General features: G+C 42.3%; 2 protein-coding genes and 2 non-coding genes across 5 annotated transcripts; 3 read left to right on the top strand and 1 right to left on the bottom strand.

The window, feature by feature from the left end:
* Positions 1-45,208: 45,208 nt before the first annotated feature.
* Positions 45,209-60,294, top strand: DKC1 (dyskerin pseudouridine synthase 1). 2 transcript variants are annotated; one of them, XM_020975588.2, is made up of 15 exons: positions 45,209-45,351; positions 46,243-46,310; positions 46,690-46,776; positions 47,563-47,654; positions 49,282-49,466; positions 49,704-49,768; positions 50,851-50,977; positions 51,211-51,341; positions 51,952-52,095; positions 54,311-54,431; positions 55,503-55,621; positions 57,230-57,333; positions 57,837-57,903; positions 58,630-59,019; positions 59,302-60,294. In XM_020975588.2, the coding sequence occupies exons 1-15, from the start codon at positions 45,336-45,338 to the stop codon at positions 59,368-59,370; spliced, it is 1,785 nt and encodes a 594-aa protein (XP_020831247.1). In that variant the 5' UTR covers positions 45,209-45,335; the 3' UTR covers positions 59,371-60,294. The 2 variants fall into 2 exon arrangements, with proteins under 2 accessions (XP_020831247.1, XP_020831248.1); XM_020975589.2 differs by lacking the exons at positions 45,209-45,351; positions 46,243-46,310; positions 46,690-46,776; positions 47,563-47,654 and adding an exon at positions 48,611-48,767 and having other exon boundaries at positions 49,335-49,466.
* LOC144455088 (small nucleolar RNA SNORA36 family) lies at positions 51,456-51,583 on the top strand. The gene has a single exon (XR_013483751.1). It is a non-coding gene; the product is annotated as a small nucleolar RNA SNORA36 family (small nucleolar RNA).
* LOC144455091 (small nucleolar RNA SNORA56) lies at positions 57,614-57,745 on the top strand. Its single transcript, XR_013483754.1, has one exon. It is a non-coding gene; the product is annotated as a small nucleolar RNA SNORA56 (small nucleolar RNA).
* Positions 60,295-63,220: 2,926 nt separating the features above from the next.
* On the bottom strand, positions 63,221-134,978 carry MPP1 (MAGUK p55 scaffold protein 1). Its single transcript, XM_020975590.2, has 12 exons — positions 134,602-134,978; positions 100,065-100,214; positions 99,411-99,489; positions 97,423-97,508; positions 96,945-97,013; positions 89,714-89,910; positions 82,814-82,926; positions 74,243-74,323; positions 73,125-73,205; positions 71,301-71,503; positions 69,048-69,122; positions 63,221-63,967 (listed from the first exon to the last, which is right to left on the bottom strand). Exons 1-12 carry the CDS (start codon positions 134,701-134,703, stop codon positions 63,791-63,793), a joined length of 1,413 nt encoding a protein of 470 aa, XP_020831249.1. The 5' UTR covers positions 134,704-134,978; the 3' UTR covers positions 63,221-63,790.
* Between the last annotated feature and the right edge of the window lie 9,201 nt (positions 134,979-144,179).

The following is a 144,179-nucleotide window of genomic DNA, read 5'->3' as shown; positions in this document are numbered from 1 at the left end:
ACTGGGACAGGGTCAGGCTAAGAGTACCCAGCACCCAGGTAGAGAGAGTCTGTGTACCAGGGCCAAACTCTGGCACCACCAGACCCATACTGGGTCACTGTGAAGTGCACAGGAGTGAAGGGGCAGCTTTGTCACCCACTATACAGTTCACAGGTCCAGGGTGGAATGAGAAAGAGACCTGAGAAGAGGAGTAATATTCTTGGGTAGGGAGGCGCTGGACAGTGTAGGGAGAAAGGAGAATGTTTAGAAGCCAACAGCAACAGCAGTGGTACGGCTCAGACTCCGGGGAAAAAGCAGAGTCTCATTTCTAGCATCTAGCCCTGGACACAGAAATACAAGGCAGGAATCTTAGACCAGAGGGAATTCTGCCACTCTGAACCAATAGAGCTTTCCAGTTGGTTCTTAGGGATGGAGTCCAACAGCATCTATTGTTGCTCAGACCCATACTCAGGTCAGGAACTTGCAGAGCTCAGAGTGCAGGAGCAGTCAGACTTTGCCCTGGATCAGACCACTTTGGCAGCACTGAAAGCTTGCAAGTCCCCAGCCTGTCCCTGAGATCCTGGAATAACACAACATTTAATTCCCCCAAGAAAATAACAACAGCCAGCTCAGACCTTCTCTCCAGAAGTGCCCAGAGTCCAGTCCTGACATCAAGTCCAAAGTCAGGAATTAGGCTGGAAAAATGGACAAACAACAAAAGAGCCCCACCATAATGAGCTATTGTGGTGGTGGGGATGCTTAAGACCCAGACCCAGAAGAGAATGACTCCAAAATATCTTCAAGCAAAGGCTCAGAAAAAACATAGCTTGGGTACAATCTCAGCTAGAATTCCTGGAAGAGATGAAGCAACAGTTTTAAATGTTTCTTTTTTCTTTTATAAATGAAATGAGAGTGAGGGAAAAAATTGGGACACTTTGAAGTTCAAACACAAGAGTAAAGAGAAAAATAAAAGGGTAAGTATGATTAAATAATGATAAAGGACCAAACATAAATTGCTTACATTCAGATATGGAGATATGATCCATGTATTTCCTCCGAAACTACATTTCCCAGAAACTTCTCTCAGCCCAGAAAAATCTTTGTCCCCAAACCTGAGATCTTATGGACTCTCAATTTCTTGAGAATTCTCAAGTTTGGGATGACTCCCAAGGCTAAGTCTACTCTCTGAATCTCTCCTCTCAGTCCACATTCATGTAGGAACTCTCTGTCTACTGCCATATAGTGAGAGTAGAAAGTCTGTCCTCAGGAACTTTAGTATCTTCCCTCTGTTCAGAAAAAGAAACACAAAGACAGAAGATGGCCAGGAAACTGAGGGCCAGGAACCTCAGGCCACCTGGACAAGCACATACCACTTGCTATGTACATTTCCAAAAAGGCATTGTTTTCTTCTTGGGTTAGGAGGAGAAATCCTATCTCTATCCTCATTTGCTACACTCTAGCCTTAAATATGGATCATGGAGGGAGGGGTGATTTTTCCAACAGTTGTCTCTCCCCTGACTCAGTCACCAATTGTCTCAGAGGCAGCCCAAGTTATATTGTCTTCTCAGCAAGGTATCCAGGGTCCTCTTGGTAAGGTACCCTCTCCATATGTTCCCAAAGTGGGTTATACCATCTGCTAGGGGGCACTGGAATGATCCAAGGGGTGGTAGTAACCTCAGGTACAGTTGGTGGGGAGTATTGAATAAAAATAAGGGGACAGTGGAAGTATATGTAAAGAAGAGAAGAACATTTTGAAAAATCATTTGTACATGTTTCATCTATTGTATAACAGAGTTAAAGTCATAGTGATTATATTATTTTCCAAATAAATACACAAAATGCAAGTTATAATAGATCAGTGGTCAAGTTCGCCAACAAGTCTTAACAGGCAAGTGTTGGCAAGCGAGCATGTTGTGTATTGTTGGGAAGTCCAGCATACATCGGCAGGAATATGTGCTTGTAATGACTTGTTTACAATACCATACTATACAGTTACATGACACAATATTGTGTCATCAAAATTTCAGTGCAGGAAAAAACCCCACAGATTTACAATAAATTGTTAAATTTAAGATGTGTCATGTTTTTTAAAAATATATTTTATATTTTTGGAAATAATTCAATTTTTTTTTTAAAAAATTGTTAAAGAGTTAAAGAAAGTAAATTTCCAGGGGGGTGCTGAGTAATTTTTTTTGAAAAGGGGGCAGTAAGCCAAATAAGTTTGGGAGCCTCTGCTCTAGACAAAGGTCTAGGGCAATCAAGTCGATTAGGGGACTTATTGAATTGATCAGGGGCCATGCTGAACTGCCTCTGTCCCGTTACACTTCTATCTTATCCTAACCTCCTGTCCTCCCATTTCTTCCTGTGCTTTACCATGACAAAATCCATTCTCTGTCCAAAATTTCTAGTCACTAACCCTCTGATCTGGTCTCCTTCTCTTCCCTTCATCATCTCAACCCTTCAGTTAACTGATTCACCTTTGCACTGGCCTCCATGCTTATACTGGCCTCTATTCCTGAAGCCCTTGCCCTCTTGTCCCATTGTGGCCCTTCATCTCTTTTTAAACTCCAATCTTGAATTACCAATTTCTGCTCTGGCCCTCTGTTCTCTTTCTGAGATTACCTCCCATTTATATAGTATATAGCTTTTATGTTCATAGTTGTCTGCATATTATCTTTCCCATTAGACTGTGAGCTCCCGGAGGGCAGACATTCCTCTTGCCTTTCTTTGTATCCTCAGGACCTAGCGCATTTCCCACCTGGCTTCTTTCCTTAACCCCACCTTTTAGTTTCTTTTTCCACATTGTCTTCCACCATTAGAATGTAAGCTCTTTAAGGGCAGGAACAGTCTTATGCTTTGCCTTGCATGTCCATCACTTATCCCAGTGCCTCCCAGTAGGTGCTTAATCAGTGCTTGTTGACTGACTCTGACACAATGCTTGACATTTAAGAGACTCTTAATGCTTGTTGACTTTTTTTTTGCCCACCTGTTATCTTGATCACCTAATCCCACAATGTAGCCTTTCTGCAACCTTTGTCACCACTGGTCTTCAGGACTCTACCCTAATGGGGTGTTCTTATGCCCTGTGGGATGCCTTTTTCTCTTGGGCTTTGTCAACTATCCATGACCTTCCTTGGATTTGACTCTCACACCTATTCATCTGATTCCCAAATATACATAGCCAGCCTTCATAGCTCACCTAACATCCAGTCTTATCTATATCTCGAACTGCTGGTTTTACCACTCCTAGATACCTAGATAATCATAACTAGCTAACCTTTCTATAGCCCTTTAAGATTTGGAAAGAGCCTTACAAATATTATCTCATTTTATTCTCACAATAACCTTGGTTGAGGGAGGTAAAGGTGAAAGGAATAAGCATTTGTGTAGCACCTATTATGTGCCAGGGAGTGAACACAACTGCACTGTCTGAAAGGGACACATCCCTCCATTTCATTGCCTCTGTAACCTGCCCCTTCAAGCCTGTAAAAGGGGCCACTTCAGGGTGGAAAGTGTTTTTTACAGCTGTATTTGTGTCTCTATTGCCTGACAAAGTGTCCAGCACAAAATAAAGTCTTCATAAATGCATACTGATTAAATGATCAAACAGAAGAGAGACAAAGTTCAGTGACTTGACAGACAGGTAGTGAGAAACTGAATCAAGATTTGAACTCAGATTTGTTGACTGCAGGCCTTTATGACTGTTAGTGCATCATCTTCAACAGCTGCTGAGGCCTGAAAAATGAATACAGCAGACCTGGAAATGTGCTTCTCTAAACCAAATTTGTCTGGTCTGATCACTTGTAGTCCATTTATTGGCCTATGCTAAACATTTTTCCAACTTGATTGTTGTTCAGTCATATCTGACTCTTCGTGACCCCATTTGAGGTTTCCTTGGCAGAGATACTGGAGTAGTTTGCCATTTCCTCCTCCAGCTCATTTTGCAAATGAGGAAACTGAGATAAACAGGGTTAAGTGACTTGCCCAGGGTCACCCAGCTAATAAGTGTCTGAGGCCAGATTGGAACTCAGGAAGATGAATCTTCCTGACTCCAGACACTGTGCCATGTAGCTGCCCTTCCAACTTGGCAGGACCCAACAGAGGTTACAAGGTACTAGCAGAGCCTTGGGGAACCGAGGAACCCAGACCTCATCTCTACACCATGATGAGACACCAGAGGATAACTAGTGTCTGACCCCTAAGTGGCAGAAATGTCTGCTCTCCTCAAAGCCCTTATATCTCATTCTGACAGTCCAGAGGGGCCCTTATCTTCCCTTGGGAAACCCCATTTCCAAACATCTTCATCAGCTCTGAGCCCTTTGACTTCATTGATTAAGCAGGCTAAGGTAGAGGGGCTTTCTGTTCTTTTCTTAGAGTTCCATTCAATTCAACCTAACAAAGATTTATTACATGCCTACTATGTGCTGGGCACTGTGCTAGATGCTAAGGATATAAGGACAAAGATGAAGCAGTTCCTGACTTTACATAGCTTCCTCTTGGAGGGGCACAGTGAAGTTTGAGAAAAACATGCCCAGCCAACTGGAAGCCAAAGACATGCCCATTAGCTGAAGAGACATTGGTGGTACCTTGGAGAATCAGAACAGCCTTCTTGGGAACTTGAGTCAAGATGATGGCCTCAACAGAGACAGCCAGCCCAGGACCTACATCCTTACTCCAGCAAAACCATAAAGATAGCCCCAGATGAAATAATGGTCAAGAAAAGTGACTGGATTGAGAAATGTTTAACAACTTGCTCTCTTCAAAAGAATGTAGTCATGACATACTTTTCAGTAAATGTGCATTATTAACATTTTCTTCATTACTTTCTTTTTTTTTCCAAGAGGCAATCAAGGTTAAGTGGCTTGCCCAGGGTCACACAGCCAGTAAGTGTCAACTGGCTCAGGCTGGATTTGAACTCAGGTCTTCCTGATTCAGGGGCCAGTGCTATATCCACTGCACCACCTAGTTGCCCCTTCATTATTTTCTTAAGTCAAGGCAATTGACAAAATAATCAATTAAGCCCAAATTTGTAGTCTGATGATTTCTGAAGTATCAATGGTCACACTGAAAATTTTGGCTCCAGCACCTCCTTGACAGAAAGTGACTTCTTCCAACATAGAACTGCACAAAAAGTCAGCTAACCTCCCCTGCCACCACAGCCACAATGCAATAAGGTGGGAGGTCATGTCAACAAAGCCAATGTACTGGGAAGCCCCTGATGTAACAGAGACCTAGAGAAAGATGTAGCCTGTGAGGATCTGTATCCAGAGGCAGTGAGAAAAGCAGGCTTCCCTGAAAGAGCTCCAGGCTGGCCAGAATTCAAGAGCCCTACCTCTGTTGGAAGCAACCAGGAACAGCAGTGACATGTACAATGTGCCCTTATTCTCTCTCTGCAATGCTCTGTCCAACACCAACATAGGACCTTGAGTTCCAATAGCAAGAAATGACTCAAAGAAAAAATGGATTTTCCACAATGTTTAAAGGAATACACAGAAGATATGAATCAAGAGATTAAAAATGAAATAAGTGCTTTGGAAGCATAGTGAGTATGCCACTCCCACAGCAAGGCAGACTACATCTCCCCACATAGGGGAGTAATGGGGTGTAATGATCTTAGTAGCTTTCCCTGACTAAGGAAGCTTCAATCCCTTCAGTAAGATGTAAGGGCTGCACTAATGGTCAAAAGTTTCATTTTTTTCCCGCCTTGGGGAGTTTGAATGTCAAGTAGCCACCAATCCATGGGCATGGCCCTCCTCCCCTGGACCCCAGAATGAGACAGCACCTGTCTAGACACCCAGACCAAGTCTAGGCTCCTCACTCCTCAATCCTACTTGACCCACATAAGAACCCTATAAAAACTCATGGTGCTTTTCTGGTCTGCTGCATCCAATCCCACCAGAGACCCCAACAGTCCAGACCTGACTTTTTCCCATTTTCCCTAACCACCACTTCTTATGGCATGTCCCTCTACTAAGGCTGGCTTGCTCTGCCTTCTCACTGGTGATGCTCCACTTTGTTAAACTGTACCTGGGGATCATGAATGTCACTCAAACTGCATTAAGATATAGGAATTATAGGGGCAGCTAGGTGGTGCAGTGGATAGAGCACCAGCCCTGAAGTCAGGAGGACCTGAGTTCAAATCCGGCCTCAGACCAAACACTTGACAAGTACTAGCTGTGTAACCCTGGGCAAGTCACTTAATCCCAATTGCCTAAAAAAGATATAGGCATTGTATAGAACCTTCAGAGGTTGGGACGTCTCTTCTGGATGCGGTTCAAGCCCCATCCAGGGTATGTTCCTCCCAACTTTCCCAATCCCCCTTAATGCTAGTGCCTTTCCTCTGTTGATAATCTCCAATTTATCCTCTCTATAGCTTGCTTATACACATGGCTGTTTGCATGTTATCTCTCCCATTAACTGTCTTTTGCCTTTTTTTTTTGTATTCTCAGTCTTTAGCACAGTGCCTGGCACACAGTAAGCACTTAATAAATGTTTGTTACCTACCAAGACAAAGTCCTGTATTCACAAGCTGTAGGTTGGCCTTGATGGGGAGGGCCCAAGGCCTCTACCTTTATAACATTATCTCTCTGCTCTTACCAGAATGCTGCAGGCAGAAAAAAGTCAAAACCAGGAGTGGGATGCTATGGTTGAACAGTGACTTTTGAATGCACTCCCAGATCTTTCTGCACAGCCACAGCCAATGAAAGATATGGTCATTGGGACCAGAACCAATTACAGAATAGAGTCTACACATGCCCCAAAGTCACTCCAAGGTACTTCCACTATGCCTCATCATTACTTTTCCAGAAGCAGAGACCCCAGCCGCTTCTGTTTAGGGAATGTTAGCAGCAGCATTTTAAGTTCAGGTTCATAAGGACTGGGCTTAGTGGTCAGTCCTCCAGAATGAAGAAATAATTATAAGAGAAGCAATAGAATAAACAGAGAGGAATAAATCTTACCCAAGTAACAGATTCCCTGGAAACTATAAGAGATCAAACAGAAGCCATCCTGTTTTCCATGAGAAAGCAACTGACCCAGAAAACAGGTCAAGAAGAGATTATTCGAGAAGCATAAGACACCCAGAGAAGTGTGATTTTAAAAAGCAGAACATTGCATTTCAAGAATGAAAATGAATGAAACTAAATGAAAACTGCCCAGATCTATTAGAACCAGAGGGCAAAAGGAGGATAAAAAAATAATCACTGATCACATCATGAAAAATTCCCCCAAAGGAAAAATTCCAGGAATGTCATGGGCAATTCTAGAATTCCCACATGAAAGCAAAAACAGCCCTCCAAGTATCCTGAAACAAGCAGTTACAGTACTGAATAACCACACAGCCTGGAAGCTTCTACTGGAAATGAGGGAAATTTCTCATGGAATAGAGGACTTTCAAGCATTCCTGATGACAAAGACCAGAGTGGAGTCAGAATTCTGAAATGCAAGTACAAGACTCAAGAGAAAAAAACAAAAGGAAATTTCTTTGAGGTTCTGCAGAATACTAACATTCCAATAGGGAGAGAAGAAACAAGTGACCCTTCAGAACTTCAATGTTTTGGGGAGAGGTTTCTGGGAAGATGGCAGAGTAGATCAGAAAACTTTTGGCTCTCCAAATTTCCTCCACAAAAAAAAAAAAAAGACAGAACATCATCACCTCAGAAAGAATTTAGAGCAGCAGAAATAAACAGGAGTCAAGGCAAAACAGTTGTTCTCCTAAGACAACCTGAGAAGCCACTAGGAAAGACTTGACCTCCAGGGGAGAGTGAAGATCAAACACCTCCAGGCCTACTCTGCAGAATCAGCAACAAAATCTGGGGGCAGCTGGGTTGAGAAACAGCCTCAGCCTTAGAAATTTTCAGCTCTTGACAATGTGGGGAGTTGGACCGTTGAGTAAGAGATTGAAGGACCTTCCACTGTTGAGGGATGCCAAGCACAACTGTACTGACCTGATGCAGTCCCAGACTGCAGCTATAGGGGAGAAGGAGCTAGAACACAACTGATGAGTGTGGCAGCAGAGGGGCTGGGACCCTGCTGGCTGTGGGCACTTGCAGGAGAGAAGAGTCCTTGGTTTCAGTTCCAGGGCAAAGTTTGTAGTTTGTTTCCAGCTGTAGTTTGTAGGCACCAGAGGGACCACAAAGAACAAGAGCTTTTGCAGGACAGCATGGCTGGGGGACCTAACAGTGGCCTAGGGGCAGAGAGGAGTGTCCAAGGTGAGGTCCCCAGACAGAACCCAGAAAATAACAGTAAGAAGAACCTGAGGTTTGGGCATTATTTCTCATACCTTGGGACTAGAACTTGATTATATTAGTAGCTGCTAAAAACAAAATAAAACAAAATAAAAATGAGTAAGCAAAGGAGAAAGAATCCAACCATAGACAGCTACTATGGGGATAGAGAATATCTGGGTTCATATTCAGAGGAAGATAGTAGGGGGCAGCTAGGTGGCACAGTGGATAGAGCACCGGCCCTGGATTCAGGAGGACCTGAGTTCAAATCTGGCCTCAGACACATAACACTTACTAGCTGCGTGACCTTGGACAAGTCACTTAACCCCATTGCCTAGCCAAAAAACAAAACAAACAAACAAACAAACACACAGAGGAAGATAGTAAAGCTATGAAAAAACTACTCTTTTTTTCAAAGAGAAACAACAAATGCCCTAAGCCCAAAAAGAGTTTTTGGAAGAACTTTAAAAATCAAAGAGATTGAGGAAAAATTAGAAAAAAAATTAAGAGCAATCCAAGAAAATCAAGAAAATCATGAAAAGAAAGTCAACCAACTGCAAATAGAGAATCAAAAACTCAAGGAAGAAAATAATTCTTTGAAAACTAGAATTGGGCAAGGGGAAGCTAATGATATTATAAGACACCAAGAAATAACACAACAAAATCAAAAGAATGAAAAAATAGAAGAGAATATAAAACATCTCATCAGAAAAACAACTGATCTGGAGAGAACAGATCAAGGAGAGATAATATAAGAATAGTCAGACTACCTGAAATTAAAAAAAAGAATCTTGATACAATATTGCAAGAAATTATCAAAGAAAATTGTCCTGAAATTCTAAAACAAAATGGCAAAGCAGAAATAGAAAAAATCCACCAATCACCACCTGAAAGAGATCCCAGAAGGAAAACCTACAGGAATATCATAGCCAAGTTTCAAAGCTCCCAGGTTAAGGAGAAAATATTGCAAGCAATAAGAAAAAAACACAATTTAAATATCACAAAGCTACAATAAGGATTACACAAGATCTAGCAGCTACTACACTGAAGGACCACAGGTCTTGGAATACTATATTTCATAGAGCAAAAGAGCGGGGGTTACCGCCAATAGTAACTCACCCAGCAAAGTTAAGTATAATACTGAATGGGAAAAAAAATGGATATTTAATGAACTGAAAGACTTTCAGGTATTTGTGACAAAAACAGCAGAATGTAATGGAAAATTCGACATATAAGATCCAGGAAAAATATAAAGTAAACATTAAAGACTAAAAGGGACTCAATAAGGTCAAACTGTTTACTTCTTACATGTGAAAATGTTATCAGTGCTCTTATGATTGTCATCATTATTTGGGTAGTTTGAAAGAAAGGCTTGGGGTGAGCCATGTATGATGAGGTGATTCTAAAAAAAAAGCTGTAGGGAGATATAAAAAGTAATAATTATCTCATACAAATGAGGGATGAAAGGAAGAATTGATACAGAAGTAGCAAGTGGGGAGGGAAAGGGCAGGTAGTGCTGCAACTTCACTCTCATCAGGAATAGGTTACAGAGGGAACAACATATATATCTAGAATGATATAAAAGTCTTCTAAATTCAGAAAGAAATAAGAGGGCAAGGATAGGGGGAGAGGATAAAGTAGGGACTCTTAGAGGGGTGGATAGGTTAAGGAATAGTAGGGCAAAGTGGAGGGTAGAAGTAAATTAGAGGAGTAAGGAGGGATAGGGTAAATAGGGTGAGAAGGATAGTGAGGAAGAATAGGAAGGAGGGAAATACACAAGTAACTATAGCTTAGAGTGTGAATGGGATGAATTTACACATAAAACAGAAATTTGAATTCCACAATATATTGTTTTCAGGAAACACAATAAAAATGAGAAATATACACAAAGACGAAACAAAGGGCTGGAGTAGAATTTATTATGTAAAAGAAAAATTAGGCATAGTAATCATGATCTCAGACAAAGTTAAAGCTAAAACAGATTTAATTAAAAGAGAAAAATAGGTATATAGTTAGGTAATTGGAATAATAGTTATTGTTCATGGGTAAGTAAAGCCAATATAATAAAAAATGACAATTTTACCTAACTAATCTATTTATACAATGCCATCCAAATTAAATTACTTTAAAAAATCATTTTATTGAGTTAGAAAAAAATAATAACAAAGTTATTTGGAAGAACAAAAGGTCAGGAATTTCAAAGAAACTGTATAAGGTGGGATTTCAGCTGGGACTTGAAGGAAGCCATAGAAGCCAGGAGGCAGAGATGAGAAAGGAGAGAATTCCAGCCAGGAGGGACAGCCAGCCAGATAAAAGGCCCAGAGTCAGTAAGAAGGCCAGAGTCACTAGATCACAGTGTACTTGGAAAGGTGGCATAAGGTGTAAGAAAACTAGAAAGGTGTGAAGAGACAAGTTATAAAGGGGTCTGAACACCAAACAAAGCCTTTTGTATTTGATCCTGGAGGCTATAGTGAGCCACTGAAGTTTACAGAGTAGAGGGATGACATAGAGCTACACTTTAGGAAAATCACTTTGGTGACTAAATGGAGGATGGATTGGAGTAGTGAGACACTTGAGGCAGGTAGATTGACCAGCAGGTTATTACAGTAATCCAGGAGTGAGGTGAAAGGCCTGACCCAGTGTCAGAGCAGAGAAAGAAGCATATGCAAGGGAGATTATAAAGGTAAAATCAACAGGCCTTGGTGACAGATTAAATATGGGAGGCGAGAGAAAGTGAAAAGTGAGAGATGATTCCTAGGTTGGGAGCTTGAGGGATTGATAGAGAGGTTGGTGTTGCCCTCAACAATAATAGGGGCAGTAGAAGGGGAGAGGGGTTAGGAGGAAAGAAGCTGAGCACTGTGGATTTATCATGATAGAGCCTGGCTCTGAATGTGAAGGAAGAAAGGATTCTGAGGTACAGATACATGTTCTCCTCTGACATCCTTGGTATTAAACCTGGAATTGAGTAAAGAGTACCAATCAATAAGAATACATATTTTATCCCACAAAAATGTAACCTACCCATCTGAGGTATCAGTCACTATGACTAGATCTTCGTTCATAGCCTTTCTCTGTCTTCATTAGAGTGTGGATTATCACTTCCATAAATTAAATATAAAACTATGGGGTTGCAATCACAATTTTGCCTTACCCCTGCATAAATGTCAGTGCTCAGAGTTGTAAGATCTATGAGTAGGACTGTTTGAAGAATAGCCAAATTGGTAGAGGGTTCAAAATCCCAGGGAAGTAGGTGCCCTTTGTATTTGAAGAACTACTAGCTTCTCCCCACTCCATAGCTCAAAACAATCCTCCTCACTCAAAAGCCACTAGGAAAGAGACTGAGAGATTGTCTGCTCAAACTTTTCATATGCACATTCTATTTTAGCTCGCACTCTTCATGAAACAGGAAAACTGGCCCTTACCTCACAGTGCCAGCCCCTCAATCACTCAAGAACATAAATAGGGCCACTAAGCCCCCACATTGGAACTAAAGAGGGAAAATCTGGGCTCTGCATAACCCCTCATGAAAGGCAAATTTGAGCATGTTCCAAGAACTCATTGGCCCTCATTATATTAGTTACATATTTCTCTTGTAACACTTACCAAAAAAAGAGCTCATTTTAAGCCTCAGGGATAATATAATTGCACCAAAAGTCCATTTGGTTCTTTTCTCTTTGGGTTTAGGAAATTTATATTAGATGAAAAGTTCTTGATGTACTCAAAATCACTCAGCTCCCAGTTAGGGAAATTCCTGACCCCCTAGGCAGAGCTTGGGCTGTCTGCTTAACATTTCATTTATATTTATCTCTAGTTAACTCTTGGCCTCTTCCTGATTGAGGCAAGATTCTGTTTACTGGGAACTGACATCAAACTGTCTGTGGACTGAAAGGCATACAAAGGGAAAATTGGAGCAAGACTTCTGAAATGTCTGTACAGCCACTGAGTCTTCTCAGCATCACCCCTCTCTGCCACAATCTCCCTTTGTTCCTCATAAATGTGCTGCAAATGGCATGACTGCTCCAATCTGAATCCGTATCCTCCAAATCTCTCCTTCTTGGTTCTGAAATTTCTTCCTTTTATACAAATTCTTTTCCCACTTTCTCACTCAATGGATTTGATTAACTTAAGGAGGTACAATAGGCCGTGTTCTGATTGTTTGATTCAATTGAAAAGTATCCTTACCTAACAATCAATGATTACTTTTAAATGGGAGGGGGCTAACCAAAGGAGCCTCTACCTTCTGCTAATAGGGCCAGGAGAGGGTGTGCATGCACACAAGCACACACACACACACACACACAAATACTGCCATGAGGCTTCAGTCCACACAAAATTAGAGGAGAGTTTGAGTGATTGCACAGCAACATTAGGATGAATCAAAATTGTTTATTCTGTATCAATAGGATGTGGGACAAATGGACAGCAACTCAGAGAGCACTGATTCCTGTCTCCTTCACTCATGCTGGCTAGGGGCAGTGGAAAACACTGAGCCTATGTCATCCTGGACTCACAGAGGGTTTTCAGACAAAGGGCTTGCCATGGCAGCTGACACATCTCCAGTGGAGTGACAAGAAGAGACTTTGATGTCTCTGGAGGAGAGACTGAGGCTGATGACTTTGCAAAGCTCTGCCTCGCTTAAAACCAATTCACTCAAAAGTCAAGACATCACCTTCATGATGTCATTAGTCCTCTTCAAGAACTAAGGACAAGAGGTAGAGTCAAGATGGTGGAGTAAAGGCAGGGACTCACATGAGCTCTCTCCCAAACACCTCCAAATACCCTAACCTTCCAAATATCTTTTTAAAATGACTCTAAGAGAGCTAGGTGGTGCAGTGGATAGAGCACTAGCCCTGAAGTCAGGAGGACCTGAGTTTAAATCTGGCCTCAGACCACACACTTGATACTTACTAGCTGTGTGACCCTGGGCAAGTCACTTAACCCCAACTGCCTAAAAAAAAAAAAAGAATTCTAATAGTTTTTTTTAAAATAAATAAAATGACTCTAAACAAATTCTAGAGCAGCAGAACCCACAAAAAGACAGAGTGAAACAAATTTCCAACCCAAGACAACTTGAAAGGTCAGCAGGAAAGGGTGAGAGAGGAGTGCAGTCCAGCAGAGGTGGCACCAGTGCAGACCAGGCCCCAGCAAACCAGGAGCAGGCCTCAAAGTGACTGAATCACTGGCAGCAGTGGTGGTTTCCAGACCTCTCATCCCACAGACACCAAAGACAACTTAGAAGGTCAGTAGAAAAGGTCTGTTGCACTTGGGTGAAAGAGGAGCACAGTCCAGTGCAGGCCAAGCCAGCACATCCCTGGCCACAGCTAACCAGGAGCAGGCATTGGGAGTGACTGAATCAGCAGTGGCAGCAGCTGCTTCTGGAGCTCTCGGCCCACAGACAGTAAGGGAGTTGAACAACTAATTAGAAGGAGATTACAAGGGTCTCTTTGCTAGCACTGAGGCAGGACTCTGTTGCTTTGCCCATACTCCAATCTGGGTGGCAGTCCTGGGTAGCAGTCCCAAGGTTAGGAGGAGCATTAGGATAGCAGAGATTGTGGCAGCAGTGAAGGGAGAATCCTCCTCAAAGTTCCAGGGCAGAATTCCCCAATTGATAAATGGTCAAAGGATATGAACAGAGAGTTCTCAGATGAAGAAATTAAAGCCATCTATAGTCATATGAAAAAATGCTCTAAATCGTTATTGATTAGAGAAATGCAAATCAAAACAACTCTGAGGTACCACATCACACCTATCAGATTGGCCAACATGACAAAACAGGAAAATGATAAATGTTGGAGAGGATGTGGGAAAATTGGAACACTAATACATTGTTGGTGGAGTTGTGAAATGATCCAACCATTTTGGAGAACAATTTGGAACTATGCCCAAAGGGCTACAAAAATGTGCATACCCTTTGATCCAGCAATAGCACTTCTAGGGCTATATCCCAAAGAGATCAAACAAATGGGAAAAGGACCCACATGTACAAAAATATTCATAGCAGCTCTTTTTGTGGTGGCAAAGAATTGGAAATTGAGAGGATGCCCATCAATTGGGGAATGGCTGACAAGTTGTGGTATATGAATGTAATGGAATACTATTGTGCTAGAAGAAATGATGAACAGGCTGACTTCAGAAAAACCTGGAAAGACTTATATGGTCTGATGCTGAGTGAAGTGAGCAGAACCAAGAGGACTTTGTACACAATAGCAGCCACGTTATGCAATGACTAAGAATGACAAACTGAACCCTTCTCAGCATTACAAGGATCTAAGACATCTCCAGAGGCCTCGGGATGGAAAATACTGTCCACATCCAAAGAAAGAACTATGGAAGTCGAATCGCTCTCACTTATTTTTACCTTAAGTTGAATTTTGTTTCATCTTTCTGATGGTTCCTCCTATTGGTTTTAATTTTTACTTACAACTTCACTAACGTGAAAATATGTTTAATGGGTATGTAAATGTAAAGCCTATGTCAGATTGTGCGCCGTCTTGGGGAGGGTTGGGGGGGGAGAAAAAGGGAGAAAAAATTTTCAACTCAAAAGCATATGGAAAAAAAAAATTTTTTTTAAATTAAATTAAAAAAAAAAAGTTCCAGGGCAGAGAAGAGTGCTTGTGGTCACTCACAGACCAGAGCACAGGCCAGGAGAGGAGTAAACACCTCTCCTTAGATCATACCACCTTAGAAGAACTGAAAACTTACAAGTCCCTAGAAGTATCTCTGAAAACAGTTGCACAAAACCCCTGAAGCTTGGGACAGTGCTCCTTCCACCCTGGAAGCAGAGCCTTACTTTAACAAAGAGTTAAAAGTCAAGTAATAGGCTAGGAAAATGAGCAAACAACAGAAAAAAAAAACTTTGACCATAGAAAGTTGCTATGGTGACAAGGAAGACCAAAACACATACTCAAAAGAAGATAACAAAGTCAAAGCTCTTACATCCCAAACCTCCATGAAAAATATGAATTGGTCTCAGGCCATGGAAGAGCTCAAAAAAGATTTTTAAAATCAAGTAAGAGGTCTAGGGACAGGGTGAAAGGAGACAGAATAGAATAAATGGGGGGAGGAGTAGGATGGAGGGAAATACAGTTAGCGATAGTAACTGTGAAATAAAAATTATTTTTAAAACATATAGAGAACTGAGTCAAATTTATAAAAATAAGAGCCATTCACCAATTAATAAAAAATCAAAAGATATGTTCACTTTTCAGATGAAGTAATCAAAGCTATCTATAGCCACATGAAAAAATATTCTAACTCACTATTGATTGGAGAAATGCAAATTAAAACCATTCTGAGGTGCTACCTCCTATCTATTAGATTGGCTAATAGGACAGAAAAGGCAAATGACAAATGTTGGATGAGATGTGGGGAAAATGAGACATCAATGCACCATTGGTGGAGTTGTGAACTGATTCAACCCTTCTGTAGAGCAGTTTGGAACTAAGCCCAAATGGCTAAAAAAACATGCCTATCCTTTGACTAAGCAATACCACTACTAGGTCTGTATACCAAAAGAGATAAAAAGCAAAAAGGAAAAAGACCAATATGTACAAAAATATTTACAGCAGCTCTTCTGGTGACAAAGAATTGGAAATCAAGGGGATGCCCATGGCTGAACAAGTTGTGGTATGTGACTATGATGGAATGCTGTTGTATTATAAGAAATGATGAGCAGGATGCGCTCAGAAAAACCTGAAAAGACTTACATGAGTTGATGTAAAGTGAAATGCACTGTGTACAAAGTAACAGCAACATTGTAAGATGACCAGCTGTGAATGACTTAGTTATTCTCAGCAATACAACGATCCAAGACATCTCTGATGGACTTATGATGAAAAATGTTATCCATCCCCAGAGAAGGAACTGATGGTCTCTGAATGCAGATTAAAGCATACTTTTTTTTAACTTTCTTTATTTTTCTTGAGTTTTTTTTTCTCTATGTTTTCTTTCACAACATGACTGTAATGGATATGTTTTACATGACTACACATGTATAACCTGTATCAAATTGCTTGCCTTCTCAATGAGGAGAGGGTGGGGAGAGAGCAAGGGAGAGAATTTGGAACTCAAAGTTTTAGAAATGAATGTTAAGAATTGTTTTTACATGTAACTGGGGAAAAAAATAAAATACAAAACAAAACAAACAAAAAGAATAAAGTATGAACGACAACAATAACAGTGTCAAGGAATATGAACCTGGAGCAATAAGGGGACTCTTTCCAAAGATTAACCAGAAAAGCCTTCTGGGGATGAGGAAGGTACATCAGCAAACTTGCAGGAGAGTTTCAGAAGCCAATCCTAACTAGAAATGGATGTGGTTTAAACATTAAGCATACCATTGTTGTATAACAGGAGACAGACCTGGGAGAGTAGAGCCATAGACTGCTCTGACTATTCAAGGATACAAATACAATAGATAAAACAATCCTTCCTTGCAAGGACCTTACATTCTAACAGGGAGGACAAGGCAGACATGTGTAAGTGTATAAAGAATAAATATTAAGTGAATAAATAAAAATATATAGAAAAATATTTCAATGGATTATAGCTTAACAGGGAAGGCACTAGCAGTTGAAGAATCAGAAAGGGGTTCAAAAAGAAGGTGGTACTTGAGCTGCATCTTTTAGAGAGGGATTCTAAGAAGTAGAATTGTTGAGGAAGGGCATTCCAGCCAAAAGAAGATATTGTCAATGCAAAGGCAAGAAGAGAAGAGATGATGTGATACATGTGAGTAACTAAAGGAAAGCCAATCTATCTGGATCCAAGAGTGGTAAGAATGGGAGCAATGGACAATAAGGCTGGAAAGATAGGTTGGAACCAGGTTGTAAAGGGCTTTAAGTAAACAGAGGAGTTTCTATTTGATCCTAGAGACAATAGATTTCACTGGAGTTGATTGAGTAGGGAGCAACACGATTAGATCTAGTCTTAAGGACACTTCTTCTCCTTCTTCTTCAAAGAAGACCAATGACGTCATGAGGGCAATGTCTTGATTTGCAAGTGAATTGGATTTAAGTGAGACAGAGCTGTGCTAAGTCATCAGCCTCACTCTCTCCTCCCAAGTCATTGGAGTCCAGTGGCAAGACACAGATCAGGACAACTGGAGATGACCCCAGAAGCAATGGGAGACCTTGACCTCTTTTACGCTAAGGTCATTCCCAGGTCTCAATCTGTCTGAGGCAACACCCATTCAGTACTTAAAGGCTAGGTAAGAACTGAGGCAAAAGATGGCTTAGTTTGCCTTCATAAAAGAATCAATAAGGGAGGGGAAGACCCTCAGAGTTTCTGACCAGAACAGAAACAATTGCTATTTACACTCACTCTGAGCCATCAAAACCAAAGCAATGAGCAAGTGAGGCTCGGGCTGGGACATATTATTGGCCAATCAGTGAAAGCCAGAGAGATTTGAGTTTAAAGGCATAGTCAAGCAGCTCCATTTGAATCACAATAGGCTTTAACAAAGACTTGTTTTTCAAATTACATTTCAAGAAATCATAAATGAAAATTACATGAGACAAAAGAGTTAATTGTCCCAATTAAAAAAAATATAATAAATAAATAGGGAAAAAAAATCTAGCCCCTAAACCCCAAGATACCTTGCAAAGTATAAGCAATCAAAATGTGTGTTCCTTTGGACAGAGCACCCACATGTAAGGATATGACTTCCCACATGGACAGAGAAAGAGGAGAAGAAGGAGGAGGAGGAGGAACAGAAGGAGGAAGAAGAAGAAAAAGAAAATAAGGAGGAGGAGGTAAGGACAATTGAGGAGCAGTTGGGAAGATGGACTGGATTGATGAGATTTGAGGTAGGGAGACCAGTTAGGAGGCCATTGCCATAATCTAGGTCAGGCCTACACAACATGTGGTCTGCCAAAGGATTTCAGGTGACCCTCAAAAAATGTAGAGGCCTCTACATTTTTTGAGGGCCACCTGAAACTCTTTGGTGTGCTGCAAGTGGCCTGAAGGTTGTTCAGGCCTGATGAAAGATGATGAGAGCTTGAGCTAAGGTGATAGCTGTGTGAGTAGAGAGAAGGGAAAACATACAAGAGATATTGTAACAGTAGAAATGGCAAGATTTGGCAACTGATTGGATATGTGAGGTGAGAGAGATCAAGAAATCCAGGATAATACTAAGATTACAAACCTAGTAGACTGGAAGAATGATGGTGCTTTCAATAGAAATAGGGAATTTCAGAGGAGGGGAAGATTTTGGGGGAAAGATAATGTGTTCTGTTTTGGACATGTTAACTTTGAGATATCCCCACAACATCCAGTCTGGCATTCTCGTAAGTAACTGATGATGTGAGACCAAAACTCATGGGAGAGAGTGAGGCTGCATATATAGATTTAGGAGCCATCATCATAAAGATAAAAATTAAAACCACAGAAGCTGATGAGATCCTCAAGAGTGTAGAAGAATATTGGTGTTAAGGCAAAATAGGGGACCTAAGACAGAGCCTTGGGAAGACTCACAGTTAAGATGTGTGATATGGATGATGAAGCATCATAGAAAACTGAAAAGGAGTTAGGTAGGAGAACTAGGAAAGAGTGGTGTAACAGAAGTCCAAAGAAGAGGGAGCATTCAGGAAGAAGGGGTAGTCAGCAATGTCAGATTTAGCAGATAAATTGAGAAGGGTAAAGGCTGAGAAAAAAATCATTAGATTTGGTGATTAAGAGACCATTGGTTACTTTGGGGAAAGAAGCTGATGAAGCTGGAAGCCAAGATTGCAAAGGGTAGAGAAAGGAGTGTAATGAGAGGTATATTCAGAAAGTATAGCTATATCTTTCTGAAAATTTGGCTGAGAAACTGAGAAGATGATAGCCTGAGAGGGTGGTAGGATTTAGGAAGGCTTTTTTTTAATGATAGGGGAGACTTGAGGCTGTTTGAAAGTAGGAGTGAAGAAACCAGTAGATAAGAAGTGACTAAAGATTGAAGAGAGAGGATGATTGAGGATACAATCGGTTGGTGAAGATAGGAGGAGATGAAATAAAGGGCACATGTTAAATGTTGGCGTTGTCTAAGAGAAATGCTAATTCATTGTCAGAGACTGCAGGAAAAGAAGAGAAAGTGGAAGATGACATCAAGGGATTTTGAGATGAAGGAGAACAGGAAAAGCTCATGTTGAATGGCTTCACTTTTCTCAGAAAAGTAGCAGGCAAGATCTTCAACTGAGAAGTGGGGGTGGGGTGACAGGTATGGAAAGAGAAAAGAAGGTCTGGAAAAGCTTTTGTGGGGAATGAGACAGTAAATCACTTAGAGAAGAATAATGCTACAGAGAGGGCCTAAATGAAGTTAGATAACATGGATCTATCTTGTGTTCCAGTGGGGTGCTGGTAGATGTTTAACAATCATTTCTCTGAGGAGAAATGTACTCATGAAACACTTTTTAAAAAAATAACTTGTTATTGATACATTCTATTTCTTACATTACCATAGTATCCCATGAATCCCTCCCTCTACCCTTCCCAGAGAGCCATTCCACATGACAAATAGTCTTTTTTGGAGAGGAAAAAAAAATAAGCACAACTGATCACTACATAGAAAAAGTCTGAAACCGTGTACAGTATATGACACTTGTGGCCCTCTCACCACCATCATGGGGTAGGTTGGGAGTATCTTTTCATATGTCTTCATCTGAGTCATTCTTGATCCTTATAATTTTGTTATATTTGCTTTTGATTTTTTGGTGCGTCATTATTCTTTCCATTGACATTATTGGAGTCATTGTGTAGATTGTTTCCTTGGCTCTGCTGACTTCATTCTACATCAGTTCATGAAGATCTTTCCATGCTTCTCTGGATTCATCACACACATCATTTTTTACAGCACAGGAATATTCTATTACATTCATTACTACATTTTTTAGCTATTCCCCAGTAGATGGGCATCTACTTTGTTTCCAATTCTTAGCTCTCACATAAAGTGTGGCTATAAATATTTTTGAGTATATAGAGTATATGGTCTCCTTGGGGTATATGCTCAGCAATGGAGTCTCTGGTTCGAAAGGTATAAACAATCTATTTGCATAATTCTAAATTGCTTTTGAAAATGATTGCACCATTTCACAACTTGGCCAACAATGTATTAGTGTGCCTATCCTTCCACAACTTCTCCACGTTGGCTAGTACCATTTTTTTTTTATCATTTCCCCCAATTTGCAGAGAGTGAGGTGAAACTTCAGGGTTGCTTTGATTTGCATTTCTCTTCTTATTAGTAATCTGAAGCGTTCTTTCATGAAGTTGTGAATACTTTGCAATTCTCATTTTGAAAAGTTTGCTCATGTTCTTTGACCATTTAACTATTGTAGAATGGTTATTAATCAAATTCAATTTGTTAAATATGTATTAAGTGCCAGGCACTGTGATAAGTACTAGGGATACAAAGAGACAAAAGGCAGTCCCTGCCCTCAAGGAGCTTACAATCTAATAGGGGAGACAACATGTAAACATATATATATATATATATAGTTATAGTTATAGTTATAGTTATAGTTATAGTTATAGTTATAGTTATAGTTATAGTTATGATAAGTGGAAATAATTAACAGAGGGAAAGCACTAGAATTAAGTAGGGTTAGAGAAGGCTTCCTGTAGGAGGTAGGATTTTATTTGGGATTTAAAGAAAGCCAGTGTGGTCAGCAGTCAGAGTGGAGGAGGGAGAATGGATTGGAATGGAGAGAAAATTGAGGCGGGCAGACACAACAGCAACTATTGCAATAGTCCAGGCATGAAGTGATAAGGGCTTGCATTGGGGTAGGGGTAGTGTCAGAGGAGAGAAGGTGGCATATTGGAGAAGTGTTGCAAAGGTGAAATTGACAGGCCTTGGCAGCAGCTTGGATCTGGGATTGAGAGATAATGAGAAATCCAGGATGATCCTTAGGTGGGAGGGTTTGGGGAAAAGATAATGAATTTTGTTTGGGATGTATTGAGTTTAAGATGTCTACTGGACATCCAGTTCAAGATGTCTGAAAGGCAGTTGGAGATGTGAGATTAGAGGTCAGCAGAGAGATTGGGGCAGGATAGCTATATCTGAGACTCATCAGCATAGAGATGGTCATTAAATTCATGGGACTTAATGAGATCTCCAAGTGAAGTAATAAATATGTTTGTATGTGTGATGTTTATATATTTTGGATATCAAAACCTGATCAGAGAAATATAATACAAAAATGTTTTCCCCATTTGACCACTTCTCTTCTTATCCTAGATGCACTAATGTTGCCTGTGCAGAAAATTTTCAGTTTCAAGTTCCCTCTTCTGCTGTAAACACAGTATTATGTACCTTCAGTTACTTTCATATTTTTCTAAAATGGCCTTGTTCCCACTGTCTCTCTTCCTCTCATCTCTGATCATCACTTCTAGTTTGATATTCTTTTTCCTTTAAGGCTTTATTAGTTCCTTTTTCTCTCCTGCTTTTGCCTGGGTATATATTTTTTCCCCATCTTTTTTTCTTCTCAATCATTAGATCTCCCTTCTCCTCCTCTTCAGCAAGTCCTGTTCCTTAGATTTTATATTTCATTTTGTGTGTCCCTTTCCAAAAAAGGATTTGTCTCACTCTCTTCATTATCCATCATCCTCTCTTCCTGTCTCTTCTTGACTCCTATAATCATCTATGTGTTCTCTCTGTCTCTCTCTCTCTCTCTGTCTGTCTTCCTCCCCCCCCTCCGCCTCCCTCCCTCTCTCTTTCTCCTTCCCTGTCTCCCCTACCTCTCTCCCTCCCCCTCTGGTTCTTCATACAATCAAAGATTCCAAGGTATCCATTCTAGGCTGTGCCCTCTAGACACTTCTGCCACTGCCCTATAGAAGCCCTACAAGGATAGCCCCTATGGATTCCCTTTTCCCCTTGTGCCTCACTCTCAGAACAATGCCAATTATTTCAAGTGTCAAAGGATGCTGCACCATGGTAAGGCTCCACATCTACCACATCCCTGATTATCAAGTCATAACTTGTCTTGACTCCTCACTATCTCTCACTCTCTATATCCAAGCTGTTCCCAAGTCCTATTGATTTCACCTTTGCAGCATCTCTTGAATATACCTCCTCTTTTCTGATACTGGCACCACACAGGTACAAGCCTTCTTCACTTCATGCCTGAACTATTGCAAAAAAAAACTTTTAAGCTATCAAAGTTTAATATTGCACTAAATTTTTGGGACATTCTGTTTATCTTTGATATGAGACCTTTATCAGAAAAACTTGTTGCAAATAATGGAAAAAAAACCCTGTTTCCCTTCAAATTTTAACTACATTAAATTTTGTGAGAAAACTTAAATTTTACGTAATCAAAATTGTCCATTTTCTCTTTTATGGTCCTCTCTGTCCCCTTGCTTAGTTATAAACTCTTTCTCTATCCATAGATATAAAAGATGATTTATTCCTTGCCTTTTTATGATGTTGCCTTTCATGTCTGTCTAGTAGTGTTTGTTTGGAGTTTACACTAAGATTGAAGGTATAAGGCATTGGTCTATGTATAATTTCTGTTAAAAGCTTTCCAGTTTTCTCAGGAGTTTTGTCAAATAGTGAGTCCTTTACCCAGTAATTTAGATCTTTTGATTTATAAAACAGTATAGGTACAAAAAAACACTAAAGAAAATAACACCTTAAAAAACAAAATAGGCCACATTGTAAAAAGAGCTACAAAAATCCAGTGAGGAGAAGAATTCCTTGAAAAACAGAATTGGCCAACTGGGAAAAGACGCACAAAAATTCACTAAAGAAAAGAACTCCTTAAGAAGTAGAATTGGCGAAATGGAAAAGGAGATACAAAAGCTCACTGAAGAAAATAATTCCTTAAAAATTAGAATTCAACAAGTGGAAGCTAATGACTTTATGAGACATCAAGAAACAATGAAACAAAACCAAAAGAATGAAAAAAATAGAAGACAATGTGAAATATCTCATTGGAAAAACAACTAACCTGGAAAATAGATCCAGGAGAGAGAATTTTTAAATTATTGGACTACCTAAAAGCCATGATCGAAAAAAGAGCTTAGACAACATATTTCAAGAAATTATCAAGGAAAACTACATATTCTAGAACCAGAGGGTAAAATAGAAATGGAAAGAATCCACCAATCACCTCCTGAAAGAGATCCCAAAATGAAAACTGCCAGGAATATTATAGCCAAATTCCAGAGTTCCTGAGTCAAGGAGAAAATATTGCAGGCAGTCAAAAAGAAACACTTCAAGTATCTTGGAGCCACAGACAGGACAACACAAGATTTAGCATCCTCTACATTAAAGAATCAGAGGGCTAGGAATATGATATTCCAGTGGGCAAAGGAGCTAGGATTACAACCAAGAATCACCTACCCAGCAAAACTGAGTATAATACTTTGGGGGAGGGGAGTTGACATTCAATGAAATAGAGGACTTTCAAGCATTCCTGATGCTTGACCAGAGCTGAATAGAAAATTTGACTTTCAACTATAAGACTCAAGAGAAGCATAAAAAGGTAAACAGGAAAGGGAAATCACAAAGGACTTAATAAGGTTAAACTATTTACCTTCTTACATGGGAAAATAATACTTCTAACTCATAAGAACTTTCTCATTATTAGGGAATTAAAAAGAGTATATACAGACAGAAGGCACAGGTGTGAGTTGAATATGAAAGGATGATATCTAAAAAAATTAAATTAAGGGATGAGAAAGAGGAATGCACTGGGAGAAAGGGAAGGGGAGGGATAGAATGAGTAAATTATCTCACATAAAAGAGGCAAGAAAAACTTTTACAGTGGAGGGGAAGAGGGAGGAGGTGTCAGGGAACACTTGAACCTTACTCTCATCAGAATTGGCTCAAAGAGGGAATAACACACACACACACCCAGATTTCTATATGAAATCTGTCTTATCCTACAGGAAAGTAGGAGGGGAAGGGGATAAAAGGAGTGGGGTAGGGATGATAGAAGGAAGGGCAGACTGGGGGGTGGGGTAATGCAGGGGGCCGAGTCCTTATGGAAAATCTCTAAGTACTTATAGACTTTAGGGGTCAGTAAGTATAGAGGCTTGCCTCAGGATAAATGCTCCCATGACTCTTGCCCTAGCTTCATTTGTTATGGTTTGTTGATTCTAAGTTCTCACTCATGCCCAGCCTTGAGGCCAGGTGACTGACTCAGGTAGACAATACTAAGAACTGGGCAGGGAGACAATAGATATGAATTTTGGCATTAAAACTACTTTCTCATGAGAAAATGAGGATCTTTAGCTGCTTAGATTATTTATGTTATTAATTAGCACTTGTAGATCATTTCTCATGGTACAAAGCTGTTTTCTATAGTATATAATCATGTAACACCTGAAATAAACTAGTCTTATGAGCATTAGTCTCAGACTCGCCTAGCCCAACTTTTCTTTCTCCAGGTCCCCTTCCTCTTTTTCTTTCACCGCTCTGTCTTACACCACGCTGCTGGCTGCTGGCAGAGGTAGTAGTCAGAAGCAAAACATTTTTGAGGAGGAACAGGGTAAAAGAAAAGAGACAATAGAAGAAACAGGGAAAATAGATGGAGGTAAATACAGTTAGCAATCATAACTGTGAAAAAAATTGAAGCGAGTTTCTCTGATAAAGGCCTCACTTCTCAAATATGTAGAGAACTGAGTAAAATTGATAAAAATAAGAGCCATTTTCTAACTGATAAATGGTCAAAAGATATGAACAGTTTTCAGATGAAGTAATCAAAGCTATTTATAGCTATAGGAAAAAAATGCTCTAAATCACTATTGATTGGAGAAATGCAAATTAAAACAAATCTGAGGTACTACCTCACACCTATTAGATTGCTTATAGGACTGAAAAGGAAAATGACAAATGTTAGAGGGGATGTGGGAAAATTGAGACACTAATGCACTATTGGTAGAGTTGTGAACTGATCTAACCATCTCGTAGAGCAATTTGGAACTATGCCCAAGGGCTATATGCCCAAAATGCTATAAAACCATTTGTACCTAGTAATACCACTACTAGGTCTGTACCCAAAAGATATAAAAAACAAAAAGGAAAAAGGATCTATATGTACAAAAATATTTATAGCACCTCTTTTTGGGGTGGCAAAGAATTGGAAATTAAGGGAATGTTCATGGGAATGGCTGAACAAGTTGTGGTATATGATTGTAATGAAATACTATTGCGATATAAGAAATGATGAGCAAAAAAACCTGGAAAGATTTACATGAACTAATGCAAAGTGAAGCCAGCAGAACCAGGAGAATGAGTCAAGAAAATTCCAACGTACCCATGATTAAAAAAAAAAATGCTATCTGCCTCCAGAGAGAGAACTGATGAACTCTGAATGAACTTTTCTACTTTCTTTATTTTTCTTGGTTGTTTCTGTTTGCAACATGGCTTATATGGACATGTTTTGCAGGATTTCACATGTACAATTGTCATAATATTGCTTGCCTTCTCAGTGCATGGAGGAGGGACTTGAGAGAATAAGAGAATTTGGAACTCAAAAAAATTTAAATGAATGTTTAACATGACAAATACGGTAATATGTTTTTGCATGATTGAACATGTATAACCTATATTAAATTGCTTACTGTCTCAGAGAGGGAGGAGGGAAAATGAGGGAGGGAGAGAGAAGATTTGGAACTTAATTTTTTAAAAAATGAAGGTTAAATAGATGTTAAAAATAAATAAATAATAAATCTATTAAAGAGGGTGAAAGAGCTTGTACTGAAACAATGTGACTGAGAATCCAAGACATCTTCCTTAGAGTGTGCCAAAGATGGAATAAATGTTGTACCTATTGTAAAAGAAGAAGAAGAAGAAGAAGAAGATGATGATGATGATGATGATGATGATGATGATGTGATGATGATGAAGAATTCAGATGAACAGCAATGCCTTTCTTTCTTCCTCTCATTCCTCCCATGGGAGATTGAAAAGAATGTTGGGCTTGAGAAAATCAGGGCAGTGGTTGGAGGGCCTCATACCCAGATAGTCATTGGCAGATTGTTAGAAGGAAACTCTAAAATGTTACTGAGTGGCTGCAGTCTAGTAATCCAACATTAAACAAGGAGTTTCAAGGAATTTCTCACCCTAAATCAGAGGCTTCCATTGCCGTTGGGGAGCAGGAAGTGTTTTTTTTCTTTCTAATAGACATAAAGTTTATAGGTACTACTTAGTTAGCTGGTTGTTCTGTGTTCCAGTGAGCTTGGTCTTGAGGCAAGGCATCTCCTTTTGAAGAGGAAATGCCAATTACAGTCAAAGCTATGAGAACTGACGGTTTCTCCTTTTGGGGAAGAAAAGATACTATCGGTTTTCCACTAGTCTGATGACTACATATATATGTCCTGCTTTCCTAAAAGAGCTGTAATTGAAGCTAAAATAGAGATGACAGAGCCCTTTCTTCCTTCCTCTAGGAGAGAATTAGTAGAGAATGGGAAAGGCTTCCACAGAAGGTGCAATTTTAGCTGATACTTGAAGGAAGCCAAAGTAGCAAGCCTAGGTTACTTGTTAGATGGTGGTGTCACTGACAGTAATTAGAAAGTTTAGAAGGGGAGAAGGTTAGGAGGAAAGAATGAGTTCCAATCTAAATTGCCATATAGACAGTAGGAGGGAAAAAGGGAATGAAAAGGGAGGGGAGATAGAAGGGAGGGAAGAAGCAGTAAGGGTAAAGAGGAAGAAAAGGGAAGGGGCTAATAGAAGGGAGGAGGGACTGAGGGAGGTGGTGGTCAAAAGCAAAACACTAGTGAGGAGGGAAAAGGAGATAGGAGAAAGAAAAGCATAAATGGAGGGGGAAAGGATGGAGAGGACAAAGATAGTAATCACAACTGTGAATGTGAATGAGATGAATTCTCCCATAAAAAGAAGCAGATAGCAGAATGGATTAAAAACCATAATCCTACAATATGTTGTTTACAGGAAACACATTTGAAAAAGAGTGACACATACAGGGTAAAGGTAAAAGGCTGGAGCAGAATATATTATGCTTCAGCTGAAGTAAAAAAAAGCAGGGGTAGCAATCCTGATCTCAGACAAAGCAAAAGCAAAAATAGATCTAATCAAAAGAGATAAGGAAGGAAACTACATCCTGCTAAAAGGCACCATAGACAATGAAGTAATATCATTACTAAACATATGCACCAAATGGTATAGCATCCAAATTCTTACAGGAGAAGTTCAGGGAGTTACAGGAAGAAATAGACAGCAAAACTATACTAGTGGGGACCTGAACCTCCCCCTCTCGGCACTAGATAAATCTAACCACAAAATAAACAAGAAAGAAGTTAAGGAGGTGAATAGAACATTAGAAAAGTTAGGTATGATAGACCTCTGGAGAAAACTGAATGGGGATAGAAAGGAATATACTTTTTTCTTGGCAGTACATGGCACATACACAAAAATTGACCATGTACTAGGGCATAAAAACCTCACAATCCAATGCAGAAAGGCAGAAATATTAAATGCATCCTTTTCAGATCATGATGCAATAAAAATTATATGTAATAAAGGGCCATGGAAAGATAGACTAAAAAATAATTGGAAACTAAATAATCTAATCCTAAAAATGATTGGGTCAAACAACAAATCATAGAAACAATCAATAATTTCATTCAAGAGAATGACAATAATGAGACAACATACCAAAACTATGGGATGCAGCAAAAGCAGTTCTTAGGGGAAGTTTTATATCTCTAAATGCTTACATAAATAAAATAGAAAAAGAGGAGATTAATGAATTGGGCATACAACAAAAAAAACTAGAAAAAGAACAAATTAAAAATCCTCAACTAAACACCAAATTAGAAATATTGAAAACCAAAGGAAAAATTAATAAAATTGAAATTAAGAAAACTATTGAACTAATAAATAAAACTAAGAGCTGGTTTTATGAAAAAAACAATAAAATAGACTTTGGTTAATTTAATTTAAAAAAAAGAAAGAAGAAAACCAAATTACTAGTATCAAGAATGAAAAGGGTGAAGCTACCACCAAGGAAGAGGAAATTAAAACAATAATTAGGAATTATTTTGCCCAACTATATGCCAACAAATTTGACAATCTTAGTGAAATGGATACATATTTACAAAAATATAAATTGCCCAGATTAACAAAGAGGAAGTAAAATACTTAAATAACCCCATCTCAGAAAAAGAAATTGAACAAGCCATTGATGAACTCCCTAGGAAAAAATCTCCAGGGCCAGATGGATTTACATGCAAATTCTATCAAACATTTAAAGAACAATTAATTCCAATACTATATAGACTATTTGGGAAAATAGGTGAAGAAGGAGTCTTACCAAATTCTTTTTATGATACAAATATGGTTGATACCTAAACCAGGAAGAGTCAAAATAGAGAAAGAAAATTATAGACCAATTTCTCTAATGAATATAGATGCAAAAATTTTAAAAAAATACTAGCAAATAGATGCAGCAACTTATCACAAGAATAATACACTATGACCAGGTAGGATTTATACCAGGAATGCAGGGTTGGTTCAATATTAGGAAAACTATCAGCATAATTGAGCATATCAACACAAAACCAACAGAAACCACATGATCATCTCAATAGATGCAGAAAAAGCTTTTGAAAATACAACACCCATTCCTATTAAAAACACTAGAAAGCATAGGTATAAATGGAGTCTTCCTTAAAATAATAAATAGCATCTATCTAAAACCTTCAGCAAGCATTATATGTAATGGGGACAAGCTAGCATTTCCAATAAGATGGGGTGAAACAAGGATGTCCATTATCACCACTGTTATTCAATATTGTACTGGAAATTAGCTTTAGCAATAAGAGAAGAAAAAGAAATTGAAGGCATTAGAATAGGCAAAGAAGAAACAAAGCTATCACTCTTTGCAGATGACATGATGATACTTAGAGAATCCTAGAGAATCAAGTAAAAAACTACTTGAAATAATAAACAACTTTAGCAAAGTTGCAGGCTATAAAATAAACCCACATAAATCATCAGCATTTCTATATATTACCAACAAAGCCCAACAGCAAGAGATAGAAAGAGAAATCCATTTAAACTTACTGTAGACATTATAAAATATTTAGGTGTCTACCTCCTGAAACAAACCCAGGAACTCTATGAACACAATTACAAAACACTTTTCACACAAATAAAATCAGATCTAAATAATTGGAAAAACATCAGTTGCTCATGGGTAGGCCAAGCTAATATAATAAAAATGACAATCCTACCTAAGCTAATTTACTTATTCAGTGCCATACCAATCAAACTACCAAAAAATTATTTTATAGAGTTAGAAAAAATAATAACAAGATTCATTTGGAAGAAGAGAAGGTCCAGAATATCAAAGGAACTAATGAAAAGAAATGCAGGGGAAGGTGGCCTAGCAATTCCAGATCTTAAATTGTATTATAAAGCAGCAATCATCAAAACTGCTTGGTACTGGCTAAGAAATAGAGGTGGATCAGTGGAATAGGTTAAATATGCAAGACACAGTAGTCAATGATAGTAATCTATTATTTGATAAACCCAAAGACCCCAGCCTCTGGGATAAGAACCCACTCTTTGAAAAAAACTGCTAGGAAAACTGGAAAAGAATATGGCAGAGAAACTAGGCATAGATCAAAATCATACACCATATACCAAAATAAAGTCAAAATAGGTTCATGATTTAGATATAAAGACTGATACTGTAAGAAACTGGGAGAACAAGGAATAGTTTACCTATCAGATCTATGGAGAACAGAAGAATTCATGACCAAACAGGAGATAGAGAACATTAAAAAACAAAATGGATAATTTTGATTACATTAAATTGAAAAGTTTTGCACAAACAAAGCCAATGCAACTAAGATTAGAAGGAAGGTAGAAAATTGGGAAAGAATTTTTACAACCAGTCTCTCTGATAAGGGCCAAAAATATATAGAGAATTTAGTCAAATTTATAAGAATACAAGTCATTCCCCAATTGATAAATGGTCAAAGGATATGAACAGGCAGTTCTCAGACGAAGAAATTAAAGCCATCTATAGTCATATGAAAAAATGCTCTAAATCATTATTGATTAGAGAAACGCAAATCAAAACAACTCTGAGGTACCACATCACACCTATCAGATTGGCCAACATGACAAAACAGGAAAATGAATAAATGTTGGAGAAGATGTGGGAAAATTGGAACACTAATGCATTGTTGTTGGAGTTGTGAAATGATTTTGGAGAGCGATTTGGAACTATGCCAAAAGGACTATCAGAATGTGCATACCCTTTGACCCAGCAATAGCACTTTGGGATATAGTCCCAAAGAGATCATACAAATGGGAAAAGGACCCACACATACAAAAATATTTATAGCAGCTCTTTTTGGTGGCAAGAAAGAATTGGAAATTGAGAGGATGCCCATCAATTAGGGAATGGCTGAACAAGTGGTGGTATATGAATATAATGGAATACTACTGTGCTATAAGAAATGATGAACAGGCTGACTTCAGAAAAACCTGGAAAGACTTGTATGGTCTGATGCTGAGTGAAGTGAGCAGAACCAGGAGAACATTGTAACATTGTAACAGCCATGTTGTGCGATGACTAATATTGATAAACTTAACCCTTCCCTTCAATACAAGGATTTAAGACATCTCCAAAGGCCTCATGATGGAAAATGCTATCCACATCCAAAGAAAGAACTATAGAGTTTGAATGCAGATCGAAACATACTATTTGCTGTTTTTTATTTCTGCTGTTGAGTTTTGTTTCCTGTTTCTGGTGGTTCCTCCTATTGGTTCTAATTCTTACAACATCACTAACGTGAAAATATGATTAATAGTAATGTAAATGTATATCCCATATCAGATTGTGTGCCATCTTGGGGAGGGTGGTGGGGAGGGAGGTGGAGAAAAATTTTAAACTCAAAAGCATATGGAAGTGATTGTTGAAAATCAAGATTAATTAATTAAAAAGAAAAAAAAGAAGAAAATTTTTTTTAAAAAAGAAAGAGTGAGTTCCATTTTGGACAAGTTGAGTTTAAGATGTCTACTGAACATCCAGTCCAAGATGCATGAAAAACAGTTAGGGATGTGAGATTGGAAGTCAGCAGAGAGGTTGGAGCAGGAAAGATCTGAGAATCACCAGCATAGAGATGGTAATTGAATCCATGAGAAATGATGAGATCACCAAGTGAAATAATATAGAGGGAGAGGAAAAGAGGGCTGAGGACAGAGCCCTGGGGACATTCTCAGTTGGCAGGTACAATCTGGAGCCTCTTCCAGCAAAGGAGACAGAGAAAGAGTGGTCAGATAAGTAGGAGAAAATCCAGGAGAGAAGGTGGTATCCCAAAAAACCTAGGGAGAAGAGAGTGTGGAGAAGACACCAGGTAGAGAATATACATGCCCCACACCCCTATGGGCCAATCCACCCCTGCTGTATACATTGAATGCCTTCTTGATTTCCTCTTCTGGGGAGATGCATAAGCCAAAACCAATCATCATTTGAGGGAGTTAATGAGCAAAGAAGAGTAGGAGGAAAAGGGATCCTAACCTCTTTCATTAGTGGCCAGGTTCCCCCAGAATTTAAGTCCATATAGACAGGCTGCATGTGTGTTGATCCAGATCAGAGGGGTCATTTAGTGGAAAAGGGAGTTGGTACATATAGCCCAACCCCTCTGGCCAAGCAATGCTTGTTAAATTTAGAACACTGATCCATAACAAAGTACCTAGAACCACACTGAGGACTACTAGCTAAAGGAGTGGCCCCAACCTGAGAGATAAGTATAGTAAGTTTGCACTTTGAGATGCTGGAGACACTGGGGGAGACATGATATATTCACTAAGTGATAGGAAGAAACATCACTCTGTGATCCGGGGTCACTGGCTTCCTTGCTGCCCCATGAACAAGGCACTGTCTCCTCTCTCCAGGGATTTTCACTGGCTATGGGACATGACTGGAACTCTCTCTGTCCTCATCTCTGTCTCCTGGCTTTCTTGGCTTCCTTCAAGTCTCAGCTAAAATTTCACCTTCTGCTGGAAGCCTTTTCTGACACACCCTCCCCCCCCCTTAATTTGAGCGCCTTCCCTCCTTTGGTGATCTCCAATTTATGTTGTATACATCTTGTTCATACATAGTAATTTGCATGTTGTGAACTCCTTAAGAGCAAGGACTGGTTTTTGCTTCTCTTTGTATCCTTAGCACTTGGCCTTTGGCCTAATAGATTAGCTTTAATAAATGGTAACTAACTGACTAACTTATGAGAAGTCAGAACATACTCAGTTAAGGAAGGAGCTTCACAATAAAGTATCCATAACCTGCTAAGTGGAAACCAGTTGGATTGTAGAAAGGACAAGATATATACCATGTAACCAAGCAAAGTCTAGAATAGAAGCAAAGATGTAAAAAGTTATGTTGTTGGAGGCAGTTCCTGATAAGGACTCTCTGACCTGATGCAGATTGACACCTGCTTTATAATGTTGAGTTGTCTGAGACGTCAGGTATGTGACTTGCCCACAATCACAGAACCAGTAGGTATCAGGTGAAGATCTTGAACTCAGATCTTACTCCCTCAGAGGCCAGCTCTCTGTACACAATCTCCATTGCTGCCTCAGCCAATAAGGTTAGTTTATGATTATACAAATTATACATTATACAACACTGGGACAGAGAATCATTACTCAATAAAAATATTTGTTAAAACTGTATAGCAGCATGATTAAAAAAAAGAAGAGGTGGGGAGAGATTGCATTCCCTTCCCTGCTCTGGTCTTCCAGCTCTGTGATGCAACTGTCCCCTGGGCTAACCAGATTCACCTCGGCAGCAGAGAAGAGTCAAATTCTTTGTAGAACAAACGGAAGCAATGACTGGGACCAAATGGTTGGTCCTGATTGCCGCCGCACCCCTCCCCCACCACCTTGAAAAAGTATCTTGTCAAAGTGGTGAAATGGTCAAGCCCTTCCGGAAGGAGGAAGCACGCATTGTCCAAGAGAGCCTGCTTCAGAGAAATGCCACAGAAAAGCCGGGCCCACAGACTAGCGCGCGGGAGGCGGAGGCTAGGAGGCGGCTGCAACTGGGTGGTGGCGGATGGGAGGCGGCGACTGAGGGGCTGTGGCGGCGGCCAGCGCGCTGCTTGGAGAGCCTGCATCGCTCAAAGCAGCCGAGAGCCGGGCTGAGGCAGCAGCAGGCCTGCGCCAAAGGGGCCTCTCTCCTGGCCTCCCGCCTGTGTGCGTCTCGGGCAGTATGAGTGTAAAGCCCAGTGGGCCAGGGCCAGGACCAGGACCAGGACCAGGGCCAGGGCCAGGGCCAGGGCCAGGGCCAAGGCCAAGGCCAGGACCAAGGCCAGGGCCAGGACCAGGGCCAGGGATAGGGCTACGACCAGGACCATGACCAGAGCCTGGACCAGGTCCCGGAGTAAGGCCCAGTCGCCCCTACCGGCTGCAGCAGGCCAGCAGGCTACAAAGGTACTCAGCCCCCAGGCTGAGCGCTCCAGGCCAGGAAGAAGCTGCGCATTGCCGCATGAACTCGTCCCAGGCCCGGTCCTAGGCTTGGCATGGGACCAGCTTTGAAAGAAGCTGACGCTTGGTGGACATCCTACGCTGGGGAATGGGAGCCCCACAGACTGGCTCTTCCTCCAACCTCTGGCTGGTAAAGGACATCCTCCCCACCCCCTATGTGAGAATTTTGTCCTGAGGGGTCCAAAGTTCTCTTTCCCATCTCTTCCTCCCTACCCCCACCCCTTTCCTCCTATCCTGGACTTCTCCTGTTCATCCAGCTCAGCCTTACTCCTTTTCTCTGTATGCTTTCTCTGCATTATAGCCAAATTATTATTTGCTCTCCTATTCTACTGGCCCTCCGGAAACCCAATCTAGCCTTAAATTCTGGAACATCTCTCTCTCATTCATTTCCTCCTCTTACTCACAAAGCCATCACCCTAGTTCAGGACCTCATCACCTCTTACCTGGACTATACAGCAAGAACCTCCCAATTGGTCTCTATGCCCCCCAAGTCTCTCTTCTCTCTAATCCATCCTCCTACTAAATTAATATTCCTGAGTCCCTCCCTTGAGCAAACAATCTTTACTGTCTCTGTACTGTTCTTGGAATCTTAGGGCACTTCCCGTGTTTTAAGCTTTAGTCACAGTAGTATTTCCTATTATACATACCAGACAGATTGGACTTACTTATCCCTGAACTCAGCATTCCATCTCCATCACTCTTGCTTGGAATGTATTCCTTCCTTATCCTCACCTCCCAGAATCCTTAGTTTCCTTCAAAGCTCAGCTCAGGGTTCTTCTCTTCCATGAAAGCTTCCCAACCCCCCAGGTTTTCATGTTTTTCCTTCTTCAAATGTCCACCAACTGGACACACTGCATCCTTCAAGGAGGATGTAATCTTGAGAGCAAGAACTATTTGGGTTTTTAATCTTTGTAAGCTCAGTGTGCCTGGCACAGGGCCTGGCTTTTTTTAGGCTCTTGAGAGATATTTGTTGGAATGAAAGTGGGCAGCAGTGGGCAAGATAAAGTGAGGGAGCTCCCATGCAGTTCTGATGGAGTTCAGAGTGTGTGAGAAATCATGAAATACACTGGCAGGCATGTGGGGTGGGGCTTGATTGTTGTGGAAACTAGAGAACAACACTAGCTCCTATTTATTCAGAACTTTTCTTAGACTAAACTGAAGGTAGGTGAGATGTTATTATCTCCATATTATGAATGGGAAGAAAGAAAAGCATAACAATTCAGTGATGCAAGTGTATTTCAGCAAATTCCATGTTGTTATCAAGCACTTGGAGGAAGACATTGATGACTCACTCTCAAAACTTGTAGATTCAATTCAAATTCAGTTTAATTTGTTAAGTTTTTGTGGTGGACAAAATTGATTATATTTTGACACACTTCAGTTGCAGATGTAGGATTAATTTCCAAATTGTTTGTGTACAATTAGACTATTGCATCTGGAGTAGTGTGCAGAAAGGAGTAAAGAAAAAAAAATTTTATAAATAAATGAAATTTAAAAAAAAAGAAAGGAGTAAAGAAAATGTTTGGCTTTAAATGCTAAACAGCTTGTATTTGTTCCTACAAGTAATAGGGATCCACTGGAGTTTAGAAGGATGTCATGGTCAGCTTTAGGAAAATCTATTTGACAGCTGAATGGATTGGAATGGGGATAGATTTGGGGTAAGGAGACCAATTAGAAGCTCACTGCAATAGTCTAGGGAAGAAGTGATGAGGGCCTGTACTAGGATGGTGGCTGTTTGGGTGAAGGAGATGTGTGTGTGTATGTGTGGGTATGTGTATGGGTGTGTGTGTACATATATAAGATATCATGAAAGTAAGGAACAACAAGATTTGTCAATATATAGGATATGTGGGATGAGTATGAGTGAGGAATTAAGGATGACAGTAGGATTGTGAGCCTGGATGACTAGGAGGATGGTGGTACCCTTAACAGTAATAGGAAGTTGGGAAAACGGAAGAGTTTGTTGTTGAATTGTTTTGGACATGGTGAGTTTGAGATGTCTATGGGATATCCAGTTAAGAGATATCCAAGAAGCATTTGGTGATGTAAGACTAGAGCTTAGAGAGAGGTTAGAGAGGGCTCTATGGATCTAGGAATCATCTGCATAGAGATGATAATTGAATCCATGGAAGCGTATGAGATCATCAAGCAAAACAGTATAGAAAAAGAAGAGAACACTCAGGAAAGAGCCCTGCAGGATACCTACATTAGTGAGTGTGACTTGGATAGAGATCCAGACTGAAGAGTGGTCAGGCAGGTAGGAGGAAAACTAGGAGAAAGCATGGAAACTTAGAGGTGAAAGTTCTTTCCAAACAGAGAGATACGACAATAACTAGCATTTATATAGCATCTACTATGTGTCAGACACTGATCCTTCCAACAACCTTTTGAGGTAGGTAATTTTTTTACCTTTGTTTTACAACTGAGAAACCTAGAGACAAAATTGAGATGAAGTGACTTGCCTAGGATCACACAGCTAGTAAGTGTCTGAGGCCAGATTTGAAGCCAGTTCTTCCTGACCCCAGGTCTAACACGCTCCAGGTCCAGTACTCTGCCTACTGTGCCACCAGCTGCCTCTATGATGGCAATAATAACATGGACTTAGAACATAATGCATTTGTAGAAAAAAACCTTGTTTTTAATTGGGTCTCCCTATCTCACCCAGACCAGAAGTATAGTCCACTTACAGGCTCGATCTCAATACCAATTGGCCTGGATGTTTGAACCTGCTCTGTTTTGCTGATCTGAATTACTTCAGTCTTCCAAATCCAGGGGCTCCCCAAATTTTTGCCAGACTTAGTGTGACCCCCTGATCTGCTTTAGTGTTATAGCATGGCTGCCACAACAATCTATTGAACTCAAGCGCCCCACCAACCTCAGCCTTGCCCCAGTATTAAGCATTACAAGCATTGACACCATGCCTGGATTACTTGTCACATCTTACAGAAGAAGATAGAGGAAGATCATGAGCAATATTGTGTCATAAAACTTTGAGATGTAGCAGAGAGAAAAACAAATGTATAAGAAGTTTGGCAAGAGACCCAGCTAAGCTAGACCATCCTGAGGGCATTTAATGATCAGGACAGCAAACAGACAATACATAGAAAAGATCTGTAAAGATTTCTATTACTCTTCTTTCCATGAATTCCAGTGGAGCTACCACATTCATACTCTGGCATCATAATCCTCAATGAAGAAATAGAAATGTCACTAAAGAAAACCAAACTAGGAAGAACAACTGGACTAAAGTATACACAAGGCTGTTTCATGTTCCATATTCTAGGCAACAGCAGTTTTGAGGGTGTTGAGGGATCTATTCTCAAATTATCTAAAAGAGGAGAAGATAGTAAATGTTGTAGGGAGGGAGGGGGGGATATGGAACTTGTGATTATTCAGAAGTGATCAAGAAAATAATAACTCCTAACCCATTCACATACTTACTTTCCCATTTATACAAAATCTTCCTGAGAATAATCAACATAGACATTGAAAGCATCCTTGATGAAAGTAGAAGGAAGCAGACTTTGTTAAATGATATAAAGATCAAGGCTTTAGTGGCTGAAAGGTGCTTATTATTTGTTGAATGAATGAAAAAAAAATTTAAGAAGCGATTACCATGTGCAAGGCCCTGCACTAAGCATTGGAGAGGCAAATAGAAGAGTAAGCCAGCCCCTGCTTTCAAATGGGGGAGAAAGGACGCATGGTAGCTTTCAGCTGCAAGTCGTCCAGAAAAGGCCCATGGGCCTTAGGCGACAGTGGCAAAGCATATGGTCATTTCTACAGATAAAATGACATTAGTTTCTGGTGTAGAACCAACCACTTGACATGGCCAAGGACTTTGGTGGTGAGCATTTTCTCTTCTGGGTCTTCAGGAGCTCTGGCTATAGCCCTTGCAGGAGCAGTGGTCAGGCTGCATCTCTCTGGGGATTGCTTCCCAGGAGGATGTTGGGGGTGGGGAAGTAGGGATTGGGGAGGAGGCTGCGCTAGAAGTAGTACCAGTGCTCTGGGGGAATTCAGCCACTCCTGGGCACTTACCTGCCCTTTGGTGGCAGTTGGTCAGCAGTTAGTGTTGCTGCAGGCAAGGAAGGGCCTCTTCTCCACAGTGATTGTTCCCTTCAATGATGTCTCTAGGTCTTAAGCTGGAAGTAGGGCCAGTGGTCTGGAGGGCACTGGTATACTCAAGGTTCTTGGGCTCAAGGTTCTAGTCTGTCTTCATTAATAGTCCAGGTAGTGGTGGGAGTGATTTTACTTGCTGGGCACATGTTACCTTCTGTATCTTCCTCAAGTTACTAGCTAGGTTGGCTTACCTGCCCTTATAAATCAGTACTTAGTGTAAATTTGGAATTTGATTTGATAGAACAAAGTGTTTCCTTAAAGGCTTTCCTCCAATATGTTGTCTACCATAATTATTGAACAATCATATAAGATTCCTTGACATATACAACAAGAGAAGTAACTTTGATAACCTTCTGATTATTATCAAGCAAGGTATAAACTAGGAAAACAACATATGCTCACCATTTCATTCAAAGGAGTTTGTCGCTGTCACAGAGGCTGTCTGGCACAGAGCATCCAGATAGAGAAGGGAACTTCTATAGACAGTGATATCTTCCAGATGTTCCTGTTTATGGATGACATTGGGCCAATTACATCAAAGCCTGAAATATTGCAGTGCCTCCACCAAGAGATTTTAATCCCTCAAGGGTCTTACCATCCACAGAGGGAAAACCTAGTAGATCAAGAATGTCCATTGTCAGATACATAATATTTACTAGCTGTGTGACCTGGGCAAGTCACTTAACTCCATTGCCTACCAAAAAAAAAAAAAGAATGTCCATTGTCTAGACAAAGTTATGTAACTGGATGGACACACCCCTAGATCTTGTGAATCTGTAACCAAGATCTGGTACAGACACTGAGGATGAACAACAAACTGGGGCCATGACTGATTTGGAGAAAGAGAAGAAATTGGATTGCCATTGGAAAATTACACAGTGTTTTTAATGACCCCAAACTTTTCTCAAAAACAAAGGCTCATATTTTTAATATCAATATTATTCTAGTGATGTTACAAGTCATGAAATAGCACAGTCTTTGAAGATTAAATTTGCACATCACCAAAGGCCAACAGGAGAGTATATGGTACACTTGAATATTACCACTAAGTAATTGCTCCTATATCCTCGGGGAACTTGACCCTTCAATCATCCACTCCGTCTCTTTAATCTTCAGTGTCTCTTTATCACCTCCCGCAAACATAGCCAGATCTCCCCTATTCTTTAAAACAAAACAAAACTTTCATTTGATCCTACTGTCCTCTCCAGGAATTCTTATACCTCTTTTCTCTTTCACAGCCAAACTCTTAGAAAAAGTTGTCATCAGTGACTGCCTCCACATCTTACTTTTCTACCTTTTACAATCTGTCTTCTATTCTCACCCCTGCACAGAAGCTGTTCCTTTCACCTTACCAGTAATCTCTTAGTTACCATATCCAAGGTCCTTCTCTATGTCTCATTCTTCTTCCCGTCTATGGAGTATTTCATACTGTTGATAGCCCTCTTCCCCTGAATATTCTCTCTGCCCTGGGCTTTTGTGATACTGACCTCTACTGATTTTCTTTCTCACTGGAATCTGATCTATGTGTAGGTCTCTGTACTGGGCCCCTCTTCTCTTGTATAGTATAGCTATACTCTCAGTGATTTCATCAGCCCCTATGGGTTCAACTATCATCTCTGTAGCTGACTCCCAAATCTACACATTCAGCTCTCATCTGTTTCCCAAGAAATAGGCCCATATTACCAATTGCCTCCTAAATATTATTGGGCCATAAGCATACCAAACATGTCCAAAATAGAACTCATAATTTCTCACCTTAAGCCTACCCTTCCTCCTAACCTCTTTATTTCTCTATTATCCCTCCAGAACCCAGGTTCGTAACCTCAAAGTCATCCTCAACCTTCATCAATCAATTGATCAATCAATAAACATTTATTAAGCTATGTGTGAGGCACTGTGCTAAGCACTTGGTATTTAAAAGGAAGCAGAAAACAGTCTCTGCTCTCAAGGAGCTTACAATCTAATGGGGTGACAACATGCAAACAAATATACACAAAGCAAGCTATATACAGGATAAATAGGAAATAATTAAAGAGGGAAGGCACCAGAATTAAAGAAGGGTTAGGGGTTCCTGTACAAGGTGGGATTTTTAATTGGGATTTAAAGGAAGCCAGTAGGTAGAGTTGAGGAAGGATAGCATTCTAGGCATAGGAAACACAGCCAGAGAAAAATCCCTGTAACTCAGAGATGGAGTGTCTTGTTTATGGAACAGCTAGGAGGCCAGTGTCACTGGGATTGAAGAGTACATGTTGGGGAATAAGGTAGAAAAAGACTGGGAAGGTTAAGAGGGTACTTGTTATGAAAGGGTTTTATATTTGCTTCTGGGGGTGATAGGGAGCCACTGTATTGAGTAAGAAGGGATGACATGATCAGATCTGAGATATGCAGACATGAGGAAAATCACCTCAGTGGCTGAGTGGAAGGAGGATGGAGCAGGAAAAGATGAGGCTATTATAACAGTCCAGGCCAATTCTCATTGCTTTTTTTATTCTTGGTGAGGCAATCGGCATTAAGTGACTTGCCCAGGGTCACAGCTAGTAAGTGTCAAGTGTTTGAGGCCGCATTTGAACTCAGGTCCTCCTGACTCCAAGGCTGGAGCTCTATCCACTATACCACCTAGCTGCCTCCAATTCTCATTGCTTCTGCCTCTACATTTCTCCCATTCTCCTCTCCCTTTTGCACATATCACTTCTTGCCTACACTACCATAGTAGCTGCCTCTGTGGTCTCCCTTGCTCCTCTCTCCAACCTATTCTCTACACAACCACCACCAAGAAGTTTCTCAAGCTCAGATTTCACCATGTGACTCTCCTGTTCCATAAGCTTTGGTGGCTCCATATTGCCTCTAAAATAAAGTACAAGCTGTCTTTCCAGAATACTCACACATTACTCCCTCATATTTGATGTTCTGGCCAAACTTGGCATCTCCTATAATGGAAATCCCCACTCTGTACCTTTGCATAGCCTTTTCAGCTTGGGTGGTATGCACTTCTGGCTTGCCTCCACCTCTGGCTCCTTTTGAGGCTCCCCTTCTTCCTCTATGAGGCCTTTCCTGCTCCTTCTGGGATTAGCACTTGCCCCCACTTCCTGAATCACTTGGTACATGCTTTGTACCATTGTGAGACCCCAGGAGAACGTGAGCTTCTTCAGAGCAGTGACTTGTGGTTTTGCCTTTTCATCTCCAGGGCCTTGCACACTGTATGCAATTAATAAATGCTTATTTAGTTATATTGAACTGATAAGTAGGATCTTGTCACTCCAGTTAGAATTGGAGCTCCTTAAGGATGGGGCTGTCTTACTTTTCTGTGTGTCTCCTTAATGCTTAGCACAGTACTTTGCACATTTAGTTGGTATAGATTTGAGGAAGGAAGCACATGGACAAGATTTCCCCAGGAGACATTATGGATGGGTTGTAATCTGCACCATTGCAGGGCATATCCACATTAGTGATGTCACAGCCAAATCACAGAATTTCAGAGTTTGAAGGGGCCGCATTAATCGTCTAGTCCAACCTGTACCTCCTCCCAAATCCCCACTAGAATATTCACAACAAATAATCATCCAGTCTCTGCTTGAAGCCCTCCAATGAGGGAGCCCCCCACCTCCCAAAGTAGCCCATTCCACTTGGGGCTAATTCTGTTTGTAACAAATTCATTTCTTAAACCTAATGCCTCTTCCTAATATTCAGCCATTGCTTCTGTCCCCAGAAGTATCATACTATTTATGATCAACAGGGAGGGGTTGCTAATATTTTAGGATTATTTTTCTATTTTCTATTGTATCTTAACAGATTAGAACAATGGACTGAATCTAATGATAAAATTTAATGTAAATAAATGCAAAATGCTATCTGTAGGTTACAAAAATCAACAGACTGGAGGAAGCATGTTTCAACACCAGTTAATGTGAAGGCCTGAGAATTTTAGAGCATTGCAAACTAATTGTGATACAATAGTGTATTTAGTGTCATCCAGAAAAAGTCATTTGATCTTAGGCTGCATTAATAGAAGTGTATCTTCAAGGAGAAAGTTGATAAGCCTACTATATTCTGATATTGTCAGATCAATTTACTTAGGAGGAAAAAAATGCTTAGGGGATATGGAGCTGATAGCTAACTTCAAATATTTGAAATGTTGTCCAGTGGAAAAAGGATTAGCTGTGGCCCCAGAGCAATGGGGGGAAGCTGTGGACAGGGTAAATTGAACTAAGGAACAGTTTCCAAACAAAATAAAGTAGGTAGGTAAAATGGGCCATCTTGGTACCAAGTTCCCCCTCACAAGTCTTCAGGTGGAGGCTGTATAGTCACTTGTCAGGGATGTTTTACAGGGATTTCTTTTCATATGTGGCCTGGGCTCACTGTCCTTTAAGGTCTTTTTCAACTCAAGTTTCTATGAACTCATCTGCCAGTTAGGGACTGCTTGTCTACACTACAATCAAAATTCAGAGAAAGAAAAGGCTAGAGCCATGGAAACTGTATTAGTTGGGGAATGGAGGAGGTGATATTTGAAGTGGACTTTGAAGATATCACATATACACACACACACATTCTCTCTCTCTCTCTCTCTCTCTCTCTCTCTCTCTCTCTCTCTCTCTCTCTCTCTCTCTCTCTCTCTCTTCCCCCTCTCTGTGCTGTAGGGTATTTTGTTTGTTTGTTTTTTGGCTAGGCAATGAGGTTAAGTGACTTGCCCAGGGTCACACAGCTAGTAAGTGTTATGTGTCTGAGTTCAGATTTGAACTCAGGTCCTCCTGAATCCAGGGCCAGTGCTCTATCCACTTCACCATCTAGCTGCCCCAAAATTTTAGAGCTGTAGGGTTTTTTTTTAATTCCCCCCTCCTCTCTCTGTCTCTGTGTCTCTGTCACTCTCTCTCTCTCTCTCTCTCTCTCTCTCTCTCTCTCTCTCTCTCTCTCTCTCACACACACACACACACACACACACACACACACACAGACGAAACAGAACAGTTTCCTTGTTGTACTGTGAAAATGTACAGAGTTCAAGCATGGAGAGAGAAAGGCACAGTTTCAGGGATTTAGTTCTAAGAGGAACTAATGATTCCAAGAGGCCACCCTGAAGCCTTAATACCTTAAGGTACAGGGCTTGCTTGAGTTCCTAGCACATACTAGGTGCTTTGTAAATGTTTGCTGAAGTGATTTGGGGGCTTTTCTGGGAAGCTAGACATACTACTATTCTTGTAAACAATCTAGGCAGGAAATGTTACTCTGAAACCAATCCAAATCAGAATAAGCAATATGTTGAATACTGAGTTGCTGTTCTCTGTAGAACTATGAGAGGCAGGCCACGTGGTATGGTGGAAAGCCAGAAGGGCTTGGAATCAGGAAATCTGACACTTTAATTTGTTAGCTTTCTGAATGATATTGTTTCTCTATAAAATAGGGCTACATAGTATTTTGTACCAACTGCTTCACTGTGTTTGTTCTTGGAGTGATAAAGACTTGTGAGTTCTCATTTAACAGAGAGAAGGCTGGGGTTTGAACAGTTAAATCTAGAATTCAGAGGTTTGGAGATAAGAGTATTTTTGCTTCCTTATGTGATATGCTCTGCCAGTTATAAGTCCAAAAACTCCCTGTGCTTCTGAAGAGAGATAGCATGTAAGTACCATGTAACCTGGGACAGTCTCAGAAGTTATTGTTTCTGCTGGAGGATTTATGGGGTTAAAGCTAAGGAGAAATTAAGTAGATTGGTCTTGACCAAAAGTTTCTCTTTTAACCTCAAAAGCACCTCCCCTCACCCAAGACCTCAGCTATATCTTTGTCTTTTTTCTTCTGTACCTTTGACCTTCTTGCCAGTGAATTTCTATACCCCCACCAACCTTTTCTTTACAATGTCTCTTCCTCCTGCCCCTTTCATTTAATTCCCAGCTCTGTGTCATTAATTCCCCAGCCTCACTACCAGGCTCTGTCCTGGGCCTACTTCTCTTTTCTCTCTATACTGTCTTTTGAAGATCTCATCCAATCTTCTGACTTTATCATCTGTACATGGGTGCCTCCCAAATCTATATATCTAGGTCTAATCTCTTCTCTGAATTTAAGTTGCACATCTCCAATTCCCTAACAGATGTTTTCATCTGCTTTCCCCATTTCTGTTCATTGTCTTCCCATTTAACTAGGTTCCAAATTTTGTAGTTATCTTAGATTTTTCCTGATCTCTCATACCCCTTTCCCATCAATTTCTAATCTATGATCAAGTCCTGTCAATTCTAGCTTCCCACCATCTCTTGCATTTGTCTCTTTTGCTTCATTCATATGCCCCAAAACCTAGTCCAGACCCTCACCTCTTCCTTGAACTACATATTTCAGCAGTCTTTTAAGTGGTCTCTTCCTATTCCAATCCACCCTTCTTCATAAAACTCCCTAAATAATCTTCCTAAAGCACAGAATTGGCTATATCACTCATCTTTTCAAAATCCATCAGTGACTTGCCGTTGCCTCTAGAACAAAATTCAAACCCCTTGGCCTGGCTAAGATCCTCCATAATCTGGCTCCAAGCTATCTTTCTAGTCTTGTTTCACATTATTCCCATTCTAGCCCAACTGTACTCTTGGTTGTTTCCTATAAATGATGTGCCACCCCACTGACTTCATTGTTCAGGCCACAGGTTTCACCTCCCCATGTCTGAAGTGTGGGACATCAAGGCACAGTTCAGGTGCCCCCTCCTCTGTGAAGCCCAACCGAAAGTGCTCTCTCCCCCTCCAATTATTTTATATTTAGTCATTTGTTTCTTTTTTGGAATTTGGGAGAATCTAAACTCCTTGAGAATAAGCAAGGTTTCGTTTTTTGCCTTTATATTCCTAGCACAAGCATATAGCAGGAGCCTAAAAAAAAAGGCTAATGGCAACTAAATTGGGGTGAGGAGTGGGTTGGAGCTCTGATTCCATCACTCCCCCCGAGGAAACATCCTCTCCCAGTGTAGATCAGCAGCATCTGTCGGGCCTGCGGGGTCCCTGAGAGTGGCCAGGGAGGGGAGGGGAAAGGCTGTCACACAGGGCTGGACGCCCAGCCTGGAAGTCTGGAGCCAGAGGCTGGCAGGGGACAGGGCCGGATGCCAGGCCTTCCGGATATCGGATCAACTTACTAGGCAAGCTCATAAGAACGAGAGCCAAGCGGTGAGGCCTGTCATTTTATAGCTCAGGAAACTGAGGCACAGAGACGTAAAGTGACTAGGCCAGGGTCACACTGGCCCACCCGGCCGGGCTTGGGGGGGGAGGGGATGGGGCGCTTCAGATCGATGGCTACTGCGTCAGAGCCAGAGCGAGCGCGGCGAGCGCTTAACCGCCCATCGCTCTCCCTGGCGCGCGCCCTGTGCCCGCGAGCCCGCCTCCGCTCTGGTGGCCAATCAGGCGCGCGAGTGCTGCGCCGGGGCACCGCCTTCAGCCTCTGGTCTGCCGGCACGCGCCCTGAAACGTCACGCGTCAGCCTGACGCTAAAGCGGAGTGGGGGACGGGGGGGGGGGCCGCCGGTTGTTGGCCCGCACTGCCTCACGGGACGGCGGCGGGTTGCCTTCAGTCGTTCCCCTCAGCGCCGGGCTAGAGCACGCGGGCTGGAAGCCCCTAGTTGTGGTCACCAACATGGCGGACGGCGACGGTAAGAAAGAGTCCCCGCACCGCTGCGGGGCGGGAGGAGCCGTTGAGGCCTTCCGGACCCGGGCGTCGTTGGCTTCCGTGCGAGAGCGGGTCACATAGGGCCCGGCGCGTATGGGGAGCTCGGGCGGAGTGCCATTGGCCGGGGGCAGGGCCTGAGCTTGGCGCGCGGCCGAGTCCGGCCGGGCCGCGCGCTTGAGGAGGGCCCGGGGCCACCGCCCGGGCACTAGCAGCTCCGACGTGGTTCGGTTCGGCTTGGCCCCCATTTACCTGGAGCCGCTCGCCCGTCCTGGGCCTCACCGACCCTTTACGCTGACGGACGGGCGCCTGAAGCGCCGCGCTTGGCAGCCCGGCTCGGTTCGAGCCACAGGGAGGCGGCAGCGGCTGCCTGGATTACATCTTGTTACTTTGACTGTCATTAATAGAGAGGAGGCGGTGGCTGGCGCATGCGGACCCCGGGGCTGGGGAGGCAGGCCGGCCTGGGCGCCAGAGGGGCAGGCAGTCGACCGCAGGGGTCCAGCGGAGCTGGCCGATCGGGGAGGGGGAGAAGGCCCGGTGGGGCAGGCTGTGGGCTCAGGGGACAGACAGGATGGCCTGAGCGCCCCTGGAAGCTGCCCTCTAGCAGCGGGTCTCCCCGTGGGCCCCAGTGGGACTGCTGGTGGTGCGGCTACAGCCCCTGCTGCTGCTCGGGCTTCCCCTTTAGAGCGCTATGCGACCGGCCCACTGCAGCCACGTGGTGGCCCCGAGGGGAAGGGACCACGTGCGGGCGGGCCAAACCCCAGTGAGTACTTTAGCGGGGTGTCCTTGGGAAGAAGCCCAATCTCTCACTGCATGAGCCTGAGCCCCTTCAGTGCCTCAAATTCACTGTCAATTTTTTTTCCTTTTTCATTTAAAGTTGTCATTGTGTCAAAGAAGCACAAGAAAAAAAAGGAGCGCAAAATATTAGGAGAAGATGATGTAGCTGTAAGTAGAAAATGCTTTTTCCTTGCCAATATCTGTAATTTGCCATTTATTCTTGTTAACTTTAGAACTTTGCCATGTTTAGAATATAAAGAACAGAATGGTGTGCTCCTTGAGCTAGTAGCACCCAGGTTTGGATTCTAGTAAGTAGTCATTCCTCTGGCCCACTCTCAAGACTCCAAGACAGCATTCACAAAATACTGTTTTGCAAACCAAATGGCCTCCCTCAGAGTCACTCTGCAATCCTTTCTCTCTTTTCTCTGGAGTATTGGAACACACCTGGCCAGCACTTCTCATTTTTTTCTTTCTGTTCCTGCTTGGTTCTATGTACCATTTTAAGGTAAAATAGGGGTAATTGTTGGTCTTTTCTATTCCACTTTAGGATCTACAGCATGAAGGGGAATTCTTCATCAAACCTGAATCTAAAGTAATTCAATTGGACACATCTCAGTGGCCCTTACTGCTAAAGGTAAGGAATAGAAATATTATACATCAAATAATTGCCTTGTGATTTTATATTGGTTGTGTTTTAACTTATTAAATCAGTCTTGTGCACATTCTAAACTTCAGTTAATTTTGTAAACTGGGTTCCTTTTCTGTATACCTGTAGATTCTAGTGCAAGACAAATGTGGTTTGTGCATTTTATGAAAAAAGTCCTGTTTAATACTAGATACTTTTTGTATATGTTGCCACTTTTTCATATCTTGTATATGTTCCTTGTACTGATTTGTTCATAAAGTCTGCCCAAAGAGGCTATACCCATATCTGCATTCTCTGTGGAGGGCAGCATAATTTTGACAATGTACAATCACCCTTCCCTTCCTCCCCCCCCCATCAATCAAATAGCACAAGTTGTGTCAGTTATTTAAAGCATTTCATTTAAATTGTCTGGTACATTATTTTTAATTTCAAAATGGTGCCAACTAAGGTTGGAAATCAGTATTATAGGTAAGAATGTTAGAATTTTGAAACCTAAATATCTGATAGATACCACAGTGCACAAGCAGAAATATATAAAGTTCTCAAACCAAATCAAGTCCATTCGAGAGGTCCACAGCAGGATATCTGCAGTGTGATAGCTCAGAAAAATGATTTTGGTTGTCACTTCCTGGTTTAGACTTTGGTGGCTTTGTTTATTCATTGGATTTTCTTGTGTGGAACCAGTTGGTCTTATTTGGTCTAGAAAAGGGTCAATCAAAATTGAGAATTTACTTCTTAATTGAGTTTGATTTGTGTCCTGTCATCGCTTTTTAGAACTTTGATAAACTAAATGTAAGGACAACCCACTATACTCCCCTCCCTTCTGGATCTAACCCTCTCAAGAGAGAAATTACAGACTATATCAGGTAAGCCATTTTGCCAATAGTGACTTTTCATTACCCTTCAGTTCAAACCTTCTGTATACTATCCTTGGTCTTCTATTAAAACCATTAAAATAAGTCACATATTTGAAGCAATATCATCCTTCCTGTTGGGGGGGGTGGGGTGGAGCATGGAGGCGTGACAAGGTTCTGTATAACAGAAGTATGTCCATGCAGACTGCCTGTGGCATGACACCTGAATCAATATGGTGGCAAGGAATTCTGCTTAAACAGCAGGTACGACATTGTTTCTCCAGTCTCTGATTGGGGATCAGTTGCTCAGTAAATGTACCTGTTTATATGCTGTTATTACTTCAGGAAGAGAGGGAGAGAGGGGAGCTGTGTGCAGTGAGCTTCACAACTCTTGTGCTTCCCACTGAGCAGCAATTACCCTGTGGTGATTCTCATCTCTGTGCACCTGAAACATTGCCAAACACACCTGTTCATCCATAGGCAACACCCTGACATAACAAGGCCAGGGAGGGGGAGGGGCAGGGGGAGGATGCACACGCACACTTCTCTGATGTTAGGGTTCATAGCCCTTGGACTCCTGGTAAGAGTTAATCACATAGCACCTAGGAAAGTTCTCTCCAAATGACAAAACAAGTTTCCTTATGAGTAATTTGGTCAAGTGGAGTTTGTTATACTGAGATTTTCCTCGTAGCACCAAAGCAGTGGCAGACAAGCACCCACAGCAAGCCAATCGACAATGTGTGCATTCTGTGCTGGTCATGCACAATGTGTGCATTCTACCAATGCAGAGATTGGTCAGAAACTGATCGGGCGACCGAAAACATAGCTTGTTGCTTGGTCTAGAATCAGTCGTTGAATGCATCCCCTTGATTGTCGTCTGTTCTTGGCACTGTGTGTAAAATAATCTGTCCATCTCTATTCTTTTTTTTTTTATTATAAATACATTTTTTGTACCAACGCCCATTAAGGATAATTGGGTAAAATCGGGAAGTTTGAAGAGACAAGAAAGCAAAAAGTGTTAATAACCGACTGACGATGAAACAAACCTCCACGAACCTAGTCCAAGTACCAAAACAGAAGAAACGAAAATATGACGATAGCTAGTCATCCTGATGTGCTGTTATGGTACCAAATTTTTTTTAAAATAGTTCCATGATTTTTTGGCAAATTACAAAGGCATTTTCAAACAATGCGGCGAATTTAGAAACAAAACTCCAATTTTTTTAAAGCGAAAATGCGATGAACTGAAAGTCCCCCAAATACTGGCTTATGTAAGTAAAGGGGAATTATGAGAATTGATGTGAATCAGCCTACAAGGTGAGCTATCCCATCCATTGTTCCCAGTTATCAAAGAATTATTGATGGCAAATCACTTTCTTGCTAAGTTTTTATTACATTTTAGACCAATTTTATTCTTAGTTTGTATTTATTTTAAAATCAATGTTTTCTTTGGTGCCATTTAATCATAGGCATTTAAAATCATGTAAAGATGTTTTATTTGTGAACTACTGGGGTGGGTAGAATTAAATTTGGTAAGATGACCTTTTGGGTGGTAATCTTGGGGGCTTTGTGCCATACTAGGAAAAGGGGAAAGAAGTGGTATACTAATATCTTAATTATAAAAAAATTTTCATTCTAGGACAGGTTTCATTAACCTTGACAAACCCTCCAATCCCTCTTCCCATGAGGTAGTTGCATGGATCCGGCGAATACTCCGGGTTGAGAAGACGGGCCACAGTGGTACTTTGGATCCGAAGGTGACTGGCTGTTTAATTGTGTGCATAGAACGAGCTACCCGATTGGTCAAATCTCAGCAGAGTGCAGGTATGTCAGTTTGTTTTGAGGCTTTCTAATCAGTGAAATCAAAGGTCAGGGTTGTTCTAACCTTGTAGACTTGGTGCGAGCTCACAGAAGTACCACTTGAGTTGTGTTTCCTTAAAGACCAGGGTCCCTTGCAAAAGTGGGAGAGGTGGTGCTCAGATGTTTCGCACATCAGGCAGGCCCAGCCCAAAGGAGTTATCTACTCCACACCTCCTCACCTCATTGTCCTTCTCTTTTCAGGCAAAGAGTATGTGGGAGTTATCCGACTGCACAATGCTATTGAAAGTGAGGTTCAGCTTTCCAGGGTAAGGTTTCACGGATACTAACTGCTGTCACTGGAAAATATTGGGGGCAAGTCCCTTTTTCTGATCATAAGAATTGGACTGCATTCAGCTCCTCTGAGGTTGTTGGCAGCTCTCCTGAGCTCTGCATTACTTTGTATTCTTTTTCCTTCAGTAAAGTGCAGGTTCCTCAAAGTATCCATTCATTTGGCCCAGTGCCTAATCACTTATTGGTGCTTTACTTCTGCAGTAACATAAATAAAATTTAGGCTTTGTTTCATTTCTCCATCTGTCCACTGTTACTTGGGAGTAATTTGTATGTGCTGCAACTGTATCTCTAAATTTCACCAGACAAGGCAAATGGCTACATTGTCTTTTCTCAGTGCACAGCTTTTCTAATTGGCCTTCCTGGGCCTCCTCGAGCTCTCCTAACAGCTACTGGGGATTGCTTTAAACTGTCTTGGAGATGTAGAGCTAGTAGGGCGCTTCTCAGGACATGGCTGTATTATAGTAGCAAAGATTGAGTATGTCATTAAGAAAAACAATGTTTAAAAAAAAACCTTTAGCATATTTATATGGATAAACATTTGAACTCATACAGCTTTGAATGTGTAGTGTAGGTGAGGTAGAACTCTTTCAAGGGAAAGTATGGTGCTTTTAACTTGCTATGCAAGTGACTTGGTATTTCTTTGCCCCCATACTTCCCCCCACTCCCATCTGTAATAAATGGAAATTATTCCTCTCCCAATGTAATACATGTAGAAAGCTTGTCATTAAACTTCTAGTCTAAAATTGAGTCTTTGAAATGTGCTTAAAGAGCACATCTTGGCTTGAGAAGGGATGGGAAAAAATACTCCAGGTGGGTGATGTTAATAATGGCTATGTGAGATTGTTGATCTCTGTGTGAAGTTTGGTTCTTGTGGGATTGTCTCCAGATATCTCAAAGTTTAGAAAGGAGTTTAACCTTTTTCAAGGATGCTACAAATTATAATCAGCCTTTTGGATGCAGGGATTTAACACTTTTGGGTCCTGCCCCTTAAATATAAAGGAATTTTCTGTATTGTCTTAGTGGTGTGTATTATGCTTAAAATGTGTTTTCTTTTAAGGCATTGGAAACTTTGACAGGCGCTCTATTCCAGCGACCACCTCTTATTGCTGCTGTCAAGCGACAACTCCGAGTCAGAACTATCTATGAGAGCAAGATGTTAGAATATGACCCTGAAAAAAGATTAGGTAAATCAGCTATGACTGTGGTTTTTAAAAAAATTATTAGCAGCATTAGAGGGGCCATATCATTCCTTCGAATCTATTATCTGAAGTTCTCTTGCTTGGTCATTTGCAATTGGAAATAGTAGGAAAGGCACAGGTGTCAGCATATGATGCAAAGATGACTTAAAAAGGGTGAGGAAGCCAAACACATTGGATTATGGACTTTTAAAACTCTGTTTTCCTCATCCATGGATTAGGTATTTTCTGGGTAAGCTGTGAGGCTGGAACATACATTCGAACATTATGTGTCCATGTTGGTTTGTTACTTGGAGTTGGAGGCCAGATGCAAGAGCTTCGCCGGATCCGTTCTGGAGTTATGGGGGAGAAGGTATGATTGAGATGTTCTAGAGAAATCTTATTTCTCCCAGATTTTAGACAGGACTGTTCAATGTGCACTCATCCCCCCCCCCCAAGACACTTAAAACACTCAAAGGTTTTAAATATCCAAAGTGTTGAGTTCAGCACAGGGAAGCTCCCCTGTTCTGTTAATTAACTTTGGAACATTAAGAACGGCCGGGGAAATGAGGATGGAAAAGAACTTCTGTCCATTTTGTCACCCAGCCTACAATCCTCCTGTGCCCTGGCATTCTCCCTGGTGTATGATGCCTGTTAGTCCTATGGTGATAGTCCAGGGGCAGGGTCCAGCTGGGACTTTACCCTAGAATACTTTGCTACTTTGACTGAGGATTTGTGCTGTTTTACAGTGTGTATAGGTAAGTTTTTTAAAGTTCTCAAGAGTGGAAAAAATGTCTTTGAAATAGATATTACTTAAAGAATTTAGTGGGTGTGTGAGATGACAACAGTTGTAATTTGTGAAGGTTTTTTTACATTTGGTGAATGAAATACTTATGGTACAAGTGGGCAAGCTAGAATTTCTGGATTCAGCTCGCCAGGGGGTGAGGCATAGCTCATATTTATCATCACCTTATTCCTTGCAGGACCACATGGTGACCATGCATGATGTGTTAGATGCTCAGTGGCAGTATGACAATTACAAAGATGAGGGTTACCTTCGTCGGGTTATTTATCCTCTGGAGAAGCTGTTGACATCCCACAAACGGCTGGTCATGAAGGACAGTGCGGTATGTTCCACTTCTTCCCCAGCAGGCTGTTTATAAAGTGTTACTTGTCTGTGGTTAGAGCTGCTGGGTACTGGGCCTCTATAGAGGTGTGAGACAAACCACCCACAGCGGAGCAGGGGAAAAACAAAACGAAACAACAACTAGTTAAGGAGAAAGATGTGGAAACTAGTTTAAAAAGAAAAAGGCAGAAAGCTGTTACCCTGACCAAGCCTCTCCAGCTCTCTAACCTTCCTTTAGTGGAAGCTGATTAAGCTTCTGTGCTTGTCAGATCTTTGGGAATGTTCCGTTTTAGAGGTCATCTCGTTATCCAACCCCTAACTGACAAGTGGGTGATCTTATGGTAGCTGAATCTGCCCTTTGAACTGTTGTGGTTCCCCACTCAACCAGAATCTGCTTCAGTTCATATCATAATTGAAGCAGCAGGACCTGGACCTGTGATTTCCCTGGGTGATGAAACTCTTTGCCATCCAGCAGCATGCAACTTTGGTCTGAGAAAGTTGCCTAGAACGCTGAACTTAGTGAGGATCACCTAGCTGAGGTAGGCTTTAAACTCAGGTCTTCTGGAGTTTGAGGCCAGCTTCTCTATCCACTGTACCACACTGCCTCTTGTGGAAAAAACAAGTGTTGATAGCAAAGGAGAATTAAGAAATGAAGCCTAGGACCATTTTTTTAAGGGGGGGAGGGTTGTGTTGAATGCCTTGATCACCTACAATGTTGGAAAACATGATTACTGACCTCCTTCAGACACTTAACTGGTTGTATACTAGACAAAGCACATTACCTCTTAACCTTATTTCCCTCCTCTGTAAAATAGAGCTAATAACACCTACTTCACCAGGTTGTTATGAGAATCAAATTGAGATGTATGTAAAGTGCCTGGTAAACATAAAAAAGGTATATATAAATGCTCCCTGTGATTAATCAAATGTTCTCTTGTGTGGCTGTGTTCTGTTGGAGCTCAGTGACCAGAGAAGCAGGGCCTGTAGTAGTTACTGTGCAGCGCCTTCAGGATGAGTAGAGAGAGGAGAAGACATAGTAACCTCTCTGGGGCTATAAAAGAAGATAGGGAGTATGGCAGAGAAAGGACTGGTTGAATGAGTACTTTGGATGGAGCCTGATGAGTCACATGCCAAGTTGAGAAAGCCTCTGCTAACATTATCTTCTACGACATCACTGCTGAGTGGTCACCCAGTCTCCATTTGGAACCTTCCAATGATGGGGGAGAGGGAAGTGTTGCTGTATACTTTGGGGGCTTATAATTATTCATTTATCCTTATATGATGCCACACTTGACTGCTTCACTTACCCTGGTCACAACTTCTCAATTAGAAGGCCCTGGAAGCAGAGAAGCTTAAAACTTAGGATGATCAAAGTAGATGTGTTAGAAGAGAGCTTGGAAGACGAGTCTGAACTAGAGATTTTATAGTCTCAAGGTCATGTGGCTGCTTTTAAAAGCAAGTCTAGGAGACCAGTTAGAAAGTTGTTGAAGTTATAGAAGCAATGGGGCTACAAGGTAGGTAGAGGGGCTAGAGAGAAATTGCGTGTGTTTTGGGGGGGAGAAAAAAAAAAACAACAGAAAACTGATTCAGACTTTGGAGGAAAGCTGTGTAGGAGGAATTGGGAGTTGGGGTTAGGAAGAAAACCAGGAAAGTCCAGGTCTAAAGATAAATGGCCATTTAGAACCGTAGGGGCTAGGTAAGCTAGACATCTTCAGGCCATAGAGAGTTGGGAGGTATCTGGTCTAACCTGATCTCTGAGGAAGTTACTGCTACCCTTCAACTCCAACCCTAATCCTGACTCCAAAAGGAGGCAGCTGCATGGCACAGTTAAAAGATTGGGTCTTCAGATGGCCAACCCAGGGCTCTTTACATATGACACAACTTGACTGGCTGCATAGATGGAGTTTTAGTGCAAAAGCAAATGATCATAAATTACTATAGATGTTGCATAGTTCTCCAACAGAGAGGGAGATTTTCACTGTCCACTCAAGAAAGAAGGTGAGCTGGCCTTGGAGCCAAGAAAACTTGAATTTGAGTCCATCTTTTGACACATACTGACTGGCTGATAATGCCTTGGGAAACTCCTAAGACTAGAAGTTGCAGAACATTTGTTGATATGCATTGGTATGGAGAGTTGCCTCTAGGAAATCTGATCCAGAAGGGGAAAAAAAAAACTAGTGAAACAGTTAACATTTTATCCTGATTCTTTTCTACAGGTTAATGCCATTTGTTATGGAGCAAAGATCATGCTTCCTGGGGTTCTTCGGTATGAGGATGGCATTGAAGTCAATCAGGAGGTTGTAGTCATCACTACCAAAGGGGAAGCCATTTGTGTGGGTAAGAGATAGAAGAACTTCAGTGGTCCCAAGGAAACTGGGCAAAAGCTAGCTAAAAACCATTTCCAGCTCCTCAACTCAACCAGATTTCAATTACAGTGAACATTCCCTTTATGTTGATGAAGTCTAGTAGAAGGGAAGAAAGGATTGGAAGCTTGTAGCACTTTCAATGAGTTGTTTTTGCCTTCCTTCCTACTTGTTCTTCTGGTGAGGCTCCCTTTACCCACTGAAGAGCAGAGCACCTGGCAACTTCCCCTTTCCAGCTCTTAGCACTGTTTTCAGTAACAGTGATTTGGGGAGAGTTGAAGGATAAGAAATAAATCTTTGTCAGAACAGTAGACCAGTCTCTCCTTTGCTAAGACCAGTGCCAGAAAAAGTATCTGTCCCACATGACAAGTTATTGAGTGGTTAATAGAGTGGTTTTTGTAGAGATTTCTTTGTAGCCAGAAATAGCATTATAAAAATGTATATACCCATTCTCTGAGTGTTATGCTGGCATTCCTATAGCTCATGAGTTCTGTTGTGGTTTCTGTTCTGTGCTGTGTAGCCACCATGCTCCTCTTCATTTTACTATGTTGTACTGTGTATGTGTATGTGGGCGTAGGTTTCAACTACAGATGAAAGATGGAAATCTGATCACATACTACCATCTTCAAGCTAGTTTTCATAGTGAACATCAAATGTAGTGATGGACTTTGGCTTCAGGAAATGCTTTCTGTCAAACCTGTTACAATTTAGGTACTGGTGATGTTGGGCTTACTTGACAGTGTCCACGTTTGTGATCATTTGAATATAAACTGAGTGTCATCAACAGAGGGTTTGCCTCTGAGTGTCCTCTGCAGGGCTCTGTAATGTGTGAACACCTCAGAAATAGGCAAACTGCACATATGGCTTGATTTATCATTTTGATTGTCCAGATCTAAGAAAGTGATGAAGGAAATGGTAAGATAAAAACTGGTTTTTAAGGCCATAAGGGATAGTTTTATTTTCTGTATTGAACTTTGGAGTGAATAGATCTAGTGTGTGTTCCCCTTTCCCCCTCATTCTCTTTATTTGTTTCCACTTTGTGCAGCTATTGCCTTGATGACTACAGCAGTTATTTCTACCTGCGACCATGGTATAGTGGCCAAGATTAAGAGAGTGATCATGGAGAGAGACACATACCCTCGGAAATGGGGTTTGGGCCCAAAGGTGAGTTGAATCTGACAGTGGCTTAAGTGTCATTCTTTTCTGTCTTTCATTATTATGGGAAACTGACAGCTATATTACTCCTTTGATGGCAAGGTTTGAAAAAAAATTATGATTTCTTTAGGAAAGCATTACAGGAATAAGTGCTGACCATTGTAATGAACATGCAGTAGACTCCCTGAAAGCTCTGCTTAATAACCAAGACTTTTGTAGACTTTTTTATCTTGGGCTTCTCTTGGTTCTCTTTTTTTATGGGATCTGTTGCTTTGAGGAGGGTTAGGACTGGATGAAGGATTGGTTGCTGTTTGATACTTGCTGAGCAGATGGAAGGAGCTGTAAGGAACTTGGCTGTGTCCACAGCTGTTCCCTTGTTGAAGGGAAAGAGGCTAACTGACAGTGTTGGCTACATTGGTTACTATGTTGCCAGAATCTGATAGCACAAGGGCAAAAATCCTTTGTTATGTTAGCTTTAGGTATATAAATGCAACACTGTGCCAATTTAACTTTGGCAACCTGTGGTTTTCATTTGTATTTGCTTTGAAGTGCCTCCTTTTTCTTGGCAGTGACTACTTACTAATGGCTCAGAATGAATTTGACATTGGCTTAACGTATTTTCAGATTCTGGTTATGTTTAGCCAGATCTGTTGGCAGTTCTCTAAATACTGGAGAAAAGTTACTGCAGCCATTCGGAGTCACACATCTTCAGTCTCTGCCTGGCTCCTTTCGTGTTGCCTACAAACAGGCTCACATCTTACCACATCCATCTCTACAAAACCTACACTTTCCATCTTGCTAACTGTCGGCGCGTGACTCCTTGAAAAAGGGTGGCCTCCACTTTCTTAACCCTACTATCCAGCTTCCAACTATGTCATCATTCTACCCAAACTGCTTTCCAAAGTTACCAATGATCTCTTAATTGCCAGATTCAATCCATCTTTTCTCAATCCTCATCCTTCTGGACCTGGTGCAGGCCTCATTTCCTCATTCCTGGACTACTGCAATAGCTTGGGGGGGGGGCAGATAATCTGCCTGCCTTAAGTTGCTCCCCACTCCATTCAGTTACTTAAATGATTTTCCTAAAGTGCAGGTCTAATCTTGTCACTCCAGTACTCAAAAAACTCTGATGGCTCCCTTTTGCCGCCAGGATCAAATACAAAAAGCTCCACTTGCCATTCAAAGCCCTTCATAACCTAGCCCCCTCCTACCTTTCCAGTCTTCTTACACCTTGATCCAGTGAGGCAGGCATCCTGACTGTTTCACAAACTAGACCCTCCTCTCTTGACTCTGAGCATTCTCTCTGGCTGTCCCACTTTTCTTTCAAAAGAGACAGGAGGGTATAGTACAAAGTGCTTTGTACCAGGAGGTCTGTCAGTAGCTTTGTAACTGTGGACAGGTTACAGTGTCTCAGCCTATTTTCTAGCTATCCCCTGCCCTGCTTACTGTTGCTCTGAGACTCAAAGGAGATAGCATCTGTTAGATGCTAACAAAAATGTGATTTTTAAAATTCACATAACATTGGCTACCTTTAAGCAGTCCAGAATTGCTTGTGTTAGGCTTGTTTTCTCCTTTAATAAAATAATTGTGAAAATTGACTTTTTGTTTCTTCATGAGGCAAGTCAAAAGAAGATGATGATCAAGCAAGGTCTTCTGGATAAGCACGGAAAGCCCAATGACAGCACGCCTACAGCTTGGAAGGATGACTATGTTGACTATAGGTGATTAGCAGCCTTTGGCTAATGTGGGTGGTAGTATATACCGACTTAGTCTTAGGCATTATATACACTGATTGAGGGAACTTTGGTGACTAGTAGGCTAAATCGTAAATTGGGGGCTGCACATAGAAATGGGCCAATGAAGCAAATGAACTAACTTGGGTAAAGTTTCCCTTGACTCAGCTCAGAGTGACTACTGGGTACTGTGGGTTCTCTTACTTAGCATGTTGATTGAGGGACAGTGTGGGGAAACAGCCATTTAATGTTTGTTGAGTTACCCATAAAGCAGACAGTTATCCCTTTCTAGTCTCCCTCTTGTGACTTTAGAGGGAGTCAGTCTGCAAAATTAAATGGTGAGCTGTTTTTGTCCAGCATCACAGTGTGTTGATGGTGGCTTCAGTCATGCCAAACATCTCTAGGTACTCAAGGACTGCAGGTGCTACTGAAGGGGGGAAGGACAAGTACCAGGGAATTTGGCTTCAAAGACACTGCCTCATTTCTTTCAGTGCATCTGTGAAGAAAGAACCAGTTGCAGTCCCAGTTGAACCCATGAAGACAGTAAAGACAAGGAAGGTGACTGAACTGTTCTTAGCTGTTCATTTAAACCTCCTGTGGGCACACTTGGGAAGCACCAGGCTGTAAGCACTAGCAATGGGGTGGGGCTTATCAGCTTAACAAGAAAGTAGGCTCAAAATACAAAAGAGTTGGATCAGCTGGTAGTGTTAATGTTATGAGGGAGTCATTCACAGAGCAAAAGTCCAGTATTAAAAGGAGCCTAAACAAGAGAGCAGCCAACCTAAGGAAGACATTGCATGTCTAACATATTCAGGAATCTGGTCACGCAGATAACGTCAATATGAGATAGGCAAATGGTTAAACTATTGTTAGGTTGAACAGTATTTTGGACTTGTATGAAAAATAGGAAATCAGGACAGCAGCATTTCAGGAAATGCTCTTGTTACCTGAATGAGGGCTGTCCCTCAAATTGGGAATTGCTGAGGAATGAGAATTTGAAGGATGACTGGTAATGGGGAGGACAGAAGTTAATGATGGGCAGGCAGCATCACCTCTGACGAGGAGCTGAGTCCTTGGTTCTAGCCTTTTAATCACTTCCCTCATAGCTTGATAGGAATATCAAGAAAATGCTGTAGGTATAAAGGACTGTGCAGGTGTTTCCTAACTCCATTTGGTTTTTGTAAAGGAAGATTTCTTTTGGTCCATACGCTTTGATTTGATTGTTCTTCCTAATCCTTGTTATAAGGTTGAGTTTAATTTTAGATTTGTTTGCTTTTAATATAGCGGAAACGAGAAGGGGAGAGTGAAGAGGAAGACGATGATAATGACGCTGAGTACAGCGATTATAGTGATTATGGGGATTACAACGAGGAGAATGGTGAAGAAGATGAAGAAAGCAGTGAGGAGGAAGAAGCCAGTGAAGATGAAGGATCCAGTGAAGAGGATGCAACTGGTGAAATGGAGGAAGAGGAAGAAGAGGAGGAGGAGGTGGTAGGAATAGAAAGTGATAGAGAAGGTGTTGAAGAGGAAGCAGCTGTTGAGGAAGATGATGGTAATGATGAAGAAGGTGAAGCTTCTCAACTGGAAGTCAGCAAAAAAGGGAAGAAAAAGAAAAACAAAAAAGAGAAAAAGGCTAAAGTTGTGGTAGAGAGCACGAGCAAATCAAAGGATTCGGTATGTATTCCAGACAGCGAGGTTTATTTGGTTGTCTTTTTAAAGGGAAACCTCCTGGTTTTTGAAAGGAAATAACGTTGCATTGGGAAGACTCAAATGTGCCTAGCACTTGAGTCCAGCCTGACTGCTGTTGGGAGGCTCTTTGGCTGAGTTATACATTGAAACTGTTGCTAATCATATCAATGCTCAAGAGCACAATGTTCCAGTGAGTGGGCATTGCCTTTGAGAGAGTGGCAGGGTGCTCATTGTGTAACCAGCTAAACTTTCTTGATCTCCCTTTAGGGCACGGAGAGCACCAAGAAGAAGAAGAAAAAGAAGAAAGCCAGACTAATGGCAGAGGATTCTGAGTAGTGAGTGTCCAGCTTGGGGGAGATGATGGAAGCCTTAACCAAGAATACCAACTCTCCACAGCAGATTGGGAAATGACAATGTACCCGAAGGAGGAGTGGGCAGTGGCATGCCATTGACCCTGCTACTGGGAATATACTGCGGGCTTCTGTGGTTTGGGAATAGGGTAATCCCATCTTGTCCTGTTTTAAGGATATTTGCAAGGGCATGGGTGAGAAATATATGCAAAACTGCCCGACAGAGTAGCAGATTCTGTACTATAGCTTACATTTAGAGCAGCAGGTGGCCACATATACTAGTAGCTGTCTGCAGCTGTTCTTTTTAATTTGCTGGTGTTTTATCTATTTTATGTCATGAAATGAGGGTGTTGAAATGGTCTTTTTTCCTTGTTTTCCTTTGTCATAAAACATTGTTAGGTTTTGCACAGGACAGAAGCCTCCATCGCTTAGTGGGGGTTAGCTGTAGTGCGGGTTGTGGTCGTGCAAAAAACTTAAATGTCTAAAGAGGCCCCAAAGCAGCTTCTTCTCCACAGACTTCCTGAGCTAAGTCACTTTTTCCTCTCTCCAAACGCACCTCCTGGCGTGGAATGCGCTTCTTCCCTCAATACAGTATGCTGTGTATTGGTGAGCCTTTGGGGAAAAAGGGTTCTTGGTTTGTTCCTCCTGTTCCAAATCTTCTGAGCCACCTTAGACCCCAGATGCTGGAGATGGGTTGCGATGGAGTTGGAACCATCCTTACCACATATGTATGTGTACACACACACACACACACACACACACACACACACACTGATTCTGCACCCATCTCCCCCCCCCCTCCCCAACTAGTTTGGGGAGAAGGTGGGTGGCTATCTTATGCAGGGGAGGAAAAAAGTTGTAATTTTTATTTACTTATTAAAAATAATAAAACATAAGAATTAGTTTTTAAGGATTCTTGCCTTTTTTTTTTTAATCCAGGCCAAGCATTAGGGAGGAAGCAGGAGGCCTGGCTAAGTTCTGGCTTGACCAGGGACTTTTGAGGAACTAGCTTCTTTGACAAAAGTTTAAGGTGTTATGGGGCCATATATCCCTTAGGAAAGCACAATATCAGTGCTAGATATTGAGGAAGAAAGATGACTTTAAGACGGGCAGGATCTTGCAAAAGTGGCAAAAAGAGGGCAACATAACAGGGAATGTGGGCTTCTTCTTTCCTCCCTTAAAAAGGGGGGAGGAGTGCACGGTGGATTTCTAACTGAAATCCCATGAGCAGAATGAGTTGGACTAGTGAAGTTCAGGGAAGATGTGAGTATGCTGAAGAGAAGCCCCATCTGCTGCAGAGGGATGGGTGTGAATGACACCTGCTCAACTGAAATCTGTGATGTTAAATAGGCAGGAATTAGGTGTTTACTGGGATCCAGTAGGAAATATGGTTTGTAGTCACAATTTCAAACGAGTCAACCTCTGGACTTCAGTTTCTTCAAATGTAAAATGAGAATAAAACTCTGATCTGATGATCAAAGGTCATTACTGGCATAAACTGCCGTGTTGGCATGTATTCTCAATCCTGTGGCACAGGCACACCCTGTGTAGAATAGAAGAGGAAGTGAGTTCTAGAAGTGCAGATGTCAAAGGATCCTTGAGGCTCAAAATAATATATTTTACCAAGCATTAGTAATCAAAATTCAAAGGATGTGGGGTGACATGGAAGCCAAAAGAAAAGTACATAAAGAAGTTACTTGTGTGTAGTTTATATGTATAATATGTTACTGATATTGTATAATTGAACAACAGCAATGTGCACCCCAATGTGAGTGGGAACAATGGCTCAAAGGAGGAGGAGAGACAAGATAGGAAGGGAAAGAGTTAAGAACAAGTAGAAAAGAAATAAGAAACTATTAAAGTGAGGTTTGAAAGGCAATGGCTTACTGAGGATCCTTTTACCAAGACTGGGGGTCTGGAGTAGTTTTACACTGACTCAAATTGAGTGTGGACTGGAGAAGGAAATGACAAACCCCTCCAGTATCTCTGCCAAGAAAACCCCACTGGTGTCTACCAGGTCATAAGAGTCACGTGACAACAACAAAGTTGAGTATGCAGTGTTTGTATTTCTACCACAGCCAAGTGTCTCGTCTTTTTACCAAGTGTAGGTTGGTCTCCCTGAAAGAAGGGACTTGAGGGATGCCTCCACACTCCAAGTTACCAAGGATAGTTTAGTATTCCTAAGGGATATCTGAGATGGAGGGGAAACCTTCCATTGTCCAGAAGTGGAGAGAGTAAGGATAGCTCCAAAATGCTGCCAGGGTGCTCTGAGAGAGGCAACTCTTTGTTCCCTAAGGAATGCTGGGTTAGTCACCTAGAGATGATAAGATTAAAGTCGAGAGGATTCCCAGAATTCCTGGAGGTGTGTATGACACAGAGAGGGGGTGTCCAAAAGTCTTATTGCTTAAGCTTCAATAAGTAAGTGCTACTTACAAAAAGAAAAAAAACTTTGAAAGGTTTACATTTTTAAATTTTACATATTTACAGTTTTAAAATTTTACATCTTTTTAAAGTTTCACATAAACCATCTTGTGCTAACTACTGTAGTCAGTTTTTGAACTTTGTAAAAACTTTCCTCAGCTGCTGCTTGCTACTCACTGACTTGTCCTGGCCTCAAGATAATCCAAAGACAAGGTTTTGATGTGACCCCACAAGAAAAAATGGGGATAAGGTGGCTCAATGAATAGAGTGCTGGGCCTGGAGTCAGGAAGACTTGTGTTGAAATCCAGCCTCTGTTTGCCATAGTTTCTTAATCTGTAAAGTGAACTGGAGAAGGAAATGGAAAACCACTCCAGTATGTTTGCCAAGATCTCAATGGTCCACAGGATCATGAAGTGACTGAGGTAGCCAAGCAAGGGGACCTGGTCTCAGAAAGTAATCTGTCACATAGGCAGATTAAATGATTGCAAAAGAAGTTTTTGCATTTTTTGGTAAGTTTGTAGCATACTTTTAGAATTAAAAAGCTAACTGCACTTAAGATTTTTGGGACAGTGTGATATATCTGTGTGTAGATCTACCTATATGGATCTCACTGGAACAAAGTACATGTCTATGAATAAGGTATAAGAAGACTGGAAAGGTAGGATGGGACCTGCATTTTAGGAAAATCACTTTAGTGGCTCACACTAAAGGAGGATGGACTGGAGTGGGGTAGTGAGGGCCTGTACTAGAGTGGTTGCAGTGTCAGTAAAAATTGTCAGGAGGTGTTTCAAAAGTAAAGTAAGACAGGTGTGTGAACAGCCTGGAAATGCGGGGCAGGGTGAGAGAGGCTGAAGGGAGTTGAGGGGAATGGTTTCTGTTTTGGACATAGAGTTTTGAGGTGTCTGACAGGCAGTTGGAGGTGGGAGTCAGGTAAATGACATCAGCTGAGATTCCATAAGTGAAGTGTAACAATTTTTTTTAAAAAAGGTGTGTGTGGGGGAAGAGAGTGGTTTCTGAAAGCTACAGGCAGGTGGTAAACTTGCAAAACTAGACTTTTTTTTAAAATAAGGTTAGTAGTTTGGACCTTGAATTCAGCGATGAATTTGGCATTGTGGGATGAGATGGCAAAATGTGGCCTGGGTATGAAGTCAAATTTTAGGAACCAATAGTGTGAAGAAAAAGCAATGGTGAATTGGGGTTTGGAGTGTTGGGACATTGGGAAGTCCCAAAAGTCACGTTTAGAACAGAGTTGAGGGGTTGATTGTTGTCTTCCAAATGCCTCAAGGGTTGAGATGTGGAAAAGGGAATGTATGCTCCCAAGTCCCAAGTGGCACAGGACTCGAGCTATGACCTAACTGATGACGGCGAGGAAAAAACATTTTGGAAAGCATCTACTGAGGCCTGGGAGACAAAACTGGCATTTGCACAGCAACATTTTTATTGCTACTTAAGGCTTCCCTGCACATCAGTTTCCTCTCTTTGTTTTTGGCATTTAAAGACATTGCACAAGAATAAACATTTGTATCATTTCTACTAAGACAGACTCCCTTCCCCGAAGCAAACCAGATGAAGCTTGTGCTCCCTGGGGGGAGACAAGACAACAAGAGAGAAGCAGAAAGGGAGCTGAATCAGAGCTGCAGCAGTGGGAGGGAGAGGCTTGTGCGTGCAGGGTCAGGAGAAGGAGCTGGGACTTGTTTTCAGTCTTTTTCTCTACAGCTCCCGGTGATTTTCCAGTTGATTTCTATTCAGTAATTTAGATCCCCACTTCTGGTGATTCCAGAGTGATTCTTGGAGAGGGAGTCTTTCTTGCAGGATGGGTCTGACTGCAACTTTGCCAAGTCCCAAACATTGACCCATCTTTGGTGGGTGGGTAAGTTGAGGAGCAGAAGCAGCAAGCCTGGACTAACTGTGAAGAAGGGAAGACCAACGGAAGCCATGCTGCCGTTGGGTGCTGGGGCAAGATCAGGAAAACCAAGCTAATGTGCTCAGTAAACCCAGGAGACAGGAACCCACTGAGGGGAACTGCACGCCTGCTCAAAGGCCTCTTGCAATATCTTGAGGCTCTCATCAATACCATTATTTACCAGCGTGAGATCAAAATAATGTGCGTATCTGTTGTGGATAGTCTCAGAATCCTTTTGCAGTTGCTGCAAAGCTTCTGACTGCAAAGAGAAAAGGAACAATTAAATGAAATTGTTTTCATAGCCTCTACAAGCTATGAGTCTCTAAGTGCTTCCACCCCCTGCCAGAAACCTTACATCTTTTCTACTTTTGGTGAAACATTGTTCCTAGTTTAGATAACCTCCCCAACTGTCTCTGATGAGTGGCTGGTTGAAAACAAGGCAAAAGGAATCCCAGTTGGGCAGCCATGGGTGGGGGGGAAGAAGGGGGTGGAGAACTTGGTCCTTAAGTGAGGGAGCTTCCACAGAACAGCCTCCCCCCCAATCTTCTCTATCTTACACACCAGAGAGTGGAACGAATCTTTGTAGTCCTCTAACTTATTCTGAATTTTGATTTTGATCATTCTGATTTTGCATCCCATTATGTTAACTTAGGTTGTTTCCAGTGTTTGCAATTACATACTGCTACTCTAAACAGTAAACACATTACATTAATTGATGCTGACAGAACCAGGAGAACATTGTACACAGTAACAGCAACATTGTGCAATGATCAACTTTGTTAGATTTAACTCTTCTCAGCAATACAATGAACTAAAACAATTCCAAACTATGGAGTCTGAAATGCAGATTGAAGCATACTATTTTTTCTTTCTCGTGGTTTTTCCCTTTTGTTCTGATTTCACAACATGACTAATGTGGAAATATGTTTAATATGACTGTACATGCCTGTATCAGATTGCTTGCCATCTTGGGGGGTGGGGGGTGGGAAGAAGGGATAAAAAAAAATTTGGAACTCAAAGTCTTACAAAAGTGAATGTATCTTTACATGTAATTGGGGGGGAAAATACTATTAAGTGGAAAAAATAAACAGTAAACACAGATATTTTGTTGTTATTTTTGACACTTTCAGGTAGTATATACTAGACTTCTCTCCAGAAAAATTTACAAATTTGTACCAGCAAATCAACTGTTTCTCAACCTTACCACCATTGTATTTTGCTGCTTTTGTTTAGGTTTGCGATTTAAAGGGTGTAAATGTCTCAAAGCAGTTTTAACTTTTAACTTATCCCTTTTGAACTAGATTTCTCTGCCATCCCTTGTAACAAGAAACAACCTGTTTCTTTGAAAACCCATTTGTGTTCTTTGATCATTGTAGAGTGAGATGCACCACTCCAACTTTGAGATTTCTTGTCTTTTTTCTTTTTGCTCTGGAGAAGTGGTTTCAAGAATAGATTTCATTCCCTGCTTTCCTCCCCCCTCACACCCACAGGAGAAATAGCCACCTCCCAGCTATGACTTGAGAGGCAGGACTCTTTCCACTCTGAGGTTGGCCTGCTACCTTCTGTTCCTGCTAGAAGGAACAAACATGGGGCTCAATTCCTTTCCCAGTCAATTTTCTAAATAAACAACCCTTTTCCAATTTTTATTAACAAATACTAATCTTTTATATACATTTATATATGTTTGGTTTTATATTTCCTGGTTTCCCTCTTCACTCTTTTTCCATTTAAATTTCATTCTGATTTTGTCCACCTCATATAATAAATGACATAAAAAGAACAATACTACCTCAATTTACTCTTAAAGGTAATAATGAAAAAATGGAAGGAGGGCATGGAGTGGAGTGCCAGATCTCAAAATGCACTCCAAATCTCCAACCACCAGTAGAGAAGCCAACGATCAGAAGTAGTTGACAGACCGAACGATGCCAGTTACTGAGGGAAGGACTCACTATTTGACAGAAACTGCTGGGAAAACTCAACAGACCTTTAACAGACCTCTCACACCAGAGAAGAAAGGAAGAAATTACCTGTCAGGTCGATCAAAAGGGTAAGAGTTCCTGACTAAACACAAACAGAAAGTTGGGGAAATCTATGGCAAGTTTCTCTGACAAGGAATCTCATATGCAAGATTTTACACACACACACACACACACACACACACACTCCAATTGTAATAGATAAAAGAAATAAGCAGTTTTCAGAAGAAATCCAAGGTATCAAACAATCATGAAAAAAATGTTTGAAATCACTAATTTAAAGAAATGCACATTAAAGCAACATAAATGTTCCACCTCACACCCATAAGATTAGCAAAGATGATCAAAGATGAAAATACTGGTGAGGATATGAGAAAATAGGTACACTAATGCACTGTTGGTGGGACTGTGAACTAGTCCAACCATTCTGGAGAACCACATGGGAGGATGCCCAAGAAACTGTGAGTCAGGGATGCTACTACTTTTCCTACAGAGGAAAAGACTTCGGTGTCCAAAAAATTGAACCAGTGTGGAAAAGTGAAATTATGGTATTAGAATGTTGTTCCATAAGAAAAGATGAAATGGAAAGTGCCAGGAGAAGGAAATGGCAAACCACTCCAGTATCTTTTCCAAGAAAACCCCAAATGGGGTCACAGCCTCTTGATGAGGGTGAAAGAAGAGTGCAAAAGCTGGCCTGACGCTTAACATTAAAAAATCAAACAAATAAAAAATTAAGCTTAGCAACTGGTCCCAATCCCTTCCTGGCAAACAGAGGAAGAAGAAATGGAAGCAGTGTCAGATTTTATATTCTTGGGCTCAAAGATCACTGCAGATGGCCACTGCAGCCACAAAATTAAAAAAACTCTTGCTCCTTAAAAGGAAAGCTATGGCAAATCTGAACAATATATGAAAAAGTAGAGACATCACCTTGCTGACAAAAGTCCTCATAGTCAAAGCTATGGTTTTTCCAGTAGCAACGTGTAGCTGTGAGTGTTGGACGATAAGGAAAACTGAGTACTGTAGAATCGCCCCTTTCAAATTGTGGTGCTGGAGAAGACTTTTGAGAGTCCTTTGAATAGCAAGGGGGATCAATTCAATCCATTCATAAATTAATTCTGTTTGCTAGAAGGCCAAATTTAAGCTGAAGCTTAAATACTTTGGCCACATAATGAGAAGGCAGGAATCATTGGAAAGGACCCTGATGTTGGGAAAGATTGAAGGCAAAAGGAGAAGGAGAAAGCAGAGGATGAGGTGGATAAATAGTGTCATGGAAACAACGAACACGAACTTGGACAGATTTCAAGAGGAGTGGAGGACAGAAGGGCCTGGTGTGCTATGGACCACAACTTCCTGACTCCAGGCCCAGTGCCCTGTGGCACCGCCTAGCTCCCTCTGAACCGATGCAGAGCAAAGTGAGCAGAACTAGAATGAATTATGACAACAGCATAGAAAACAACGCCTTTGAAAGACTTCAGAACCCTGAGCAATGCTGAGATAATAACCTTCCTCCTCCTCCTCTGAGGATCTTGTGACTATATTCGACATGGGGCTCTATAAATAATAGGCACTAAATAAATATTTCTTGAATATTCTGAAATATGTCTACCAAGATCTTTGGAATCTTGATTCTGACATCCAACTTTTACTCCCAGCTTGACGTTATTGAAAAAAATCGGGTAATCATTTGCCAAACAGCAGTCTTATCCAAGTGACAAGCCAATCACTGTGCCACCTGAATAGTGTTCCATCCACAAGGACATCAGAAATTTTGTTAAATGCCTTCAGTATTCCCATATAGATCTACCTTGTCTTGGCAAACCCACACTGACAGAGGATGTTTGCAAGTGGGAAAAGAGGAATCTGTACAAATCTTAAACCCAGTTTTAAAAATCTTAACCCTTTTAAATAGCCTGAAACATGTTCCAATTTTTTAAAATAGCATACACATAGAAACTTCAACTCTAAATGCCATGGACACACTTTAATTCTTGTTTTTTGTTTGTTTGTGAAGCAATTGGGGTTAAGTGACTTGCCCAGGGTCACACAGCTAGTGAGTGTTATGTGTCTGAGGCCAGATTTGAACTCAGGTCCTCCTGACTCCAGGGCCGGTGCTCTATGCACTGCACCACCTAGCTGCCCCCACACTTTAATTCTTGATCAACTTCAAGGACTCAAGAGACATTTCTACACAGCTCCTAGGAGACAATCTTGGAAATCTACACAGAGACAATCACATAGGCAAAATCACCACCAAGTCACCATGACTCTGCCATACAAAGGACACAGGAAGGAAGTTGACTCTCTTCCATAGTTTTAAGCAACAATACACTTTTCCCAACTATCTTCGTAAGTACTGTATTCTCCAGAGAATTTTCAAGCAAGCAGTAGATCTGCATATCGGAAGGGCACTTCCCTTTGGCCTGTGCTCTCTGGCCTCCTCTGAGTACTGACCTCAATTCATACTTCTCAGTGTGCATGGATAGGGCAGGGGCCTATTCAGGAATGGTTTTGGTCTTCTTGTCCTTAGTATCAGACATTGCCTAGGGTAGGTGCTTAATGAACACTTTGAATTAAATAGAATTTCCTTAAAGGTGGAATTGCAGGGGAGATGTGAGAGGTGTTTTCCCAAAAGAACCATATCAAATATGGAGTATCTCTCCTTATACTACAATAATGAACTATTCCCTTAACTCTTTTTAGCAGCTACTTCGCAGACAGCTGGACAATAATATCTAGCTCTCACCCCACCTCCATTGTGGTGTGGCCCAGGGGATCCATGCCTTCCTTTCTTCCCTCTCTTGTAACCTCCCCAGACAAGGGCTCAGCCTGTGCAGAATGGTATGGTATAGGGGCAGTTAGTCAAACATACCTTCCAATCATGGGGTGGGGAGCAGGCGGGGAAAAAGGAAGCCATTTAGTCTCACAAGCAGACCTGAGGACCAGACCCCTCAATCTTGGAGCTGATGATTAAGTTTGGGCAAAAAAAGTTCAGAATCCAAGGAACCCAAAAGAACAGTCCTCTTGTTTAAGGAGAGGAGGCTCAGAGAAAGGAAGGCAAGAATGAAGGAAGAAAAGAATAAGAGATAAACATGGAAACAGGCATATAAAGAAAGGGAAAGAGCTAGAAGATTTGGGAGGAGATTAAGAGTCATACCTCGATCACAGCAAGTAGGTTAAAAAGCAGATGACAGTTGGAGGGGGTGAGTTCCCCAGGGTCATCCCTTCTCTTTGCCTCTAGGGGTTTATCAAAGATACCATCGATTTAATAGAGGCAAGGAGCAGTCAGAATGAGTGCTACCTAGATCCCCTCTCCATGTTTAGTCACAGGTCTTCCTCCCCCTTCCCCCAATGCCATCCCACCTGATGGGCCTTGTCTGTCGGAGCAATGAACACGATGAAGGGGGACAGTTCTGCCGTCCGAATAATCTTCAGGGTCTGGGGAGGGAAAGAGGGAAGAAATGAGAGTAAATAAGAATAGTAACTTTAGCCAATATACTCTGCCTCACTTGAGCCTCCTAAGAGCTCTGCCTGGGAGGGAGGTACAATAGACATTGGTATCTTCCTTTGCTGGATGCTGAGAGGTTCCAAATCTGAACCCAAGGCTCTGCTCACGCCAAGTCTTGTGCTCTTAGCACTACCATGCTGCTCCCCATGCAAAAGTGACCCTTAGAAATCAGCACTTTCGGGGCAGCTAAGTGGCACAGTGGATAGAGCACCGGCCCTGGATTCAGGAGGACCTGAGTTCAAATCCGGACTCAGACACATAACACTTACTAGCTGTGTGACCCTGGGCAGGTCACTTAACCCCATTGCCTAACCAAATAATTTTTTTAAAAAATCATCACTTTGCTACATGATGGGGCCCTTGGACATTGGGTTTGACCTCCACCTTCTTCAGATCCATTTGCAGAGATGCTTGCTTGCAGTCTCTTGTGATCCAGGGAAGGTGATCTGTGTGACCTCAACCAAGGCCCTCCCTCTAAAATGAGCATTGGAAAGAAGTGGGCAGGTTGAGCCTGGAGAAGAAGCCTCAGGGGGACCTGTGGGCTAGGAGAGCTGGCCTGAAGAAGAGGGCCTCAAACCAGAGGCAGAGGCAGCCTGAAGGTTGGTGTCTGAGAAAGCTTCCCAATTCTTAGAGCTCCCCCAAGACAATCCTCGGCAGAAAGAAGCAAGATGATAATGTGCATCTGTGTCACATAGAGAAGGCTCTTGTTGCAGCACAGTGGGAACCAGAGATCCATATATTTCAAACTAAAGATCTGGTGATTTCAGACCAAAGAAAGGAGGGTGAGTAAGCAAGGCCAGGGAAACACTCTGATGTTTGCTTTTCTATTATTGGTTTCTCATCCTCCAAAGTCTTAAAGTACTTTTTTTTTCCCCACTAAGCAATGGGGTCTTGCCCAGGGTCATACAGCTAATAAGTGTTATGTGTCTGAGGCTGGATTTGAACTGAGGTCCTCCTGATGCCAGAGCCAGTGTTCTATCCACTGCACCACCTAGCTGCTACCATAAATTACTTCCTTTTTTTTTTTAAGGCAATTGGGGTTAAGTGACTTGCCCACGGTTACACAGCTAGTAAGTGGAAAATGTTTGGTCTGAGGCCGGATTTGAACTCAGGTCTTCCTGACTTCAGGGCCAGTGCTCTGTCCACTGCGCCACCTAGCTGCCCCTCCCACAAATTACTTCTTGAGGGGAAGATTTGCAAACCTGTGTGTGATCTCAAAGAAGAGATATAAGAAGGTGCCTCCCCCTCACACACACTAGATGGTCAGGGTTAGGTTTGAGGGAAACAGAAACATTCCACTCATCTCTTTTAAAAGTAACAGAGGAATGTAGCAATTAAACAAATAATCAAACAAATACTTCCCTCCATGGCACTCTCCACTGGTAAACAAAGTTTCCATAGTGTCTTAGGGAGAGAGAACTCAAAGGTTTCCAGAAACCTTGAACCCATAGACCCTCCCCCCACCTTGCCTGCCCCCCACACTTTTGGCAGACTGAGAGAGCCCATGGGCCTCTTCTCAGAAGAATTTTTTAAAGATGTGAAATAAAATGCATAAGATTACAAAGGAAAGCAATTGTACTGAAAGAGAATTACTAAAAAAATGTTTTTTAAAAAACCCATCATGTTCCCAGCCTTGATCCAAGGCTGAATGTCAAATCCTAAATGTAGCAATAGCCCTTCTTCATGAGGGAAGAAAAAGGGACTGGTAAGAGCTGGCCTGAACTCACACACCAACCCAATCCATTTCAGGGACAGATTCAGCTGACTGGGGCTACACAAATAAATCCATCCATCCATCCATCCATCCATCCTTTCTCCTCCCCCCACTTTCTTGACCAGCACAACACTAAGTCATAGCAGGCCCCAGGATCCAACAAACAACAGGAAGTCTCTTTCTCAAAGGACACCCTTGCCCTTCCCCCCACCAACCTGAAGCCAGATCTTCTTCGTATCATTAAGTATGGCAGCCTCACCATTTCCTACTATCTAGTAATGGCTACCCCATGGGGATGCTTTTCTATTTCAACCAACTGAAGCTAGCAGGCAGCAGAGTGCTTTGGCCCAGCCCCCTGCCCATCCATGAGGCCCAGGACCTCATTCCCATTCACCTGGGGTTCGATGTCCAGGATGGCAACTTTGTCCTGCTGATGGATCTGGTGCAGTGTCTCAAATTTGGTGCCAAACATGTTGCCCTGGTAGCTGCCAAATTCCAAGAACTCATTGGCTGAGATATTCTTGGTCATCTCCTCAGTGGAGATGAAGTGATAATCCTTCCCATTTTCTTCACTCTTCTTTGGAGGTCGGGTGGTATCTGCAGAAAAGAGTCGACAACACTCAAGCTGGACTATCGCCCTTGCCTCCTGACTAGTCTGCCAAACTTATCTTCCCAAAGCAGAGGGCTGCCCAGGTCACGTCCCTGCTCCAAGGCCTTCACTTGTTCCCTACTGCCTAACATACAGACGCCCCTGGCTGGCATTTAAAACCCTTCACAATTGGGATCCAACCTTTTCCCCCACTTATTTCATGTTATTTTCCACCCTCACCACCCCCACGCTCTGTTCCAGTCAAACTGGCCAATTTGTTGTTTCCCATATATACCATTGCATCTTTCATCACCATGCCTTTACAGTGCATTCCCCATGCCTGGTATGCCCTCCCTCCTCACTGCTGCCTTGCCTCCTTTAGAATGCCTTCAAGATTTCTTCCAGATGGCCCAGCAGGAGGCCTTTCCTGGTGTGACCTTCTCTCCCTCCTATAAAAGGACTTTCTGTTTATTTTGCATTTACTTCTGTATACAGTATTGTATCTCTCCCTGACCCCTTTATCTCCACCCAGTAGAATGGGTGATCCTTAAAAACTGGGATTGTTTTGCATTTTGTTTTTGTATACCTTGAGGATTTTGAGGGAGATGGGAGAGGAAAATTTGGAACTGTGATTTCATCAGAGGGGGAACTCCCAGCACAGAAACTCCTCCCACCAATACAGATGGACAATCTGCCTTTAACTTCTAGTCCTAAAAGAAATACCTAGGCAAATGAGAGCTTAAGTGACTTGCCCAGAGTCACATGGGTGGTCTGTGTCAGAGATAGGGCTTGAACCTGGATTTTCCCAATTCCTAGGTTGGCTCATTATCTACCAAGCCAGTCAGTCATCTTGCCCCTTGCCTTGAGCAGAGTAGGTGCTTAACAAATACTTATTGCATAAAGGAATGCCATAGACAGCAAGTTCCTTGAAGAAAGGAAAGGACTGCATTTTATTGACTTTTTCTCACCTCAGTTTCTCTACAGCCTACTTAGAAATGTGTATAGGGGAGGTCCACTTGGCTATGGGAGGTAGGAAGGCCATGGGCCTGCTGGGCTCCTCTGACCCTTTGCTCTCCCTGACTGAGGAAGATGCAGCCACAATCACAAGTAGTAGCCAAGTGACACTGGGAAATTGAGCTGAAGGTATCGCACCCAGCTGCCAGTCACCCTTTATACTGGGGACTTTGGGCAGGAAGCAGACAAAAGTCAATGCCATCCCCACCACTTGGGCAAAGTGGGGCCATTGGCCCAACTCACATCTTGGAAAGCCAGTAAGGTAACCAACCAAGCAGCTGACTGCAGAGGCCAAGGCCAAGGAATTTGTATTCAAAGGTTCTCTCCAAGGACTCAAGCAAATAAGACCAGGGGCAATGCCAATATGTGACTCTTGGCTCAGATCAAAGAGTAAGGACTAAACCAAAGACAATTTAGCTTCTGAGCATGATGAGAAACTGGTCACCAGGGTCACCAGGCACTAGGCAGAGACAAGGCTGCTCTGGCAGTCTATTGCTGCAGGTCTCAAAGAGTTGGCTTAGGCTTTAAATGCAGCCCCGCTACCCTCCCCTCAATTTGCAGATGAATTGACTTCCAGACTAGAGCTTGGCTATGAAGTGCCCAAGGGGCACTCACATGGAGCCGGGTACACAAACTTCTCTGGGTTCTTGTTGACCAGGGCATTCTTGATGTGGCTGCGACCTACTCCATTGGCTCCTGTTTGGGGAGAGAAGAGAAAGCCGGCGGGTGAAATTTAGCAGCAGGGGCTGCCACCACCACTTTGGGAAAGGGGGATAGTTAGGGCAGAGTGGAGCTGTGTCAGCTAGCACAAGGTAGAGCAGATCCCAGTAGCTATTGGCCATTCTGACTAAAGTGTGTGAACTGACAGGGGGAGGGCCAGGGGGCCTAATGCTAGGCAAGCATCCTTCTCTTTCCTCAGGGAAGGGCAGGACAAGGACCTCTTTCCTCAAGCCCTTCTCTCTTTGTCTAGGCCATTTCTACAAAGGTTCAGTTGTCCATATGGTAGATTATCTTTAAACACTCTGGGGAACCTTCAAGAAAGGCATCCAGCTTCATGTTCAATGTTGATTGACCATCCTCTCTCTGTCTTTCTTTTTCCCTCTCCCTCCCTCCTCTGTGTCTATCTCTCACTTTGTCTCTGTCTTTCTCTCATAAGATCAAAGATCCTTCCAGTGCCAACGTACCAGAAGTGGGTGACAGAAGCCTCCGTATTTCTCTCTTGGAGAACTCAAGCTGAAGGCCATAACTTTGGCCCATACAGCCTGTCCCCCATGCCTGATACACTCTCCCTTCCTCATCTCCTTGAACTTTCCTGCTCCTCTTATCTTCCAATCTAGACCTTGTAAATATTTCAGCCTGACACAATAAGTTGACTATAAGTTCCTGGAGGCCAGAGACTGTTTCATTTTGGTCTCTGTAGCCCCAGCACCTAGCCCCATGTCCAATCCCCTAACAGGATTCCCTCCCTTGTGGTTCCTGTGTTGGGTTGCTGCTTCCAGCCATATGCCAGGACAGACACCATGTTTCTGAAATCCAGACAAAGGCTGCTACCTGCCCCCTGCCCCCAATTCCACACACGCCCTTCTAATGGCGCCTCTGCTGCCTTTCACTCCTCTTTCAGGGGATGAATGCCAGTGCAGTGAGCACTTCTCCAATGAGGGTAGCAGCTTTTCTCTGCTGCCAGTGAGGCAGGCCAGGGCTGCTGCCTGAGGAATGCAGGCCTCTTCACATACCTATCAGCACCAGGGTCTTCCTCTTGAATGCAGGGAGCTGTATGACTTCCTCATAGGAAACCACATCCAATTGATCAAAAACTAGAGGCAAAGAAAGAGAAGTCAACAAGAGTCAGCAGCCCAGCAAGTACTGTGGACCTCATCACTCCAAGCCTTGGGGCAGAACTCAACTTCCTTTCCAGTCCCTTTCTTTTACCATCTTCTCGCCTATAGCTGGGAGGGCCCTCAAAGGTCATCTAATCCAACTCTCTCCTTTTACAGAAGAGGAAACTGAGGGGCAGAGATGGGAAGTGACTTGCCCAAGGTCACACAGGGAGTAAGCAATAGAGGCAGGATTTGAACCCGGGCACTCTGTCTCTAGAGTGATGCAGAAACCATTCTGTAGGAAATACTTGAGTGTCCTAAGCATTTTTGAAATCCTGGAGCCCAAGTTCAAGGACACTGATAAGAGGAATAAAGGACCAGAGAAGCTGCCCAGTCCATCTTATGGCCAAGGAAAGTAAGGCCCAGAAAAGAGAAGAAATTTGCCCCAAGGTCAGCCTATATTAATTAATAAGCAGAAGGACACTTACTAATGATAGTGATTAATTAACTAATGATATTAATTAATGATATTATGATATATTATGATGTTATATATTATGATATAATAATGATGTTATGATATATTAATATAAATAATTAATATTAATTAACTAATTAACTGGGAGCTCAGCCCACACCCAGCAAATTGAGAAAGAAAACAAAATACAGAAAGAGGCAATGCTGGAGGGGCTATGGGAAAAGAGGCATAATAATACATCACTGTGACATAGGTGCTAGCTGTGAATTGGTCCAACCCTTCTGGAAAGCAATTTGGAATTATGCAAAGAGACAGAAATGTCCATCACCCTTTGACCCAGAGATCCCACTGCTAGGCACATGCCCCAAGAAGGGCAAAGGGGAAAAAAAGGCCCATCCACACCAAAATATTCATAGCAACACTTTTCGTAGTAGCAAAGTACTGGCAACCAAGTGGGTTCCATCAACTGAGGAAGAGCCAAATTGTGGGACATGAATGTGTTGGAATAACCCTGACCCTAATTTCATTGGAAATGATGCGTATGCAGAATTCAGAAATGCCTGGGAAGACTTGTGTGAATATAGAATGAAATAAGCAAGAGATTTGAAAAAGTTACATACAATGACCACAGCAACATCAATGGAAAGAAAAAAGTGAAATTGAATACTGAGTAATCAATAAGCTTGGTCCTAGAGAACAATTGAGAAAACTTCCTTCCAGGGCCCTTCTTGTAAAAGTGGAGATCTGGGCCCATGGCACATTACAGACACCATCAGACACAGTTCAAGTCAGCTGCTTTTGCTGAAATGGTTTTATTACTCTTTAACTCTCTGTCACAAAGGAAGGCTGGTTGGCTAGGGAAGTTGGCTGGTTGGCTTTGTTTACAGTCTTCTGCCTACCCCCAAAATCTTGCTATGACTGGTTTTGGCGCATAAGGGAATGGTGTCTTTGGGATGTGAGATCTCGTGATCAAAGTAAATGGATACTTTTCTTAGTCACATTTTTTTTTAAAGCCTAATTCCAAATTGCTTTTCAGAAAGGTTGGAACAATTCGCAGATCCACCAATAATGTATTTCCATTTTTGGTTATCTTTAGCATTTTATTTGGTATTAGATGAAACCTCAGATTTGTTTTATTTATATTCTTCACTTGTGTCGTGACTGTTTTAGCTCATTCTTTTATATGGTTAATCATAGTGGACAATTTGTCTTTTGAGAGTTGTATGTTCATTTCCTTTGACCACTTATCCATTAGGCAATAGATCTTGGTCTTACATATTTGTGTTAAATCTCTAGAAATCTTGGATAGCAGGCTTTTATTAAAGAATTCAAAGATGTTTCTTCCAATTACATTTTCCTTATTTTATTTTTGTCATCTTGATTTTGTTCATGCAAAACCTTTCCAATCTTACATAATTCAGATTTGTTGTATAGTGCCTCAGGTACTGTACTGGAGCCAGAAAGATCTAGGTTAAAATTCCACTTTAGCCCCTTAGCAGCTGTGTGACCCTGGGCAAGTCACCTAACCTCTCCTAGCCTCAGTTTCCTGACCTGTAAAATGAGAAGGTTGGAATGAGAAGCCCATAAGGTCCCTTTCAGTTCTAAATCTATGATCCTTTTGTGATCTCCTCTCTTCCTTGTTTAGTTCATTATTCTCCACTTAGGGAGGGAATGTTGGGAAATATACACGTTATAAAAAAAAACAAAAAAAAATTTAAAAAAAATTTTCCTTAGCAAAATTATGAAACATAGTTCCATCTATCTTTCCCCAAAATATTTTCATGATTTAACCACTTATCAGTGGAATAGTTCAGGTACACAAGACACCACAGTCATGATTTAACCATTTATACATAGGTTCCGTATCCAGCCTGGGCCCTCTTCTCTTTGGCCTCTGTCACTTGGGGATCTCATCAGGTCCCATGGATTCAATGACCATCTCTATGCTGATGATTCTAAGGTCTACTTACACAGCTCCAATCTCTCTGCTGATCTCCAACTGCCTTTCAGACATCTCCAAATCGATGGTTCTGTAGACATTTCAAGCTCAAAATACCCAAAACAGAACTCATCACCTTTCTGCCCAAATCTTGCCCTCTTTGGAACATTCCTATTATCATTGAGGGCACCACCATCTTTCCAGTCAACTAGGCTCAAAACCTAGTGTCATCCCTGATGCCTCACCCCACCTATATTTGATCTGTTGCTGAGACCGTCAATTTTATCTTCATAATATCTCTTGAATGATTCTCCTTTCCCTCCTCTGACACTGCCTCTACACTGGTGCATGTCCTCCTCTCCTCATGCCTGGATTATTACATTAGTCTCTCCCCACCCCACCCCATTAGGTCACCTTCCACTCAGCTGTCAAAGTGATTTTCCTAAAGAGCAGGTCTGACCATGTCACCTCCCTACCCATACTCAATAGACCTCAATGGCTCCCTATCAATGCCAAGGTCAAATATAAAGTCTTCTATTCAAGGCCCTTCATAGCTTGCCCCTCCCCCACCTTTCCAATCCTCTTATACCTCTCCCCCTTCCCACATTCTTGATCCACGAACAATACACCCCATTTTCAACTCCAGGCCTTTGCCTTGGCTGTCCCCCATGGCTGGAATGCACTCCCTCCTCCATCCTCACCTCCTGGCTTCCTTCAAGTCCCAGCTAAAATCCCACCTTTTCCAGGAAAAGGCTTTCCTGATCCCCATTAATGTGGAAGTGCCTTCTTTCTTGTTGATCTCCCATTCATCCTGTATTTCACTTGTTGGTACACGGTTACTCTCTCCCATTAGACTGTGAGCTCCTTGAAGGCAGGGACTGTCTTTAGCACTTAGGTGCTTAATCAATATTTGATAGACTGATAGCATCTATCTGAAATGTACTGTGGTATATGACAGAACATGCTAGTCCAAGCCTATTTAGGGCCAAAATACTTCCCAGTTTTCCTAGTAGTTCTTATCAAACAGAGAGTCCTTTCTCCTAAGCAGTGTAAGCCATTTATGTTCTTGCAATTGTGGAAAGAATGCTTGATTATGTTTTTCAGAAAATGAATTATTATTCTGTTTAAATACGACTTTAGGTGCTTAGAGACTGTTTGCTCCCAGAATGTTGCCTGACCTCAATAACTCTCTAGGAATGCTGGAGATAGCTACAAGGAATTTGGGGATCCCTGAGGTCCTGGAAATCCCCAAAGCATTCTTATTTGGGGTCCACCCAAGCTTGTGTCTTGGCTTCCTTTTGAGTTCTTGCCTCATCCAAATTTTATTTCTACATCTACTCATATCTGTCTCAATCCACCTAGCTTTCCAACTGCCCTCTCAGTAAAACTGCTTAACTGAAGCCCATGTGATTCACATGCGACTCGTACAGGATAGCTTTGTCAGATGCTTTATGTGTGTCTCATGCGCAGAAACCTTTGTCAAAGTCCTATATAGGGGGCAGCTAGATGGTGCAGTGGATAGAGCACTGGCTCTGGAGTCAGGAGGACCTGAGTTCAAATCCAGCCTCAGACACATAACACTCACTAGCTGTGTGACTCTGGGCAAGTCACTTAACCCCAAGTGCCTCAGGAAAAAAAAAAAAGTCCTCTATAATGTAAATCTTCCAGAACCTGGGAGAGGGACTCACCTCTTCTTTCTAGCTCTCTTCTCTACCAAAAGACCTCATAAATTTCTTTCTAACACTATTTCCTGTTTTGGGGTTTGTTCTTGTGAACACACTATACCCCCATTTTACAGGCCTAAGAAGGGGAAGATCAGTGACACTGCCCATCATGTTCTGCTCTACCCCTCATCCCTTGTTCTCATATTCTGGGACTTTCATAAACATGTTGACATGTTCTCAAACACACCATTTATCAACCTCCACCCTCCACAGAGATCCCTTTGAACTTACCTTTCCCCATAACGATTCTACCTCCACAATCCTGAGTTCTGATCACAGCTTCCTATCCCCCTTCCATCTCTCCCTCTGTCTCATCTCTTCTAAGCCTGTTCTTTAGACTTACCATGGCCACCAGCCTCTCGCTCCTCCCTGTTTTCTAAGTCCATATAGCCTATTCTAGCCTCCTTTCCCTCCTTTCAGTTTTGATCAATCATACACTGTTTGCTCCCCATGAATCCTGTGATCCCATGTCCTTCTACTGCTCATACCTTGTCAAACTCCAACTCAGGGTGACCCACATCTGCCTTCTTTGCTCCCACTCATAGAGTGATGAACACCAATGGAGGAAGTTCACTAACAATTTATGACCTGACTTCAACTGGGCCCAGACTGCTACATAGAAATTCCTTGCCTTTTATCCTTTGATCCTTATCCCAGTTAACTCTATTATGTTCCTTGCTACAGCTGTTGCACACCTCTTCTCTCCTAAATCCAACCAAATCCTCCCCTCTTCTGGAGAAGGTGAGATTTTGGCATGGAAGCCAGGATGTGAGGATGAGGAAGGAGAGCATTCCAGACACTGGGGATGGTCAGCCAGAGAAAATGCCACCACCTACCCCTTCCTTTGCTGTTCTCTCCCAGCAGAGGACTAGCCTTCTACTTCACTAAGAAAACTCAAGCCTCTCTTGTGAGCTCCCACTCCCCTTCTGCTCCCCAACTCAAAAACTCTTATCCGTTCCTTCACTCACTCCTGTCTGCAATGAAAGGGTAGCCTTTCTTTTTCTAATGCCAGCATCAATCCCTGTGTCCTTGATCCCACTCCACTCCCATTTCATTTCCTTGAGGACCTTGGCCCATCATTCTTTCCCTCTGCCCTGCAATCACTCCCACTGGCTCCATACATATAGTTCTCCCTGATCCTTTAAAAACAAACAAATCAGGGGCAGCTAGGTGGCGCAGTGGATAGAGCACCAGCCCTGAAGTCAGGAGGACCTGAGTTCAAATCCAACCTCAGACCAAACACTTGACACTTATTAGCTGTGTGACCCTGGGCAAGTCACTTAACCCCAATTGCCTAAAAATAAAATAAAAAAATAAAAACAAATAAAAAATTTCATTTGATCTTGCCATCCCCTTCAAGTTATCAAACTAGAGTTTTTCTTCTGTTCACGGCCAAACTCCTAGAAAGACACATCACCATGTACTGTCTCCAGTGGATTACTTCCTGCTCATTTCTCAACTCTTTCCATCTGGCTCCAAAACTGTTCTCTCTATCAGTGACTGATAAAGATCCCCCCCCTCAGAAAAAGGGCAAAACAAACAAACAAACAACAATCTTGGAAAATTTCTCTATCTTACTTGACTTTGGCAATCTCTGACACTGTAAAGTACCTATTTGAAGCACCCTCCCCATCCTCCAAAACTCCCCCTGCTTTCCCCTGGCTCTCCTCCTCCTTCTCTGATTGCTCCTTCTCAGTCTCCCTCACTGTGTCCACTCTTCCTAACCCCCACTGCAAGCATGGATGCTGGCTTCCTAGAACCTTGACTTTGTCCTTCTCTTCTCTCACTATTCTCCCCACAAATGAACTCATCAGTTCCTCTGAGCTCCACTGTCTTGTGCATATGACTCTCAGATTGATATACCCAGATGGAATTTCTCTCCTGAAATCCAGGCCCAGGCCACCTAATGCTTACTGCACATTTCTAACTCAAACTCAATATGCTCAAATCAGAACATATGATCTTCTCTCCCCAACTGCCTCATTTGATTCTTCCCCCTCCCCCGCCCCAGCCATTCAGTTGTCAAATGTCATCAATTCTAGGTCTCCACATCAGTTCCCTTCTCTCTACTCACATGGCCACAACCCTAATTCAGGCTCTCATCAACCCTTGCCCACTTATTATTAGAGCCTACTAATTGGTTGCCCTGCTCCCAGTCTCTGCCCTTACCATTCCATCCAATAACAACAACAATGATAACAATAATAGTAGCTCATATTTATAGAGAGCTTTAAAGTTTGCAAATATGATCTCATTTGATCCTCATGACAACCCTGGGAGGGGTTCAGTTTCTCATTTCTAATACAGGAAAAAGCAACTTTGTACCTTCAGTTAGACATACAGTCAACATTTAGAATATATAGCAATCGAGGCAGCTAGGTGGTACAGTGGATAGAGCACCGGCCCTGAAGTCAAGAGGACCTGAGTTCAAATCCAGCCAATAACCAAACACTTGACACTTACTAGCTGTGTGACCCTGGGCAAGTCACTTAACCTCAATTGCCTAAAAAATAAAAATTAAAATTTAAAAAAAAAAGAATATAGAGCAATCTAATAAATGCAAAAGCAGGTAAGGCACATTTTAGGTCCAGGTAAAGGAGTCCTCTCAGTCACTACAATACTACAGGATGGATTGGCCCCCGTCTCCCTTTTTCAGATGAGGAAAATGAGGCAGAGAGAGCAGGCAGAGAGACTGAGCCAGGGTTAAGCAGCTGGTCAGTAGCAGAAGTAGAATATCAATGGAGGTCTTCCTCATTCACAGACTCAAAGAGTCAGATGACTTTCATGGTTATCTACTCTTACTCACGCCTAAAGGAAACTTCACTCTCATACACAAGTGATTGTCTAACCTCTGCTGGAAGCCCCCATTTTACAGTTGAGCAAACTGACATTTAAGTGACTTGCCCTGGGTCACACAGCTAGGAAGTGTCTGAGGTCATATCTGAATCCAATCAGGTCTCCTTGATTCTCCTTCCAAGCCCAGTGCACTGTGGCGCCCCCTAACAGACCAAGAAATACTCTTAAAACATATTTGACCATGTCATTTCCCTGCTAAAAAGATCTTTGGCGGTTCCCTCTTGCCTCTATGATAAAATACGAAGTCTTTAGCCTGGCGTTTACAGAAGTATACAATCTGCCTAAAACCTGCTTTTTCTAGGCATTTCAAATCACTCCCCAAATGGTCTATTAGTGCAATAAGAGGTGAGAATGATTGTCAAACATCTTTGCCCAGCTTTGTCTCCTCAGCCTGGAATGCTCCTTACCTCTTCAACTCTGCCTCTCTTATGAAGCCTTCCCTGGCTGCTCCCCCTTCATCCAAATGCCTTCAATTTACTCAGATGGCTCTAGGTTGTGGCTTCCAGGAGAAAGGAATCTCCTTGAAGTTGGGACCCTTGTATCCCCATCCCCTAACTCAGCGTGTGGCACCTCATCAGTGTCCAATGACTACTCTGTAAGCCCACTCAAGGTCACATGAGCAGTACCACCTAGTAGGAAATCCACGATTCAGACTTACATTCTCTGACTTCAAATCTTCCCTAGAGCAGAGGCTCTGAACCTAGGCTCCACCAACTTGGGGGTTTGTTTTTAATACTCCAATCACTGAATTTCAATATAATTGGTTTCCTTTGTCAATCTATATGTTTTATTTGATTCTTCTGAGAAGGGGACCCTTCAGCCACCCACTTGCACATTTGCCCAATAGCAGATAGGGTGATGGACTTAAGAACCAGGAAGGCCTGGGTTCCAATTGTGCCTCAGGCACATAACTCTGGACAAGTGATCTTGGTAAGCCACAGTGTCCTAAACCATAAAAACAAAAGGGGCTGCTAAGGGGCCTTACTTACCTCCTGAATCACTGCAGGGTTCCAATGGGGATGACATCAGTCAGCACTTGGCAAACCTTAGAGTGCCAGAGAAATGCGGGCCATTCTCTGAGAATGGTAGACAGAGAGCCTTGTCCCCAAGTGGGAAGGAAAAGGGGTCATAACCAACCTAAGATGTCTCACTTCTGGGAGGTAAGCGCTCTTTTCTTTGGGCCTATGCTTTCCTCAAGGGTAAGGAGGGTTGTCCTCTTACTGCCTCTGCTGCAACTTACCAGCTGAGGGGGTGCTTAAAAGGGTACCTGGGGCACTGAATTGGCAGGGCAGGCAGGAAGTGAGCCTCCAGGCATCTGCCTCCAAGCTCCACTCACTACCCAGCTGGTGGCAGCAGATGATCCAGAGAGAAGCATGGAGTCCCACACAATCCCCATCCCACACTGCCTCCCAAGGAAGACAGAGATTGGCCCTGAGGAGAAGGGCTCCCTGGGGAAGAGTAGAGGAGATGCGGGGGGTCCCCCGGCTTACTTGAGCTGTGTTTCGCCAGGTACTTGTCTTTGTACTTCTTCTTCTTCCCCCCGAAGGGGCTGCAGCTCGGGGACTCGGCCTGAGTGGCTGACTGGGCCACACTCGCCACTCTCCTGGGGGAACCAAGCCCAAAAATACTCAGTGGGGGATGGTGGTGGCTGAGGGTTCAGCCCTCTGCCCACATTCCCCCCTTGCTCAGGCCCTCCAAAGGTGCCAATGACTGCCAGCCACCTTCCTTTTTCATTGCCACCACCTAGGGGTTTTTTTTCCCTCCTTCCCCCTCTCCCCTCTCTGAAGTAAGCACAAGACTGGGGGGTGGGGCTGGGGAGAGGGATAGAGCCTCACAAAGAGAATGGCCCAGGACATGCTACAGCTCTAACTGTTCCAGAGTCACTCAACAGCCTTTTCTCGGCTCTTCTCAGTGTCCCCACAGAATCTTTGGAAGGCCCGAGGTGTTGGCTGTCCCTGCTCCCCCCCATCTCCCCTTCTCTCCTCACTCAGACATTGCCAGGCCTCATGGCAGATGGCTGGGGCGGGGGGGGGGGGCACTCTTTGAAGAAGAAAGACAATCAGTGTTCAGAAGGAGGGCAGGTGGAAGCCCAACCTTAAATCCTGGTTAAGCAAGGCAGGTACTGCTGGGGCACAACCAAGACCATGGGGAGGCTGGATCATTCAATTTCCTTTTTTTTTTCTTTTTGGTGAGGCAAGAGGTTAAGTAACTTACCCAGGGTCACACAGCTAGTAAGTGTCAAGTGTCTGAGACTGGATTTGAACTCAGGTCCTCCTGACTCCAAGGCTGGAGCTCTAACCACTGTGCCACCTAGCTGCCCCTCGAATTCATTTCTTGACACTGAGGGAGTTTGTGCTCTTTTTTCAGAGTGATGGATCTCAAAGTGTCAGTGAACATAATGGCATATTTCTAGAGTTTTGAACTTAAAACCACACAAAGGACAGGAAACAAGCAGCTTTGATGAGGTTGGAAGCAGGAGAGGGGAAGCAGCACAGTGAGATGTACAGTCCTGGAAACCGGCATTGAGCAGTAGAAGGCTTTGAGACAAAAGTAAGCAATTCAGCTGCCAGGGTGAGCTAAGAGCAGCTGTGTGACTGCGTGCAGGGAGAGATAGATGGGGGTAGAGAAAGCCAGCCAGTTAGGCATGTCTGCAAGACAGGGGCCAACCAAGAATGAGACGGAGCCCCAAGGCTTTGAGTATCTGAGAAATCCGCTTTGGCACCTTTGTGAGACTGATCATCACAAGAAGTACCCTTAAGTCTCTCACTTCAGCTCCTCATTTCTAATACAGGAAAAAGCAACTTTGTACCTTCAGTTAGACATACAGTCAACATTTAGAATATATAGCAATCGAGGCAGCTAGGTAGTACAGTGGATAGAGCACCGGCCCTGAAGTCAAGAGGACCTGAGTTCAAATCCAGCCAATAACCAAACACTTGACACTTACTAGCTGTGTGACCCTGGGCAAGTCACTTAACCTCAATTGCCTAAAAAATAAAAATTTAAATTTAAAAAAAAAGAATATAGAGCAATCTAATAAATGCAAAAGCAGGTAAGGTACATTTTAGGTCCAGGTAAAGGAGTCCTCCCAGTCACTACAGTACTACAGGATGGATTGGCCCCCGTCTCCCTTTTTCAGATGAGGAAAATGAGGCAGAGAGAGCAGGCAGAGAGACTGAGCCAGGGCTAAGCAGCTGGTCAGTAGCAGAAGTAGAATATCAATGGAGGTCTTCCTCATTCACAGACTCAAAGAGTCAGATGACTTTCATGGTTATCTACTCTAACTCACGCCTAGAAGGAAACTTCACTCTCATATACAAGTGATTGTCTAACCTCTGCTGGAAGCCCCCAAGGAAGGGTAACTCCTGGTTTCCTGAGGCAGCCCAGGCCATTCTAGGATAGCCTGGCAATTCTGGGACAGCCTAAAGTTTTTCCTGACATCAAAGCCCAAACTTTGAAACTTCTCTTCATTGTTCCTGACTCTGTCTTCTGGGGATGAGCTGAACAGAGACAGTACAACACAATGAAGAGAATATGGGATTTGGCCTCTTGATAGCGGGTAATGAACTAGAGACCCAGAATGAGGCCCATTCTCAGACATGGCCAGTGTCAATGTGTAGGTGGTTCTGGGCTTATTGGTTACAGGAGAAGAGCTTTTTTTTGGGGGGGGGCAGGGAGCAGAGGGTTAATGATAATAAAGCAGAAAAACTAAAATGACAAGATCATCAATGAACAATTACAAAAAGGACACAGAACTGATCAGAAGGAGGCTCAGAGGAAAAACACACACAAATGAAACAGCCTTGGGACTAACTGATCCTATGTATTAGCTACTTTTAAAAAACAGCTCTACATAACAGAGATTTGCAATTTCATGCATAATCTCCTCTCTGTGTAGGGAAATGCTCATGTTGGTGTTTGTAGAGGTTAGAATAACAAAAAAGAAACATCGATTTTGAAAAAGAATGTTGGAGGGGCCGCTATATGCCGCTGCACTGGCCCTGGAGTCAGGTAGACCCGAGTTCAAATTTGACCGCAGATACTTACTAGCTGTGTATGTGTGAGGCTGGGGAAGTCATTTAACTCCGATTGCCTCCCCTCACCCCCCAAAAAAGACTGTTGAATTGTAAGTCAGGGAACCTGGGTTCCAATTCTGACACTGCTGCTTACTCTACTTACTTAAATTATAAGCTCCTTGAAGGCAGGGACTGTCATTTGCCTCTTTTTGTTTCCCCATAGCTTAGCATATCACTCCTGGCACACAATAGACACTTAAATGCTTACTGATTGACTGATTACCTGTGTGACCTTGGGCAGGTTACCACCTCTCTGGGCCTTAGTTTCTTCATCTGTGACATGAGGGGGTTGGAATCAATGACTTGCTGAGGTCTCTTCAAGCTCCAACTCTATGATTCTATACTAAGATAGCCTTAGTTTTTTCCTAGACTGTCAAGTCCAATACTCTCATTTTACAGATGAGGAAACTGAGGCCCAGAGGTTAAGTGACTTTTCCATAGTTACACGTACCATCCTACATCTAGAGCCAAAAAGATCCTCAGAGACTATTGAGTCCAACTCTTTTCATTTTTCAGAAAAGGAAAGTGAGGTCCAGAGCACTTAATAAATGCTTATTGAGAGAATTCTGGGAAGATCAGGTGGAATAGGTCAGATAATTCCAAGCTCTCCAGATTTCTCCCACAAACAACATAAAATAGCACCTCAGGGCGAATATAGAGCAGTAAAAATAAACGAGAGTTGGGCAGAACAGTGATCCTCCTGGGACAATCAAAGAAGAAGAAAAATCCCAGGACTGAGGTTTGGTCCCTGTGAAGAGTAAACACCTCCAGGCTAGTTCTGCTGAAACAAGCAATTGGTGAACCTTGGGGCTAGCTGGGTTGGGAGGTAACCTCAGCCCCAGCCACAGGAACTTATTTTACCTCCTGGACACTGTGGGGAGTTGGGTGTCTGAGACCCAGGAAGATTGAGGGAACCTCTGCTAATAAGGGATGCCAGGCCCATCTGTGCTGCCTAGCTATAGCCCTGAAGAAGAAGGAACCAGCACACTGCCAGTGAGTGCAGAAGCAATGGGGCAGGGACTCCACTGGCTGTGGGCACTTACAGGACAGTGACTTCTTGGTTTTGGTTCCAGGCCAGAGGGGAGAACTGAAGGAGGATCTGAGGCCAGAGGCAGCATCCCCCATAACCCAGGTCTAGAGGTGATTACAAAAAATAAGCTACTGCAAATTTAAAAAAAAATGAGCAGGCAAAGGAGAAAGAATCTAACCATAGAAAGTTACTATGGGAATAGAGAAGACCGGGGTTCATCTTCAAAGGAGGATACTGAAGCAAAGAAAGCCTCTCCTACACTAAAGAGTAACATCAAATGGTCAGCTGTCCAAAAAGAATTCAGAGAAGAACTTAAAAAAGATTTTAAAAATCAAGTGAGAGAGATTGAGGAAAAATTTTTAAAAATCCAAGAAAAACAGGAAAATTACGAAAAGAAAGTCAACCAATTAGAAGAGGAGATTCAGAGTCCTAAGGAACTCCTTGAAAATCAGAATTGGACAAGGGGAAGCCAGCAAAGTTATAAGAGACCAAGAAATAATAAAACAAAATACAAACAATGAAAAAATAGAAGAGAATGTGAAACATTTCATAAGAAAAACAACTGAACTGGAGAACAGATCAAGAAGGAAAAACCACAAGAATAATCAGACTACCTGAAAGCTATGATAAAAAAAAAAAAAGAATCTTGATAGAATTGTCCTGAAGTGTTAGAACAAGAAGGGAAAGTAGAAATAGAAAAAATCCACTGATCACCACTTGAAAGAGATCTTTGGAGGAAAACCTACAGGAATATCATAGTCAAATTCTGAAACCCCCAGCTCAAGGAGAAAATATTATGAGCAACAAGCAAAAAACAATTTAAATATTGCAGTACCACAGTTAGAATCACAAAACACCTAGCATCAGGGACACTAAAAGACCGAATGTCTTGGAACACTATTTATCAAAGAGCAAAAGAACTGAGGTTGCAGCCAAAAATATCACATCCAGCAAAGTTAAGCATAATCCTGAATGGAAAAAAAAAAGACATTTAATGAATTGCCAGACTTTCAGGATTTTGTTAAAAAAAAAACTGAACTAATAGAAGATTTGACATATAAGATCCAAGAGAAACATATGGTATATATCAAAGACTAATTACAAGGGACTCAATAAGGACAGACTGTTTACTTTTTATATGAGGAAATGTAAAACGTACTCTAAGATTATTGTTAGTAATTTGGTAGTAAAAAAAAAAAGATTGGGATAGACCTGAGTATGATATGATTCCAAAAAATAAAACTATTTAGGAAAAGGTAAAAAGAATAATTATCTTTTATAAATAAGGTGTGAGAGGAAAGACTGACACAGAGGAATTAGATGGGGGAAGAGGGCTGGTAGTTCTGGAATCCTACTTTCATCAGGAATGAGTTTAAGAGAGAACAATATATATATACATATCTATAAGTGTATAAGGTCTTCTAAATTCAGAAAGAAATAAAAGTCTAATGGAATAGGGAAGGGGGAAAGGATAATGGAGGGATCCTGGGGGGGTGGGGGTGGAGGTTAAGTAATAGGAGGGCAAGGTAGTAGATAGAAGTAAAATAGGGGAGTCAGGAGGGATAGGAAATAAGAGATATACAAAAACATAAAATAAAGATCAGGAGTAGAACTTATTAGGGAAAAAAGAAAGCAGGAGTAGTAATCATGATCTTGGGCAAAGTTAAAGCTAAAATAGATTTAATAAAAAGAGAAAAATAGGGAAACTACACTATGTTAGCCATACTAATCAATATTGTTTCAGACTATTTAAAATAACTAGACAGTATAAGGTTGGACTATTGCTGTGGTGTAGGAAATGATGAGTTGGTAGACTTAGAAAAATACAGAAAGACTTGGACTTATGAAAGAAGATGTTATCCACCCTCAGAGAAACAGAGGACAAATAAGCATGGTACAGTCTTACATTCATCGATATGAATGTATAAGTCTATATATGAGTATGATTATAAAATATCTAAGTATATGTAGGTCTATGTAAGTGTATGTATGTGTATATGTGTATATATGTGTTTGTATATGTGTGTGTGTGTATGTGTATACGTGTACGTGTATATGTGTGTATAAATATATCTGTGTTTAATTGTAGCCTTCTTGAGGAAGGTGGGAAGGAAAGGGTAAAAAAGAACAAAGTGAAACAGGCACAGCAGAGAATAAAAGAAAACTTACAAGGAAGAAAAGAAAAGATGGACAGCTCTGAATGCAATGCATAGCATTTATTATATAGGCTTTCTTGAAAAGGAAATTTATTGTTATATATTTTGAATCCTCTCTTATGTTCTGCAAGGCACATAGCAATGCTTTTTTTTTCTTTTCTTATTTTGTATTTAAGTTTCCATATTCAAGTTTGTTTCTTTTTCTTTTCCTATTGTGTATTTAAGCTTAAAATAAATTAATATAAATAAGCAAGTAAGCAAATAAATAAATGCTTGTTGACTGGGCAAGGCTCAAAAGTAGCAGCATCAAAATTTGAACCCAGGTCTCTCCAGACTTAACCACAAGCTGCTCCAGTGAAAAGTAGACTCAGAGTGACTTTGCCTTCTCCCCAAACATGCAGACCAGAGAGCTCTGAGGTAGAAGGGAGCTTGGAAATTAGCTAGGCCAACCCATTCATTTTACAGGAGAGGAGACTGAGGCCCAGAAAGGGGAAAGGTACCGAACTGTAGTGAGGAAAGTACTCTACAAGCCTTAAGGCACTCTAGAGTGATAGCCCCTTTGATGAATATTACAGACTGGGCAGGAAGAGGGGGAGGGAGGATTCGAACCCTCTGACCCCTAAGCTTTTTTGATGGAAACATTTTCACTAGATGTTACAGGTCAATAAGCTTCTCTCCACCATCCTCTTGGGCATGTAACCTTTTTAGCCCAAGTGAGTTGAAATGCCCCCATGTGAGTTGGCTGATCAAAGGTCAAAGGACCTGGGTTCAATTAACCTGCATGACCTTGGCCGAATCACTAGCTCTCTGGACCTCAGTTTCCTCCCCTATACGGTGATGGAATTGGATTTGATGATCAGCTCTGATACACTGAATTGCATCTCATCACCTTGTCCTGCCCCATCTTCCATCCCTTCTGCTCACAGGGTTAGGATGTCTCTAGCCTTGCCCCTCTCCCCCCAACACATACACCTTGTGTTTATTTCTCTCCGTATGTGAGCTCCTAGTGGGCACACAGACTGTTCCCTTGGGGCCTCTGCATGCCAAGCCCTGGCACCTAGCAGGCACTTGCTCAATGTTTCCCGGGCTGAGATGAGTGCACCTGCCTCTGGGGCCCCCTTGACCTACCACTCTTGCAGCTCCGGAGAGGGGATCAAGCCAGCAGCCTCCCTGGCAGAGCCTTCTACCCTGCCCTGCCACCAATTGCTGTCGTCCTTGTTGATGATCTGAATGATGTCTCCTGTGGCGAACTTCAGGCCTGCTTCCTTGCAGGGGATCAGGGGATCCTTCTGGGGATCATAATCAAACTGGGCCCTCATGAACATCTGTACAACAAAGTTGGGGAGGGGGGGTGGTCAACTGAAGAAAGCTACTCCAGGCTTGGAAGAAAAAAGCCCCAGGCTGCCTTGCCCTGCAGCAAAGTCCTGCAAGGTATTCTAGCATCTGCCATCCCCCAATCCCCAAGGGGGCGGGTGCCTCCCCATCAGTCACACTCTAGACCACCCCACTGCTGCCCAACTGATTTGAGTAAACAGTCCCACACTCACTAGAGCAAGGATGGTGATGGCCAGCATGCCCTACCCAGAGCTTGGTCTCAGCTCGAATTTTGGGATCTGGAAATCCCTTCCAGGATAAGCTAGTCATCTCACAAATGAGCAACTGGAACGTCCGAGGTTTACCCCAAGAAGAAGTGGGAGGCTGACACTTCTCACTCAGACCTTGTGTCTCCAGTACAGTGAAAGGCAGTTAGGTGCCAGAGAGCACAGTTCTAGCTGGGTGACCCTGGACAACGCACTGAGGCACTCTTTGCCTCAGTTTTCCCACCTGTTAAATAGAATTATAACGGCACCTATTTCCCAGAGTTGTTAGGAGGAACAAGATAATATATGCCAACTTTTGAGTGCTACAGAAACAATGACCCTAACCCTAATGGGAGATCATTCTCTAATGTCAGCCCCAAACCTGCCTAACCTCCTGTACTCTATAATCCAGGAATGGCATTTATGGATCTGTGAACATGCTTCCCTCCAAGAGAATGTCAGCTCCTTATGGGCAGGGATTGTTTCACTGCCATGCATCTATCCCCATTGGAACCCGACTTCAATGGTATAGGCCAATGACCACTTGGCCCTGCCCACAGCCTCTTCAGTTTATAGACTTTCATCAGACTGGGAAATGCCCATCCTAGGCCACAGCCAGGGAGGTACAGCTTACATGGGGTAGAGGATCCCAGCCTTCCTGCCACCATCCATATTCTTTTTTTTTTTTTTATGTTTTGCTTTTGTTAGGCAATGGGGTTAAGTGACTTACCCAGGGTCACACAGCTAGTAAGTGTTATGTGTTTGAGGCCGGATTTGAACTCAGGTCCTCCTGAATCCAGGGCCGGTGCTCTATTCACTGTGCCACCTAGCTGCCCCCTTCCTGCCACCATCCAGCTGTGACATGCCAGCTGGGAACTAGGCTTCACAGCCCTCTTCCTGTCTGATCCCAGTCTAGCTGCCCCTCTCTCTGCCCTAGTTATCCCTCGCAGTCTCCTAAACTGAGTATCTGGCCTCAAACAAGGCTTTCTACCTCTGGACTGTCTCCATCTCAGCTCTTAGAAGGACAAAAGTGATTAAAAGACCAAACCTGGGGGTCACTGGACCTGAGTTCAAATCCCGACACTGCAACTCACTACCTATGTAACTTTGGGCAAATCATTTGACCTCTCTGGGTATGAGTTTCCTCCTTGGTAAAATGAGGAGGGTGGACTAAGATAGCCTGGGAGGTGGCTCTAGAGCTCAGGTCCTGGACTATCTTGACCACCCTCCCCCACCCCCCTCCTGCCTCTCCCATCCCATAGTGCTAGGTACAGATACAGAAGCACTTTGGACCAACTTCAATTGTGCCATGCTTAGTCAACATGACACAGTGGACAACAGCATTTATTAAGTACTTACTCTGTGCCTAGTACTGAACTATGAGCTGGGGATACAGGAGCTTCAGACACACTAGCTGGGTGACCCTCGGCAAATCACTGAACCACTGTCTCCCTTAGTTTCTTCAACTACAAAACAGGGATGATAACAACCCAGGGTTGTTGTGAGGATCTAATGAGATAAGATTTGTGCCATGGCACAAATCGCACGTAGGAGGTTCTCTGTCCTCCCATAATGTCAAGGCAGTTTGGTTTAGTAGAGAGTATTGGACTTGGAGTCAGGAAGACCTAAATTCTAGGGGGCAGCTAGGTGGCTCAGTGGATAGAGCACCGGCCCTGGATTCAGGAGGTCCTGAGTTCAAATCCGGCCTCAGACACATAACACTTACTAGCTGTGTGACCCTGGGCAAAGTCAATTAACCCCATTGCCTAGCCTAAAAAAAAAAAAGGAAGACCTAAATTCTAATGCTACCTCAGATACCTACTAGCTGTGGGACTCTAGGTTTTTTTTCTCTTCTGTAAAATAGAGATAATAACAACACATACCTTTCCAGGTGAAGATCGAAAACAATGTATGGAATATATGTTGCAAATCTGCAAGTACTATATTATCATTATTGGAGAGAATGTGCACTCAAATGCAAGAGATGTCCCATCAACACCTCCAACTCTACATGTCCCAAACTGAACTCTTTCTGGCAATGGACTGGATACGTCAGAGGACCAGGTGGATAGGAGAAATCCAGGTAGGCAAGCAGAATCCCAAGGCAGTATAGCTACTTACTGTCTGGAGGGAGAGACAGTAAGACCAAGCAAAGGTCCCACAGTACTGTGCGGACTGCAAGGTAGAAGGAGGGCAGCTCTTTCCAGGAGAGGTCAGGAGAGGCTGACCCAATTCAGGAAATCATGGGGAGGAAACACCAGGAACAAAATCCTCGGATGGAAGAGATTATACCCAGACAAAAGCTGTGGCCCCTTGTGCCTGGTAAGTTGGGGTAAGGAGTCCCAAGCTAGGCTGACTGGGTTCTGTTCTTCCTCACTCCTTGCTAGAGCTACTTTCAGTTCTCTGGTCTGCAGGATAAACAAGCCTGCTGAGGGAAAGCTGGACCCAAGGGGAGGGGAAAAGAAGAATTTCTAGAGTATCTAGTAAGTGCCAGGCATTGTGGTAAGTACTTTACAAATATCACCTCATTTGATCCTCACAACAACCCAAGGTAGGCGCTGCTATTATTCTCGTTTTATAGATGAGGAAACTGAGGCAGGCAGAGAGGAAATGACTCACTCAAGGCCACACAGGTAGTTATGTATCTGAGGCCAGTTTTTAACTCAGGTCTTCCTGTCCAGACCTAGCATTCTTTTCACTGTCCCACCTAGCTGTCTCAAATCTGGTGTGAACCCAGCTACTCAAGGGGCCCACAGAGTCCCAATCCAGCTACTCATTCCATTAAAGGCAACTGAAAGGCATCATTGCACAGAGGAGAGGTTGGAATTTTTAAGCCAGTGTGCCCAGGCCAAAAGAGGGCAGCTAGCTGCCTGCTACACGGGGAATATGGGGAGTGTGGGGAGCTCCTGAGGAGTTTGGGTCAGGAGACAATGACTCGTCCCTTCAGTTATCCCAGTAAGCCAGCTCCTTTCCATTCAGGGCCCCACGCCTTTAGAAAGGCTCCCCATAGGAGGCAGCACTCGAAGAAAAAGTGTTTGCAAGGCTGTGGCCAGAATCGGTACACCCAAGGGTGTACTGGGTGCAGAGGGTAGGCTGGGTTTGAGGAGCAGCTTGAAAGAGGAACATGAAGTGCTTTCAAGACAAAAATATGAAATGGGCAGCTCAGAGCTCAACTGATGAAGGCCTTAAATAGCATCCTAAGAAGTTGGGCTCTTGAGCCAGGAAGAGTGACTATCAGATCTGAGGAATTAGGAAGAAGGATTTGGCAGTACCAGGTATCATCCTGCATCATCATGGCATGGAGAGGACCTTCTACTCTCAAAGACTTTCTCTTGTCCCAGGACCAATCCACTTAAATTTGGAGAGGCTCATCGCCAAGCTGGCCACAGGATTAATTTTTTGGCTGTAAAAACTCTCAGGCTATCTATCAAGGTCAGTGGAGGGAGTGCCCACAATGAAGAAGTTCCAGATACCTGAAGTCTTGAGGTTGGAGGTAAGTGAGGAGCCTGTTGCAATAGTGAAACTAAGAGGGTCTGAAGGTCTGAACTAAGCTGGTAGCCATGTGAGAGGTAAGAGGGGACAAAGGCAAGAAAGGTCAAACAAGTGGAACAGACAAGATTTAGCACCTGGGCGGAGGTGGGGGTGAGGGAGATAGAAAAGTCAAGAACAAAGCTGAGCCACCAAGTCTAAGCAACTGGGAAGATGTTGGTATTGCCACCAGAAATGGAGGTATTGGGAGAGAGGCAAGTTTAATGAGGAAGATGAGGTCAGTTTTGTACATGGGAAGTGGTGCCAAACGGATATTTCAGTAGAGCTGTCCAGCAGGCAGTTGGCTATGTGGGACTGGAAAGATAAATAGATTAGGTACATCTGCAGAGAGAGAGAGGTGATGACTGCAGCCATGGGAATGGACGCAACCCCTCAGAGAGAATATAGAGAGAAGGCGGCCCAGGATAGAGTCTAGTGGAACAGGAGTGGATTCTTTTTCTTCCCCAAAGAATAAGTGTAAGTGGTCTACATAATTGAATCTGTATAGACATAGTTAGGAACACACACACACACACACACGCACTCATACATATACAGACACATTCACACACATACACACATACATACATACACATGCATATGTACACATAGTCAACCTAGTATGAGTTCTCAACTAAGCTGAGAAGGGAGTCAGTCTTCAGGACCTGGTGAGAAAAGTCTGGATTTGGACTCAAGGAGAACCCGGGCTTGAATCCTTACTCACTCTACCCTTTTATGCCTGTGTGACTCCAGGCAGACTCTCTCTCAAAGCCTCAGTAAAAGGAGGGCCTTGGCCAAGATGTCCTCTCTGATCCCAATGGTGGCAAGGACATAGCATCTGATTGTGTTGTCTACAGAAACACCCTAGAGGTAGAGACAGAGCACTGAGGAGATACAGAGGCCAGTAAAAAGAGATTAGAGGATGGCAGGATGGGGGCTAACAGCCGGATCTGTAAGTCTGCCAAAGACAGGAAGGCTGAGAGGTCCAGCAACAGACTTGTCAGGTAGGACGGTCTCTGCATCCCAAGCCTCTGGAAGCCAAGTCTCTGCCAAGCTCCTACTCTCAGGATCCCCAGTACCCCCACCCAACATCACTTAAGGTCTCACCACATGCTTTGCTCATGTCAAGCCTGAAATGATGCTTATAGTCTGATTTCACCTCCTTGGAAAGGCCATCTCTCTCTTCCCATGATCTCATTATGCCCTCCTCCAGGCCCCAACCCATGAAGTCCTCTGAAATCCTTCTGCCCAATTAAACCCCAAAAGTGGGGGGGAGGGGGGAGAGTAGGAGAGAAGGGCCTTCTCCTTTATAGACTCCCTTCATGATCTTACAACACCTCTTCCCTCAAGCAATCTGTAGATGTTTATATTTATTTTTCTGTGTACATGTTTCCTCAAGCAAAACATAAACTTCTTCAGGGCAAGATTGTTGTGGGTTTTCCTATGTCTAGGGCTCAGAGAATCTCCAGAACTTAATAAATGCTCCTTAATCATAGAACTGAAGAATTCAGAGTAACACAAATTTAGAGCTGGTGAGGACTTTAAAGACTATCTTGGCGAACTCCTTCATTTTACAGATAAGGAAATTGAGGCTAATTTTTCCTACCTGCTTCACCAACAGCAGTGAAGCTGCTAAGTGTGAGAAGCAGAATGTGAACCCAGGTTTCCTTGACACCAAGTCTCCTCCACTACCCACTCTCCACCATCTATCACCTACCATGCTTGTGAGACCTCTGAGGTGGTCTGAGGCTCTGACAAGCCAACTCAAGTTACTTCCGTGATTCTAGTCAATGGTGACTGTGGGAATTGACAGAGGGGCTGCCTTGATCTACCTAAGAAAAGGGTAGTCTGGGAAAAAGTGTGCTGGTTTGAGTGAGTCAGACTACCCACCTGAAATAAAGGTACATTTATGTAGAAAATACAATGAGCTGCACTCAGATGGCACTTACCATCACTACGATCATAGAGAGTATCTTGCCCAATCCTCTCATTTTACAGAATAGGAAACTGAGGCCCAGATGCCACAAGCAATGAAGACAACCTCAATCCACATCTCTTGCCCTCCATTCCAGTGCATGGCAAGTCACTGACCAATCATTCCCAAAGGGAATGGATCAAGAATGAGCGTAGGGACTAATTCATTTGTGTCTTTGTAATCCTGGTGCCTAAGCATGGTAGGTGCCTACTAAATGCATATTGATTGATCCAAGGGGATCAGGAGTTATCGTGCTTAGGGTAAGAGTACTAGGAGCAGATCTCCCACAGTCTCACTGAGGACCCCTGGGTGACCCATGGAAAAAGACCAGTGCTTCGACCCAGTCAGACCCAGTGGTCACACCCTCTCTCCTCTCCTCTAGGCATGTACAACATCACCACCACCACTGCCACTTCTCCAGTTCCTTCCGTTCCCAGCCTACAACAATTCTGTCAGTCCTGTAAACTATTAGCTGGGTGAACCTGGGCAAATCACTCTGGCTCTGAGACTACATTTCCTCTTCTGTAAAATGGGGATAACAGAAGCACCTCCGGGCAGCTAGGTGGCGCAGTGACTAGAGTGCTGGGTCTGGAGTCAGAAAGAATTGAGTTCAAATCCTGCCTGAGACACTTATTAGAGGTGTGGCCCTGGGCAAGTCACTTCATTCTGTTTGCCTCAGTTTCCTCATCTGTAAAATAAGCCAGAGAAGGAAATGCAAACCACCTCCATATCTTTGCCAAGAAAACTCCAGATGGAGTCACAAAGACTGACTTAAAACAATTGAATAACAAAAGAAGCACCTCCCCTGTCTCCCCACACCCCACTCTTGTGAGACCCAAAGGAGACAGCCCAGGTACAAAGCTTCAAGCACCATATAAATATAAGGATTTAAAATGAAGGGAAGGTAATAAGGTAACATTTTCTCTCACTGCTCTGCACCAGAGGCTGCTCAGGCAAAGGCAGGGATAATGAGCCTCCAGTCATGGTCCAGCCTGTTTGAAGACTACCGTCCTAAGCTGAAGTGAGAGGGCTGGCTGCCACTGTCCTCAGCAGTCCAGGGTCCTGTGGCTCCCAGGCAAAGTACACATCCCCAAGAGCCTCCCTGGGCTGAGACCATGGGCATTGTTCTGCCAGAGGCCTTCCCCTCAGCACCTCGACATCCATCTTGTCTAATAGAGTCCCAGGCTCACCACAAGCAAATCTCAAGGGACCACACTACTAGTGTGGCCTTCATTTTCTGTGAACAAGGGCTTCCAGAGAACACGTAGATACCTACCTGGAGAGCAGGGAGACGGCTCTGCTGGTTGGGAATCACTTTTAGTGAGATTGTTCCTTTGGTTTCTTTCTATTGGACAAAGGGAGAGGAAACATACACAAAAATGCAGGAATGATTAATATAGATCGATTTGCTTTTCAGTTTTTCAGTGTCTTCAGGTGTAATGGAGGAAACAAGGAGACAGTTCCCCAAAAGCTGTCAACCACTGTGTGTGGTAACTGCTGTTCCACGTACTCTGGGTGCTGGCAGCAATGGACCAATGTAATCCATTGACCGGTGAACCTTAGTGCTCCCCCAAGGAAACCTGAAGCACGCTTCTGACTCATACATTCAGCTCAATCCAAATCTCACTCATTCTATACACACCAAGAAAGGGTGAGCAAGATCCCCCTTCAGGAGGTACCCGCTCAATGGGCCCCCAAAGCTAGGGTGGGCGTAGGACTGCTGGGTGCTAACCAACCCCCCACTCCATACTTACCATCACCTTCTGCAGCTGATCAACAGAGTGGTTGGTCACACTCATGCCATTGATTTCCAAGATCTCATCTCCCACATGAAGGGAGCCTGCCAGGGAAAGAAAATGAAAATGAACTGAGGAGAGGAGATCTTTGGAGAGACAACTGAACATCCCACCCACTCCAGAAATAATACTGTGTGGGTGTGGGGGATGGGGGTTGGGGTGCAGAAGCAGGGGCAGCACTAGGGCAAGACTTCCAGCTCTTCTATTCCCTATCCCTAACCAACAGAGAGCACAGTCAAGGTATCTTCTTCCACCTGGAGGCAAAAGTCCTCCCACTCTCCTGGAACTGCAGTAATTTAAGCCAGTACCCCATTTCTGTGTGACGCATGAACTGATGGGGAAAACACCAAGGAGGGAGGGAGAAATGGGAAAGAATCAACCATGCACCCCTCAATCCTGTGAGTACCCTGGCATCTTTCCAAATCCAAGAGCAAAAATGACATGATGCTGAAAGGCAAGCCTTTTTCTAAAAAAGGAAAACACCTTTGCAGAGTAACTGGCATTCTTGGCACCCAGCACACATTCACAGGAGATCTTCCATTAGGAGGCAAAGGACATGAAAGTAGTATGGGGTGGGAAGTAAAGGGGGTGGTATAAGACACACCTGGGGAAATCAAGGAGAGAGGCAAGGGACCAGGGGTGGGCCTTGGAGGTGGGGAATCAAGAAGTCCAGCCTCATGTTTCCATTTGGAAAGTGTGACCCCTTGGGCAAGGCACTGCCCTGTCCCTGCCCAGGCTATGCTCCAGAGCAGATGCTGGAGACACAGGGACTCAGCCTAGGGCCTATCCAAGCCACAGGAGGTGCCCTCCAGCCTCAGTGCTATTCCCTTCCCAGGGTACAAGCTCCCCTCTCCTCCCTCTACCCACCCACATCTCCCACACCCTCCTAGGCCTAGCTCAAGCTTCATCTCCATTAAGCAGTCTCCAAATCCAGGAGAGTTTCTCCTCTGAGGCACACTCTAGCACTCAATTACTTGCTTTTGTTCTTCCTGACCCTCCCCTTGCAACCCAGTGGCTGGCTGTTCCACAAAGGAGAGTCCCAGAGAGCTCTAAGAGCTGAAATGACTTGTCCACAGTCACACAACCTTTAGGCATCAGGGGCTGAACTTGAACTGAGATCAGCCAGAGTGAGTCACAACCTTGTATTGTTTGTGAATCATTTCAGGTTTGCAAAACTTTTCTAGCTGGTACCCTTGAGTAAGGGATCACTTGTAGACATCTATGTGTTTCACACAACACTTGGCACATTAAATTAGATTGTAAGCTCCTTGAGGGCAGGGACTGCTCCCCAGCACTTTAGCTCAGCACAGTAGGCATTTAGTAAGTGTCTGGTGACCACCAAAAAGACTTCTGTGGAGAACTCACACAGGGCAAGCGTTCACACGATGGACAGGAGAAGCGATACAAGGACACTCTAAAGGTCTCTCTTAAGAACTTTGGAACTGGGGGCAGCTAGGTGGTGCAGTGAATAGAGCACCGGCCCTCAAGTCAGGAGGACCTGAGTTCAAATCCAGCCTCAGACCAAACACTTGACACCTACTAGTTGTGTGACCCTGGGCAAGTCACTTAACCCCAATTGCCTAAAAAACAAACAAAAAAAACTTCGGAATCGATTTTGTGTGACATGGGAGACACTGGTACAAAACTGCTCAGTGTGGCGCACCCTCATCAGAGAAGGTGCTGTGCTCTATGAGCAAAGCAGAATTGAAACAGCTGAGAAGTGCAAGATGCACAAATTTAGAGAATCCACTCCAAACGTTCATGTGGATTACTTGTGCCCAATCTGTGGTAGAGCATTCTGAGCTCGTACTGGTCTGATCAGCCAGTCAGACACACTGTCAGGTCTGGGGATTACAAACATTTCCCTAGGATCCCCCACTGGGCGATGGGCACATTCCCTCCCCCACACCAGAGAAGGGCTCTCACAGGTCAGCGCCAAAAGCTACCTTGTCTGTGAATCATTCCTCCGTGGAGAATTCTGGCCACCATGCAAGACTGTTTCTCATTCAGCTTCAGAGTAATTCCCTGGAAGAAAGCGAAATGTACAAGGCCCTTCACATTAAGGAAGATGTGGCTGTGTTATTATGCCAAGCTTTTCCCAACAACAAAAGGAGCTCACTTTTCCAAAACCAGCATATTACCATTACCAGGCTACGTAGAGGAGTTATAAAACTATCGGCCCCATTTTAAAGATGGGGAGACTGAGGCTTAGACTTTGGCTGAGCCAGGCCTCAGAGCCAAGTCTCCAAATTCCTTGGCCAGTGTTCTCTCTACTATACCACAATGGGCCTCCTGACTTAATAGAGCTTGGCACGGGGGGGGGGGAGCTGGCATTCAGTAACTGAGCAAGCACATTTCTGAAGTTTCCTATTTCTAGGCCACGGGACATTCCCCAGCAAGAAGGGGTCCATGACTATACGTTGGGGGTGAGGAAAGGCTCTAAGTTCAGGGTTCTCATCCACCATATTCCATCTAAATTTGGTCTATACTGGGGGAGGAAGAAGACGAGAAGGGGGGGAGGGAGAGGAGAGGAAGAAGGGAAGGGAGAGGGGAGGGAAAGGGGGAGAGAGAGGAGAGGGGAGGGTTGCCAACCAGCTTACCATGGGCTCCTCGGTGACTTTTTCAAACTGAATGAAGCGGACTTTCCGTGGCTCACGGTGGCTGCCTTGGCCAGGTCCAGCACTAGCTGGTGCAGCAGACCCATTGGTGTATATGTCCTCGGTCACAGCATTTGATGGAAAGCAAGCAACCTGGGAAGCACAAAGCACCCATTAGAGTCAAGGCAATCAGGGAAGGGACTTGGCAGCAAATCTACAACAAAGGCTCCTCCTTCCAAGGGTTAGCACAGCAGCCTGAATGACACCTGACTGGCCCCAGAGCCACAGGCACAAAAGTTCTGTTCAACCAAAGGAGGCCCTTGGAGGCTCTTCTCCCATGAGCTGGCAAGGGGCCATGGGAGAAACCAAGCAGACCCAGAATGTATGGCCAGGCTAATGTCTTCTTTACTAATGTCTTACAAATATTTCCTGCAAGAAAAGCTAACCTCAGGCAGAGGCAATGGCAAAGGGAAGTACTTGGAATATGGGATACCCAGGGCCAGGGAAAGCATGTTCTCCCTGTGGGGTGGGCTCCCAGACCAGCTCACACAAGTGCAAGATCATGAGGAAAACCAGAAAGCACAGTACGTCTAAGCAGGGGGCCTAGAGCCACCAAAGTTGGCAGCTGGGAGGAGCCTGTGAGCCCAAGAGGCCAATTCTTCCATTTTCCAGAGGGGAAGTCATCTCCAGCTTTCGCTGTCCTCTTCATTCAGGGCCCTCCTTACACTGGGCCAGGAAGAGAATTCCACAGTCCCTGCTGTCACTTCCAGACTCTCCTCCTCTGAGGTTCATACTATCTGCTGATACCATGGCTGTCTGAATCCTTGCTGTGCTCATCTACATACTGTTCTCCTTTCTCAACTGAGTTCAGTACCTGACACAGTCTTTTGATCTTCTCCACCCCACACCTCATACTCAGGGACTTCTGAGTTCCCATTGACAACCATTCAAATAATTTATTACCTCACTTCCTCACTGCTCATGGCCTCCATTTGCACATTACCTTGGGAGCAATGTGACCATCACCTGAAAGTGACCTTAAACTCTTGAAAGTCCCTTCTCTGACCACATTCTCTTGGCTTTTCACCTCTCTCACTGTGTAACCCACCAGCTCAGGCCTCACTGTGACCTTCCCTGCTATCTCAGCACATCACCAATGTTGACGCTTCACTTTCTTCTCTTCAAAACCTTGACTCTGGAGTCAGCATTCTTAACAATGTACTTCTTGCCCTCTACTCCCCAATCTCTGGACTTTCAACTGTTACCCAGTTCTGGCTCTAATCTCCTGCCCTCATCCTCCCTCCAGACGTGCACACTGTTGCAGGAAGTCATAAAATCTTGCTGACTGGGTCCACTTAGATTTCATGCTCTTTAACCAGAACTTGGTCTTTTCACTAGACAATGACCATTTTTGTCATCTCTCCATCCCATCCACTGATTGCATTTGCTGCTGCTGCTGCTTCTTCTTCTTCTTCTTCTTCTGGAATTGGGGTTAAGTGACTTGCCCAGGGTCACACAGCTAATAAGTGTCAAGTGTTTGGTATGAGGTCAGATTTGAACTCAGGTCTTCCTGACTTTAGGGCCAGTGCTGTATCCACTGCGCCACCTAGCTGCCCCTGCATTCGCTTCTTGTTGGAGAGTCAGGAGACACAGATTCAAATCCTGATTCTGCTCACTGTGTGACTTTGAGCAAATCACTTTCCTCCTCTGGCCTTGTTTCCTCATTTACAAAATGAGATAGAATAGACAGCCCTCTCAGCTCCCTTCTAGGTCTAAATCAATAACCCCAAGATCCTCTGAGTGTTAGATTTCCATTCTGAGGGACTGGGGGTGAAATCCCAGTTGCTATTCTGGATGTGAGCTCAGGCAAGTCAGAGAACTTCTCTAGGACTCCATATACTCTCCTGTAACATCTGGATGGCAGACTAGCTCTCCAAGGCCCTTTTGAAGGTCTAAATTCTGTGATTTCGCCACTTGTAGGAACTTGAACTATCAATCATTCCCTTTTCCTCCACCTACCAAAAACCTCAGGTCTCCCTAGACCTTAAAAAAGCATTCCTTGGTCTAGCTGCCCTCTCCAGCTGGTGTTCTGTAGCTTGGTCTTTTTCACTGACCAGCTCCTAGCTCCCAGCTCTTAGTGCCCCCTAAACCCCTACTAACTACTCCTCAATTCCTCTGTAACTTGACTTTCCCTAAGATCCAGCCTCCATGAGCCCCTTGGTGTAGCATTTGCTGTTCTCCTGATTATATTTTTGTCTTTTTTTTTTTAGGCAATTGGAGTTAAGTGACTTGCCCAAGGTCACACAGCTAGTAAGTGTTAAATGTTTGGTCTGAGACCGGATTTGAACTCAGGTCCACCTGACTTCAGGGCCAGTGCTCTATCCACTGCGCCACCAAGCTGCCCCTATACTTTTGTCTTCAAGGATACCCTTCTCTCCTGGTTGGAAGCAGCATGCTGTAAGGACAAGAACACTGGATATAAATGTGGGATCGCTAAGCCAAGCACAGAAAATAACAAATAGGAGGGAATCCAAGAAGCCTAGAAAGACTTACATGAATGAAGCAAGTAGAGCCAAGGAAACAACAGGCACAATAACTACAGCAATGGAAATGGGAAGAATAATGAGATGGGGGCAGCTAGGTGGCGCAGTGGATAGAGCGCCGGCCCTGAAGTCAGGACAACCTGAGTTCAAATCTGGCCTCACACCAAATACTTGACACTTACTAGCTGTGTGACCCTGGGTAAGTCGCTTAACCCCAATTGCCAAAAATAAAGAAAAAAAATTATAACCCCCCCCCAAAAAATAATAACGAGATGAAATGGAATACAATTTAATGATGAGGCCCTACTCTGGCCTCCCTTCCCTCCCTCCTGCCGCAGACCAAGTGCCCAGAGGGTAACAGGCCAATCCAAGGCAATGGACTTTGTCGAATTTAAATCAATCCACCAGCATTTACCAGGCCTTGTGCTAGGTGCTGGGGAAAGAAATAGAATGAATGAAACAACTCTGACTCACAAGGATCTAGGTTTAAACACTGGCTTGCTACTTCCTACTTCGTGTGATCCTGGATAAGCTGCTTCACCTGTAAAATGAAAGGAACTAGTTGACTTCTAGGATCTCTTCTAGCTCTCAAAATTTCCTCCTACCAGTCCCACTACTTATTTTCAGTCTTTCTCCTCTTACCCCGAAACACAGCAGGGTGAAAGTTCTGGCCTGGGGCCTTCTTCTCTCTCAACATTTTCACCCTAGGCAATCTCAACCACTCTCCTCCATTCAATTAGCCTCTCTACAAAGATGACTCAATCAACAAACCTCTTGTAAAATTCAATTCTATTTTCTTTTCAGTTTTGAATTCTCTCCCTCCCACATCCTCCTCCACTACCCATTGAGAAGGGAAGAAAAACAAAGCCCATTACAAATATGGCTAGTCTTCCACGTTAGCCATGTCCAAAAAAAGGAGAGAAGGAAAAGAAAACACGCCTCCATCTGCCCCGAGTCCTTTGGAATTGTGGTGGGTCACTGTGTTGATCAGCATTCCTAAATCTTTCACAGTTGATTGTCTATGCTGGAGGCTGGGTGATGAGGATACAGAGATATCCAAGTCCCTGCCCTCAAGGAGCTTCCATTCTATCTATTCAGCCTTAATGCAGCTAGTTGGTACAGTAGATAGAATGCCTGGCCTGAAGTGAGGAAGACCTGAGTTCATGATCTTGGGCAAGTCACTTGACCTCTGTCTGCTTCAGCTTCTTCATCTGTAAAATGGGGATCATAATAGCACACCCCTCCCAGGATTGTTGTGAGGATCAAACGAGATAATAACTGTAAAGCTCCTGGTATATAACAAGTGCCATATAAATTTTACTTATTATTATTATTATTAATGCTCTCCTGAATTCTAGTCTCACATCCCGAAGTGCCTGAAGGCCATCTCCATGGGAAGGTCCTATTGGCAACCCAAATGGACATCTTCCAAAAAAAAAAAACCCTATATTTTCCAACAGAATTAAAGCACTTTGTGGGCAGGGGCTATTTCCTTTTGTCTCTGTGTGCTCAGTGTTCTATCCATAGTAGAGGATCATTGAATGCTAAATCTCAAGATAGAAAGAACCACACAGGTCAGTCACTGAGTCATCCTTCATTTGACACTCAGGCCCAGGCAGATTAAGTGACTTGTCTTAGGCCACAAGCTTGGAAGGATATGAGCCTAGAGTTCAACATAGGTCCTCCTAGGTCCAATGCTTACTCAATTACATGGAATTAAAAACAATATCCTAGTATCTGATAAACCCAAAGACTTCAACTCCCGGAATGCGGTCTCATCATTTGACAAAAATTGCTAACAAATTGGACAGCAGGATGGAAGTTAGATTTAGCTCAACACCTCACACCTTCTAAGAAGATAAGCTAAAAATAGGTACATGACCTAATATAAAAGGTCACATCATAAACAAATTAGAGAAATATGGGAAAAATTACTCATCAGATCTATGGAGACAAAAACAGTTAAGGACAAAAAAGATATAATGGATCATTTTGATTACACAAAAAAATTTTGTACAAATCCAATAAAACTAAAATTAAAAGAGAAACAATTAACTAGAGGGGAAAAAAATCTTTGCAAATATCTGATAATGGTCTCATTATTAAGACATATAGGGAAGTGATTCAAATTTATGAGAACAAAAGCCATTTTCCAACTGATAAATGACCTAAGGGTATACAAACAGGCAGTTCTCAAGAGAAAAAATCCAAGCTATCTATAACTATATGAAAAAAAAATCACTACTAGAGAAATGCAAATTAAAGCAATTCTGAGATTCCATCTCAGTCTCATCAGAATCACAAGAATGACAAAAATAAAAATAAAAATGTTACAAGGACTGTGGGGAAAACAGACATATTGATGCCCTGTTGGTGGAGCTGTGAACGGGTACAACCATTTTGGAAAACAATTTGGAATTAATCACAAAATGTTGCTAAACATGTGCCCTTTGATCCAGCAACTTTGACACCACTCACTGCTGGATACCCAAAAGAGATCAGAGAATGAAGAAAAGGTCCTATATGTATAAAATTATTCAAGAGTAGCTCTTGTTGTGGTAGCAAAAAACTAGATGCCATCAACTGAGGAAGGGCTGAATAAGTTGTGGCATACAAAGGTGATAAAGTATTATCTTGCTGTAAGAAATGAATGAACAGATGTTTTCAAAAAGTCATGGAAAGATTTGTATGAAATGATGCAGAGTGAAGTAAGCAGAACCAGTTGACCAATGTATACTATAACATCAATATTACACAAATGAACAATTCGAAGGACAATTTATATACCGATAAGTGAAAATGAGGAGACCCGGGAGAACAATTTATACACTACCAACAATGTAAAAACATGACCAGCCTTGATGCCAGAGGACCAGTGATGTAACATCCTATACAGGACAGAGAGAAGATGTATTTCCAGTGGAAAATGAGCCATAGATATTTTTGCATACAGCCATTGAGAGAATTTATTTTGCTTGACTCTGCATATTTGTTTCAAGGAATTTGTTTTGCATTTGTTTTCTCTGCCAAGAAGAATGACCTTTGCTCTGGCAAGCTGGGAGAGGGGAGTGGAGGGGGGGTGGAGAAGATTAACAGGGAGTTGATACCTAAGATGAGGAAGGCACTAACAAGAGAGACTCTGAATACCTTTGATGAATTCAAGTCCCTGAGTCCAAATGAATGCTGTCCTTAGGTCTTGATAGAACTGAAAGGTGGGATTGCTGCAGTGATACTGGAGAGAATATGAAGAAAGGGAAAGGTTCCCCAGGGCTGGAGAAGCAAATCTTGCCCTAATTTTCAAAAGAGGGAACAGAATAGTCTGCAAACTACAGGACAGAGAGTTTGACTTCTATTCCCAGAAAATGTTAGAGCAGATAATTCGGGTTAGTGAACATGGCAAGAAGGAAGCAGTGATTACAAAAAGCCTTCAGGATTATCTTGTCAAAGCCAGGTCATGCCAGATCAACCGTATCTTCTTTTTGGTTAGGTATTAAGCTAGTACCAGAAGATATTAAGAATACTACAAATGAAAGTAACAGAATGAAAATAAAGGGCTCAGAAAGAGAAGCTAAGAGTTACTGATCTCTTTAAACAGAAAAATGTGGGGAAAAAAATCCCCCAAAATCTTGGTGCTCTATTTCAGGAAATCATAAGAACCAAATACAGAGGACAAAGGAAAGGCTGGCAAAATACTCAGGACACCAACAGAAAAGATACTCAAATCCATCTTAGGCAGACATTCAGTCTTTAAGCAAACTTTAAGAGTTCTGGACACAAAGATACAAATCACATCTACAAAGCCACAATTCAATTATGGTCTGGAAATGTAATGAAATACTATTATACAGTAAGAACCAACATTAAGAATGTTTTTTCTTTAAATATAAATTTATTTATTTTTTGTTTTCAATGTTTACTTCCACAAGATTTTGAGTTACAAATTTTCACCCCATCTCACCCCTCCCCCACCCCAAGATGGCATGCATTCTGAATATCCCTTCTCCTAGTCTGTCCTCTCTTCTATCTCTCCCCCCTTCTCTTATCCCCTTCCCCTTCTATTTTCCTGTAGGGCAGGATATACTTCTGTATGCCATTCCCTGTATTTCTTATTTCCCAGTAGCACAACATTAAGAATTTATAGAAACTTGGGAAGATTTAGAGAAATGGAGCAGAATGAAACAATAAGAACCAGGACATATTTTTTTTTAGTGATGTTCATTCCCTGGGCTGGACCCAGCCAGGACATTAGCCATGCTTTGGAGTAAGTAGAAGAAACAAAATGTTCCCAAATCTGGACCTACAAACTAAGAGGCAGTTTTTCACACACATACACACATACACACACACACACACACACACACACACACACACACACACACACACACACCACACACCATGAAAATCCCCCCAGTTATCAGACCTCACCCTTAAGTAATTAGGTAATATTTACCTGACTGAAATGTGTACATATATATGTAAACCAGCAACATGGCTGTATACCAGGAAGTAAGAGTGGGCAATATACAGTGTGAGACCAATAGGCCCTGTTCTTTTTTCTATGTGTGGCCCATTCATTCCTAGGCCTGAATTATATATCAGAGAGAGAGAGAGAGAGAGAGAGAGAGAGAGACACTACAGTAATATAAATGAGATCAGTTTTTTAAATAAGCAATTTTGATTCCAGAAAACTAATAACATTTTCTTCCTCACAGAGGTGAAGGCCTACAGATGCAGAATGTTGCATCCCTTGGTCATTGTGCTACTTGGTTTTAATTTTTTTTTTCTTGGCTATAATGGAGATTTTTATTGAAAGACATAATAGTAAAAATAGCTATGGTGCAAAAAAACAAAAAAAAATCAACAAAGCATAAAAACAAATAGTTTGTAAATTTGTAATTAGAACTGCATGAGATTCTTTATCCACAACAAAAACAGAAAGAAGACAAGGGAAACTGGCCAGCAGCCTAAAATGGCTTGCTCAGAAATATAGGCCATCTCTTTTCATAAGAAAAAAATAGGAGGGACAGCTAGGTGGCACAGTGGATAGAGTACTGGCCCTGGAGTCAGGAGGACCTGAGTTCAAATCCTAGACACTTGACACTTACTAGCTGTGTGACCCTGGGCAAGTCACTTAACCCCGATTGCCTCACCAAAAAAAAAAAAGATATTGGAACTGGACCTGTGATGTCATCATTCTGGTGACTGACCAGACCCTTTCTCTCCACTTTACAGTTGTAGAGAGTGGCCCAGATAGGACTTGGGCACTGAGGCTACCTCTATCTCCACTGTGCAGTTCTGCTTCTCAAGAAAAAGATATTAGTGGTGGTGGCAGTGTTTTAACTCTCTTAGGATGAAGCCAAACTTAGCAGAGCCCTTTGACATAAAAACTGACCAAAGAACCCCAACAGGGTAAAGTTTTTAAAATAGTGAATGAACATGGAAGAAAAAAACCCTGCATTTTGTGGGAAACCAAAAATGTGTTGTCTCTTTGAAGCCCAAGAAAAACAATGGCTAAGAATAGAATTGCAAACCCCACAGAGGTGGATCAAAAGGAAGCAAAGGTCTTTGGGTGGGGTGGAAGAGAGGTGGAAGGAGAAAGGAAAGCTTTTGTACCTTGAACTTCTAAAATACAGACAAAGGCTGAGGCAATCCTTCATGCACCAGCTTATCTGAAGTTGACAGAGATATAGGAAGGCTTTACAAAGCTTATCCAGCAAACCTAGGGATCTGTGCTTAGGATGGGAGAGGAAAGAGTATGTACAAAGTCTAGTTTGGGAATGACACCAGTGGGATGTAAAACAGGGAATTATAAAACAGTTAAGAAGCAGAATATGGTACAGGGAAAATAAAAGTTAATTATAATATGGAATATATAGTATATGCTGAATATACATATATATAATACTGAATATACATGAACTTACCTATAAAAAGGAAATGAATTAAAGTTTTACTTGATAAACAATTTGGGGCTATAAACAGATTTCCCTTGATTTTCAATATTTATTATTGTATCTCATTTTGTAAAATGAAACTTTCAGAAACTAGCAAAACGTTGCCTATAGGAAACACACCTAAAATATAAAGACACATGCAAAGTGAGAGTCTAGAATAAAATGTGTTATACTTTAGCTATGAGATGTAGAGAAGGTAGCAACCTGAGGGTTGCTTTCTCATCCAGGGAATTTCCCACATCAGGGAAATCACAGGTCCATTGCCCCTAGCCCAACCTCTGTTTCAGCAAATCTTAAAAATAAAATCAGGAGTTGCCATCATGCTTTTGGACAAAGTGGAAGACAAAACACAGAACAGTTAGCAGAGATGAATAGAAAAATAAAAAAACTGATACCAAGCTTAAAGGCTCCATGCAGACAATGTAGACAACCCAATTTATCTGCACCAATTAGCATAGCAAATAAACACTACAAAAATAAATTTATTGAAATGGAAAAAAGACCTAGAAAGTATGATGGAAATGTTTTTATTTCCTTTGATTAATTTTTATTATTTGGGGCTCAGAGCCATTCTTCATGCAATTTTTGGTTAACTGAAAGCCCATCTTCTGTTAATATTAACTTCGCCTGACCAAAACCTGACTCAAGGAATAATAGAGTAAAGGGAAGATTGTTGGGCATTTCTCAGGTAGAAGCCAAAGAGGAATTTGACCTTCCCAAGAAGAAGAATCCCAATTGTCCTCTATTCCTTAATTTTCTTGGACATTGTGAACTCTCTAAATGCAGTTTAATCTGTAACCTGACTTCAGTTTACCTATAGCGTCGGTTTAACTAGGTTTATTTCCTTAGGGGATGTATGAGATTATGACTTGTCTTAACTAAGTTTTCTCAACTTTTATGACATTGAAGAAAGTATGGGATTATAAAATTTGACTTTTTAAACTGTTATGGCCTAAGGGGATGTACAAAATTGCAACATACAAAAGAATCAGTTCTGTCTCTCTGGTGTAATTTTCTCTACAAAAGCTTGTCGGAAAATCCTAATCTTGGTTCATTTGTTTTTCTGAAGCCTGAACCTGTGCTTAAGCCCAATAAAACCTAGGTTTTTACCTCTATAATTTCTACATTGGTAGATTTAATTTGGTAGCAGTAACATAAACTCAGAGAGGTGATATTTCTCCCATAACAAATTTGGCGAATCATAATAGGACAGGCAGTAAGGTTCGAAAGACTAGGGCTTCCACTTCAGAAACTCTCTTGTGCATAACAAGGTTATATTTACCTTAGAGATTTAAGGGGGAAAACTCAGCCAAGTCATAAAGGCTGTGGTCCAAAATCACCAAAAGAGAGGTAAGTTTGTCTTCTATGTGTTTCCTATGTACCTCTACGTATCATTCTGTATTTTGTTTTTATTTTTCTTCTCTTGGTATTTGAATAATCAGTCTGTTAAAACTTTTCGGGATGTTTAGTCTGGTGGCTGCCCAGACATTCTTACAAGCAAGCTTCTGATTCAAAACACAAGGGCTGGACTGAGAAATTCTGGCTTTTAATGGGAAGGCATTTTCCCCTCAAACCCTGTGCCTTTTTTGCCTCAATATCTTGTACCTTTTTTCCCCCTTTTTTCTGTAGTTACAGAAGCAAGAGACTTGTCTGTGTGTTGTGGTCATTGTCTCTGAGTCCCAGGCTGATAAGTGGGTGATCTAAAATGAGATCATTTGGAATGGCCTAAATGGTCAGACATTTTGAAAATGTCTCAGTGGTGATGGTCTGGTTAAAAAAAAAAACTACAGTAATTTAGAGATCCATTTTCTGGTCTCGTTAAAATTGATCACTGGGTGATTATATCTGGTTGTAAAATATATATCTTTGGCATACACTTCAGTGTCATATGAAGTGTCAGTGTCAGAAATCATCTGGGGATCTCATTCTTTCAGTTTATTATCTCAATTATCTACTTTACAATGTTGTTGCCACCAACAACAGAGCTTTGGACTGAGAGAAAATTTAATTTTGAGGGGTTCAGTGAATTGGTTTCAGTGATTCTGATTTGGTAGAAAAATTTGGTTCCGAAGTCATTCCTCTTTTGGGTTTCTCCGATTCTGGTTCAACTATTTCTGGTTAAAAAAAATTTATGCTAAAGTATGGGATCTAATCAGTCCATTTCTTCTAAAGATACCCCTACAGGTTGTCTCCTGGCAAATTTGGAAAAAATTCCTTTCAAGGAATCCAAATTATCTGAAGCTCAGTTTTTTTAATCTTTGCAAAAATGTTTGGACAGGATTAACTTCAGGGGATAAATATCCTCGGCCCTGAGAAAGATTATTTGATTTTAACACCCTGCTTGGGCTTAGATTAGCTACAGAAAATTAATACTTTTATTGGCACATCTGGGCAGACACTTATAATCAAAAATTCTGCCCTGTGGTGCAGTGGATAGAGCAACAGCCTTGGAGTCAGGACGACCTGAGTTCAAATCTGGCCTCAGACACATAACACTCACTAGCTGTGTGGCTCTGGGCAAGTCACTTAACCTCAATTGCCACACACACACACACACACACACACACACACACACACACACACAAATCATCTTTGACATCTATCTCTATAGATGGGCTTTGATGATCAGAAAACTCCACTTTGTTATATAATGGCGGAGTTAGGGTTCTGGCCCCAACTTCCCCCCAACTCTTCTCAGGAAAAGGCGTCGGAGAATAATAAACTAGAGCAAGTTTAGGGAGCTTAGAATGGTGGGGAAGATTATACAGATGCCACTTATTTGGTATTAGCCTCTTCTAAGTGGCCTGTATGCTTATTTTTAAAATTAAAACCTTGCATGAGCTGAAGTTAATTAATGAAGTCTCCCACCTAAAACAGTTCATCCTGCTTTCTGTGATATACAATTCTGATGCTAAGTTCTTCTCAATTAGCAGGGACTTACTTCCACTGACCCTTTGATCAGACTTTCAGTGGGAGATAAAGAAAAACAGCAAGGTAGTCTCTTCTGGATCTTCTCAACCTTGGCCAGATTGAAGTGTAGAGATGAGGTGCATAGACAGGAAAAAAAGAATTTATGGCATTGTAAACTAATTAGAGCCAAAATTTGTAACTGAAATGTAAACTTTTTGTTGTTGTTCAGTTGTTTTTCAGTTGTGACTGACTCTTCATGACCCTACTTGGGATTTTCCTTGGCAAAGACACTAGAATAGTTTTCCATTTCCTTCTCCAGCTCATTTTACAGATGAAGAACCAAAGCAAACAGGGTTAAGTGACTTGCCCAGGGTCACACAGCTTCTAAGTGTCTGAGACTGAATTTGAACTCAGACTCTCCTGACTCCAGGATTGGCATTCTATTCACTGTACCACCTAGCTGCCCCAATTTTTTTTTTAATATTTACTGGATATTTGCTGTAAATTTCCAAATTATGATTCGAATGTTTTTGTAAATTCTGAAATATTTTTGTGGATTGGGGAAAGAGGGTGCAGCTCCCTAAGACTAAGGTTATGGGAAAAGAGCACTTAAGACTTCTTTTTTGTCATGTTCTCTTGGAGGGAGATAGAATCATTGTTTTAGTAGAAGGCAATTTTACCACCTAGAGAATGCTAAGAAAGCCTTAAAGCAAAGGAAAAAAATGGCTTGCAGTCTGCAGTCTTTAGGCCTCACCAGGTGAAAAATTAATCTTGGAGGGATGTTTTACCTTACCACTGTATTTTCTTCTGTGAATGATTTAACAGAATTTAATTGCTTAGGAAGGAAAGTCACCTTAAAGAAATTGAAATAGGCTATGTAACTCAAAATATAAAAGTTTTGCAAATAATTAGTGTAGTATGAGAAAATCTGTACAGGAGAGATTCAGGGGAGTGTCAGCCTGGGATATGAGTGGGAAATAAAGATGAGATAGACTAAGAAAGGCAGTGAGGGTAAGTGAAAGGCCAAATCAGAGGGTAAAAAATTTGTAACTCTTTGATATTCAAAGTCTACTGGAAGAAAAGAGAGAAGGTTTAAGCAAGTTGAGAGGAAACTGGGTAGAAAGTTAAGAAAAGTTGGAGTCTGCGCTAAAATTGTCAATGGAAGGTTTGAAAGTTAAGGGTTTGGAGTTTGGGAAACAGGTTTGATGAGGTTTTTTATATCATCGAGATAAGAAGAATGAGAAACTTTCTATGCCTATAAATTTGTGGACACCATTTGCAGAAATGCCTGTCTTGACAAATATTCTATCAAGTTACATTTACCAAATGGAAATTATAGTAATAAACTTGTAGCATGGAATTATTTGGCATACTAAAATGCTGTCCTTGGAGTACCATTAGAGTGGTGTGTGCCAGTCTTTATGTGGAAGATATACAGTCATAATATTATGTTTACAATTTCCATATTTTAGAAGACCTTCATGGCCCCAAAAGAAGGGGATGAGAATGTGAAACTGCCACCATAAATCTTTGGAATTGAGCTAACTCAAAGCAGGTTTTATCATTTGGGATGTTAATAGCTGATGGTCCCTAGAAAAATTGAAATTTGAATGATACCACTTGTGATTGTAAATCCAAATTTGATTTCATTGAGTTTGTCCCAAAAGTAAATTACAGTGGGGTCTCATTTAAAGTGAAATGTATTCTTCTATTTGGATAACTGTGATGTCTGATCCCCTATAGGTAGATCACACTTAAATGCAAAATATACTTGATATTTGGCATTAAGGGAATATGCTTTGGAAACTTCATGAATACACTTACTAGCTATGTGACCTTGGGCAAGTCACTTACCCCAATTACCTCACCAAAAAAAAAAAAAAGAAACTTCATGAATAAAAATTAAAAGTGAAATGTGAATTTTAAAAGAATTTAAAATGAAGTTATTATAAGAAATGAAAAAGAACTAAAAGAGTTACTCTATACTGGGTTTTGTTTGTTTGTTTTTAGGCAATTGGGGTTAAGTGACTTGCCCAGGGTCACACAGCTAGTAAATATCAAGTGTTTGGTCTGAGGCCAGATTTGAACTCAGGTCCTCCTGACTTCAGGGCCAGTGCTCTATCCACTGTGCCACCTAGCTGCCCCTCTACACTGTTTTTTTTACTGCAATGAGTATAGAATGACAAATTGATAGATGGATGAAGTGATTTTCTATATAAGATGATTCAGAACTGCATTCAAATTAATTGATGTTACTCGACTGACAGTAAGTTTTGTGTTGCATTTTTAAAATCCATAATATTGTTTATGTTATCGTTAGGCTTCTAATTTTTTCTTGTACTGCTATTTGGTGAAATCATTGTATACAAAATGCTGTGAATTTGAAAAATGATACTTAGAGAGTGATGTAGTTGTATCCTTAGGAAATTCACTTCTCTTTTAAACTGGTTGCTGTTAGATTATGAATTCAGCTGTTAGAGAATGTGGTTACGTTTAAAAACTGTTAAGTATTTAAGTGAGTATATTTTTCTTTAAAATGATTAATAATAATACTGATAATAACTTACTATTTGGGAAAAATACAATAGATCTTATAAATTTTCCTTATCTGCAAAGTTCTTTGAGGACTTACTAGGTTCCTTAGAACCTTTTATTTGGGCAAGGTCATAAAATCTTATCAGCCTTGCTGACAGCATGTTATGAAATTCTAAAGTAATGAAATGGTTTAATGAGAAACCTCCACAGTACCTCTCACAGCTGATGTGACAGGATTTATGAGTTTGTTTTATAGTGATTTTTATCTGATAGATTGTTTGGCCATTGCTATGAAAATTATGAAATTGCACCTGGAATAGTATGTGTTGAAGTTATACCTTTAAGACAACTTAGTCTCAAGAGACCCCCTATTTCAAGATTATTTTTGCCTTAGGGGTTACTATGCAATACCTTAAGATATGGATATCTTTCACCATGGAAGCTTGGAGTGACCAGTATCTTTCTGTGTTTTGAGTGAATTATATATTCGCTGTTATGTGTGTGATTACAGAATGTGATTATTCTCTTGATTTCTAATGACTCATTTCTGCTTCAGGACGGATTTAAACTAGAAAAACAGAGTAAGATAAGGCCTTATATATGTTTATTGTTATCTGTTATTGCAATACCATGAAAAAGAATAATAATTGTACATAGTCCTGAACTGTAATTAGTGAAACTTGTCATAAAATTTCTTGGGACTATATTATGATATTGTTGAGTTTTGACTTCAGGTATAACTGTCTAAATTATCCTTAATTCAGTAATCTGCCATTCAAGGGACATGCCATGAGCTGCTCAAAGGGAGTGCAATCTGAGAACTGCTATCAGTGAATGTCTGTGCCTGGGAAGGTTGAGAGGACAGCCTTACAAAGGTAATAGCAAGAGCCTCCTAACTCAGTTTCCTCATTGTGCTATTTCTTTTCTAAACAGAAAAATGTCCTACCTGGTTAATCCTGAGCCTGGCTGTGAATAATGTGGATTTTTTTGCTGCATGACTGGTTGTGCCAAAATAAAGGTTAACTATGACTCTTACCTAGAATCAAATAGAGGTAAGGAAGGTTCATCCTGTTATGCTTATGTCAGGTTGCTCTGTGCCCTTGAAGGGACAGTCTTGATATTGCTACAACCATGTCTCTCCTTCCTTTCATAATTAATTTCTATAACCAGGACAAGTGAATTGTAGCAGTTTTGGAGGTTTTTTTCGATGAATTTTGTTGCAATACTCAAACATCTCTGAGCTATTACAATAGGATGCAAATATTAAAAACCTTAATGTTTTTTCTGTTTTTCTGGGTTTTTTTTCTTAATGTTTGTATTCTGAATTTGTGGTTGGTATTTGTCTCAACTTCCCAGGCTTGCCACACACACACACACACACACATACACACACACACACACACACACACACACACACACACACACACACTTTTTTCAAGGAAGGGATAAGACAAATGTGATATGATAAAGACGTAAAAGTTTAAAGTTTCAAATTTTATGTAAAAGTTTTCCATTTTAATGGAGTAGTATAGTTCACTTTGAGAAAAGCAACAAGATTAGATTGTTTTCTCTAATAACTAGGATATATATTCCAAATGCTTCTATTAAGAACAATGACAAAAGGACAAGTATACATGATGTTCCTGGATCATATTTTTTTTTAATTTTTTGATTAATCCTGAAGGTATTAAGAAAAAGAATGAAAAAGTAAACAAAGTAATACCGCTCCCCCCCCTCCCCACCCACCAGATATACAGGTTTTGGTCATGTTTTAATAATAAGTTCTCAAAATTGGATTAAGGATTTTACATAAAATTGCATTGATAATTGAAAAGAAAATTTTAAATCTTTTTTCCTCTTTTGAAGTCTCTATCTGATAATCATTAAGAGACAAAAGCGCTCATTTTCCAAGTCAGGCCCTCATGGACTCTTTTTAAGATTCTTCCTTTAGTCTGTAAATAGCATTATTCACATAAGGTACACAATTCCGGTAGAAAGGGCAAGTGGTATATGAAGACTGAAGTTCTCTGAACTTTTGGGGGGAATTATGGGTTCCTAATTTGATGCTCTTCTTATAGCTCTGTTGTAAATAAAGTAAGCTCCATAAGATTTGAACTGGTTTTCACCATATGAACTAATTACTGGAAGGCCAAATTTAAGAAGTTGTATTAAGTCTTACTGAATTGTATAAAGTCTTATTACTAGCAGGTTTTAGTAGTATTACCTAGGGAACCTCTACAAGTCATTTGGAACTAGAGAAATGTATCTGCTGGGAGGAACTCCTCCCCAGAACTTCCCTGGAAATGAAGTCTATTCCAGAATTTCCAAGAGAAAATGTTTCCTAGGATCAGATAGCTACATGGGACAGCTAAGATGCAAGACGAAATAAGCTGATTAAATGGACATTTGGAGTGGGTTACCAGGAACAAGCCAGATCATGGAGACCTCATGTTATTTAATATTGATGACCGCTATTGTATTACTCCTGCTTTAATGTTTTCTGATGCTTATGTTTACCTGCAGTGGTTTATGCCCAAATTCTAATGTGAATACACAAATTTATAATGTGTGTAACGAAAGAAAGATATTGCAGACTTCTCTATGATCAAAATAGGGAAAACTATGGTGGGAATTTTTTATTTCTTTTCATTAATTTTTATTATGTGAGGCTCAGAGCCATTCTTCCTGCAACTTTTGGTTAACTGAAAGCCCATCTTCTGTTAATATTAACCTCACCTGACCAAAACCTGACTCATGGAATAATAGTATAAAGAGAAGGCTGTTTGACATTTCTCAGATAGATGCCAAAGGGTAATTTGATCTTCCCAAGAAGAAGAATCCCAATTGTCCTCAATTCCTTAATTATCGTGGGGACAAGATAACCAAGAAGTAAATCCCTTTAGGATATTATGAACCCTCTAAATGCAGTTTAATCTGTAACCTGACTTTAGCTTACCTATAGAGTCTGTTTAATTAGGTTTATTTCCTTAGGGGATACTTGAGATTATGATTCTGCTTAATTAAGTTTGTTCAACTTTTATGACATTGAAGAAAGTATGAGATTATGAATCTTGTTTTTTTGAACTTTTATCGCCTAAGAGGATGTACAAATTGCAATATATAAAATAATTAGTTCTGCCTCTCTGATGTAATTTTCTCTATAAAAGCTTGTCAGAAAATTCTAATCTTAGTTAAGGGTTGTTTTCCTCCCTGAAGTTGAATCTGTGTTTAAGCATAATAAAACCTAGATTTTTCTTACCCCTATAATTTCTGTGTTGTGGTAGATTTATTTCAGCAGCAGTAACCTGAACTCAAAGAGGAGATATTTCTCCCATAACAAAAGTAAGACAGGGGTTAGACCTGTAATTTCATTGGGAAAATTCCCTCCAATGCATGTCTATACCTTTTACGCCCTGAGGTGAAATGACTTGCCCAAGGTCACATAGCCAGCATTTGTCTGAGGTTAAGTGACCTTCCCACAGTCACACAACTAGTTAAGTGTCTGAGGTTGGATTTGAACTCAGGTTTTCCTAAGTCCATGTGCAGCACTCTATCCACAGCACCACAAACTGGGGGAAAACCTTTACAACTCAGCTAAGTTTGGACTAGTGTAAATAATGAATCCCCTTAAATGAGAATTCTCATTGCATATTTCTAGAGATGAAACCAATTACCACATTTTACATTAATTATAACTCCAAACAGTGCAAACTTCAATTACTTCAGAGGATTCACTTTTAGCAGTAATCAGGACCTAGCTATAAACATTACAGTTATTATTTTTCCAGTAGCAATGTATGGTTGTGAGATAGGAAAGTTGAGCACCACAGAATCAACCCTTTCAAACTGTGGTGCTGGAGAAGACTTTTGAGAGTCCCTTGGACAGGAAGGAAGTAAAATCAGTCAATACTTAGAAGAAATTAATTCAGGCTATTCACTGGAAGGTCAAATACTGAAGCTTAAATACTTTGACCACATAATAAGAAGATGGGACTCATTGGAAAAGACTCTGATGTTGGGAAAGATTGAAGGCAAAAGGAAAAGAGGATGGCAGATGATGAGATGGATAAAGTCACGGAAGCAATGAATATATGAGCTTGGATAGACTTTGGGAGATAGTGGAGGACAGAAGGGCCTGGCATGCTATGATCCATGGGGTACAGAAGAGTTGGACATGACACGACTGAACCAATGAATAACTAAATAAACATTATGATATATCATAAGAATAAAAGGCATTTAACAATGGTCTACTAAGTGGTCCAAAGATAGGAACATACAGTTCTTACACAAACAACTAACTTTTTTTTTTGCTTTTTTTTTTTTTTTTGGTGAGGCAATCGGTGACTTGCCCAGATCACACAGCTAGTAAGTGTTAAGTGTCTGAGGCTGGATTTGAACTCAGGTCCTCCTGACTCCAAGGCCAATTCACTGTGCCACCTAGCTGCCTCCTACAACTAACATTTTTAAGTGCTTAAAATCATCAATAATCAGTAAAATGCCAATTAAAATAATTCTTGTTTATTTTAATTGACAAATGACAAAGATGTAAAACTTCAGGGTTGTCAGGGACGTGGGATCACAGGCATGCCAAATCAATGCCAGTGTCACTGCACTGCTTTAATATGGAATAGTTATGAGGGAAAGTTCACTAAACTAACTACTCATATTAGTTGATCTGGTGATGCTACTTGAAGTATAATTTATACCCTAACAAAGTTAAGATCAGGAAGAAAGAACTCATCTGTATGAAAGTATTCAAAGCAACACTATTTGGAAGAGCAAAAATACTGAAAACAAATTATGGGAATGGCTTGTGGTATGTGAATGAAATGGAATTGTATTGTGCCATAAGGAACAATGACTGTGAAGGGCACAAAGAAAGATGGGAAGGCTTATCTGAAATGATGGCAAGTGAAAAGAGTAAACCAAACAATAGACACACTGACCTCAACATCAAACAGCAGTAAGACTCAGTGCCAAACTGTCAGGGGACCCTATTAGCACTTGCAAACTACCATCCTCTATCTCTCAGCCACGGCAAAAACAAACCCCTAGGAAAAGCCATCTATGAAATGAATGTCTCTGAGAAGGGCCTATCTACTGACTGCTCTCCAATGGCCTAATCATCCATCCATCCATCCCCAACAGATAGCATCCTCTATCTCTTCTGCCCTCGGTGGAGTTTTCCTTGAGAAGGCAGTCTACCATAGGTACCTACACTTCTGTTCCTTTTAGTCTCTTAACTCTGTAGTCTGGCCTCCTACTTCATCATCCAACTGAAATTTCCTCTCCAAATTTACATATAATCTCTCCACTGGTTAATGAACAACCAATCATTATCCCTCAGTTCTCACTTCTCTTTGCGTTAGCACATATAGGTCTTATCATGTTTTTCTGAAGCCACTCCCCTTATCATTCTTATAACACCTGGAGCTGACTATGGCTCAGATCATGAGTTTCTTATTGTAAAATTCAAAAAAAAAAAAGGGGGGGCCAGCTAAGTGGTGCTAGATAGAGCACCTGCCCTGGAGCCAGGAGGACCTCAGTTCAAATCTGGCCTCAGACATATAATATTTCCTAGCTATATAACTCTGGGCAAGTCACTTAACCCCAATTGCCTCACTGAAAAAATAAATGAATGAATGAATGAATGAATGAATAGGCAAGCAAAATTCAGACTTAAATTGAAGTAGGGAAAACCATCACACTATATAGGCATGACCTAAATAATATCCCTTATGAATATGAAGTAGAAGTAATGAATAGATTTAAGGGATTAGATCTGGTAGATAGAATGCCTGAAGAACTGTAGACAGAGGCTAGCAATATCTTACATATGGAAGCAATAAAAAATATTTCAAAGAACAAAAAAGAGCAAGAAAGCAAAATGGCTGTCTGATGAGGCTTTACAAATAGCTGAAGAAAGAAGGAAAGCAAAATGTCAAGGAAAAAGGGAAAGATATACCCAACTGAATGCAAAATTCCAGAGAATAGCAAGGAGAGATAAGAAAGTTCTTAAATGAGCAATGCAAAGGAATAGAAGGAAACAATAGAATGGAAAAGACTTGAGATAGAAGCAGAAGAGATTAAGAAGAGGTGTCAAAGGGACAGGTAGGTGGTGCGTAGATACAGCTCCAGCCTTGGAATCAGGAGGACCTGAGTTCAAATCTGGCCTCAGGCACTTGACACTTAACTAGATGTGTGACCTTGGACAAGTGACTTAACCTGGATTGCCTTACCAAAAAGCAATAAAAAAAAAGAGGGGTGTCAAAAATACACAAAAGAACTATACAAGAAAGATCTTAACATCACCAATAACCATGATGATGTGGTTACTGATCTAAAGCCAGATAGCCTGGAGAATGAAGTCAAGTAGGCCTTAAGAAGCATAAGACTAGTGGAGGTGATGGAATTCCAGCTGAGCTATTTAAAACCCTAAAAGATGATGCTGTTAAAGTGCTGCACTCAAGAAGCCAGAAAATTTGGAAAACACAACAGTGGCCACTGGATTGGAAATGATCAGTTTATGTCCCAATCCTAAAGAAGGACAATGCCAAGCAATGTTCAAATTACCAAACAACTGTGCTCATTTCACATGGCAGCAAAGTTATGCTTAAGATTCTGCAAACTAGGCTTCAGCAATGTGTGAACCGAGAATTACCAGAAGAGCAGGCTGGTTTTCAAAGAGGCAGAGGAACTAGAGACCAAATTGCCAACATTTGCTGGATTATGGAGAAAGCAAGAGAGTTCCAGAAAAATATCTACTTCTGCTTCATTGACTACACTAAAGCCTTTGACTGTGTGGATCACAGCAAAATGTGGCAAGTCCTCAAAGAGATGGGGGTACCAGATTGCCTTACTTGTCTCCTGAGGAACTTGTATGTGGGCCAAGGAGCAACAGTTAGAACCGAACATGGAACAACTAAGTGATTGGTTTAAGATTGCCAGGCCAGATGAATCAAAAGCTGGAATTAAGGTTGCCAGGAGAAATATCAACAATCTCAAATAGACAGATATCACTCTAATGGCACAAAGTGAGGAGGAATTAAGAAGCTTCTTGAGGAGGGTGAAAGAGGAGAGTGTAAAAGCTGGCTTGAAACTTAACATCAAAAAAATTGAAGATCCTGGCAACTGGTCCCATCTTTCCTGGCAAATACTGCAGACAGTGACTGCAGCCATGAAATTAAAAGATGCTTGCTCCTTGGAAGGAAAGCTATGGCAAATCTGGACAGTATACTAAAAAGCAGAGATGTCACCTTGCCAACAAAGGTCCTTATAGTCAAAGCTATGGTTTTTCCAGTAGCAATGTATGGCTGTGAGAGTCGGACCAGGAGCACCACATAACTGATGCTTTAGAATTGTGATGCTGGAGAAAACTTTTAAGAGTCCCTTGGATAGCAAGGAGATCCTAGCAGTCAAAACTCATATAATTAATTCAAGCTATTCACTGGAAGGCCAAATACTGAAGCTGAAGTTTAAATACTTTGGCCACATAATGAGAAGATGGGAGTCATTGGAAAAGACTCTGATGTTGGGAAAGATTGAAGGTAAAAGGAAAAGGGGATGGCAGAGGATGAGATGGATAATGTCATGGAAACAACAAACGTGAATTTGGACAGACTTTGAGAGACAGTGGAGGATAGAAGCGCCTGGCATGCTATGGTCCATGGAGTCATGAAGAGTCAGACACGACATAACAACCAAACAACAAATTAGATAGCTTTGATTTCTTCTTCTGAAAACTGCCTGTTTATATCTCTTGACTATTTATCAATTCGGGAATGACTCTTTTTTAAATAAATTTGACTTAGTTCTATACTCAGTATATATTTGAGAAATAAATTTGTTGTAAAAATGTTTGATGTTACTTCATTGTCTATGGTACCTTTGAGTAAAATGTAGCTTCCCTGATTATTTCATTTAATTAAGCCTATTTTTGCTTTTGTGGTTCTGTTTTGAGGACTTGAAAAGGAAAAAGAGGATGGATAATAGGATGAATAGAGTAGAAAGGAGGGGAAGTGGAATGATTTCCACTAATTGGGATGCATGAGAAGAAAAGTATCCAAACCTGTGTAACCCCTGTCCCAAGCCCACTGGTGTGGGAATCTCTCCTTATAAGCAGAGATGCAGGCCCTGCCCTGCAAGAGGAGTGAGCAGAGTCGTTGAGAGTGAAGAGAGCTTTGGCCAGTCCCTCTTTGGGACGTTCTGAGAGTCTTCTTTAGACTTCTTTAGACACTAGGGTGTCCAGTTGATTTCCAGCTTGGAGAGAGAAGATGAACGAGGCCAACCTCCCTTCAGGTTGTTGAAGGGAGAATAAGACTCTGAGAAAACCTGGCAGGCCATCATGTCCCTATTCCCAGCTTGCTACACTAGAGACTGTAGGGAGTTTCTCCTTGGCTGAAATCCAGGACCTTCTCTCTTGGTTGGGCTGAGTTATCTTGCCCCCAGTAGGAGAGCTCCTTCACTCTGTATTGTCCATTATATAGCTTCCTATGCACAGTATACCTTCTCTGATTTCTGTTTTGCTATGATTTGGATAAATGACTTTTCTTTGCTATTCTCCCTGTGTGTTCATTGTGGAACTGGCATTAGGTAGGGAAGGAGTCGGTCCAATGAAAAGAGATCAGAAGTTAGACAGAACCCAATCATATCCCCTAGATGAACAATATTTAAGGGAGCAGATAGATATGTTTCTAGCCTGGTACCCCCTCTCTCTGAGAGTCCTCCAGCCCCAACCTCCTGCTTCCCCTCCTGGCAGGAATAAAAGTCTCCCTTGGAGAAGGGTGGAGGGAAAAGAGGTAGGAGATGCTTCTTCTGCCTCCTGTTGAGCCACTCAAAAACAGCATCCTCTCTACAAACCTAGAGTCTCACTACACATGTAAGGCCCACAACTCCCCTTTTTATACACATAGATGGGGTGGGAGGCAGGCATCATAGACAAATCAAACCCATATATCAAATTCATCCTCGAAACCCTCAGGGATGGGGTGAAAGGAGGGAATAGCTCAAAGCAAAACAAATTTGCTGATCTGGATCTTTAAATCTTTCAATCTGATCTTTAAAAGAAAAAAAGAAAAGTGTTAGCTAAGGTCAATGGGGGAAGGGCTGAGCCAAATGGAAGGGTGGATTATCACCTGAAAGAAGTGAGACACTAACTGATGCAAAGTAAATGGAGCAGAATCAGGGGAGACAAACTAATGAATGAACTCTAACCAATGGTAGCCCACACAGGGCTCCAGCTCCTGACAGAGAGGATGAACACAAGGTGCAGAAAGAGACCTTTTTGGACTTTCACTGGGTGTGTTTGTTTTCTTTGACTGTGCTTACATTCTTTAATTGAGAGGGAGGAAGGAGGGAGGTAGAGATGCAGATAAAAGAGAGTCATGGAAGCTTTTTTTTAAAACGCACAGAAGAGGAACAGCTAGGTGGCACAGTGGACAGAGCACCGGCCCTGGATTCAGGAGGACCTGAGTTCAAATCCGGCCTCAGACACACAACACTAGCTGTATGACCCTGGGCAAGTCACATAACCCCATTGCCTAGCCAAAAAAATAAAATAAAACAAAATAAAATGCACAGAAGAAAATAGAAGGAATTTGAGAAGGGAGCAGACAAGCAGGACAGTTTCAAAAGTTACATGTAGAAATGCTCTTACACTTTAATATACAGTTTCATATATAATCCTCCCCTGCACTGCTATGTATATGGAAATGCTCCTTCTGGGTGTTGAAGTTCAAAATAAAAACAATTTTTTTTTTCAAAATGCTTGTTGAATTGAAGTTAGCCAATCTTGCTAGCCAATCAAACAAGGGGGCTGGACTTGATGGCCTCAGAAGCCCTTTCCAGTTCTAGACCTAGGATTCTAAGGAAAACTCAGGAAAATGAAGCAACCACAACTAGGAGGAAACAGGAATTCTAGGGTGGGGTCCAGAGAGAATGGGGGCAGGGAGGCCATAGCCCTGGGCTCTGAGAAAGGGAGCTCACTTCCTGCCTGGGGGGAGCCTATGGGTCTTCATCCATCAACTGCCCCACTTAGCTCCTTCTTAGCTAGTCTCAACCACCTGAAGCATTCCAAGCCTGTAGGTAGCTCTCACCTTCATCAGCCAGTCACATACAAGAGTTCTGCCCTCTAGGACCAAGGAGAGCTGCCATTTCTCATTCACACTAACAGATCTATAACTATTGTGTTCCCCACTGATGAGAAAAAGAAAAGTGTTAGTTAAGGTCAACCCTAGGGGGTTAGGGGTGCTGGGACCCTGAGATCACGGCACGCGGGTCCTGTCGAAAAGAATTCGACCTTGTTTCAGCCAAAGACGAGGTTTATTAAAGATCTGCCATATTAGCCAGACTCTTAAGGAATCTGAGAGTCTGTGTAAAAATTGGCTAGATTTTAGGAATCTGAGCAGTGGCTAGATTATAAGAATCTAAGCATCTTAAGGGAGACAAGATGAACCTTATATACAGAAAGACTATGGGAGGGATCTAGGAGTGGCCAAGCAGTCTATGAGGTAATAGAACTCCAGGGGTGGCCAAGGGAGAATGGAACCTAGATAGGATGAAGGGTGGGAAGTGACCTGGGGCCATTAGGGAGGTATGGAATTATACCCTCAGGAGAACACCAGAGATTTGGCCATGTGGGAAAGTCCAGGGTTTTTCCTTTTTGGGGTCTAGATTCCATCCTCATCATTACCATTCACTATGGGAAACATCTGTTCTTAGGATCACAAATTTAGAGCTGAAAGGAAGCTTGGAAAACATCTAATCAAAACCCTCATTTTACAGATGTTGATATTGAGACCCAATGGAATGATTTCACCAAGGTCACATGGGCAATAAGCAGTAGAGATGGCTCTCCTTCCCTTTACTGTACCACACCAAGTTCCTTCAACCAATTCTTAGATTGGAGTTGACGACAAATTTCTATCTGCTTAAGGGTTTACAAAATACTTTCTTTGAAACAATCCTCTGAGGGAGGCAGTGGAAGTGATGGGGTTGGGATCTGGACCCCAGAAAGGAAAAACTCTGTACTTTCCCACATGGCCAAATCTCTGGCATTTGCCTGAGGCTATAATGCTATCAACTGACCTTTCTTTATCTCTGACCCCCAATCTACCTCCCTATGGCCCCTGGCTACTTCCCACTCTTGACCCTACCTAGATTCCATTCTCCCTTGGCCAGGTCCAGGTCCCAGACATTCAGTTCACCCCAGCTTACTGGCCACTCCCATTGAGATCTTCCTTAGACCCCTCCTCCAGTTACCCCAAACTACTTGGCCACTCCCAGATCCCTCCCACAGTCTTTCTGTATATAAGGTCCATCTTGTCTCCATTAAGGTGCTCAGATTCTTATAATTTAGCCACTGCTCAGATTCCTTGTCTGCCCAGTATGAGGGATGTTGTAATAAACCTTGTCTTTGGCTGAAAGAAGGCTTGGGTCGAATTCTTTCAGGCATGACCCACATCTCTTGCTCTCAGTATTTTGGGGATCCAGTACCCCTAAACCTCAACAGAAGCATTATTATCCCCATTTTAGAGGCAAGTAAACTGAGTCTCAGAGTCTCAGAGAAGCCTGACCTCCAAAAGCAAAGAACCACAACTCCCCAGCAGGCACAGCTCCAACTTACTTCAATAAGGCACAAAGGCAGGAGAAGAGAGGCCCCTAGCTGTGGGCAAGGAGTGGTACAAAAGATTAGGAAAAAGGAAGTGAAAGCAGAGGTCTACTGAGCTTGAGTGAGGATTTGTGTCTCTCACGTCTCCTTGCCCAGACAACCAGAATCCAGCAGATGCTTCCCGATGGCTCAGAACACATGGCAAACTGGGACAGAGGCTGCTTGAAGAACCCCGACTCCACATGACTCAGAGCAAATGCCTGAGAAGTTGCTCTCCTACTGGCTGGCTTTTGATAGTTTCCAATAGCTGGGGTGGTCACCTGAAGTGCTGGATTAAATCCATCTATGTTTGGGTCAGTCTCCCAAGGTATCTACCTGGGTACAAAGAACAGCCAGCAAGACCTCAGCCAGCTTACTGCTGCCTCCACTAAAAGTTCTGATTGGTGGCAGGGCTGGCTTTTCCCCCTCTGCCCTTTTCCCACAGAGTTAGGGCCAGGTTTCTGGCTCGATTCTCAAAGAAATTTACCCCTCTCCGAATAAGAGACCATGATACATGCTCACTGGTTGGTTCCCATTCTCCACCCCTCCTCCATTCTAGAAAGCCAGGCATAATTCCCCTTCTCCCCATCGCTGCTGCCTTCTCTTCAGCACCATCCCTAAAAGGAAATTCATCAAGCAGTTATCTAAGGTCTACTAGGAGAGGGGCAAGCAAACACCCGGATAGCTGGCCTCAGAGTTTGGAAATCCTAGGTTCAAGTCTCACTTAGGCCAGGTGACCCTGGCCAGGTAAGTCCCAGACCCTCTCAGGGCACTAGAGCTAAAGACAAAAACTAAATGAACTTTACCCTCAGGAAGCTCACATTTTACTAGGCAGAGAGGACTTGTCAATTAAGGCAATATAAAGCAATTTGAGGTGGGGAGGGAAAGAAGAAACAATCATAATTTTCCAAGTAGTCTTTGAATAATTTCAGAGCTGGAAGAGATAACCAAAGGTCATCTATCTCACCAGTTTCATTTTACAGATGAAAAAAAGGAGATCAGAAATGTGAACTGAGGGGCAGCTAGGTGGCGCAGTGGATAGAGCACCGACCCTGAAGTCAGGAGGACCTGAGTTCAAATCCAACCTCTGACCAAACACTTGACACTTACTAGCTGTGTGACCCTGGGCAAGTCACTTAACAACCCCAACTGCCTAAAAGAAAAAGAAAGAGAAATGTGAACTGACTAGCCCAAGGTCACAGATTTGCCACAGGCCTTGAGGACTCTAAGATAAGTGTACCACCCATGATTTAGATATAAAGGCTGATACCATAAGCAAATTAGAAGAGCAATGAATAGTTTATCTGTCAGATCTATGGAGAAGGGAAGAATTTAAGACCAAACAAGAGATAGAGAACATTATAAAATATAAAATGGATAATTTTGATTACATCAAACTGAAAAGTTTCTACACAAACAAAGCCAATGCAACCAAGATTAGAAGGGAAGCAAAAAGCTGGGAAACAATTTTTACAGCCAGTGTCTCTGATAAAGGCCTCATTTCTAAACTATATGGAGAACTGATCAAATTTATAAGAATACAAGTCATTCCCCAACTGATATATGGTCAAAGGATATGAACAGGCAGGAAAACCTGGAAAGATTTATATGAACTGATGCTGAGTGAAGTGAAGAACCAGGAGAACATTGTACACAGTAACAGCCACATTGCACGATGACTAACTTGGCTCTTCTCAGCAATTCAAGGATCTAAGACAACTCCAAAAGACTCCTGAGGGGAACTGCTATCCACATCCAGAGAAAGAACTATGGAATCGAATGCAGATTGAAGCATACTATTTGCTCTCTTGTTGTTGTTGTTGTTGTTTTTTAATTCTTTCTCGTGGTTCCTCTCATTGGTCCTAATTCTTCTTTACAACAAGACTAATGTGAAAATATGTTTAATAGGAATGTATACATAGAGCCTATATCAGATTGCACGCCATCTTGGGAAGGGGGAGGGGGTGAAAATTTAAAACTCAAAAGTTTATGGAAGTGAATGTTGAAAACTAAAAACAAATAAATAAATTTTTAAAAAAGATCAGTGTACCAAGGTAGCCAAGAACCTCAAGTTCCTGGACCTGTAGTACCCAGGTAGGTATTTAATGAATATTTATTGACTATTGACTGTCTAAACAAGGAATGATCTAAACAAACAAGTTAAAACAAGTACACTCAATCTCCTAATTTGACTATCCATAAAGATTTGTAATCCCAGGGAGTTAGGGCAAAGTCTGATCCACACAGCCCAAGGAGGTCACATAGGTTAATAAAAGAAAGCCATAAAGTTACTGGGCAGGGCAGGGTTGCCCCTGGGGCCATAAAAAGGAGACAAGAGCAGAGAGTACTTCCTAAATTCCAGTTGCCTGCAATTTCTGTGCCTTCCATTCCAAATGGAGCTTGCTCCGACTGGGTAATCGGGAATCAGATGTTTTCCTGGAGATAAGAAGCCTCCATTGTCCTATTCCTTCTGGGAGAAGGGTCAGCTCTATCTCTGTGCTACCTTGCTGGCCAAAGGTGAGCACACCCACAACCTGGTATCTCCAGGGGAAGAATGAAAGGCAGGCCCTGGTGATATGGGCTGAGAATACAGGAAGAGAACCAAGAAAGTTACAGCACTCCCCTCCTCTCTAGGTGGCTTCTGCCCAGTCCAGGGCCATTGGGAAGCTTACAATTCTCCTTTCTTCCATATTGAAAAGATTTTTCTAAGGTTCTAAGATTCCAAGCAGCAGCTTGATACTGAGTACACTCAAGCTCTTTAATGACGGCTATTAACAATCACATTTCCAGTTTTATTAAATAAATAATTTTTATAAAAATTTATTAAATACACTTCATGGGGCAGCTGGGTGATGTAGTGGGTCTGGAATCGGGAAGATCTGAGTTCAAATTTGGCCTCAGACACTGTGTGACCCTGGGCAAGTTACTTAACCCTGTTTGCCTCAGTTCCTCATACGTAAAATGAGTTGGAAGAGGAAAATAGCAAACCACTCCAGTATCTTTGCCAAGAAAACCCCAAATGGGGTCACAAAGAGTCAGACACAACTGAAACAACTGAACAATAACAATTGCCCTTCATGGACTTGACTCTCCAGCCAAACTGGCCTGCCTGCTGTCCATTTCTGAGTATTTGCATATGCTATACCCAGTCTGTAAAATGCTCTTTCTCATAAAATGCTCTTTCTTCTTTTTCCCTCTTAGAATTCCTAGTTTCCTGTTCACCCAAGCTCACGTCTCCTATATCCTGATTCCCCCCCATCCCAACCCCTCAGCTGCTGCTAGGACCTCCCAGAAATGACTTTGTGTTTATTTGCATACACTCATATATGTAAACATGTCATCTCTCCAACAGAATAGAAGCTCCTTGAGGGCAAGGACTGTTTCCTTTTGGCCTTGGTATCCCCAATGCCAGACATGCAGTAGGGTAGTAGGTGCTTAATAAATACTCAGTTGAAAAATGGTAGCGTCCTGAGGATGTCTATTAGTAAGGCCACTTTCACGATGGCTGATTTCCAGTAAAGGGGAAGCACATAGGGAGAGGGATGAGTTCCAGGCTTTCCCACCCTAGGAAACTCTCCTCACATGTTCACCCTATCTAGAGAATTACAAACTTCTAGCTCTAGGGTTATAAGGGACATTAGAGGTCCTTTATTGGACAACAGAGCAAACTACTGTCACTTACATTTTTAAAAAATGCCTTTAGTCAAATAATTGTATCAATTTCATTATACATTCCAATGAATCACAAAGGTCAAAGTCCAAATGGCAAATCTACCAAGCTTGAAGTGGAATCCCACACCCTGTGAATTCTGTAGGACAGAACTTTGCCTTCAACTGGAGTTCCTCCTAGCTCTAGTCAATTTACAAATAGTCTCCTAGAACACTCTCCCTTCCCCTCCCCCCCACCCCCTTTCAGTGCTCAGGGTTTAGCTAGAGATCCACCCCAGCAGCCTGATTGTGCAGAAATAGAAGAAGGGATTGGGAAAGAGCTGCTCTTCTCTTCCCATTTCTCATGAAGTCTCTCAAAGACTGGTGTTAGGGATGCCACAGGAAGGGAGCCAGGCCTCGGAAAGAGACAGATCCTAGACAGCTAACAAATAATATTAAATAAATAACTATAAAGACATAGAGACCTTGGAAGAGAATCGAGATGTCTTTTAGTCCTACCCCTTCATTTCATATATAAGGAAAACTGAGGCACAGAGAGGTTGAGGGATTGGCCTAGGTCACACAGGCATTAAGTGGCCAAGCTGGAGTCTAAACTCAGCTTCTTGCCACTCTACTTCACATAGCTATGTGGCACCTCAAGAGAAGGATTCATTGGGCAGAAATCCAGCTGGAGGTCTACCCTGAAGAGGAAGCTAAGGCTCTTCCAACAAAATCTATAAACTCTTTGCAACTTTAGGCAAGCAGTCCACAGTTTTTCCCTCCCACGAGAGATGGAGATGTAAGAATCCCCCCCTTTATCCCACCCTGGTACTAGTAATACTATAAACATTAATTGGTGGAGTCCCACTCAATTTTGCAAAGCACATTCTCCCCTGGTCTCTCATTTTCTCCCCACAGCAACTTCAAGAGGTAAGCGGGGGCAGGTATTATCATCCCTCTTTACAGATGAGGAAACCAAGGCTTAGTAAGGGTAAGTGACTTGGACCTGGTCACCTGGCTAGGCAGCAGGGCTAGGACTCTAACCCATTTCGCCTGCCTCCCAGATAAACACCATACCACCTCCCCTTCCCCTACTTTGCTCTCCCTTCCTCTACCACCTAAACATTTCTTCCTCAGCCCAGGATTAGTCAGGGGTGGGGAGGGGGCGGCAATAAATAGAATCAGCAGGGAAGCGAAGCAGCTCATTAGCTTTTACCTTCCATCTCTCTGCACCCAGAGGACTTGACTAGCATCATCAGAGAAGTAGGAGGGACTTCAGATATCAGCCAAACTGACTTCACAATCTAAGCTTGAGTGTTATCTCCCTAACCTAGCCTTAAGAAAATCCCTCTAAATCAAATGACCTTTCCATCTTGACTGTGGGATCCTAGCTGCCACTGTCATTCCCACACAGCTTTACCTAAACGCAGTCCCCACAAGCAGAGGGGAGAAGCAGGCAGACAGGTAAGCCAGGAAAGATCGGCAGAGGGACACAAAGGGACATGGCAGCTGAAAGGAAGGTCCAGAAGGAAAGCAAAGAACTATGAAACCACTAGAGTTTGCAATACTGCAGCCTATTTTTTGGTTCTTATCCCTTGGCCCCTGTTCCTTGGCCTGTGAGAAGATACTGGCAAGAACTCTGGGAAGGCTCTCTCCAAGAAGCTTTAGTGAGACTCACTGGATGGCTGTACAGTTAGTTTGCAATATGCCATGCAAATAATCATGTTCCAGTCAATCCCCAAGCACAGCTGGGCAAAGACAGACAGCTGGGGACTCAGGGAAAAGAGTTCTAGTCACATGACATCAAGCAAATGACCTAAGTTCAGAACAAGGGAATGGAGGAGGCAAGCCCACCGTAATCTCTACTTGTGGCATTACACCTGGAATGCCACCTTTTCTTTTTCTTTTCCTTTTTTTTTTTAATATTTTCTTTTTTCTTTTTCCCCAGTTACATGTAAAAACAATTTTCAACATTCGTTTTTAAAACTTTTAAGTTCCAAATTCTCTCCCCTCCTTCCTCCCCACCCACCCCCCACTGAGAAGGCAAGTAGTTCAATATAGGTTATACACGTGTAGTCATGCAAGCAAAACATATCCATAATAGTCATGTTGTAAAAGAAAATATAGACAAAAAAACTCAAGAAAAATAAAGTAAAAGAAAAGTATGCTTCAATCTGTATTCGGATACCATCAGTTTGTTCTCTGGGGATGGATAGCATTTTTTATCATAAGTCCTTCAGAGCTATCTTGGATCATTGTATTGCTGAGAATAGCTAAGTCATTCACAATTGATCATCTTAACAATGTTGCTGGTACTTTGTACACAGTACATTTCACTTTGCATCAGCCTGTGCAAGTCTTTCTAGGCTTTTCTGAGAGCACCCCCGCTCATCATTTCTTATAGTACACAGCAGTATTCCATCCTAATCACATATCACAACTTGTTCAGCCATTCCCCAATTGATAGGCACCCCCTCAATTTCTAATACTTTGGCCCCAGAAATGAGCTGCTATAGATACTCTTGTACATATAGGTCTTTTTCCTTTTTATATCTTTTGGGATACAGACCTAGTAGTGGTATTGCTAGGTATGCATGGTTTTATAGCCCTTTGGGCATAGTTCCAAATTGCTCTACAGAATGGTTGAATCAGTTCACAACCTGGAATGCCAGGAGGTGGGTAACCAGGATGGGAAGGGGACTCAAAGCCATCTGAGAACCTGTGGAGGAACAGAGGATGCTTAGCCTAGAAGGGAGTATGTGTGTAGGAGAGACAAGAACTCTTGCTCAAGCATAAGGAAAGAAGCCCTGAGGGCCAGTGCCAGGACCAGTGACTGGAAGCTATGTGGAGACAGATTTTGCCTCGATATGTAAGAAAACCTCCTGTTAGAGCTGTCTGAAAATGGAATGCATTGCCCAATTATGTAGTGAACTTTCCATCACTGGAGAAGCTCAAGCAGAGGCCACTAGGGGGTCAATAGCTTTAGAGTTCAAAGACCTGGGCTTAAGGTTTAGCTCTACCCAGCACAACTCTATGACCTTCAGGAAGTCATGTAATTGCTCTGAGCATCAGTCTCCACTCAAAAAAAAAAAATAGGGTTAATCCTACTTATACAATCCACCTCTCGGACTTGTTACAGAGAGAAAAAGAAACACCAAATGTAAAGTGCCACATAAAGCGGGAACATTTTAGTGGGCAAGTCACTTTCATTTTTGTGCCTCAGTTCTCTCATCTATAAAATGGGAAGAACACTTGTACTAAGAAATGAGGCTAAAAAAGGATAAACTGCCTGGCTCTGGAAAATACTGAGGAAATTCTGATAGAGAGATGATGGCCTCAAAGTACAGACTGACTCATTTTCTTCCGCACATGTCTAATATAAGAATTTGTTTTACTTGACTATACATATCTGTAACGAAGATTTTCTTTTTCTTGCTTTTTCAGTGGAAAGGAGAGAGAAGTGAAAAGATGGATCTTTGTTTTGTTTTAAAACTTAATTTTTAAAAATCCTAAAGAAAAACTGCAGGAGGTCCTGGGTTCCAGTTCTGCCTTTGTGACCTTGGGTAATATCCACTCTGAGTCTCCATTTCCTCCTCTATCAAATGAAGAAATTGGTCAAGCTGGTGAGTTCTGTCACTATGGCTCAATCTTGAGGCCTTTAAGGTGTATAAAATCTGGGTGTAGTAGAAATAGTTTGTGGTTTGGCCGTCCTTTACTGCCTGTGTGACCTTGGGCAAGTCATTTCAACTCCCTTGGCCTCAGTTTCTTCAGAAGTGAAATGAGGAGGTTGGCTAAGATGGCCCCTGAGCTCCTTTTCCAGTGCTGACTGCTAATGCCCCTCTCACTGTATAGGATCTGTTCTCTTCATTACAACGGGCTTCCTTTGTCCTGTCCTATATGGGCAGGAGTTAAGCTTAGTGGTTTTGGGGTTTCATTAGGCTCTGATGTTTTGGGACCCTGGTCAGCATATGGACCTAATCCTGTAGTTTCCACGGTTACAAAAAATCCAACCCAGACTTAAAAGTGGCTTCCCTTTGGCCTTCTGAGGAGGGCTACTCCATGTCTGTCTAGGGGATGATTTGGTCCTCGCTCTCCCTGTCCTCTCAGGCCACCTTCGGTCCCAACTGGCATTTCTATTGGGGAGGTCCATGACTACGAGCTGTTTATTAAACTTGCCATTCTGGAGGAGGGAAGATAAGAAGACCTCTGCCCCACTTGCCTCGCCACACAGGTGGGATCCTAGTCAGCAAAATGACTATGCCTGGAGGTTCCCACTTCTCTGCGGCCCAGAAGCAGAATAGAATCCCTTGAGGGGAGTTGCTGCTGTTATTTTTGCCACAGGGTTGGCCTTCCTTCTGGAAGTCGGGCACACTTGAAGGTTCAGATGCAGACATCAGTCTATTTCCAAATTGGCCAGAGCCCTAGCTGTCTGTGGGGAGGGGACAGACTCATGACTAGCTGTTAAGAAATAGCCATGTAACCCACTCTCCAAACGAAGGCAGGGAAGCAGATCCACTTTGTGGAAACTCAATCCTGCTTATTTCATCTGGCTAAATAGCAGGCTCAACTAGGGACTCTCGGTTCTCTCCTATTTATTTCTAATAGTGCCTCCAGGGCACTGCCCAAGAGGAGCCCCGCCCCCCGACTTCAACACACGGCACCAGAACTCGAAAGGGAAAAAAAAAAAAAGGATGTCTGAGGTCTGAGCCCTGAGGAACAGGGGAGTGGGGTGGGGAAGGGAGGGGGGCATCGTGACTGCGGAAGTCAGGCTGGGGAGAAAAATCTCCGTCTCCTCTTCCCCCTCTTCCCCTCCCCTCCTCCTCTTCCCTTTCCTCCTCTTCACCTCCCCCCGCCCCAGCTTCCAACTGCAGAGCGCAGCCCGGGAGTGCGTGCTGTGAACAGCCGCACCACGAAAGAAGGGACAGAACACGCCCCCCCCTCCCCTGGCGCCCCCAGACGCCTCAGGTGCAAGGCGACTCAGCGCTCTCCGAGGCCCCTCACCCAGGGCGCCCCGCAGCCCCTTCTCCAAGGGGCGCCCTCGCATCCGGCGCCTTAGGGGCTCCCGTTGCCCTCCCGCCCGGAGTTTGCCAGCGCGTTCCGTTACCGCCCTACTAGCCGGCAGAGAGCCTCCAGGCCCGGGCCGCCGCCACGCACCCTGGCGGCCCCTCGATGCCCCGCGGGCCCACACCAGGAGGGCTCCGGCTCCCCGCACGGCTCGGGCCCCGAGCGCCACTCACTCCCGCCGGCCCGCAGTCCCCAGCAGCCCCCGTGCTCCAGCCTTCCTGAAGCCGCCCGCTCACCTCGGGCTTGGTGCGGTTCTGCAGCAAGTGCTCCAGGTAGAGGTCGGACAGGGCCGTCCGCATGCTGCTCACGCTCTCCCTCCGGCTCGACTTGAGCGTCATTTCGGGCCAAAAGCGAGACTGCCCGAAGCTTGGCGCCGCCAGAGATGCAGCCGGGCACTGACTGACTGATCCACCGCCGCTGCCGCTGCCGCCGCCTCCACCAGGCAACCGCCAGGAGCTCAGCGATCCCGGAGGAAAACGGAGATGAGCCGGGGAGGGGGATAGAACGAGACTGGGGGAAGGAGAGAGAGGGGAAAAAAAGAGAAAGAGAGAGAGACCGAGAGAGACGGAGAGAGGGAGAAGGGCAGAGGAGGCGGGGGCGGGGGTGGGGGAAGGGGGAGGAGCCACGGCGCCGCCGACGCCAACGGGGGGCAGACGACCTGCAGAGCACCAGGCTCCTACAGCCCCGCCCCCGCCGCCGGAGGCCCCGCCCCTGGGCTGGTTCCTCCCCCCAGGCCGCCCGGTCAGCCTCGCCGAGCCAGGAAGAGGCCTCGCCCCCGGGCCTGGCTCCGCCCCCGAGCCTCCCGGTACGTCCCGCGAGCCGGGAGAGGCCCCGCCCCCGAAGCTGGCTCCGCCCTCAGGCCGCCCTGTCAGCCGCGCCGAGCAGAGGAGAGGCCACGTCAACCTGGGCTGGTCCCGGGCCCAGCCTGCGGAGCTCCCTGCAACTCGGGGTGATGTGGTGGGGAGCCGAGTCTGCGTCTTCCTCTGCGCCGCAGGCGCCACCCCAGTCCCCCTAGCTCCGCCCCAGCCCCCTGCCCTCCCCCAAGCGGGTGCAGGACCGCCAGCTGCGGGCTACCCGCCTCGGCCCTGGCCCTTCCCTTCATTCACCCTACCTCCTGCCTAGCCCGCCTTGGGGGCTGCAGTGGATTCAAGGGCAAGGGAGATGACACGAGGGAATAGCCATTAGGGTCCACAGCAGGAAAGGGATCTTGGCGGAGGCCACCGGCATGCGGAACCACCACGCGATCAGTCCAAAGACCGAGATCCCCAAATTCCGCCTCTAACCGAGCCTTGCTTCACACTGGCCAGCACTTTCCATTTCAGCTGGCTGGCTCCCTCCAGCCTTTCTAACGCTTACTTTGGGAAAGGAAATTTTACTTTGAAAAAGCTTTCTCCTATTTCTTTCCCCCCTATTCCACTTTTCCCTACCCTCTTTTTCTCTATCCCCCTTTCCCCCATCCTAGTTGAAAATGGTATTGGAATAATTTGATTTTCTCAGTTTCCCCCTTTTTGTTAATGGGAGACTTGTCACAATTTTCCCTGACTGGTTAATGTATGAGGAAAAAAAAAACAAAACAGCTCAAATCTTCCAGTTCTGATCTTATTAAGTTTTTACATGCCCCATTAGAATCACTTACATTTGACATATATGATCTTCTGATTTTCTTGCTTTCTCAAAATTTTCCACTCCAGCCAATTAATTCCAATTCTCTTAGGAGTATCAGATGCTATTAAGGATCTAATCCTATATATAAAAACATAGGTAACTACACTCTTTGCAAGTAAATGCTTTCCACCCCTAGGTTCAATGGTTACACAAATGAATTTACTTACAAAAGGCTTACTATACTCCAATTGTAACAAAAATCTTGGTATGGGATGTGTAGATACACTAAATAGTTAATTCCCAATGCATACAGAGTTATATCAAATGAGTTGTCTGTGACCCCACTTAGGATTTTTTTTCTTTTTTTTTCACTTTTCAATATAAATTTATTTATTTTTAGTTTTCAACATTCACTTCCACAAGTTTTTGAGTTCCAAATTTCTCACCCCTCCCCCCACCCCAAGATGGCATGCATTCTGAATACCCCTTCCCCTGGACTGCCTTCTCTTCTATCTCTCCCCCCTCCCTTCTCTTATCCCCTTCCCCTTCTATTTTCCTGTAGAGCAGAATAGACTTCTGTACCCCATTTACTGTATTTCTTATTTCCCAGTTGCATGTGAAAACATTTTTTTAAAAACACGTGTTTTTAAAACTTTGAGTTCCAAATTTTCTCCCTTCCTCCCTCCCCACCCACCCTCATTGAAAAGGCAAGCAACTCAATATAGGTTGTACATGTGCAGTTATGCAAAACACTTCCTTAGTAGACATGTTGTGAAAAACTAACTCTATTTCCCTTAATTGTATCCTGCCCTCCCATTTATTCTATTCTTTCTTTTGACCCTGTCCCTCCTCAGAAGTATTTGCTTCTGATTACCCTCTTTCCCAATCTGCCCTCCTCTCTATCACCCCCTGCTCTCTTGTCCCCTTCTCCCCTATTTTCCTGTAGGGTAAGACAGATACCCAATTGAATGTGTATGTTATTCTCTCCTTAAGCCAAATCCTATGAGAATAAGATTCCTCATTCCCTCTCACCTTCCCTGTTTCCCCTCCACTGTGAGAGACTTTTGTTTTGTTTTGGTTTTTTTTGTGAGATAATTTACCCCATTCTACCTCTCCCTTTCTTCTCCGAGTATCATCCTCTCTCATCCCTTAATTTTATTCTCCAGATATGACCCCTTAATCTTCAACTCACCCTGTGCCCTCTATCTATCTATCTATATATACATACATACAATTTTTTTCCTTCATCTACCCTAATACTGACAAAGTTCTCATGAGTTACAAATATCATCTTTCCATGCAGGAATGTAAACAGTTCAATCTTAATGAGTCTCTTATGATTTCTCTTTCCTGTTTACCTCTTCATGTTCCACTGGAGTCCTGTATTTGAAAGTCAAATTTTCTGTTTAGCTCTGGTCTTTTCATCAGGAATACTTGAAAGTCCTCTATTTCACTGAATGACCATTTTTTCCCTTGAAGGATTATACTCACTTTTGCTGGGTAGGTGATTCTTGGTTGTAATCCTATCTCCATGCCCTGTGGTCCTTTAATGTAGAAGCTGCTAAATCTTGTGTTATCCTGATTGTGTTTCCACAGTACTTGAATTGTTTCCTTCTGGCAGCTTGTAATATTTTCTCCTTGACCTGGGAACTCTGGAATTTGGCTACAATATTCCTAGGAGTTTTCCTTTGGGGATCTCTTTCAGGAGGAGATCTGTGGATTCTTTCAATTTCTATTTTGCCCTCTGGTTCTAAAATATCAGGGCAGTTTTCCTTGATAATTTCTTGAAAGATGATATCTAGGCTCTTTTTTTGATCATGGCTTTCAGATAGTCCAATAATTTTTAAATTCTCTCTCCTGGATCTATTTTCCAGGTCAGTTGTTTTTCCAATGAGATATTTCACATTGTTTTCTAATTTTTCATTCTTTTGGATTTGTTTTACAGTGTCTTGATTTCTCATAAAGTCACTGTCCTCCAATTGCTCTGTTCTAATTTTTAAGGAAGTATTTTCTTCAGTAATCTTTTGGACTTCCTTTTCCATTTGGCCAATTTTTCTTTTTAGGGCATTCTCCTCATTGGCTTTTTGGACCTCTTTTGCCATTTGGGTTAGGCTGTTTTTTAAGGTGTTATTTTCTTCAGTATTTTTTTGGGTCTCCTTTAGCAAGCTGTTGACTTGTTTTTCATGATTTTCTTGCATCACTCTCATTTCTCTTCCCAGTTTTTCCTCTACTTCCCTTACTTGCTTCTCAAAATCCCTTTTGAGCTCTTCCAAGGCCTGGGACTAATTCATATTTTCCTTGGAGGCTTTGGATGTAGGAGCTTTGATTTTGTTGTCTTCTTCTGGTTGTATATTTTGATCTTCTTTGTCACCAAAGTAAGATAATATAGTCTGACTCTTTTTGCGCTGCTTGCTCATGATCCCAGCCAATTACTTGAGTTTTAAACTCTTTGTTAAGGTAAGAGTCTGCTTCCAATGTGGAGAGTGTACTGTCCCAAGCTTCAGGGGTTTGTGTAGCTGTTTTCAGAGATACTTGTAGGGACCTGTACATTTTCAGTTCTTCCAAGGTGGTATGATAAGGGGCAAGGTGTTTACTCCTTTCCTGGCCTGTGACCACAAGTGTTCCTTTCTGTCCCGTAACTGTGAGGAGGGGTTCCTCTCCACAGCCACTACAAGCTCCACCACACCAGCGCTCCTCCTCACCCCAGCACCGCTACCCAGAACTGTGACCCAGATCCACACATGGGCAAAGCAAGAGATTCCTGCCTCAGCACTGGCAAAGAGATCCCTGCAGTCCCTCTCTGATCAGCCACTGGATTCCCCCTCAGTCTGTGGGCCGGAAGCTCGGGAAGCAGCTGCCCCCCCCCCGGCCAGGCTCTTGGGGAATGGAGCTGAGACCCCGCCTTCCTCTCTCATCACCGACAGAAACAGACTTTTCCCAATGACCTTCTAAGTTGTCTTTGGCATTGGTGGATTGAGGAGTCTGGAAAGCTTCACAGCTGCCCGTGATTCAGTCCTCTAAGGCCTGCTCCAGGTTTGCTGTGGCCTGCGCACCCACGCTGCACTGCGCTCCCAGCACGGCGTGATACACCTTTCTGATCAATCATCCAGGTTGTCTTGGGCTGGAAATTTGTTTCACTCTGTCTTTTTGTGGGTTCTGCTGCTTCAGAATTTGTTTAGAGCCATTTTTTATGAGTATTTGGAAGGGTTTGGGGGAGAGCTCAAGCAAGTCACTGCTTTCACTCCGCCATCTTGGCTCCGCCCCCCCTTAGGATTTTTTTGACAAAGATACTGAAGTGGCCATTTCCTTCTTCAGCTCATTTTACAGATGAGGAAACTGAGGTAAACAGAGTGAAGTGACTTGAATTCAGGAAGATGAGTTTTCCTGACTCTTGAGTCCACTGTTCTATCTACTGCGCCACTGAGTTGTTAACCATATTCCAATGGAATAGACATTACACAAATGTTATTCTCCACTAAGATGACTGATTGCAATGAAACTGTATTCCTTAAAACAAAACAGAAGAGGTTTCTGACTTTAATCTCACAAATTAATAGATTCATATCTTTGTTTCATAAGCTTCCCTCCCCCCTTTGTCCAATTATTCCCATAGCATTCTGAAAGAATGAAATATTTCAGGGATTTAATCTTATACATGGCTGTGTAAATATTAGCAGGCAGAAGACAAGCCCAAGGACTAATTTATTTAGTTGTTTGGGATATGGAATGATGACACATTTCAGATCAAAAACAGTAAGATCTTAAATAATTGCATTGTGCTCAAATGTTTTACTGACCACCTGCTCTGATGATAGAAATTTGCTATAAAAGGAAAAATGGATATGATTATAACAGCATACTGGTCCTCTAGGCCCAAAGGTTCCCAAAGTGGGATACCTCCCCCTGGGGGGGTGCTAGAATGATCCAGGGGAGTGGTAGTAGTCTCGGGTGCAATTGGGGAGTGTTGGATAAAAATAAAGGAGCCATGGAAGCATAAGGAAAGAAGAGAAGAGAAGAAAATTTTGAAAAACTGTTTGTACATGTTTCATCTGTTGTGTAACAGAGTTAAAGTCATAGTGATTACATTATTTTCCAAATAAATACACAAAATGCAAGTTATAATGGATCAGTGGTCAAGTCTGCCAAGAGATCTTAACAAGCAAGTATTGGCAGAAGTGTGCTGTGCGTTGTCAGGAAGTTCAGCATGCTTCAGAAGGAATATGTGCGTATAATGACTTGTTTATAATATGATATCATACAGTTACGTGATGCAGTATTGTATCATCAAAATTTCAATGTGAGGAAACCCCCCCACAAATTTATAATAAATTATTAAATCTAGGATGCATCATTTTATATATATATATATATATATATATATATATATATATTTGAAATGATGCAGATTTCAAAAAAACTGTTAAAGGGTTAAAGAAAGTAGTTTTCCAGAGGAATGCTGAGTAATTTTTTTTAAAAGGGGGCAGTAGGCCAAATAAGTTTGGGAACCTCTGTGTGACTCAATACATGAATGGCAGGATAAAACATACTTAGCTCTGTTTGATTTCAGGTAAGAGTACCAGTCAAATTTTTGGAACAACCCATCATGCAATAACAATTTTCCCATCTTTACAAGGTATTATAGCTAGACTCAGGATTAATCAGATGGGAATCATTTCTGTTCAAATGGAAGTAATACAATGGGGGAAACCAAGTCAAAAAGATCCTATCCTCAGCTATACCAAGGTCATCTCCTTGATTTTTTTTTCCCCAGATACAAACATCCACACCTGCAATAATTCAGGATCACACTCCACTCTCTCTTATCAGCTTGTGGAATTACTGACTTGATCCAATCATACCTGAATTCGAAACTCATAACAATGTCAATTATGGCCTCAAAAGTTTTTATCCCAAATATAGCTTAGGGCTAGATACAGTTATTATTACTCTCATGGTGTTGCAATAAACAATAAAAGTTTACTAGGACTCAGAGACACACCCGCAAGATTCACTTAACATCCTTTCCCCACACAGTAATTACCAGTTTCCCCCCTTTTCCCATAATTTTTCCAGTCCTTACCAAGTCTCATCACTCAGTTATAGGCCTGACTTGGCAGGATCTTTCCCAAGCTATTGCAGCTTGTCTGGGATTTCTCAGAAAGGCTCAGGCTTGCTCCTCTTGCTCCCTTAAATAAGTTTCTCTTTTCATATGGAGGAAGCAGGATAGTTCTTAAGATTCAAATTGAACATTATCTATTACAAAAATGGGTAGGAGTCTTACATACTTTACAGAAAATTTTTCAACTTCAAGACACGCACCAATTTAAAAAGTTACTTTAAAATTTATCAGTATTTAACTTTAGTTTGTAACACCTATCTAACTAAAAGTTCTAATCAAACCCACTTATTTTTTGGTTGTCGTCTGATGTACACAAACCTTTTCTCCTTTTCATGAACCAGGAAAGAGTTAATAATAGGCAGGCAGTTTCTAAGTGCCATATCTAATTTTTTTTCTTTACTTCGAAACTTCACCAACACTGCCCTCAAACTTGCCTCATTATAATCAGTGAAAATGAACTTTCTTTCTTAGCTATAAAACAATAAATCTGTCATTGAGGAAGAGGGGGCTCTTAATTCCCTTAAAACAAATTCTAAAGACTGTTAACCCAAAACTTGCTATAATATTTTTAGCATTTATAAAATCATCAAAACCACAATTTAGAGATCCACAGTAGAGAATTTATATTTTAGTCCCAAACTCAGTTTGGTCTACTAGACGTCTCCAAATATTCCACTATATACACAGAAAGACACACAAGCACAAAGACATGCAGCTCCTAAGAAATTATTACCCTTTTCTCCCATCTTCCAACATAAGCTGGGGGCTCTCCTTAAAGGAAGAGAACCTTCCCCTGGAGATAATCCAGTGGCTCTCCTTAGAGAATGAAAATTCTCCAAGGCTTTAAGCCTTTCCCACAAGGCTCTCTTTGGGAAACCAAAAAAAGTTAAAAAATAAAAAAAGCTTGAAAAAAGCTTTAAAAATAAGGCTCTAATTCTTCAAGGCTTTAAACAAAATCTAAGACATTCCCCTAGGTAAACCTAGGGTCTCTCCATAGGAAACTGAAAAGGTTCTCCAAGGAAATACCTGAAGAAATTTTTTTGGGTAATTCATCACATTAACACAAATAGCACTCCAAAAAGACACAAAGACAGACAAAAAGCTGCAGTTTTTCCCAACAAAGGACACCAACCTTAAGCTCAGAGTCAGCCATGAACTTTTCTTTTAAATTTAGTTAAAGCCGTTCAGAACTGTACCTGTCTTGTTTCTTTCATATTCTGATCCAACACTTTTTTGCCAATCATATCCAAATAATCCTCACTTCACTGAATTTTTTCCCCTGCCTCTCTCCTGTCCATCATCTGACCTGGCTGCACTCAGAAAGGGAGAGAAAGAGAGAGAAACTCTCCTTGTCTTCTTTTCCTCTATACCATTCTTTGTCTCTTCCCCGCCCCAAACACTCCTAGTCACCCCCATCTTTTACCTCAAGAGTATTCCATTCTTTGTCCTATGATACAGAGGGTAATTGCTATTTCAAAGCTTCTCTTAACAGTGCTGAAAGTTTCATGTTTGCCTAAGCTATAAATCTTCCATTAAGCAACACAAACAGCCAAGCCAGCATGCTGTAAGCCTGTCAAGCAGTACATTCTGATCAGCATTTTAGGAAACATTTTGCTAAAAGGTACTATAGACATGAAGTAATATAAAAAGAATTTTAAGCAAGTTTCTCTGATAAAGGCCTCATTCCTCAAACATATACTGAATGTAGATCTAAGACAAATTTAGAAAAATAAGAGCCATTCCCCAACTGATAAATGGTGAAAGGATATAAACTGGCAGTTTTCAGAAGAAGAAATCAAAGCTATCTATAGTCATATAAAAAAATGCTCCAAACCACTATTGATTAGAGAAATGCAAATTAAAACAACTCTGAGGTACCACCTTACACCTGTCAGAGATGACAAATGCCAGAGGAGATGAGGTACTTTAATAAACTATTGATGAAGCAGTGAACTGGTCCAACCATTCTGGAGAACAATTTGGAACTATGCCCAAAGGGCTATAAAACTGCATATATCCTTTGACTCAGAAATACTATGACTACTAGGTCTGTATCCCAAAGAGATCAAAGAAAAAGGAAAAGGACCTATATGTACAAAAATATTTATGGCAATTCTTTTTGTGGTGGCAAAGAATTGGAGATTGAGGAGATGCCCATCAGTTGAGGAATAGCTGAATAAGTTGTAACATATGATTGTAATGGAGTACTATTGTATTGTGGGAGATGACGAGGTGGGTGATTTCAGAAAAGCGTGGCAAGACCTATATGAACTGATTCAAAGTAAAGTGAGAAGAACTGGGAGGTCATTGTGCACAGTAACAGCAATGTTGTAATGAAGATCAACTGTGAAAGACTTGGCTTCTCTGATTAATACAATGACCCAGGACAATTCCAAAGGACCCATGATGGAAAAATACTACCCACCTCCAGAGATAACTGATGAACTCTGACTGCAAATTGAAGTATAATTTTCTTACTTTCCTTATTTTTCTTGCTTTGTTTTGAAATGTGGCTAATATGAAAACATGTTTTGCATGATTTCACATGTATAACTGACATTGTTTGCCTTCTCAGTAAATGGGGGAGGAGATGGGAGGGAAGGGAAGAATTTGGAACTCAAAATTTAAGGAGAAAAAACGTTTAAAATAAATAAATTTTTTTTCTAAAAAAAAAAAAAGAGCCAGGTTAAGAAGAGAGTACAAGGAGAGATAATAGAAATATCTATTGTAAAAGGTCTTCTCAAAGAGTTTAGCTGCAAAGGGCAGAAGAGATATAGTATGATAGTTATTGGGGATGTAAGGATCAAGTGAGAGCTTTTTGAGGATGGAGGAGACATGGGGATGTTTGTAGGTGGTATAGCCAGGAAGCAGAGATTGAAGAAAAGTGATAGGGTCATGGTGACAGAGGGGGAAATCTTTAGGAGGAGACAGGATAGAATAGGATTACTTGAGCAGGTAGAGGGGTTAGCCTTGGTAAGGAGTTAAGCCACTTCATCATGTGAGACAGGGGTGAAAGAGATGGTAGCAGAAGGCATCTGAGTGATAGGAGATAAAGAAGAGTGGAGAGAAAGAGGGAGGCCATAGTAAATG

The sequence above is a fragment of the Phascolarctos cinereus genome, unplaced genomic scaffold (genome assembly GCF_003287225.1).
Source record: "Phascolarctos cinereus isolate Bilbo 61053 unplaced genomic scaffold, phaCin_HiC Scaffold_8;HRSCAF=390, whole genome shotgun sequence".
Classification (NCBI taxonomy): domain Eukaryota; kingdom Metazoa; phylum Chordata; class Mammalia; order Diprotodontia; family Phascolarctidae; genus Phascolarctos; species Phascolarctos cinereus.
Note: the sequence above shows the minus strand (reverse complement) of the source record. Positions and strands in the feature narration are given on the sequence as shown.

What these genes read in the sequence shown, in the direction of transcription:
- DKC1 (XM_020975588.2), top strand. An exon ending in CAAATCTCAGCAGAGTGCAG is followed by an intron (nt 49,467 to 49,703) that starts GTATGTCAGTTT and finishes TTCTCTTTTCAG; the next exon opens with GCAAAGAGTATGTGGGAGTT. An exon ending in AATGGGGTTTGGGCCCAAAG is followed by an intron (nt 55,622 to 57,229) that starts GTGAGTTGAATC and finishes TTTCTTCATGAG; the next exon opens with GCAAGTCAAAAGAAGATGAT.
- MPP1 (XM_020975590.2), bottom strand. Translation starts at nt 134,703, where the DNA reads ATGACGCTCAAGTCGAGCCGGAGGGAGAGCGTGAGCAGCATGCGGACG. An exon ending in AGAACCGCACCAAGCCCGAG is followed by an intron (nt 100,215 to 134,601) that starts GTGAGCGGGCGG and finishes TGTGCTTCCCAG; the next exon opens with GTTGCTTGCTTTCCATCAAA. An exon ending in CGACAGACAAGGCCCATCAG is followed by an intron (nt 63,968 to 69,047) that starts GTGGGATGGCAT and finishes TTCTCTTTGCAG; the next exon opens with TCAGAAGCTTTGCAGCAACT.